General features: G+C 37.8%; 1 protein-coding gene and 1 pseudogene across 1 annotated transcript; both read right to left on the reverse strand.

Moving 5' to 3' along the window:
- Positions 1-24718: 24718 nt before the first annotated feature.
- On the reverse strand, positions 24719-53613 carry TNFRSF11B (TNF receptor superfamily member 11b). The gene is made up of 5 exons (XM_003903100.5): positions 53201-53613; positions 34046-34415; positions 29807-29998; positions 27553-27777; positions 24719-25919 (listed from the first exon to the last, which is right to left on the reverse strand). The coding sequence occupies exons 1-5, from the start codon at positions 53309-53311 to the stop codon at positions 25531-25533; spliced, it is 1287 nt and encodes a 428-aa protein (XP_003903149.1). The 5' UTR covers positions 53312-53613; the 3' UTR covers positions 24719-25530.
- A 27627-nt stretch (positions 53614-81240) lies between these two features.
- Positions 81241-86405, reverse strand: LOC108587127 (annotated as a pseudogene).
- Between the last annotated feature and the right edge of the window lie 57774 nt (positions 86406-144179).

The following is a 144179-nucleotide window of genomic DNA, read 5'->3' on the forward strand; positions in this document are numbered from 1 at the left end:
CTATGCCAGCAAAGAGATATTTTCCATGCAGACGAGACTGAGTACATTCAGATTTAATGGTATCTAACAGAAAAGCAGAAGTTGGTTATGAAAAATCTATGAAGAAGCTTGAAAGCTAGAGGTGATGTTGACTTTAAATGTAGATACGGTCACTTTATTTCCAAGGCATTGATGGAGTTCTTTGAAGCCCAGCGATTGTAGGAAAGAGTAATTTTAGACAGTTCTTTCTTTAAATTCCCATCAGGAAATATATTGGACATTGAAGTTGCCTTTCATCATTTTTCTACTCTTCCCTCATTATGAATCCATCAAAGATGTAGGTCAATTGGAATAATTCCACTCTACTTAGCATAGTGATTGGCTCATTGGGAGCCACACAGGGCTGCATGGAGGAGTACAATTGAACTAGGCTTTCAAGAGTAGAATTTCCATAAGTGGAGAGCATGTCATAGGCAAAAGTGAAGAAACAGGAATATGCATGGTTTTTTCGGGAACTGTGAGCAAATCTTCTTTAACTAGAGCAAAATGTTACACTGTTTTTATCTCCCAGAGCTGTCCAGCTGATTAACCTCATTTCTCACATTCAGCAAGCAATTATTGAACGGTGCATAGTACTGTACTGAGTAATAGATAGGCTTCAAAGGAAGTTGCTTTTGGGTTGAAAAACTTCACTGCAAAGATAAACCCATTGATTTTAGAACTAAAAGCACCTATGAAATGATCCAGCAGAATTCATTCATTTCCAAGTACAGAAACTGAGTCCCAGATAGCTTAAATGAATGGAAGCAGCAATGTAGGCAGAGAGAACTGTAAGTTTTAAGAGCCATTTAAACTCCCACTTTGATTTCCATCTCCTGCAAAGTGGCAGTATTAGCACAGGAAGCTGTTGTTGGGATTCAGGGAGACAGCATATGTGAAGCACCAGGCACGTAACAGATACTAAATTAATTTTCCTTTCATGTTCTCCCTTCACTTTATTGTGAGCAACATAGTGATTTCGTGGCAGAGTTAGAAATAAGAATATACTGCTTTGAACCTACAAGAGAGTTTCCTCCTGCCCAGTACAGCAGTCCATTGTTAGAAATCCCATGAGAACTAACCTCAAAGGCCTCAAATTTCTCCAAAGAGCAACTTTTTTTTTTCCCCCCCACAAACTTATTTCTCTTTGTCCTGTGCATATACCAGGCTCATTCTTGCTTTTTTTTTTTTTTTTTTTCTTTTTTCTTTTTTAGACTGAGTCTCACTCTGTCACCCAGGCTGGAGTGCAATTGTGTGATTTCAGCTCACTGCAACCTCCGCCTCCCGGGTTCAACCAATTCTCCTGTCTCACCCTCCTGAGTAGCTGGGATTACGGGCATACGCGACCACGCCCAGCTAATTTTTGTATTTTTAGTAGAAACAGGGTTTCACCATGTTGGCCGGGCTGGTCTTGAACTCCTGACCTCAAGTGATCTGCCTGCCTCAGCCTCCCAAAGTGCCAGGATTATAGGCATGAGCCACCAGGCCTGGCCTCATTCTCTTTTTTAGACCTGTGGACGTCTTATTTCTAAACCCCTACTGCTGCAGGAATGTCTTTCTTCCTTCTTTCTATCTATTCAAATCCTCTCCTTTATTCATTTATTCAGTCATTCAGTCTGAATGGGGTCAGTCCGTCATTAAACATGTGTTGAGTACTTATTGTGTGGCAGGCAACTGGTCTAAGGTTTGAGATTACAGTACTGAAGGGAATATCCCTGCCTTTAAGGAATCTAGCTGGGGCACACCCTAGTTGGAAAGCAGATAGTTCACTCCAGGAAAGGTAAGAAATAATGTTGTGAAGGTATGAGTATAATGCCTTGGGAACATGGGGCAAGGGAAGACTGACTCTATGTGAAGGGGCCTCGGCCATTATTCTACCCCAATTATATACCAATTGCCTTTTGTTTTCTTTCTTTTTGCCTCCTATTAACATATAAAGATGGCCACACACAACAGAAACTGTAAGTGTATATACTGCTTGCTATCATTGGATAAATGCCAGGATGTGGGTATAAGTAGCTATATCTAGCCAGAAAGGACCAAGGCAATCTAATCAAGCAGAATATGTTAATGAGGTACCTCAGGTTTATCCAGAAAAGTGAGTTATGCTTAGGGGTATAGGATGAGTAATTTCTTCACCAACAAACTTTAGAAAGGACCTAATGCAGGGTTTTAAAACCTTGCTTGCATGCCAGAATTATCTGGGGAACATTTGAAAAATACAGATGACTAAGCCCAATCCTAGACTTATAGAAGCACGATGTTTTAAAATAAAGTGCAGGAATATGGATTTTTAAGTATTACATGGATGATTCTAGTGATTAGCTAGTAACGGTTGGGAAGTGCTGGTCTATTTTCTGCCAACATTTGCAGAACACTGAGAACACGGACATGAATAAAATACTGTCGATTCTACTCCTGCCTGACCTGTCCTGGAAAACCTGCCAGTCAGGTGGAAGGGACAGGCAAGGAAATATACAAAACCAGACATCTTAGAGAAATAGATATAAAGTGAGGTTGCAACACAGAGATAGAAAGGACCAACTCACTCTTGGGAAAAGCAGGAAGCTTCTTAGAAGATGGTGCATTTGAAATGACATATAAAGGACTTGGGAGTTTCTCAAATGAAGGGGGTGAGAAAAGACATTCCAAGCGTAGATTTGAGCCTCTGACTCCCACTGGACTTAGCCAGCAAGTCTAAGAGGTGCCTGAGTTATAAAGATTGGGGCACTTATACTGTGGGGCCAGGCTCTTAGATGTGTCTGAGGTGGAAACTGATGTTCATCATTTATGTCACTAATTTACACCTGTTTCATATATCATTTTCATTTCATTCAATCAGACATTTCCTGGGTGCCTTTGTACCTAAGAGACATTCTCAAACAGCATTTGCAATGGGAACACGCAAGATGGACAAAAATTCTCTCGAATTTGAAGCCCAAGAAAAACTTCCTGAGAAAGATGATGCTAAAGTTAGTCTTAAAAGTTAGAGTTCTCATAAAAATGAGAAAAGGCGGAAAAGGGCTGAATTGTTTTGCGAGTATTACACAATGCATGGAGATGAGAGTGAATTCTACACATGCAAGGACCTTCATGTCCTATGAGGCTGGACCATGGCATTGGGTAAGAAATGGTGGCTATGAATTAGCCTGGGGAGGAAGGTCTGTTTCAGGCTGTTAAAAGATTTCTTATGCTCTGCTGGAGTCTGAACTTCATGTAGGCGGCATTGGGAAACCCTAATTATTTAATGCAGGGCAGATGAGGTCTGATTTACTTTTCCAAAAGGTCATTCTGAGCACATATATCTTTTTATTTTCCAGCAGAATTGTAAACATCCTCTCAACAGACATCAAATCTTGATTCATTTCTTTTTGTTTCACCAGCAAGTGCTTAGCAGAGTAAGTGGCACACGTTTTGAGAGGTCAATAGTTAATTGATTCATTAATTGATTGGGAGGTACAAACCCATCCTTGAGTGAATGCTATAATATGGACTCTATATCCTATGCTGTGGCTAATATTTAGATATCTCAAGCAATCTTAAGCCATGCGTCTTAATTTTAACATGCAGACAAATCACCTGGGGATCTTGTTAAAACGGAGTTCTTAATTTATTATATCCTGGGTAGGGTCTACGATTCTGCACTTGTAACAAGCTCTCGGATGTTGCTGTGCCTGCTGCTGATGTGGATTTCCAATTGTGAGTGGCCAGGATCTTAACACTCAGTTGCCTTATTCAGGAAATCTCTGATAGTGGGGTTGTTTATGAACTGTGAAACTTTCTACAGGGATTTTAGAAATGGAGAAGTTCCACCATGAGAGACTCCTCCTTGACTAAGACTCCACACAGCTCCTTTGGGACTGGTTTTGAAGGCGATGGCAGGTCTTTCATGCCCCTGGGGCAAACATTGATATTATTTGCCTTTAAGGGAATTTCTGGTGCTGCTGCCAGTTTCTTCTTTGCTCTGCCAAGTATTGAGTTCCACAAGAAAAATCCATTAGTAACAGCAGAGTTGATAATAGAACAGCAGATAAAGTCAAAGGGCTCTAAAAACAGCGTGCTATCAACGTGTAATTTGTTTAGGCCTATGTAGAATAAAGTCCTTTCTCATGAATTTTCAAGTTTGAAATTTGATTATAAACCAGTTTGTCATTTCTTGATATTTTCCTTTTCTTCCTTGTTCATTTTTACATACTTAATTGTCATATAATGGCATTCTGGTTGTCCCTTGGACCTCGCCAGCGTGTAGACACAAAGACAGCCACATCAGTTAGGCTGAATTCTTCTGGCTCAATGCCACTCATTACTGTGAGCAGCAGCTTTGTTCTCTGACCTCTCTAGTGGCTCTCAGAGAAGCCCCAGGCTATGCTCGATATTAGTGTAGGTGGTTGCTTACACTTTTTTCATCATCTAGCAATGGACCCCCAATGGCTGCTCCATCCTCATATGGCTTCCAACAATGCTGCCCTGGCATCCACTCCATGCATGGGTAGGGACATCCCTCCCTTGGACTGAAGCTGACCTTTCTGAGCCTAAGCTGGTAGGCAAATACTGTCTTTTCTGAGCCTAAGCTGGGAGACACTCGAGGGTAGCAGTAAAGGGAATTGTCTCTGGAGATGGAATGCCACATATCAGCTATGTGATTTGTGCAAGTTGTTGAATCACTCTAAACCTCCGATTTCTTACCTGTACAATGAGAATAACTAGAGTTCTATAATCTCAAGATTGCTGAGAAAATCTTGTTGGCACAAGATTATTGTTGGCACATATAAAACAATACATACTAACCATCATTCACTGGTTTTCTCTTTATCACCGTGTCCCAGCCTGGGCAAGCTTTATTTTTATTTCACCACAACACAGCTGAGACCAGTTAATAACATCTAATATGACATGGCTGATGGCTCAGGAATAAGAAGAAGGGATTAAAATCAGAGGAAAGTGCAGCTGCTATTTAATATGGAGGCTCTCAGCTGCAATAGCCCCAGGGGTACGCTTCTGGGGGTGTCTTTCAGGGACCTTCTTGCCTCCCTGCAGGACTGTCTTTGTCAGAAGACATCTTTGCCATAAGTCAAAAGAATATCCTTGAACTTATATCAACTCCTTTTAGTCCAAGCTTGGAGATGAGAATTGTTATCTTAGGGTTCATTTCCTTTTCTGGCATCATCTCCTCAGGGTTTTCTTACCCCACTGCCTCTAAAATGATTTTTCTAAAACACATTTATTACTTCACTTTCTCCTGAAAACCACAGGTTGTCCCCCTGGCACTTAGGACACAAAATTCCTATTCGCACAAGAGGTTCTTTATGTGTGCTGATCTTTCTTTGTGAGGTGCACTTTTCTCCTGGTTTTTTCTTTTTTCAGAAAATGTCCATTCAGTGCTCATGGCCCGGATAAAACCTGACTTCCTCTGTGGATTCTTCCTGGAATTGTCTGGCACACTATATCCCCAAATCTCAGCCAGGCTTCCTCCTCCAGGCCCCATGACACTCCGCACCTTACTGCGTTAACATCATAACGTGTCATAATTTTCCTCCAGTTCTGCCTCTCCCATTAAAGTTGTGCTCTGTGAAAAGGGATGCTTTATCTTATTAATTGTAGTATCCAGTGTGGCACACAGTATCTGGTCATATGGGTGGCCGGTGAATAAACTAATATTTACTGGACATTTTGTGGGCTTCCCGTTCATCTACTCTGATAAGTACTGTAGATCTGTGAGATAAGTAGGGCCGGTATTACTCTGATCTCCAGTTTATATATGAGAAAAGGAGGTTCACAGAGTCAGGTACCTTGTCCACGGTCACTGGGTCAGCTAAGCCAGGTAACAGAAGATAGATTTGGACTCAGACCTTTAACTTTAATTCCAGTGTCCACTTTCACTACTGTTTCCTTTGGACAGAAACTAAATCCTGGTAGATAAAGGGGAAGACCTAAAGGAAGACAAGACAAGGGACTAAGGAAATGTTGGGGAAGATGCGAACACACTTAGAAACCACAATTGAAGAATTCCTAGGACTCCCAGGTAAAGCTGCTTGGGTGTAATACATCCTTGGGCATATTGTTGACTGACTTTTAGGCTTGAGGGAAGACTTTGTTTTAAACAAGGTGGTTGGAAATGAAGGTGTGGAGAAACACCATGAGAAAGATTTTAACGCAAAGCCAACCCAAGCACCATCTCTCAGAGCCTCATTTCTTTTCAGCAGCTCTCTGGATTGTTCTAAGAGGTGATGGGTAATTTTATAAAAGTCTTAAGCTGTTGTTAAGAGATCTTTTTAAAGCTGAAGGCAAAACAAACAAACATGATATCCTACAAAGCTGAGAATAAGCTTCAGAGACAGGGAAGGCAGCAGAAATAGTTACTGGGATGGGGAAAGAGATCGCAATGTACCTTGTCTCAAGCCCTGTGAACGCTGTCGCCTCACCCACTTGCAAAGTCCCGTGGGCAGCCTAAGCTTGGCTAAGAGGGGAGGCAACAGAGACGCCAGGATGGGAGAGCTCGGAGCTATTTCAGACTCCAGGCCAACATCCACGGAGACCTTGAGTTACGTCATCGGAACTGTCTGGACTTTGGTCCCCTTATGCCAAATGCGGTTTCCGGAAAAAGGATCCTCAGCGTATTTGGAAGCTCATCAACTAAAAGTTGTCTCGTCACTTTCATGCGTGAGATCTTTTCATTTGTGAAGAGCATATTATTTTGCTTAATTATGGGCTGTGAGGAGACGGCATAGAGCAGTGGAAAAAGCCTGGGCTCTGGAGTCAGAGAGACCTGGGTCTGAATCATGGCTCTGACATCCACCAGCTACAGGACACTGGCCTGGTGGGCCTGCTTCCTTGTCCATAAACTGAGAATAATCTTGCAATAATTAACTATCTTAGAGGGAGGTTGTTAGGATAAGATAATAAATGCACGTCAAGAATCTTGTTCTGCTGTTCAGATATTGAATCATCATTCGCCATTATTAATAAAGTATCTGACTTTTAATACAGTAACATTTAGCATATGAGATTTCTCATTCACTCTCACAGTATGGGTATAGTGGTATACATAATCTCCTTTTGCTTGTGAATACTGCTAATATTAAATTCCCATTTCTCAAAGACGTTTTCTTATATGGAGTCTTACTGATGATGATTTTCAGCACCCTGACAATTTGTTGTTTTTAAATACTTACAGTTTATTTTGTAATCATCTATGCCATAACTAATTACACTTTTTTTTTTTTTTCAAGGAAAGGGGCATATCCAGAAAGGAGATAAGATCGGAAGCCTTTATTTCCACCATTCAGTCACTCACTGCCTGAGACTTAACTTCATTTCAAGTAAGGGGATAATATTTGGCCCCTATGTATCTTACAAAGGTTGTTTCCCTAAGAAAAAAAATTAGGTAAGATCATAAGTGAGAAAGGAGTTTTTGAATTAAAAATATATACAAATGCAAGTTATAACAATTTTTGTTCTGGATATTTTTGCAGCAGATAGAAAAGTTCTTTGTGCTGTGGCCACCTGCCTAATGCTGTTGACTGGCTGGTAATAGATGCCTGGGAGTCATTTTGAGGTTACTTAGAGCCTCTTTCCACCACCAGATGGAAGGAAATTGGGCAACTTCTTGAGTAATTGGCTCTTCTGACTCACGTTTCTTGCATTGTGACCTGGGTGCTACCCAGGATGAGCAAGGAATTTCCTCTCTGGAGTTGTTTAAGGAATAGCCCTAAACATTCAGCTTCATCTTTTTTTAATGCTTCCTCTAACACTATCTGAGCAGCCACAGAAAAGTATTTGCTGCTGCCATATTTCAGATCAGCTGAGATATATTTTGAGTAAGTACTCTGGGAAAGGCACAGAATACCATTTCTTTGCTGAGGTTCTCTTCAAGGATTTCCATCCCCCCTTAAAGACCTAATTGGGATGGAGCAATGTATTTAGAACATGATGTGAGTACCAACAAGGAGTCAGGAGACACCTTTCAGCTGTACTTCTTTATCTTTCCCCCCTTGCTTCCTCTGTCTCTGGTTTGCCCTTTTGCATCTCTTCTTTTTCCTTTCTTTTCTTGTATTACTTTCTCTTGATCAATAGACCTGCCGTAGCCTTCCCAGACATAAATTATCAGCTTCCTTAGAAGTCCTCGGAATGTGAACAGTTGTAGCCAGTTAGTCCAGGTCTTAGATTCTCACCCCTTGCTGTGTATGTAATTATCCAGGGAGCTTAAAAGGTACTGAGCCATGGGCCCCAATGGAATCATTATTCCTGGGGGGTGGGATGGGCCCTAGACCTGGTATTTTCAAAAACTTTCAAAAATGATTCTAAAACATATGCAGGTTAAACTGGTTGCAGACACCCAGGAAGCAAAAATATGACAAAACTACCCTAAAAGTAAAATAAAATAAGATTTTTGGCTCAAAGTGCAGTAATCCTGTTATCTGGCCACCTTATTTGTGTCCTATTCATCAAATAAATGGATTTGTTTTGTTTTTTGAGAACCACAGAAAGAAAAATTGGTCATGCCCAGGCAAATCTTACAGGTGAGTTCTACTTTTAAGGCAAGTGGCCATAAAACACTCCTACAGCTAATATTTGTTGAGAGCATGTTCTGAGTCATGTGCTATGCAGAATACGTTTACCATACATTGTCTCATTTAATCCTCTCAACAACTCTGAGGCGTTATTACTCTTCTGGGTTTACAAATGAAGAAAGAAAGGCACCAAGCAATTGCTTAACTTGCTCAGCACCTGACCACTAGTTAGAAGTGGAGCTGGGAGATTTGAGTATAAGCAGGTAGACTGCAGAATCTCCCTGTTAATCATCGTGTTATATCTCCTTTACACTGTGACAATTAAGGTAAAATTACAAAAATTCATGAGAGCAGTAGTTCTCAATCTTGCCTGCATAGTAGAATCGTTGGGAGAGTTTTGGGAAAAAAAAAAAAAAAAAAGAAATCCTTTGCTCAGGTCATGTGATCAACCAATTTAATCCATATCTGATATGGTTTTGCTGTGTGCTCCTCGAACTCTCATCTTGAATTGTAGCGCCCATAATTCCCACGTGTTGTGGGAGGGACCCAGTAGGAGATAATTGAATCACGGGGGCAGTTTCTCTCATACTGTTCCGGTGGTAGTGAATAAGTCTCACGAGATCTGATGGTTTTTCAAGGGAAACCCCTTTCACTTGGTTCTTATTCTCTCTTGCCTGCTGCCACGTAAGACATATTTGCCTTCCGCCATGATTGTGAGGCCTCCCCAGCCACATGAAACCGTGAGTCCATTAAACCACTTTTTCTATATAAATTACCCATTCTTGGGAATGTTTTTAGCAGCATGAAAATGGACTAATATCATATCTCTCAAGAATGTGACTCTTGGGAGGCCAAGGTGGATGGATCACTAGGTCAGGAGTTCTAGACCAGCCTGGCCAACGTGGTGAAACCTTGTCTCTACTGAAAATACAAAACTTAGCTGGGCGTGGTGGCGGGCACCTGTAATCCCAGCTACTTGGGGGGCTGAGGCAGGATAATCGCTTGACCCCAGGAGGCAGAGCCTGCAGTGAGCCGAGATTGTGCCACTGCACTCCAGCCTGGATGACAGAGCAAGACTCAGTCTCAAAAAGAAAAAAACAAAAAATTAGACCCAAGCATTTTAAAAGTGTGCCCCAGGTGACTCTATGTTACAATCAAGGTTGAAAAGTACTGGATTAGGGGAATGAGAACAATACAGATGAGAATCATCAGGGAAAGCTTCACAGGTGAAGTGTTGCCAGAACTTGTCCTGTGGCAGGCAGAATAATGTTCTCCCTGACCCAAGAACCACATCCTAATCCTTGTGACCTTTGAGTATGTTACCTTCTATGACAAATAGGAAGTAAGATTGCAGATGGAATGAAGGCTGTGAATCAGCCGACCTAAAATGGGAAAGTAGCTTGGGTTATCCAGGTGGACCCAATGTAATCTCATGGGCCCTTAATGGAAGAGGGAGACAGAAATGAGAGAATCAGAGAGTCAGTGGCCTCAGAAGGACTTGGCCCAATATTGCTGACTTTGAAAATGGAAATGGACTCTAGGAATGCAGGTGGCCTCTAGAAAATGAAGAAGGTCAGGAAGCAGATTATCACTCAGAGAGAGTAACCAGAATGAACATGTTTTGGCCAACATGATTCTAATCCAGTGAGACCCATTTTGGGCTTCTGACCTCCAGAATTACATGGGAAAAAAAATTGTAGTGTTTCATGATGTTATTTGGCATAGAAAATAAGTTGTATTTTTAAGAATTTGTATGAGACTGTTAGTGTTAATCAAGAATAACTGGTTGAAATAAAAATAATGGTAGTAATGATTTTGAGAAAAAAGTATTGTTAAAGCCACTGTTCGTGGAAATTTGTTTCAGCAGGAAATTAGTACAGTGGCTTAATAAAAAGGGAGAATTTAGAGAAAATATATGGTGGGAATGAAAAATATGCATTTAGCTACAGATTAGATTTTTATGTTGAAGCGCAGCATATATTTTGGAGAATTACACGAAGCCCTTGATAGCTAAGCAGAAAAATGTGGTTATAAGAACAGAGGAGGCAAATGTACTGGAGTTTACTAATAACAAGGTATGTTGTGGATCATACATGTACTAGGCACCTACATATCTGCTCTATGAAATCCCTCTACAATGTAGACATTTGTAACCTGTAGCTGAACCATGATTCAAACTCAAGGCTCTGGACTCCAGAATTAGTGTTCATTCCAGTTACCAAACTGTGTGCCTTTCCTCCTTGCTAAGACCATTTGGAACGCTAGTGATTTTTCTTATCTCCCTGAAGCACATGGCAAGGAACTGTGATCTCACAGAGGACCTCATGGTGCAGAGACAAAGAGTTCTTGTACAAGTTTCTTAGAGGAAAAAATAAGTGGTGATAACTAGGATGTTTAAAGAAAATTGACCTGACAGTTACGTGCAAGAAGGATTGTAGTTGGTGAACCTAGAGGCAGGCAGAACAGTCAGGAAGTTCGACAATAACTTAGGCTCCTGAGGGTTTGAACTCTGAGTGGCAGTGGATGTGGGAGTGAAGGGGAGATGAATTCAGGAAACCTTGAGAAGAAAATCAGTTGAAGGGAAGATAACTTGCTTGAGAAGGGCAAAAGAACGGCATAGTCAAAGACAATTCCAGGTTTTTAAGTCTGGCAAGATGAAAAGATGTTTGGTGGTGTCCCTGACAGAACTGGGAGTGTTGGAGAAGGTAAGAAGTTTGGGGGGGGGGGTCAGGTGGTGTAAGGTAATAATAAAAATCTTTTACATAATAAAAGGTTTTCCTGGCCTCTGCCCCTGGTTTCTGGAAGGGAGACTCTAAATCCTTGGACCATCCCAGGTGATGAAGAGTGTCTTTGTTATGCTAATAAGATAACTTATGATAGACCCGTAGATGATTTTGAACAGGGACTGGTCAGCAGAAAGATCAATGATGTTGGTTAGAGTATTGGAACTCTGAGTTGGCCTGACTTCTGGGGAAAGAGAGGACTGGAAATTGAATTCAATCATGTGGTCAATGACTTAATCATGCTCATGTAATGAAATTCCAATAATAACTAAAAGGTGTAGCTTCCTGGTTGGTGCACACATTATTGCTGTGCTGTGGAGGTAATATGCTGATTCTATAGGAATAGGGTATGGAAGCTTTACATCTGGGAGCCTCCCGGATCTTACCGCTATGGATATCCTTTATAATAGAATTGTAATCACAAGTATAATGCTGTTCTGAGGTCTGTAAGTCGTTCTCATGAATTATCAAACCTGATGGAATTGTGGGAACCCCCAATTTGTGGCTAGTCAAAACCGTGGTGGCCAGGGGACCTTCTGAAACTTGTGGCTGGCATCTGAAGTGCGGGCAGTCCTGTGAAGCATTTTGGCCTTACCTGGGAGATCTGCACATACTCTGACTAGTTACTGTCAATTAAATTTTAGTTCACTCACTTTGGGGTGGAAACAGAATAGGTGGACGTTAAGATGACGTTAATTCCTGTCTGTAGGCAAAAGGCGGTTATGTGAAACCAGTTTCCACTTAATACTGAGGCAAAAAAAAAATCAGAGAAAATTAAATGCAACTTTTAAATATTCACTTCTTGATTTCTGATTGACCTCTCTCTGACTTCCACAATGACTTTTTGGCCCAGTGTGATGGAATAAAATATCAGGGGTTTTAAAGACAGAAATGAGTTCAGATTCTGTCCTTGTCAGTTACTTGCTATGAAATAGCGGGCATGTAACTTATTCTTTTTGGATCGTAGCCACTTATCCTAAAATGAGAATATTAATGCCTAATTTGTAAAGCTGTTAAGAGGATGAACATAAAAAGGTAAGCTCTTGGTACATAAGAGATGCACAAAGAATGTTATTTTCTGCTGTCCTTTATTTCCAATTGCAATGGTTCTGAGAGAGATTCTTTTATCCAGATTTATCAGAAGGGAGTCAAAGTGATTGATGTGGCTTCACTGAGCTTTCAGCGAACTCTCTGACTTTGGGGGATATGCTAACTCATCCTCTCAAAAGTCGGTGGCTGTTAGAGAGTTTTATTCTAAGAAGAATTTTACAGTAATTGAAGAATTTGTAATCTCTGCCATGTATGTGAAGAGAAAACATCTCTGCAATGCCTGCATCAGCTTGGCACCACATTTGTCACTGACTAGCTGAGCTACAGGTGTTTTGTGAATGATCTCAATGGCACCATTGCAAGAGTCATACTATATACGTAAGTGATTTTTCCAAAGAGACCAAACAAGTCTGAAGCCCAGAACGACAGCCAAGCCCTTGGATTTGTCCTTGTATCCTCAGCTTTCCTCTCCTTACTTGCCTTTCTTCCACTTTGTGGTGAGGTGGTTACAGCTGTGAACCAAATAACTGGCATAGTTATCTTGAGGAATGCTCCTGAATCATCACCCTCAAAATGATTACATGAAATGGTTGGGCACCATCTCTTTTGCGAATTTATCTCTTGTGAAGAAATGTTAATACATGCTTTAACTATGAAATACTGTGATAGAAACTTGTAGGGAATGTCCAAATAGGCTTTTGAGGTTTTATTCCACCTATTAGGCAGATAGGGAGACTGAGTCCCAAAGTAATCAAGTGACCTGCCCAAGCCGTACTATTTAAGAGAAGAGACAGGATTTGAAATCAAATGTCTTACTCTGAAGCCATTTTTGAAAGACTGTAACTTATTTCTAGGTGGAATCTGCTCCTGTTTTCTTTTTATTCTCAGACTCTATCCGATTTTATTTTTTCTAGACAATTTATTATGACATTTTTTATTCTTTAAATATAGCTTAGTCAACAGAGCTTATTTTCAAATTGTTTGTAAATAATATAGTACTAGATACACTAAAGTGCCAGTCTGCTGGCTTTAAGGTTTTTTGTTGTTGTTGTTGCTGTTTAATAGCTAGTTTCAAATTCAGGGTTTGGGTTTAACTGAAATTTATTCTGGAGGTTTCAGCAAGGTTTGCTTCTTTTGCCATCTCTTAATGAGCAAGTCCTGGAGACTTTCCTTGCCACAAGTGCTTAATGGCAGAGAACGTCTTGTCACCATCCAAGGCATATCCTTTTGAGTGATATATTCTTTTGGCTAGAGAGAAAAATCTGACCCAGACCCCACAAATAGCAGATTTATATTACATTTAAAACCATTACTCCTGGAATCCTGGCTAGTAGATTTCTGTTTTTCAGAATTTTTACTTTTTCTCTTTTGACTCTTGATGTCTTCACATTTCAGGGGTTATACTTGACTTCTGAAGCTTAAATTCAAAGGTATAATCAAAATAGATAATTGGTAGTATGTATAAAACTTGAGATGGTTGAGACTAAGAGATTAGGCAAATGTTGTGCCCAGTCTAAGCAGTAAACAGGTGTACAAGTCCCAATAAATGGGTGGTGGATGTCAGGGGAAGTCAGCTGCTGAAGCTGTTAGGATTTAATGAAGTGATAATGATGTAATAAATAAGCAGTGGAGGTCAGGGAGAGTCAGCTAATTGGGTCATTGAGATTTAATGAGATGATGTCTATAATTGTCTTAAGTGTAGGGCTGTGCACCTTGCAAGTTCTCAATAAATGACATTTACTATGAGTACCAAAGTCAATGAGGGAGCAATAACAAATCAGTACAAGATGAATCAGTAATCTCTTATTTTTTGACTTTATAAAACATTGCTTTCTAGGAATCTAGCTGGGCCCAGAATATGGGGCTACAAGGAAAGCATTGAATAAATGATGTGATGATGATTATTTTCATTACCATACCAAAAGTATGGTAATGGTTATATACCAATGGTAACCTTGGCATTTAATCAAAGTTATATACCATATACTGTTGGTATATTTAACTTTTGGTTAAATACCAAAAGTATGGTAATGGAAATAACATGGTATCAGGTAAACTGATAAGTACAATGTCAGATTATAAAGTGCAACAATAGATGCATACACCCAAATAGGAAAGACTAGTTTTTCACCACCTTTATTAAGAGAAGTGCAGAGTCAAATGAATCTTAGTTGAACTGATGGGTTCTAAGTTCTACTGCTAGATGTGTAATTTAATTTCTTGCAGATTTATCTGGATCCTTAAAGATAATGCAAAATGATAGTTCCTGAAATTGCCCAGTGAGAATCCCAGCAACCCACTTCTGACCCACAGAATCAAAATCAGCTTGGAAGACAAACTAGTAACCTCTTGAACAAACATCCCAAATGATTCATATGATCAGTTAAGTTTGAAAAACACTGGGCTAGTTTTAGCTAGAACTGGGCTAACATCTCCCATGCCATGCTGTAAAATTTCAAGAGAGTGGAAGTTTTTACTAGTTAGGAAGCCATTTTTTCCCAGTCCCAATTCCAGAGTAAGAGCTATGGGTTCCACCAGCACACACGCTCTGTTTCTCTCTCTCTGTCTATCTCTCTGTGCACATCTGAGTGCTTGTGTGTGTGTGTATGGAATCAATATAGTAATAAGATATTTAAAATTGTTAAATCCAAAGTTACCACCCTCCAACATGGTTTTGGGTATGGCTGGAGAAAAGTAGGAGGAATGAACAGATGACCTCATTATCTCTTAGAAACCTATGATTCCATGAAAATGATACAGGTTTTATGCATGATTTGCCCTGTTTACCTCGAAATGTCTGAAGTCAGTGAGTCATAAAAAACCAAAATTGCTATAGAAATGTCAATTTGGAAGACATCTTTGTTTTAGTTAGAAGGATTTTTGTGGAAATATGACTTAAGCCTTTGTGTTTCAAAAGATGAGGTATATTTCCCTGGGAAAAGACTCAAGAAAACACAAGGAAATGGAAGATTTATTTTCTATTAAATACTTGGAAAAAGACAGAAGTCTCAATCCATTAGTCACAACCAAATGCCCAGTGATGAAATTGCTCCTCTTATGACTCTTCTGGAAAGATTAATGGCTGTTTAATCTGACCCTTCCTTTCCACTCTGTGCTTCCACCTCCAGTCTGAGTTGTCTGTTTACTCATGACAGCTCTAATAGTCAACCACCTGTTTTAATTGTCTCCAGCTTATTTCTGCTCCGATCCATTCGACATCCCTGTGCCAAAAGAATCTTTCAGAAAAGCTGCTTTACAACTAATATCAACTTCAATAGTTCCCATTGTGTTTATAGATAAATATTATAGAATTAAAGATTCTCAGGTGGATAGCACCTCACAAATCATGACAGTTAGCTCCTCAAACCCAAAGATCTGTGTCTGACATTCAAGGCCTTCTTGTGTATTCCATATATTAGTCAGGACTCTTGTTTACAAGAGAGGGACAGAAACTGTCTTGGGTAAAAAGGCAGATTCAAAATGATTCACAAAACTAAAAATGTGGAAGAAAAGATATGGCTAGAACCAAGGGCCTGAACATTAGGATTCTTTGCCTGTCTCTTCTCCCTAGTTTTAGATTTCTCTCTCTTTGGCTCTGGCATCTTTAGGTTGAACATCTTTACATCTTTTCATTAAACAGAAAAAAAAAATCATTTTTAAGTAATTCCAAATGTACAGATCCTAAGAAAGGTCTCTGATTGAATATCTTGGATTAGAGTTGGGGTAAGGTTGAGAATTATCAGTCCCCATTGGAAATATATGGTTAAGTTGAGAGGATGTGAGAGAACAGTTTATTAAAAGACAAAGGTATTTAGCAAACAGAAATGAAGGTTTCTGGATAGATAAAGCAATTACTTTTATCTATTACAACCCGCAGTATATTATCAATCAGCTTCTACAAGCTTATTTTATACTAGTCATTGAATTTTTTTTTTTTTCTTTCTGAGACAGAGTTTTGCTTTTGTTGCCCAGGCGGGAGTACAATGGTGTGATCTCGGCTCACTGCAACTTCCGCCTCCTGGGTTCAAGTGATTACCCTGCCTCAGACTCCCAAGTAGCTGGGATTACAGGCACCTACCACCATGCCCTGCAATTTTTGTATTTTTAGTAGAGACGGGGTTTCACCATGTTGGCCAGGCTGGTTTCCAACTCCTGACCTCGTGATCCACCCGCCTTGGCTTCCCAAAGTGCTGGGATTACAGGCGTGAGCCACTGCACCCAGCCCTTACTGAATTTTTACACAAACCACATGGATCTAACCAGTGTTTCCCCAACATGTTACATATATTTTTCCTACAAAACCTAGCTGAAGTTACTGCTTCTTGGTCTGTCCTAAGGTTCAGAGATGACATTTGATGACTGTGCCCTGTTTATACAACTCAATTGGCACTAAGCACATACCATCTGGTATTAGTAAACATTCTTTCATGTGTATATCCTGCTTCCCCAGCTAGATTATAACCATCTTCAGAACAGATATATTTAAACTCAGGTAGAGAGAGAATTGCTGCTGGCTATTATTAAGGTTAAATCCCTGTTTTATAATTTCCTAGTTTGGGAAAGAGAAATTTGAAACATAACAGCAAGGAAGTCATAAAAATTGGAGCCTAGTTGTATTCAACACCAACAATTGGAATTACACTAATTGAACAAATAGTAGCCATTGGGAACCCTTGATCAAGGTAAGAGAATAGTACAAGTTTGTCCCTCAGATTGAGTTTAGGCATTAATTCAGGAAACAACTCTGAAGGTACTAAGTATTTTAGAAAGGAGATATTTCCAGGGCTATAGAGCTCCACATTGGTAAAGAAAGTCTTAGAATTCTCTCCTATCAGAGCGCTCGCTCTCTCGCTCTCTCGCTCCCTCACACTCTCACACACAAAATCATCTCTATGCCCATTTGCAAATAATTTCTGTTTGAGAATAATTTTACACATTACAAATTAAAACAACCTAAAACTCAATGCTCTTGGATGTAGTAGTGATTTGCAACTGTATCTCTTGCTTAGAACTACATTGTCTTGAGTACTCAAAAACCTTTTCTTTTCAATAATTAACAAATGAGATTTTCAATGTATGAATCAAAAACTGAAGCTAGTCTATTGAATAAGATAATGAAAATAACAAATCAAAATTTTTAGTGGACTTCATAAAATGTTTTGCTAACACATCTAGAATAAAGACTTCAATATTGTTTCTTAGTTTTGATATTTTAGACTATAATATTAATCTACAAAATATTTCACAACTTGCATAAGTTTCTAGATGAACAAGGGGACACAGTAGATCTGGACTCATGGAAATAATTTTAACTCCAAATCAATCTTTTACATCAAGTCTTTAAACAATGAAATTGACTTGATATGTTCTGGCTCCCACCCTGGTATGTATAAAACTGGAAAGTGTAGACAGCAAATATTAGTGATGCTCCAAAACTAATGACAGAAAAGATCAAATTCAAGTTCAAAATCATGACTTTCAAAAACTCATTGGAGAACTGAGGTCACAGAACAAATAACAGGCCCCAAATCTAAGGGACAGTGACTCTGGGGAGAGAGGAGGTACAAATGGGTACCTATCTGAGGTTGATACAACTGGACACCAGTAGGAAGAATTCAGTAGACTAGCTGAAAAATCAATATAAGCCTAGTGTGGATTGGTGGAACAGTGTAGATATCCCTGGGTGTTAGAAAAAATGTGGGAATCTGTAGCCTTTTGCAGGATCTTTCTCCATTAACCCATTAAGCACTCAAAATAAAGATCAGAAAGAGTCATGCAATCTTGGAGAGCAGTCGCCCTGCATGAGAGCAACAAATATCACTCAAAAGTGTTTATGGAGGGAAAGCAAAACTACTGACTTTAGGATATTGGTGACCACTCATTGCAGCTGAGGAAAGGGAACAGAATGGAGGAAATAGAAGTGTATTCCTAGGAAGAGCGGCCAGATTAAGTGCGGAGCCTACAAATATAGCCAAGAGAAAGGCAGGAGAGCTAAAAAGGCCACGCATCCCAGGGAAACAGACATACTTAACCTTAATGAGAACAACAGAGACTGTACCTGACACCCTTTACTGTGAAGCTAAGAAGCTTCGAATAACAAGTAACAGCGTAATGCCATTGAGAGAGGGATAGGAGAAGAACAAGAACGTACAAAGAGAACCTCTTTGATGCACAGTTCAAAGGTAGACCTAAGACTCAGAATCAAGCAAACATTGCTCTGGTATATATCCACCACCCTAGAAATAAGCTATCTATAGGAATTTGAAATCTGTAGTTCACTGAGTATAACCATAGCAACAACAACAAAATCATAAAACCTGTCCAATTTTCACTTGGATTAAGGCAAAGCCCTCCATTAAGGTTCTAGAAGGAGGAAAGAAAGGCATGCCCATTGCCAGGTATAAAAAACATCTCCCAGACTTTCCTAACCTGCCAAACTTTTAACAACAACAACAAAATTATGAGGCATACTAAAAGGCAAGAAAAACCAACACATTCCCAAGTAACCAAGCAACCACTAAATACCTTCAAGACTTACTATAAAGCAAGTGTAATTAAGATAGTGTGGCACTGGTGAAAAATATAGACTTACTAAGTTAATGGAACAGAATACAGAACCCAGAAATATCCCCGCACAAACATTTCAACCAATTTTTGACAAAAATGCAAAGGCAATTCAATGAAGAAATGCTAACCTTTTCAATAAATCACACTGAAACAATGGGTCATCCATATGCAAAAAGAAAAGAGAAGAATGTCAACATATATTGTACAAAAATTAACTCAAAATGGATCCTATACCTATATTTGAAATGTGAAGCTATGAAAAAAACAGAAGGAAATCTGTGCATCTGTTGATGAGTATGTAGATATGACACCAAAAGCACAATTCGTTAAGAGAAAGATCAACTGTACCAACATCTAAAACTTTTGCTCTGTAGAACACACAGTAAGAGTATTAAAAGGTAAGCCCCAGATTAAGCAACTATGTTTGTAAATTGTACACTTGAAAGTCTTGTACCCAGAATATGCAAAGTACTCTTAAAACTCAACAATTAGAAGAAAATAAACAATATAACTTAAAAAATGGGCAAAAGATCTTGACTGACATTTCACCAAAGAAGATATATAGATGGCAAATAAACATGAAAAGATGCTCAACATTATTAGTATTATATAATAAACTGTCCTTAAAATTTATATGTTAAAGCCCTAACCCTCATCATGTATTTGGAGATGGAGGTTATATGGAGATAATTAATTTTAAGCGAAGTCATAAGGGTGGGATCCTAATCACATAGTACTGGTGTTCTTACGAGAAAGAGACATGAGAGATCTCCCTCTGCATGTGCACAGAGGAAAGGCCATGTGCAGACACAATGCGAAGGCAGCCATCTAGAAACCAGGAAAAGAGGCTCCGCCGGAAACCAAGCCTGAAGGAACAATGACCTTGAACTTCTGGCCTCCAGAAATGTGGGAAGTAAATTTCTGTTGTTTCAGCACCCAGTCTGTGGTATTTTATTATGGCAGCCCCAGTAAACTAATTCAATTAGTCATTTGACAAATGCAAATTAGGAGTACAATAAGATCCCACGAAACAATGTAAGAATGGCTAAAAAATAAATAATAAAACCTGACAAAATGAGGTTGCGGCAAGAATGTAAAACAATAAGAATTCTCGTTTATTGTTGGAGGAAAAGCAAAATAGTATAGCCAAATTGGAAAAGAGTTTGGCAGTTTCTTATAATTAAACATAAACTTATCATATAACCCACCAATCTCATTCCTTGGTATTTACCCAAGTGGGTTGACAATTTATGTTCACATAAAAATTAGTGTGCAAAATTGATAGTAACTTTATTCATAATCATCTCAAATAGCAAATAACTATGATCTACTTCAACAGGTGAATGGAAAACCAAAAGAATGGTCATCTAATAGAATGTTACTCAGAAAGACAAAAGAGCAAACTATTAATTCACATAGCAATATGAATGGAATCTCTAATGCATTTTGCTATGTGAAAATAGTCACAAAAAATGGCAATATATTGTATGATTCAGTTTATGTAACATTTTAGAAAAGGCAAAATTATAAGAATGGGAAACAGTTCAGTGATTGCTAGAAGTTGATAGAGGGGGCACAGACTAACTACAAAGGAGCTACCCAGAAACCTTGTTAGGGTAATGGAACTGTGATGTATGGCAATATGTTGGAGAATACATGATTTTATGCTGTTGTCAAAACCTTTGGTTTGCCACAAAAAGTATTTAATTGTATGCAAATTTAAAAAATCATTCAGGTTATAGGGGGATTCTCCAGGATAGAATGTAGACTGTAAGAATTAAATATAACTATCTCAATATATGACATAACTTCACAGAAGGGGTGAGGACAAAAGAGCTGGCCCAAGTGACTTTGAAAAATGTTTTGAATGCATACTGTAATGCTGAAGATGAAAAGAACTGTAAAATAATACTGTATTCTAGTTGATAAATTTGTTTCTCACAGAGATACCTGTTAGAAAATCTGAAAATACTTTACATGCATTTGTGGTTAACAAATAAATAAATTACATATAATGTGAGCCATGTTACTCACTCTCAGAAGGATGACACAAAAAATCAGGGAGAAGGAGAGTGAAGGCTGGAATGAACCCAGTGACTTATATAGCTGTGTGTATTACATAGAATATATATGTATATAGATATAGAAATAAGTATGTGTAAACATACATGGGTTAACATACATATTATTTACTAGCTCTGTCTACTGAGATGGCCTAGAAGCAGTGATACCTCAGTAGCAAAGAGCACACCTAGCACCTGGATTGCGGTTTTTAAAATACCATTTTAGAATAAAAAGAAAAATGCCTGGTTCTAGAGTTAGGGAAGAAGAAATGCAAGATGAGCATGGAGAATCTACTAGTGTCAGAAAACACGAAATGCCCAAGAAAATAAGGATGGGGAGGGCCATATTGAAAGGGCACAAGAGTCAATGGCCAAAGCTGAAACAATTTGAGCAACATGAATAGTGATATTATTGGAATATAATCCAAAGAATAACATTAATTTTCTTGAGTCCATAAGCATATAAATAAATGATTGACACAAATAGGCAGAAGAGAATGAAAGCACTTAAATGTAGGGGGCATGAGGGAAATAAGAAAATCTCCGTTAGAAATTCACAATAACAGTTGCTGCAGGCAAGATTGATTGATGAATGCTAAAATTAGTGGAAGAATCTTTGAGAAATGGTATTTTCAGAGCCTCCAAGACTCTCTTCCCTAAAGTGACTAAATCTGTGGTAGTTTTAATACATTAACGCAAATTCCTTGGTATCTCCTTCTCCAATATGAAGAGTTTAATTCTCCTTTCCTTGAGTGTGGGCTAGATCTAATGATCTAACAAATAATTCTAGTGAATAGAGTATACAAAGGGAAAAATAGTAACTTTACGGTGGAAAAACCTGGCAAAGCCATTTTAACCAAGTCATCACGTTTAAATTAACATCAACAGTAATTAGTCATGCTGATATGGTTGGCTCCCGATCAGATGCAATGAGAAGAGTTATGGATTTCACAATATTCTTTCCCAAACTCATAATCTCAGTCTATTCGTGAGAAAACATCACAAATACACAAATTGAAGGATATTTTACAAAAGAACTGACCGCTTCTCTTCAAGAAGTGCCAAGTTGAGGAAAGACAACATAGACTGAAAAACTGTCACAGATCACAGGAGACTAAGAAGAGATGATAACGAAATGCAACATGGGCTCTTTATTTGGTCTTGAAACAGAAGATGAATACCACTGGAAACACTGGGAAAATCTCAGTAAAGTTGGCAGTTTAGTTAATAGTATCAGACTAAGAATTTTTTTTAATAAGTGAATAATGGTTATGAAAAATGATAATTTTAGAGGAGGCCAGGTGAAGGGTATACTAGAAAACTACTTACTGTCTTTTCAGTGATTCTGTAAATCCAAAATGAATTCAGAATTAAATTAAAATATATATATATATATATAGGCCAGGCACGGTGACTCACGCCTGTAATCGCAGCATTTTAGGAGGCCGAAGCGGACAAATCACGAGGTCGGAAGATCGAGACCATCCTGGCCAACGTGGTGAAATCCCGTCTCTACTAAAATACAAAAAATTAGCCAGGAGTGGTGGCACGTGCCTGTAGTCCCAGCAACTCAGGAGGCTGAGGCAGGGGAATCGCTTGAACCCAGGAGGCGGAGGTTGAAGTGAGCCAAGATCGTGCCACTGCACTCCAGCCTGGTGACAGAGCAAGGCTCCATCTCAAAAACAAAAACAAAAACAAAACAAAACAAAAAAAGCACTGGTATGATATTTACAAATTTTATCTCCCTTGAAAGAGAAGTTCAAGGTAAACTGAACCCAAAGGAGCAGCCAGGGAGGCCGATCAAAGAAGCATTTGAATAATTTAGCCTTGATGCCATGAATTTTCAAACTTTTCTTAAACTTTGTGGAGTTGCGTAGGCCATTTCATTTTCTGCAAAGAACTTTGAGGGAAGAACTGGAGCTGCTGAAGGGAAAATGAGGCCTAATAGTTAACTCTTGGCCTTCTGCTTCTACTATCAGCATGTAATTTCCACCACTTTTGTCATGTCCAGTATTGCAACATTGGGAGGCTGTTACCCAGGTTAGAGCCTCTTGACTTCACTTTCACTTTTCATTTTTCCAGGTTTATGAGGCTGTGTGATATTTACCTAGACATACTCTTCTATCAAGGTGGCCATAACTGATCTAATTTCACAAATCTGCTTTCACAGGGATGGTCTGTGTCAACTCTAAATTCTAAGTCATAGTAAAGTGAGGAAGGCAATAATACACTAGGAATGGATAGGAAGTAATTCCTGGGCCCCATTCACAATGATATCTTCTTCTCGGGAAGTACAACTGATAAACAAGGACAGACACTCAATGGCCATGCCTTTACATCAATCAACCTAAGATTGTTAGAGTCTCCTTCCTGGGAATTTGGAACTAAAAGATACAAAGATGTTTGACTAGGAGGAAGAGTTGGACCTTCTGCCCCAAAGGACCCAGAGTTCTAGAGAGGCCTGTTTTGCGCCTACTTGTCTCCATCCTCTGGTGCCAGCCTCCTTACCATCATTGCCTCATTGAGGCATAGCTAGATTTTTCTTACAACAGTCTCTCCCCTCTTACTTCAACTTCTTCTGGGGATAGGGGGAACCGGTGATATTGAAGATGACTAATTGCTATGTTACGGGTTTGAGTTGCATTTGGCTATAAAACAATCTTGTTAGGAAAAGTATATGGGGGAGAGGACCTCTCCCCACACACTCCTTGAGACAGATACCAAATGGTCTGTGATCTTGTTTGCAAGAGATTCTGCTGGCCAAATGCCTAAAGATAAAGGTGGGATGGCCTTCAGATTGTATCAGCTTAGCTAGCATTGCTAAGCAACTGTTGCCAGCTCTGAAAGTAAAAAATTTTCAGCCAACACGCCCCGGCCCCCTGCCACACACAAAAATTGATTCTGCTCTTTTTAAAGCTTGGATGCCATCTTTGTTAGTGTCCTGTGGCTGCTGCAGCAAATTACCACAGACCGCATGGTTTCAAACGATAGAAAGTTATTCTCTGACAGTTCTGGTGGCCAGAATTGCAAAATCCAGATGTCAGCAGAGACCCACTCCCTACAGAGGCTCCAGCAGAGTGAGGGCAGCCCGTTACTGGCTGCTGTTAGCTTCCTCGACTTACAGCTATATGACTTCCACCTCCGCCTCTGTCTTCACATCATCTTTTCTTCTGTTTGTCTGCTCTGTGTGTCTCATAAAGACACTTGTCATTGGATTTATGGCCCACCTGAATAACCCAAAATGCTTTCTTCATCTAAAGATCTTCAACTTAATTAAAATGACACTTTTTCTAAATAAGGAAATGTTCACAGCTTCTGCGAATTTTGAAAATATCTTTTGGGCGACCACCATTCAACTCAGTCAATATACTACTCTTCCAATTATTATTATTATTTTTTTAAACTTAATAGTGCTAGTTTCTCTTATTTGCTACCAAAATAGTTTACATAGCTTGGTGTCTCAGGGTTAGTGGCAGCAGTTATAAGTGGCTTGCACTATCTGTAATCTAAGGCTGACTTCAGAAGTTCTCCAGTTTTAGTGTAATACGAATTACTCTGGAACTTGTTAAAAATGCAAGTTTCTGTTCTCATTGCCAGAGTTTTTCAACAAATTAGTCCAGGAATCTGCATGTTTAACACTTCCCAGATGTTCCTGGTGATAACAGGGATATTATGAAAGCTCAGACCCATTAATGTCCCATTCAAATAAAAGCAATAGAAAAAGCAATAAAAAATAATTTGAAAACTTTAATAATGTCATTTATATAGTTATAAAACCAAAAAATCTTTTAAATAAGGTACATTCAATTTCTCAGAGCATCTAATATTCAGATAATTTATATTTCATACGTTTTTCCAACATTGAACAATTGACTAAATAATGCATTTTCTATAAAATGATATTACAGCTTATACAGATAAAATTATAAAAATACTCCACACAGAAAAAAATGGCAGTACCTATTAGAAAAATGCTACAAACTTTCCATTAAAAATATATTTTTATCTCTTTCATTTGTCATAATAAACAGAATATAATTTTTTCTAAAATTAAGTCATACCATTTCTTTATAGGATGATATGTACAAATCTTATATCTGAATGAATATAAATAGCAATACTGTAATAGTGTTACAGATATATTAGTAACTTTTACAGAAAAAAATATGGCTTTCTAATAAAAGCCTCTAGCATAGCTGAACTCTCAAAGCTATTTAAGTTAGACATTCCCATATTTAGTAAGGCACAATGGAGTCTAATTTTTTTTTTAATTTCCAGTTAAATTACTGCAAGCAGTAATAAGGCAAAATATAGTCAGTAGATAACGGACCAGATCTGACAGTTAGATAAACCATTTGGGGTTTATTGGAGGAGATGTTAGTTCTTTCTCCACATCATAGTTTCTTTTAGTACCCTGTGGCAAAATTAGTCATTGGTAATGAGAAAGGTATCACCGAACGCCTCAAATGCCTGAGAAACAGTTTACTCATCCATGGGATCTGGCCAATTGTGAGGAAACAGCTCAATGGCCATTTCCAGTTATAAGCAGCTTATTTTTACTGATTGGACCTGGTTCCCTATCATTTCTAAAAATAACTTCTGATACAATTTGTACATTGTGAAGCTGTGAAGGAACCGGATGGTCTTCTTCAGGCTCTGAGTGACAGTTTTGGGAAAGTGGTACGTCTTCGAGTGCTTTAGTGCGTGCATTAGGCCCTTCAAGGTGTCTTGGTCGCCATTTTTTATTCTCCATAAGCTGAGCAGCTTCAGGATCTGGTCACTGGGTTTGCATGCCTTTGTTGTTTTCTCGATGTCTTCTGCTCCCACTTTCTTTCCAGGTAAGCTTTCCATCAAGCTACGAAGCTGCTCGAAGGTGAGGTTAGCATGTCCAATGTGCCGCTGCACACTGTTTTCACAGAGGTCAATATCTGCATAAAGCAAAAGCCCGAAGAAGTATTCACATCATTTATATTCATCCAATACCATCATAAAACCAGCCTGAGGCAAAAGGTTCTCACAGAATTTCATAATTATATTTTAATGATAACCTTTTCTTTTTTTGAGGGGGGGTTAAGTGACACCATTTATTTCTAAGAACTGAGATAAATATTTTTTGTTATAATAGGATAATATGCTATATATTCTTGGCATCCAATGAAACTTTGGAAGAAGCCCCTGAGTTTGAAAATTAACAGTAGAAAATAAGATACATCACTCTCAGTTTTCTAAGAAAAAGTTTGAGAAATTAAAACCATAACATTTCAGAAAAAAAGGAAAGTATTCAAGTTAGCTGCTTTGTAATATAAAGTTTCATTCGTAGGAGCTAGTTAATAAGTTCATTGCTCTAACTAGTCTTTAAAGAATACACATAGCACCAGAGGACTACCTCCATGAGGAGGATATCTGAAAACCCAAAGACATGAGGTCAAGGAACTAAAGGAGACACACAGCCTAGAGAATATTTCAGTAATAAGCTAGGGTACAAACCTAAGAGGGAGGAAATAACATTTCTATTAATGACATGAGTCATTTAGTATCTGTGAGCCCTAAGGCAAATCAGTTCATCTTTCTGCGTTAAAATATCCTCATTTATAACATAGGGAATTTGGTTGCTTCCAATTCTAACAGTCTCTGATTTTCTCTTTTCTTTTGGCTTCAGGGCTAATTATACGTTCAAAGAATACTTTTGGTTTGCCTAAAACAGAATAAAGGTTTACTCTTTGCATGAACAAAAGCATTCAGCTCTCAAAGATGTTGGTCTCATAAAATCTGTTACCTCGGATTCAGACACTTGAAGTTTTTTAGGGTAATGCAAGACTATACAGTCACTTAACTACTGGTGAGGACCAGAATGAATTTCTCATTGACCCTGTCTGCATTATGGAAACCCTCCCTCCTTTTTCTTCTAACATGTCCTCCCAATGCTTACTGAAGTTAGAACTCTTTCCATCATGTGTCCTAAAACTTACAGTCCACACTGGATGAAACTGCTTTTCTTCAGATTCTTTCCCACTTCTCTCCCTGTCTCTCTTTATTTCTCTCTCTCACCATTTCTAATGGAGAATCTTTATATAAACCTATAACATGTGAGAATGTTTTGCTTTAGCGTTTTCCTACAAGAGTCTCATTTTTCAGACTTTATCTCATTAATTCTCATAACATATGCTATTAAAATAATTTTAATACAGGCCATATCATGAGGATTAATAAGAGGATATTTGTAAGCTACCTAGAGCCTACCTGGAGAAAATTACCAAGTAAATACGACAGAGCTTCTTGGTAGAGATGCAATGTAAGATTCAAAGTTGTTATAGAGCTTCTCCTTGGTAGTCTAGAGGGACTGCTTACAGAAGAGTTAAGGGATCTGAAAGCAGATTCCCTGAGATATGGTCCTGCCTTCAAATGCATTTCTCTTCTCTTAGAGTGTTCAACATACTTTACAAGGAAACTGAGGAGCAGGGGTGAGAACAAAACCTTGTATAACTATTTTTGGAATCACATCTACATTATCAGTTGGTGGAAACTTTTTCAGATTGATCTTTATATTTTAGATTATCATACCTTGGATGATCTTCTTGACTATATCTTGGTCTTTGTTTTGATGTTTCCATAACTTCAGCAGCTGGAAAGTCTGTTCCTGTGAGCTGTGTCGCCGTTTTATCCTCTCTACACTCTCTGCATTTACTTTGGTGCCAGGCAAATTGTCTACCAAGACACTAAGCCAGTTAGGTGTAAACTTTGTAGGAACAGCAAACCTGAAGAATGCCTCCTCACACAGGGTAACATCTAAAGAAAGGTTAGAAAACCAAGAAGATTTACTCAACAATTGGATTTCTGAAAGTCTATTCAATACCAACAAAAACAAAAAACCAACACAATTGAATTTTCCAAGATAAAATATGCTAAAATACAAAGTTTGAATAAATCAAGCTTTTGTTGGCTGGTCTTAGTGGCAGAGACCAGCTAAGCTTATGTGCCTTCTAATGTTCTTTCTTGGGCATTGTTTTCAAGAGAAAGTTTAGTAAATGTCTAATTAGAATGACATATTGCTGTAAATAAGTAACAGCCAAAAATTCTTATAAAGAATACAAATATTAACATTCTGTTAAAGGTTTACCTACTACCCACGGGGAACTTCATGATTAATGTCAAAACAAATATTATCACTGACTTAAAGGAATTTGAACAGTAATTTGGAATAATACTATGTTATTTTATGCCCACATCTAGACATATAGTTTACCTTTGGAAATAAGGCAAGAGATAGATACAGATATATAAATAGACATTACATAGGAAAATAACCAAATATAAAACTATGTTATTTACATAGGCATTACAAAGGCCAGAGCGTCTGGGTAGAGTAAGTATATCCCGGAAAACGGGAGTAATGAGGGTTTGTTTTTGGATTCATCAGACCTGGCTTTGAATACTAGTTCTGCCGTTCCACTACCTATATTCATCTGAAGCAACTTCCACAGTGTTTTTGTAAATATTAAAGCCTCTATAGCACAGTACCACATAGTAAGTGTGCAATACATGAAAAAAGTAAAATTAAAAATGAATTAAATTAAAGAGAATGTTAAAATTTAATCACTCCTTTTAATACCCCTTCCTTCATTTTTTTTTTTTTTTTTTTTTAGATAAGAAAACAGGCTAAATGGCTTCTGTATGATTTCAATTACACAATGAAAAAATGTTGGAACTAGGTTAGAATCTCATATATATATATCAATTCACGTTCCTATGCTTCATAAACTTCTTTGTAGTACAAAAATCTGTTTGGGCAGAGTCAAGGTGGTTTATACCATTGCTTAATTAAACACAAAAAAGCAAATAATCTTTAGTGTGATGTGTCTTTGAGTGAAGGTCTGAGATTAGTCTAGCAGTGGGAGTGACAAGGTGAACACACACACTAGCCTGATGAATTGTCATCACTACCGTGGAATGCATTCAAATAACCTGAGCTTAATACTAGTGACCTGTACCCAGTGAAGAGCTTAACACAACCAGAGTATCTTGGAACTTCCATGCAATAGATACACTAATACCGTAGGTAACAAAGCCAAGTACACATTTCTAATTTATCTTTTTTTTTTTTTTTTTTTTTGAGATGAAATCTCACTCTGTTGCCCAGACTGGAGTGCAATGGTACAATCTCAGCTCACTGCAACCTCCACTTCCTGGGTTCAAGCGATTCTACTGCCTCAGCCCCGAGTAGCTGGTACTACAGGTGCCTACCATCATGCCAAGCTAATTTTTGTATTTTTTGTAGAGATGGGGTTTTACCATGTTGGTCAGGCTGGTCTTGAACTCCTGACCTCAAGTGATCTGCCCACCTCGGCCCCCAAAAGTGTTGGGATTACAGGCATGAGCCACCATGCCTGGCCTAATTTGTCATCATTTTTATATCACTTTGCTTCTTAGTTGCCAATTTATACTTTAGCTAATCATACAGACAATCTCGAAAGTAATAACATATAACTTGAATTCTATAATTTGGACTCGACTCTCCTAATTCCATCTCAGTGGCAAACTTGACACTGCCCATCACTCATGGGTATGGGTAAGATTTGATTTCAGTGTGAAAGGAGAGAAAGTCAAGCTTTGAGGTGTTATCTGTGAGAAGATGACTTTTTGAGAGATTCCGAGTTGTAGCTTTAGCAGTGATCCACCAAGAATAGCCTTAGCTGGTTAAGGTTCAAGAAAGGGAAAATGTGAGTTTGACCAAGAATGTGGCCGGAGGCCTTGTGTTCAATTCAGAGAGAGATGATACTATAAAATCGTACTAAGACATATTTTGGAGTGTAATTACCTATTCCACACTTTTGAGTTGATTCACTGTTTCCAGAACATATATTGTCGTGCGTTGCATTTCCTTTCTGAGTTAGCAGGAGACCAAAGACACTGCAATTTGTGTGTTTTCTACAGGGTGCTTTAGATGACGTCTCATTTGAGAAGAATCCATCTGGACATCTTTTGCAAACTGTATTTCGCTCTGGGGTTCCTACAGAAAATACCAAGCAATTTAGTACCTTCTCCTCAAATCCTTTCCCAGCAGATGCCCTCTTAACACAGTTTTGGAAAGACTTTTCACTTGGTTTTTACTGCTACTATTATGTTGCACAAAACTCTAGGCATTTTCATTTTTCACTTCATTAGACAGAGAACAAAACTTCCACCGTCATCCCCTTTGGCAGTTTCTCCTCCTTGTAATACAAATGCAAGTCAGTTTTCTCGTTACCTACAAAACGCTCATGAAATGTTAGAGGAAAGGAAAGAAGGGTAGGGTGTTCATTAGTCCAGCCTCTGCTGAGTGGCAGTAAGGGCTTGTTGTCAGCCATATTATTCATACAATTATTCCTAGAAAATCATCAAGATAACTGCTGTGTGTCTGCTGTAATATCATTCTTCGAAATTAGTACCCATTGAATGCTGCATCATTAAATTCCAATCAGTTCCTACTGAAGTTCTTTCTTTCCTGAATCCTAATTGTGAAGCAACTCATAAGTATGCTAACCTTGAGAAGTAAAAATTTACAACATTATAATAAACTTTTGAAGGTGGCAATAAAGTTGGCCGCTGACTCAAAAGCGTAAGCCTGCAGTTAAGTTACATAGTAAACGGAAGATGATATACTATTTGCTTAAACTGTTTAAAAGAGCAGAGTCGTTAAAAATTCAGGAAGGGTGACTGCAAGGGCATTTTACTTCATGATGGAAAGATATTTGATAAATTTGAAGAAATCATTGGCAGAAAAACTTGAACCAGTCAACAACTAAAGATGCTATTAAAAATAAATGCCTTCAAGCACTTGAGTCTATTACACATGGCTAGATCATACATTCCAGTGTATCTGAACATGAAAATATCTCCATCTAGTGTAAGCTAGTTGAACAGATTTAGACTTCAATATTCAAATGTAGATTTTACAGGCCAATTCTGGCTTATGCAAGATAACAAATATGAAAGAGACAAATCAAAGCTTACAAAAAGTTATTAAACTTCATTTATAAAAAATGTCAACCTCCTACCTCATTGTATCTTTTACCAAAACCTGAAAATAAAAAGGGGGCAAAATGAATTGGTTCTAGTTTCATCTCCTGTCTCTTACCTTTCTACATGATTCATTGACCTGTAAAAATGACAAAGGGCTGGCAGAAAAAAAGAACAGGAGGGGAAACCACAGCCTAAAACCTTCACATATGAAATGTTATTTCCAGCGTTACACTGACATTATCTTAGGAACCATGTTACAAAGCAAAGAGAAGTTTTTTGTTTGTGTGTTTGTTTTTAGTACTTTCCTGCTACATCCTACTCCTTAAATGGGATCCAACTCTACACCGAATTCTACAATATCATAAGCAGAGGTATTTGGGCAGGGATTCCATGGTGTTCTTTCATTGTTAATTTACTGAAAATAGGTGACTTGGACACCTGGACCCCGGTCTCCCTTTGTTGACTGCCATATGTTCTGCATGAAGAAGAATCTTTTTTGGGTGGAAAGGGAGGGGGGACTGCAGTGGGGACAGAGTCTTATCTGTCACCCAGACTGGAGTGTAGTAGTGGGATCTCAGCTCACCACAACCTCCGCCCCCAGGGTTCTAAGCAATTCTCCTGTCTCAGCCTCCTGAATAGCTAGGATTACAGGCGTGCACCACCACGCCCGGCTAATTTTTGTATTTTTAGTAGAGACAGGGTTTCATCATGTTGGTCAGGCTGGTCTTGAACTCCTGAGCTCAGGTGATCCGCCTGCCTTGGCCTCTCAAAGTGTTTAGATTACAGGTGTGAGCCACTGTGCCGAGCCTAAGAATCTTGTCATTCTTGAGATATGTACCTGTCATGCATCCTAATGAAAAGTTCATATGTGTCAGATATTTCTTTTAGATAAGTTAGCTTTTAAACTTATTTAACAAAAAGAATCTAAGAATGACAGAACTAATGTTTCATAATATATTCAGAAGCTTTATCTAATGACCTTCCTGAACATGACTTCCCTCTTTTTAACTGATGGTACTTTTTATGAAAAAGATCTATCCATCTAAGTAATGATTTTACCTTATTACTATCAGTGGAAATATAAAAATTATAACCTGGCAGGCAAAATGTGAAATTATAATGATGGGAATTTTGGCTTTACAGTTTAGAATTTGCCATGGTTGCTATAAGTAATTCCACAGGAATTAACAGAATGAAGTAAATAAAATATGGAGAGGAGACAATCTGATTTCAAAACAGCAACAGCAACAACAAAACGGTTATTAAATACTTTTTAGAGTAACACCGCATAGTCTTTCCTTCTCTTTGGGCTGGAAACCTCTTATTTCCCAAGAGGAACCACTGTGTGGGTTTTTAGGGAGGGAGAGGTAAATAAATCCCACTGTGGTGCCAGTGTACACAGAGTCAAATGTGTACTTTTGTTCTGAGTCTTCTGGTTGCCTGCTTGCTTCATTCTACAAACAGATTTTCATACTTATTTAAGAAAGATCCTTGTTATTTCCATTATTTTTCAAAATTTTCTAGTTTCCAAGCTGCATAGCCCACATTTAATTTTTCTACATATACAACTTACTGAATGAATTACATGGATTTGCTTTTATCGGATGGGATTCCACACCCCCACGACACACACATGATTTAGCTTAGCTTTTGAGTCCCAAAGTACCATCCAATAAAAAGTAGGAAATAACACCAATTTGTCCCTCAAATACTCATACCAAGAGGAATTTTAAGAGACTCTGATGCAATTTGCATCTTCTGTGATTAATTTTATAAGATTAATTTTGAATTATTTTTGAATTAATTTTGAATTAATTTTGAATCTATTCTATTTGAGAAACTGAATAGATTTTGATTTTTGAATGTTTCATTTGTATGCCTTTAAACCTAAAATATTGGTCATCTAATAATTTAGACTTCGTATATCACAAGTTTTGAGAGTTAAAATAGTTACAAATACTTAGCATTGATGACCCTGTTCTCAACTAGGAACGATTTTGCCACCTGACGACATTTGACAATGTCTGAAGACATTTTTGGTTGTCGCATGGGGGAAAGATGACTGTTATTGGTATCTAGTGGCTAAAGTCCAGGGATGCTGCTAAAATTCTACAATGCACAGGACAGCTGTCCACAAAAGGGAGCCCAGCCCAGGAATCCAGATATTTCTTAAAATATCAGTAGGGCTGAAGTTGAGAAACACTGCTTCAAATTGAGTCATCAGAATCTATACTGATTACTTCCTCCATCTAAGTAAGTGGATACTCTTAATTTTCTCAAGCTATGAAAAGTTATAGACTGCACTGAAGCTTCACAAGTGTGGTAGAAAAAAATGTGGGTTACTGGTTTAAAAGATTCAATACACATGAGCTCTAACCTATGCTGTTCAAGATGCAAAAGAGAAAGCATTTTGTTTATAGACAAGTGCTTGCTCCTGGCTTGACAATCTGTTTTGTCTAAGATAAAGAATAAGCTTATTGAAGAGATGCTGCTATAGTCTTTATCCTCCCAGACACTCAGCTCCCATGCTAAAGGAAGAACTAGCCTTGTTTTTAATCATGAAATGCAATTCCCCTCACCATTCTCATTTTTTACATAATTAATTATAACTGCTTATTGTTAGCACTCCAGAGTCTCATTAATATCAGCATAATTACTCTCTTGGTATAAATTAACATTTCTGATGTTTGTCAAAAAGCACTGCAGTTTGAAGGTGTCCATGCTGAAGTGAAACACAGAGGTATAGATCAACTATCAGCAGTGCAACTCGAGTTGGTTTCTTCAACAAACAAACAAACAATCCATCACGCATCTCATGAGAGAACAATTTGCTGCATTTGAGATTTGTCACTAAATTGCCCTGTAGTGGCAAAGTATTCCTCTGAGCAATGGTCCTTTGGAAGCAGTCCAGACATATAGTACCTACCTGGCAGGTTCCATTACCTTTGCAATTTGCTATCCTAGAATGTCATCAGAAGAAAAGTGTTCTCCTAAACTGTCACAATTATCTGACTTTGCACGACCCTAATTAATTTTGCTGCACATTGACACGTACCAGCTTGCACCACTCCAAATCCAGGAGGGCAGCTCCTATGTTTCAAGCAGAACTCTATCTCAAGGTAGCGCCCTTCCTTGCATTCGCACACACGGTTGTGGGTGCGATTGCACTCCTGCTTGACGTACTGCAGCTCCTTGCACACGGGGCTGCAGTATAGACACTCATCACTGGTGTGCCAGCTGTCTGTGTAGTAGTGGTCAGGGCAAGGGGCACACACGGTCTTCCACTTCGCTGTACAGTGTTGTTTTAGGTAGGTACCAGGAGGACATTTGTCACATAACAGCTGATGAGAGGTTTCTTGATCATAATGAAGGTACTTTGGAGGAAATGTTTCCTGGGTGGTCCACTTAATGGAGATGTCCAGAAACTAGAAGGAGAAAGGAACGCAGTGGCATCTTAGCATGAAAATAGCATTGTTCTTATGTGCAATAGTATCATTTAACTCAAAAACTCCTGTATTACCTTAAGCCTAATGAGATTTACCACAAAGTAAGCTTAGAAGCCGTAATTTTTTGCTTCCAGGAGCTTAATCTCAAAGACCAGGAATGCAGATAGCAGTGCTATCTGCTGGATTTTACATATTAAGTAAAATCCAGGCTCAAAGACGACTGGAGTAGAAAGCCCATCAAAATAGAACTATAACACTTAGATGCACTGCTGAATTACCATGTGACCCGAAAGACACTGTCTTCTTGGGTTTCAGGATTATCTCTAGGTGAGTGAGTTGGATTAACTGGTTGTTCTCAGAACAGCTACACCAAAATCACCTGTTAAAAATGTAGATTCCTGGGATTCATATCCTTAAGTATTCTTATTCCACTGATGTGGGATTGGGCCTGGGGATTTAAAACACCTGCAGTGCTTCTGACGCCTGGGATGCATACTAAAAATTTATCTTTTCATTTATTCATTTGACAAATAATTACTGAGTCCTTCATATGTGCCGGGCTTTGTTCTGGGCACTTGGGATACAACTCTGAATAAAAGAGGCAAGAAATCCTGCCCTTATGGAGTTAATCCAATTAGAGGAGTAAAAATAATACATTATACTAAATTATGCAAGTATTGTTTTAAAAAAAAAAAAAAAGGAGAGAGAGTAGGTAAAGAAGCCTGGAAACATGGAGGGGAAAATAGGGAGATTAACATTTTCTAAGTAGGGTGTTCGTATTGGGGACTAAAGGATACCTCTTTCAGAAAGGATACCTCTTTCAATTTTCCTATTCTAAGACTTTTTGATTCCAAGAAAATACGGAAGAGTCGGTGATATGTGAAGGTACATGATTACAACAGTCATTCCTGTCATCATTCATGCAACAGATATATGTTGAATGCCTTCTAGGTGTCAAGCACCAGGAATATGCTGGTGAGTCAGATATGACCCCTGTTCCCATAAGCTTGCAATTCATGGAAAAGTTTCCTTGAATGTAAGGTTGATATTTTCTCTAAACATCATATTGATCAGCAGTCTTGACTCTCATAGGTGAATGACATCTAAAAAAATATTAAGCAAATTAAACAACCACATCTCTTCAGGTGTACTGGGATAAATTTCAGGGAGCAGGCAGGGTTCAGAAATTTCCATACATAATGGCAGGAAGAGGCCTGTGCAGTAGGGGAAAGAGGATTTCATGGACAAGGGTGCCACTCGGAAGGACAGTTTCAACTGGGTATTCTATCTTGTATTTTAGATCCCCAAAGGTCTTCCAGGGAGCACTGAAGTAGTTCTTCACACTAATTACAGGAATCACACGCTCAGAAGAAACTGTGTTATTTGTGTGTAGGGGGTGGTTTGTTTGTTTTTGGTACAGGGATCAACACTGACTATTTTCAGGCTTTGGGGAGGTGGTAAACCAAACAATAATTTTTTCCAAACTCTCTTTGCAGAATTCAGGAAATCTCACAGGAACCCCCTGACCTGGAAAAAGCATGCCAAGCTAGGGAAACAGCACACCCTTTTGAATTAGGGGTGGCAAAGATAAAGAATGGCCCTTTTCATAAGCATTTGAACATTTTAACTAAAGGAACTTCATTCACTTCTTAGGGAAACATGGCAAGTGTTTGGGCTGATTTGACCTAATATGAGTTGATAAACCAGAAGAGAAGAATGAAACATCCCATCCAGAGTCATTGACCTCTTCACAGAGACAATTTTCAAAGAGAGGGAGTGCTATAATGTAAGGAACTCCCAACCAACAATAAGCAAAATTCAGTGCAAGCTCAGAGGTGCTTCAGTGGTCTTTTCCGGACACTCCCTTGACCTGAGAGTTTCTAGTGAAAGCATCTTCTTGAATTTTCCTGGGGCTTTTAATTGTCTCAGGTGGAGTGGGTTGACACTAGGTTAAAGAAATGGACCAGTAGTGAGTGGCAGCTCTGGTTTGTTCTGAATCTTTCAGAAATAGATGGAACTTACTTCTTCATTCAATACACATTTATTGAGCATTCACTATGTACCAGGCATCATGGAGGGAACTTAGCGTGTGGCAAGAATAAAACACAAATGGCCCTTGCCTTCAAGTGCACAGTTGAGTGAGCATGCAGACAATAATAAGAAATAATTACGGCAAATAATTACAAATAATGATCAAAGTAATGCAGGAAAGCAAGATGACATGTCTGACTTTCTTGCTAGTTTGTCATTTGAATATATACTGGGACATCTTTCAGGGCTCCTATGATATAATTAATCCTATAATATATTGGAGAATTATATATGATATATAATTCAGGGCTCCTATTGTATAAGCAATTCTCAATATTATAAAATGAGATTTCCTGATTCAACTTGCAAAAACATGTGCAAGTAATGAGAAATACTATTTTCTCTTGCTGTTCACATTCAGTTTCCTGGAAAGCCACTTTTGAGAGTTGTGTTTGCTTTCAAGAGGCCTGGCATAGAGATCCGGAGGGATTCCTTTATCTTGAGTGCCACTGCTAAGTGAGTCACATCCTGGTAGGTAGGAGTCCTAAAGGTTTTCCCCAGCAGAACTTCTCACTGGTTTCCCTTTCACATTTCAACATGGTTCAGGTGTGCCCATTTGTTCATCAACACACGGACTCTCCTCCCTTGCCAAAAAATGAGAACAGGATGGGAAAACTCTACAGATGGTGCTTGTGATCTTCATTAGAAAAAGCCATATAAATACAGATATGACCAAGAACACTGATGCAATTTATATTTTTCTAGGTATTTGGACATGATATTGTTGGTTTCTAAAAACCATACTTCAGAAATGTGTTGCTCTTTCTTAAAGATACAGGGACGTTGAGGTGAAGGGAACCCACAGAGAAAATGAAAAAATAAGGTCAACTTAAGAATTAGAGAGTATGTTAATGAAGGTAATGTCTCCAAGGCTATCACGTGGAATAATCATACACAGTTTTAAAACTCGGAAAGCCTTGAGAAATTACAAACTTGTTTTCAGCAAGGTCAATTGGGCCTCTGTGTTTTTGTTGAAGACTTTTCCACTTTGGTAAAAAGACAGGCTCTGTGTGGCCAAAATTGGATGTTTAGGTCTCAATCTTTGGTTAGCCCCAATTCCCACACAGAATTTCTGGACTCAGTTACTGGACAGAGGATGGGCAAGATTAATGGAGCTCTTCATCTCAGTCCTTTCTCTCGGTTTCTTCTGCTTATTTCCTGGAAAAGCAATGAAAAAGATGCCACAGGACAGATCACCTTAACATTGGATACAGCCCCTTTGCCACTTGATAATATTTAAAACCTAATAAGACCTTAAAAATTCATTTCTGTGTAAAATGCAGACCCCTGGTGACCATCTGCCCAAGCTGGGACACATGCATAGGAGTGTCTGCTGAAGCGTGAGGTGCTGTCTATAGAAGCTACTCCGAGATGGCGCCACTGCACTCCAGCCTGGCGACAGAGCGAGACTCTGTCTCAAAACCAGAACAAAACAAAACAAAAAGCTACTCTATTTTTTGTGTGTTTCATGCTTGACTTTTAAAAAAGAAATGATTTTTTTTCTGTGTTCTTTCTTTCATCCTCCTCCCATTCCCTGGCTACCCATCCTTTGGTATAGACCACTTATGCTTGAAGAGAACCTGAAAGTCTTCTAATCTAGTGCTTCTCATCAGTCCAGAATTTCTTCCTGAAGCCTCCATTCCTTTTTTTGAAAGGACAGTTAAGGTTCCATCTCAGCTAGCTTTGTCCCTCTCCTTGCCTTCCATTTTTAGTGTTGAGCAATGTTAAAGAATTTTCCATTTTAAGCTTAAGCATCTTTTCTCACATATCAAATGCTAGCAGACGATGGTAGTGGGTGAAGATGGTGGGTGAATTGAATTAGCTGTTCTCTAATGCCTTTTCTAGCTCTATCATTGTATTATCCTTTGGTTTCATAGTTTAATTACCCAGTAAACTTGGAAAAAAATGTGTTGCTCTAATCCCCTTCATACTTCGTGTTCCACCTTGTTTTATTTGTGAAACCCCTCTTCATAGCAGAACTCTTTACCAATCTCCCCTTCTCAGATTCCCCCATGCCTTCCATTCCCCCTGTAAAATCACCAGATTTCCCAGCTTATCAGTTGTGCCTTTCCTGTAGCAAGCCAGCTCATGTTTGATCCTACCAGTGGAGTTGTATGCTTAACAAAAGTCAGTTCTGAATCTGTTTATGCTAGTTGTAACTATAATTAGGAAATTCAATTAAATTTTATGTAAACCAACAAACATGAATGTGAAAAACATTTTTCTATGAAAAGTAAATGGAATGCTTTGGAATGACTTGAGAAAAATGAAGCCTTTCCCTTACCCTCAAAATAAAACACACAAAAAACAACCTACTGCAGAATTTGGAATAGGTGAGATAACTGTTAAGACAGGGAAAACACCTAGAAGGATCATTTAATCGATTAGTTTCATAAATAGCTTTAAGTTCCAAAGCTGAATGAATGGGTAATACTTACATAAGGGGGTTTTGTAAGAAAGGCAGCATGAGACTTAGCAAACACCATCTCTAAGAAGGAGGTTAGTTGTATCTCAAAATACAGAGGAATGAATGTTTATTTAAATGTTTTAAGTCAAAATAAAATATTTAAGATGTATGATGGGCCCCGGTGTGTGATGTTCCCCTTCCCGAGTCCAAGTGATCTCATTGTTCAGTTCCCACCTATGAGTGAGAACATGCGGTGTTTGGTTTTCTGTTCTTGTGATAGTTTGCTAAGAATGATGGATTCCAGCTGCATCCATGTCCCTACAAAGGACACAAACTCATCCTTTTTTATGGCTGCATAGTATTCCATGGTGTATATGTGCCACATTTTCTTAATCCAGTCTGTCACTGATGGACATTTGGGTTGATTCCAAGTCATCATGGGGAGGGGGGAGGGGGGAGGGATTGCATTGGGAGTTATACCTGATGTAAATGACGAGTTGATGGGTGCAGCACACCAACATGGCACAAGTATACATATGTAACAAACCTGCACGTTATGCACATGTACCCTACAACTTACAGTATAATAATAAATAAATTAAAAAAAAATAAAAAAAATAAATGAATGAAAACAGAAAAAAAAAAAAAAGATGTATGTATATAATTTTTATTAAATGCTCTGATTTTGCAATTAATCATATTTAAGAAGTAGGAAAGTATCATAATGGTATGTGCAAGAAGAAAAAAATAAGTATTTTGAACATGGAATTTTATTTTGTCTATATCAATTTTATTTTATTTTTATTGAGATGGAGTCTCGCTATGTTGCCCAGACTGGTCTTGAACTCCTGGGCTCAAGCAATCTGCCTGCTTCAGCCTTCCAAAGTGCTGAGATTATAGGTGTGAGCCACCATGCCTGGCCTGTTTTGTCTGTTTCATTCAAGCATACATGTATTAAAGCAACTCTGTGTCAGACAGTGGAAGAATAAACAATGTATATAATATTTTGGTTTGTACCTACTTAGAATGTTTAATCATTGTTGTTATTAAGTCTTCACCAACTATAAAAATGAGTCAAGGTAATTAACTTGCTTCACATCATAGTAATTAGTGCAGGCAGAATTCAAACTTAGAGCATGTGTCATATAAAATGAATTTTTTGGTCAAATCCTTTAACATTTACCAAATGCTTTCCCTTACACTATTCCCTTCATACATAGTCCAAAAGTAAGCCCTAAAGTGCTTAGTTTTCATTCAGTCTCAAGGGCATAGAGTTAGAAGATTACCAATGTTAGGACATCAATCACAACCTTCCTGAAGTCCAGATAAACTGACCTTGACTTTTCTTTGTGCTAAGACTAGCTCTTGTCCAAAGCTACTGAGTTGAAAATTTCTCAGATCACAATTGATTTGACTAGAGAATTCTACTGGTGTATGCGTCTTCCTAAAAAAACAAAAGAATACACTTGGTCCAGCAAGTTTATTTTTGTATTATGCAGTGTAGCCAATCCCATACTACTGGGCTTGCTCTCTGTATGCAGAACCATGAGTGACACAGTGGGTTTCCATTTAGGGAAATTCATTAAAAGAAGCCCACACAAAGTCTGAAATAACCAGTTGGTTTGGGAGTTCCTTTTGTGATCCCTCGTCATGATCTTTGCCACAAAGAACTATTTGAGGACTACCCAGAGTTAGCTAAACTTCTGGTCAGTTTGAAAACCATGTCAGTTTACAGTTCATCTTAACCAAGAAAGGAAACATCCAGGATATATACTATGGTGAATTTACTAAAGATCTCTTGTAGTATAAGTCATGAAAGTTATCAAAAACCATCTTCCTGTGAATGTCAGTTTATTTGATTTTTTATAGTCTTATATTACAACTCCTCTCCCCTTTTCCTCCATTCCTCAAATAATTAATTTATTCATTCAACAAACACTTATTGAAACAATTGCTATATTCTGAGAATATGGCTAAGTGGAGTTGAATAAGTTAATGTTAGCATGCATCCAAAAGCCCATTCTGATGTAAAATACAAATCACTGCAAAACAATTGGAGGGATAAAAGGGGAGAAAGAAGAGCAAGAAAAGACTCAATAGAGAAAGAGGTTGGAAACTGTAAGGGGTACTGGTAATGGAGAAGGAGAGGAAGGAATAGGTATGACATGTTGCCTGGTCACATTGGGAGGGGGTGGTGCTAAGAAGCAATTGAAGAGCACATCCATGAATTCTAGCCAGTAGGTATGTGGTGTTGCCATTAATTACTGGCAGCAGGAAGAGCCAACAATTATGGAGAAAGAGAATGAATTTGATTTGGAACATCTTATCTGCCTTCTATAGGAGACTCAAGTGATGATGTCTGGTAGACAATTAGAAGTATGTATTGGGAACTCAGGACAGAAAAGCAGCTGAAGACACAGCTTTCATGGTTATGAGCACATAAATTGCTCTAGAAGCAGAGAGACTGGAGTGACATTACCCAAGGAAATTGTGTACAAGCCAAAAAGGACAAAAGTGTTAACCCTTGAGACTTACAAACATTTGGTGAGGTAGGATGAAAAAGGGAAGGATTAAAAAAAAAGCACAGAGAATTTTAAAAAGGGTGCTAAATCTATATACACTATGGAATACTATGCAGCCATAAAAAAGGATAAGTTCATGTCCTTTGCAGGGACATGGATGAAGCTGGAAACCATCATTTTCAGCAAACTATCACAAGGACAGAAAACCAAACACCGCATGTTCTTACTCACAGGTGGGAATTAAACAATGAGATCACTTGGACACAGGGCGGGAAACATCACACACCAGGGCCTGTTGGGGGCTGGGGGGCTGGGGGAGGGATAGCATTAGGAGAAATACCTAATGTAAATGAGTTGATGGGTGCAGCAAATCAACATGGCACATGTATACCTATGTAAAAAACCTGCATGTTGTACACATGCACCCTAGATCTTAAAGTATTAAAGAAAAAAAGAAGGTGCTAAGTGGGTAAGTTCTGAAAAAGTGCACAGCTTGGTTATTTGATCAATCAATTAACAAAAGCACTTTCAGCTGGGAAACCTGCATTTAGAATCTGCATACCATAATTCCAAATTGAGCTCCACCACTACTTAGTAACTATGATCTCACCTCTACAATAAAAATAAGCCTTATTTTTACCTACCTCAGTACAATTGTTATATTTTAAATCAACGAAGGGACACAAACTTGGTAAGAAATATGGGTCAGACTATCATGAGACATTATTACACATACTAATTACACAGGAGGTAGGAAGTAGAAGACATTTCAAATCAGACTCATTTCTGGAGACATTTTGAAGATTCTCGTTCTGTATGAAGTAATACACCTAAATTGTGCCATAAGTTCATTATCTACCCTGTTCTTGTCTCCAGAAAAAAAGCACCTTGGATTTGTTGATAAAATTAGTTTCAGTATCTTCCCAATTGGCATCATTTTCTTGGTGTAAAACAAATGATTCAAGGCAGTTCCATGACTTTGTTTAGAAAACTCAGCTAGAAAATAATTTGTCTCCGTATTTCTTAAATGCTTAGCATGGTGTCTTACAAATGGCAAGTATTCAATATATCTAACTTTTTTCAAATCAATAGACATATTGATTATCTACTATGTGTCATTAGGATCATTGGAATTCTATAGATGCCAATAAATATTCACCATGTAAAGGATACATTCGCAAGGACAAGCACAAAGCCTGCAATTTTCTCATCTGTAAAATGATAGTGATGACCAAAAGTGCCTAAAGGAAGAGATTTTTTAAAAGCATCTTTCATCTCACATGGTGTTTTGTATGTACTGTTCCATTTGTTCTTAACTTCCATTTTAAAGGTAAATGTGTGAAAAGAGCAGACAACTCATGGGAGAGGTTTATCTACTACTGCCAGTTCCCCACCTGAGAGTCTACCACTGCCTAATAGTTTTCACAATAGCCAGTTGTTTGGCCAAGGATTATGTCTCTAGGTAAGGCAGGAAGGGCAAATGAATTAAATCTGTTCATCTATACAGACCTGATTTGCTTCCAACTGCTTTCGTAAGTGAACAGGGGAAAAGAAACACAAACAATTATGATTTATTAGATGAGTCACTGGGCCAGATTCCACACAATTTTGCTTCCCTTGAGGCTGAAGAACTGTCTTCAGGTAAAATTTAACTTTCAGTGTAATTTTTGTTCCCTTCAGAAGTCTCCTTTAGTTGTCTGAAGGCTTTTAAATTAATTAGCAATACCTTGTTTGTGTTTGGAATCAATCATAATTGTTAGGTTGAATTTGCTTATGATTTTTTTTTGCTTCTTCAGGGGAATGTTATAGACAATATTTAACAGATTAACAAATGAAGGCAAACAAACAAACAAAAAACAACAACAAAAAATCTGAGAAAAGAGAACTTGTAATGCAGGGATATGCTTAAAACTTTCCCAAGAAGATATACAGAAATCGCACATATTTTATCTCATAGATCTTAATATTTCTTCGTTTGGGCTTCTGTTAATCATCAGATTTGAGAATTGGCCTCAAGTTTGTAAAGCCAATTCAACAGCAGGGATGGCCAAATTTTTCATTGTAATTATCTCATTCAGGCCCACCTGACAAGCACAAGGGTAGCACCACTACCTCGGGGTCTTCCAGCTACAATCCCTGGCATTCTGGCTCAGAACTGGAAAAATATTTTTATATGTTGATATTTTTGAGCATCAATTTTTAAGTTCCATTTTATTTCTACAGTTGCTTTTCTTTGAAGATAATGCATTGCTCACATTACCTTATGAATCCCTTTTGGTTTTTAATGACCTATATTAAAGCCCAATCAATATATGACAATGGACAGCTGGTGAAAATTAGATACGAAAAGCCATGTGATGATGAAATAGAATAGAAACTAGAAGAAGAGATGGACTAAAACAGAATCCAAGCTAAACCTGCAGATATTGACTGCATGTCTATGATGAGCAAAACATCATATTGGAAGCCCTGGGTGATACGGCAAATATTAATAACTTAGTATACTATATTATTGTGTAGTGGGCTCTATACTCAGCCCTTTCTTCACATACTATTACCATCCATCCCCTGCAACAATCTCTAATGAGATATGATTATCCCCATTTTACATATAAAGAAACCGAATCTCAAAGAAGTTGAGTGACTTTTCAAAGGTGTCAGAATTAGCACACATTCAAGCTGGGATTTAAGTCCTATCCTGTCTGAATCTAAGCCTTTAACAACTGACTTTTCCCTCTGGGAACTTGCAGTTATGAAGAAGACAGACATATAAATGACCAACTACAACACAAAATTCAATGTGATTTACTATCTATCCATCTACCTACCTACCTACCTATTTGACCATTCATCCATCCATCCACCCATCCACCTATTCATCCATCCACCTATCTACTCATGCTGGTGAATAAATGCTTCTCCCTTCTTCTCTTGTCCTAAAATACAGTACTTTACACAACCTCTCTGGAAGACAGTCCTATGAGATTGAGTAATCAGTTGCAATTTATACTAAGCAATAGCTTCTCAGTAATTTGCTCCTTTGTTCTCTTCCTTTTCTACATTACTCATCATACACTTTCTCCTGCTTCCCCAGGGCTGCACTTTCTAAAAGGTACTCAAAGTTTTTGTTTTACATTCTGTTACCTAGGGAATCTGGGCTTAGACTCATGTCCACTAAGGCTAGGGCGCTTAATTGCTACAGAAAAGAAATATGGTAAACACCTGAAGCTTGAAGAAGGAGCTGAAAAAAGGATGAGAAATATACTAAAATCACTTCACCCAAGGATTTGACCCTCATGAACCCCATCCTGGGCATTCTTAACCCCTGTGGAAAACTCTGAGTTCAGGGTATCCACAGAGGGTTTCCTCTAATTAATGGGTATTTTTTACTGGACTCAGCTAATATATATACACTAGTATAGAGCAGAAAAATTTCTCAGCTGGGTAACATTAGGGAAAGTTACGTAACTTCTCTGAACCTCAATTTCCTTATCTTTGAGACAGAGATACTAATCTCTGCATCATAGGCTTTTTGTGAAAATTAAGTGAAATATGGTATATAAGGTCCAAATACAGTACCTATTCTAAAAATGATTAGCGTCTTTCTATTTTATGGCTTCCTCCTTTTGGCCTGGCTTAAATGGGTAGAAGTTGTAGATGAAGATAACTGAACTTCTACAAAGGGTCAACTGGAAGCAAGGAAAAACAGGATCCCTGTTTGCTTACTGTCACATAATAGGGTGTTTGATTTGGAGTGTATTGTTAAGTATCTGTTGACCTTCCCACTTTGCAGCCCAGCTAACCCTTTATGTAATCTAAATTTTGAAGTTTTGAATTTTCAGCAGCAGAAGGCAAAAGAGATCCTTCTTCATGAATCCTTCTAACAATAGCTTTGATGAAGAAGGGGTTGGAGAATCTAAAATCACAGATTTAGTCTTTTGGGGTTTGTAAATGTTCTTTGCAGTTGCTTACCCTCAATGATCACATACAACTGGGATTTGGCTACTGAATAAGTCAAGGATGGTTGGGTCTTATGTCAGGCCAATAAACAACTTCAAGCATCTCACTGGCTTAAAAACAACAAAAGTTTATTTCTCAGACATAATAAAGTCCCTAGTTGGTCTACTGAAGACTCTTAACATTGTCTTCTGTCCAGGACCTAGGATGATATAACAACCAACACCTGAAATATTGCTGATTTGCTGTCAAGGAGGAAAAGGGAAAAAACAAAAAACTTTGGGAGGGCTGTATACATCAACTATTAAGTGCTCTAATTTGGAAGTGACTTATATCATTTTAACTCATGAATTACTGGCCAGAACTATTCACGTTCTCCCCGACCCCATCCTTATCAGGAAACTAGGATACACAATCCCACCAAGCTTCTGGAAGGCAGAAGAACTGGGAACAACTGGCAAAGAGCACTAACAAGTACACCATCCTCATAAACATTGCTCATACTTTCTATTGGCATTTATTTTAGCACAATCTAGTTGGGTTTTTTGGGTTTTTTTTTTGTTTTTTTTTTTGTTTTTTTTTTTTTTTTACATTTTTACTGGATATTAAAAGAAGAGACAGGAAACAGAGCGTGGGTGCAGAGGTTTCTGTCCATCAGCCTGGTGTATTATTCAAGTGTAGTTGTTAATGGTCATGCCAACATACCCATTATCATGCTTATTCTGCCTGAAGGTTTGACATTTATTCCAAAGAATGGTGTGCAGTTGTCAAGTACTTCCTTGTGAATACAAATTCAAAGAAAATTCCACTCAGTGCATCCAAGGAGACTGCAAGTGACCATAATTACATCTCTTCAGTAAGTCCTGAGGGGATGTCTTGAACCTGCTTTTAACTAAATGGGATATGAAAAATACTCACATTCATAACTTCTATGCATACTGGCTAAAGACAAGAAGAATGTGTCTCAGAATGAGAAGATATTTTTTGGCTTAAAAGAATAATTTGTGACTCTAAAATATATAAGTAATACTACCTAACAGTAGGTGACATTTCAAAAGCTGCTTCATCTTGTAGTCTCACTGATTTAAATAGGATTTCTTATACATGAACCAATGGGGCAGAATAAACTTTGACAAAGGCAACAAAATAGAATATTTTAAAACACTCCTATAATGTTTTTTATAGACAAGTCTGTTTGATATTTGCATGTTTTGAGCAGGAAATAATGCACAATCGTGTGTGTGTGTGTGTTCAGATGGCAAAATCTTTACATCAGACCTTCCACATATCACCTATTCTAAAACCTCTATTTTAGCGATGCTGGAAGTAAGACCCATAGAAGTGGTGTCACCCATTAGAGTTCAGAGACTAAATAGAACTGAGAACTTTGGAACCTGGCTTTCCAAATTTAATTGGAATATGAAAAATGCACACATTCATAACTTCTATGCATGTTGGCTAAAAGACAAGAAGAATGTGTCTCAGAATGAGAAACTCTTGCCTCTCACCACTGCCACTGCAAAAGTATTGTCACCATGACCCACAACTGAATTGTTAAATTACATTCTTTGGTGATGGTGGTGGTGGTGAAATTGATGCAAATTGATGGTGAGGAGAATTTTTTAAGGAATAGAGTGCTGATATTCATATTTCTAAGAATAAAAGAAATCATTTTTTGGAACAAGAAAGTAGTATTACATGGCAAGAGAACTGAGGTTTCTGGATCAAAGACCAGAGAAGAAAATTGGATTTACTAAAGGCAGCCACAAAGTTTAGATGAGTCACTGTCTTGTCTTGAATCTAAATTCGTCTTGACACCTATTTTCCTATTTTATTGGTGATTATTGAAGAGGCTGTTATAGAAAAGGTCCAGTCTGAATTGGAGTACAAATCTTAAAGCTATTCATTTTATTTTTAAAGAAAATGGCTTCAAGGAAATTAAATATTTTAATAGGTATTAAGACTATAAATCTAGAGAGGTGAATTTTTTTTAAAATCACAACAATAAAGTGGTAAATCAAAGTCATTATCAGCACATTACTTTTTTTGGAAGGGCTTTAGGAATTACATTTCATTTCCTCTTGCATCCTCTATCCAGTTATGGTCTGGCTGACTCAGGTGCTTCTGAGAAATTGGGGTGAAAAACTACTCAAGCACCTCGGAAATTATGTCAACTTGTAGCTGGAAAGAACCATTTTAGTGGGTCTAGAGACTGTTCTAGCCTCGGATCATTCATTTAGAGAGGCCAGGTAAATGTGAGAGAGAGTGGGTACCACTCAGTTTCTTACCTAATGTGTTGTAACACTATTCTTATCCCTTACAACTGTCTAAAATGATTCTTTTTTTAGACTTTCTATGCTAGTTACCCCAAAATATTCTGTGGTAGTGAGTTCCAAAAACTAATTACATGTCACATAAAAACACCGTCCTTGTATCTATTTCAAGTTGGCCATACCTCACTCTTTCTTCTCGCGTAGATAGTTTACGGATGTTCCTAGGATTTCCGATTCACTAGTTCCTGCTATTGTGGGTTGCTAAGTTTTATTTTGATTCTTGTTTTCTTTTCTAAACATGGCTGCTACTGGTGTTCATATTTGCATTTTGTTTACCAGGCTATCGATATCAGAATTGTGCTCTGGGGGCAGCTTCACACTCTTCTGTCTTGGCATGTGAAGTCATCCTTCTCTAGGGCTCCAAAAGTCTTCTCTAGGCTGATGAGACACATTTTTTTTTTTATCTCCAGCCCAGCCTTCTCCTGCACTCTGAAATATTTTATGTCTAAATGCCTACTTGACATCTCTACTGAGACATGTTACAAACATATAAAATTTATCAAACCAAAAATGAACAGTTGATGTCCAAACTCACCATCATTTGTTCTCCACTCAGTAGCTGTGTATACTTGTATTCTCTATTCAGTAGATAGCACACAGTCCCAGCTGGATGGGAAGGCCAGAAAACCAGTCCTGCCAGGCTTAGATTGCACTCCAAATATCAATATATGAATCTGGTTCATTTTTGTTACTTAAGAATGGGCTTTCGTGAAGGTATTGATATGAACCTTTACAGTAGGAATGTACAAATGTATTTAAAATATTGGTCAGGTGGGTAGGATGTTATGTGTATCTTTTCAAAGAGATCAAAGTTAACATTAGAAGTGAACTATCTGGCAGTAAGCTAAATTCTGTTAGAACATCCATGGAACTTGCTAGTAGATTATCCAACACCCTAGCAGATCTCTTTATAGCTCCTTTGACTCAGGAAACACACCTTAGTGTCATGCACTATGGAGACCCTGGGGCTACAAATGAACAAGATGAAAATCTGTGCTTGCAAAGAGCTCATACTTTGCCACAGAGGTGGTGCTATCCCTTAGGAGAAGTTCTAGGAATCTGTGGGGGCATTTCTCTGGTCATAATGACTGTATGCTGCTGGACATCCTGAACAATGAAGAATAATCCCACATCCCACACACGTTCATGTCCTATTGACCACTGATACAAGTAATCTAAATTAAAAAACCTATTTATTAGTATCTGAGTCTAGACCAGAACTCCATTTTATATACACACGAAGTGTTTTTTGCATGATTGTTATCCATAATTTTTCAGGAATTTAACAAGATAAAATGTGATAGAAGATTATTAAAACTTGTTCTGTTTAAAACTCTAGCAACATTTGTTCACCATTTCAGAAAATCACAGTACCAAAGCCAATGCTGACCATGTTTTTGAGTCACCAATATTACACATGTTCCCCAGTCTTTATTCCTAGTGATGTGTTCATGGCAATTTTACAAAAAGATGCACATCACTACTTCTTTATGTCTTCTAGTGAAGCCTATTTTATTATAAATTACTTTCCTTTTATTACTCTTTATAGTATAGTTATGCCAGTATATTGATTTTTAAAAATTATATGTGCAGGTAAAATATATGCACTCTGAATTTCATTTCAGGAGAGCAAGGAGGTTGTTACAAAGGATTTATTGTAAAAGTGCATGGAAGAAATCTGATATAATTGAGAACTACTGTCCTACAGGGTAAACCACACAAATATCCTGATAATTTTGGCATCTCCGCTCCATTGTAGCAACAGAAGGAGCAGCTAGGCATCATCAGTCAAGGCTTTCATGCAAACATAAATTTTTGTAAGATTACTGTTTCCCTTCAAAATATTCCCCAGTCTTTTTTTTTTTTTTTTTTTTCTTTTTTGGCTGCAAAGGAGAAACTCAAACTAAAGGAAATGTTGTTGGTTAATGAGATGCTAGAGAAAATAATACTTTTCACAAAAAGCTTTCACATAAAGGGAACATGCCAGCAGGGGGCTGAGGGTTGCCAAGAGCAAAACCCAGCAGGCAAGTTAGTGGCTAGGAGAGCAAAAATACCTGAGTGTGTGTTTAGTTCCCTTTGATCAACACTGCCATAGCTGTCCTTCTAGAACTAACCAGATAAACCATCTGGTGCAGAACCCTTACTTCCCTGATCAATGGAATTTGACAGCTGTAGTTTCAGCTTAAGAAGTGAAATTTGAAACTAGATTGAAATGAGAAATTGTGCTGGAGGTTGCTAGGTGACCTAGGCCAGGAACGTTGCTATGGACAGAGATCAGGACTGTTTTGGATTGAGGGTTTGTCAGATTTTCCTAGAAACTACAGGGTATTCGTTCTCGTAAAACAAAACAAAAAAATACAAACAAACAAACAACAACAACAAAAAACTTAACCACTAGGGGGAGGGAGAGGAAACCAAAATAACAACTATAAAACAACAAAAAGCCCCCAAAGGCATTATCCTACAGGAAAACAGACCAGACATTTTTCCTGAGAAAAAAATAAATCTACTCCCTCCCTGCCCACTTCTCCATCCCAACTCCTAGTATCACAAAATTAATTCAGAGCTTAGCTTTGAGAAGTTCAATGGATAATTCTGATACTAAATGATGGGAAGTTTCAGCCATCAGTTAAAACTGAAGCCTGAGTGAAGCAGAGAAGGCCTCTGCTTCAATGCATTAAGGAACATTCCAGGAAAACCCATGTTTGTGACATTAGTACTAATGACAACATCCCATTCCTACCTCCTTCTCTGCTTACCTACCAGCATATCCTTTGCTCTCAGAAAAAGAATCTAGAATTCTATTTTGCTACACAATCTTGCCTTCTCTCACTTCTTTGGTCCAGGACACCTGATTTTAAATCTCCAACAATGACACGTCATACCCCTCCTCCGGGATGACAGTAGATGGCTATCTGTCCCTTCTCTGAGTATCATCAGCACTTCGTTTACATAATTCACTTGGCTCTAGATTGTCCTATAGTTAGTTATCTGTGAGCATCATGCTAGAAGCTAGTGTTGATATGAAGCAGAAACTTTACGTGGGTATCTTGGATATATGCATATCATTATTATCATTTTATAAAATACAAAACTAAAATTCAAGAAAGAAGTAACTTGGCCACAGTTATTTCTCAGGTAAGTGGTGGTACTGGTATTTGAATCTTGGTCCACATGATAACACTGCACTAGGAACTTCCCTTATAAGATGCTATAGGGCAGAATCTTTTATATTCCCAAGTCACCCATTAGTTTCTGTTTTGCAACTCTATATACACAATTACTTGCCCAATATCTGCTTTCTCCATTACACTATGGGTCCATGGTGACAGGAATAGTGTCCATCTTGCTTTTCACACTGTCCTGGTGCCTAGTGCTAGTGGAATGCCCATTATAAAGAAGTAAATATCTGTGGTGCTTCTAGTTCCTACAATGGCACCTTGGTTTTACAAAAGGGCATCTGGACTCTATGTGTAAATATGAAGTGTCCATTTGCAATCATTTTCAAAATAAAGTAACTCTCAGAAGCTAAAGGGGAAGCAAAATTCTTCCTATATAAAGGATTTACTGTGTTCACAACACAAAGTCTTCTCTTCTGATAATGCTGTATCATCTAAAATTAGTATTATGTCTATCTTCCTGTACAGACCACATATAAAAATATTTTACTATCATTTATGGATACTTATAAGTAGAAACCTATATTATTTAGTGGAAATCCTGAAATTTAACTCATTGCTAGTATGTTTATTATTAATTAAATCTTTGAAACAATAAAAAGGTCTAGGAAGAATAAAAGTGTCCCCATATTAACAGCAGCGTTATTTATACTAATCCAAAACTAGGATGATTAAATCAATTGTGGTGTGTCCATACAATGGAATACTATACAGCAGCGAAAATGGACAAATTATTATATATCCTATAGTACAGATGAATCTCACAACAGAACTTTGAGTGAAGGAAGTCAAATGCAAAAAATTGAATAAATTCCATTTATAGAAAGTTCAAATACAAGCAAAATTCATCTATGGTGTTCCAATCAGAATACTGATTGTTCTGGCTGTGGACATAGTAGTGATGGGAGTTCCTGAGGGGCCGATAATATGTTTCTTAATCTGTGTGCTAGCTCACAAGTGCTCACTTAGAAAAACTGCATTAGGCACTTACGACTTGCACAATTCTCTATGTGTTATATTTTAATAAAGGTTCACTTTTTTAAAAGCTCTCCATAGTATCTATAGTGATGAAGTTATACATACACACACACACACACACACACACATATGTATTTTAACATACTTATGGGTAGATTCCTATCCAACTTACCTGTTCTTTAGTGTCTTTGCTATTTATTTACTTATTTATGTTTCTGTATCCTAGGAACTAAGTGGAAGACTACCTAGCCTTCTATTCATTATTTGTGGGTTGGAGGTTGAAATTCAAACATTTACTCAAACACATCCAAAACACATATGTGGCTTAAATATGGCTTTTCCTAGCCTTGCATAAATGTCTGATTCATATCTTAATGTACTCTACACTCTAGTGACATAAAGAAAATAAGTCATTGGTCGTAGAAAAACTTACATGCAAATCTTATTAACGTGATCAAAACCTAAGCTTAAAAAAAAAATCTATGTTACAGAGATTCCTTTCTTTTCCAAATAACATTTTAGAAACAATTTTTAGCCCTATTTAGGGAATTTCAATTATTTAGATATATTTTAGAACATAACATACGGCCAATATTTTCCACAGTATATTGAAGTTGAGAAGTGAAATAATTTTAACAATAAAATTTTATTAAAATATTAAATTGCACAGTTAAGTGTGTGTGTATGCGAAAGAGAGATCTTTTCTCCAAATTATTCCAAATATCCCATATTTGCATTAGAAAAATCTAATAATCTATCATGTCATATTCAATGTATCCAAATTATATTCTAATTATAATGGTTTTAAGAAGACCAACGTCTTCTTCCAACTTACTCTGAATCTAAGGGACCACTTCTTTGCCACTAATAATAAAAGTCCAAGTTCATTAAGCAAAGATAGTATGGACTACATGAGGGCGTTAATATTCCGAGATGAAGACAAAAGCTTAAAAACTAAAAAAACCTTCAAACGAAAAGTTCTCTCTCTTCTGTTCTCTTCTCTCTCTCTCTCTTGCTGTCTCTCTCTCTGTCTCTCTCTCTCTCACTCGCTGTCTGTCTCTGTCTCTCTCGCTGTCTGTCTTCCATAAAGTCAGCAGGAACTTTGCAGCGTAAAAAGACACCCTAGGGGAAGCATGGCATAACTTTAAAGCGGTTTCCTGCTCCAGCCTGACCCCAAGCCTCTCCTGGGAGGGAGCGAGTGGAGCCTTCTTCCTGCCGGTCCGCTGGGAGGTCGGGAGACCAGGTGGCAGCAGCCTCCCCAGGCGCCGGGCACCCGTCGGCTGGCCCAGGGACTTACCACCAGCGCGCAGCACAGCAACTTGTTCATTGTGGTCCCAGGAAACCTCAGGCGCTTGGAGGCGGCGGCTGGGCGAGCGCTCCGGTGCGTCTCTGCAGCCCGTGCGCTCATCACGTTATATATAGCGTCCCAGCAACAGGAAGTATCGCCTGCCTTTGATCAGTCATTTTTCTATCCTGGACCAAACTTTGCACCTTTCTTTTTTAGGAAGCTTGGGCGGGAGCCGTCGGGGGGTGTGCAGAAAACTCCAGGGTTAACGCTTTCAGGGCTGGGGAGGAAAGGATCCCCCAGGGAGGTGGGGCCTGAGGGGTGGGGCGCTGGTGTCTGGCCCCTGGGAGAGCAGGGGAAAAAAAAGCCACCAGGCTGAGGAACAAGGCGGCTGCTGTCTCTGCGGGGCTCTGAGGTTTCCCGGCCCCTTCCCGCCAGCGGCCAGCCTCCTGGCAGCCGGGACCAGCAGTGGGAGGGCTGGGCACACGCTGGGCAGCTGCCGTGCTTGTGTCTCCTCCACCCTGAGCGTCCGATTCAGCCAAGATCCGGACGCAGCTGGAGTGTGTCCCAGACCTTTGTCCCCTCGCTGGGCGAAAGCTGTGAATTTCCGCCGTTCCCGGCTGCCTGACCCCTTCACTTCTGGTTCTGAAACCTCAAATTACAGGGCCCCTCTTTATGCATGGCATTGTCTGAGCCCTGTTCGGGGAGTTCGCAATTATTCATCTTCAAGTTTACATAAACCATGTAGTAGGAATTTTTCTAACTCATGTCTGATTGGCCCTAAAGCCCGTGCTATTCTGCATTCACTCCTTGTTATCTGGGGTAGTTACAGCCAGAGAGAATCTGCAGAGTGAAAATTGAACTGCCTAGGGCAGGGAGAACCTTGCGGAGCGCTATTTCCTTCACCAACACCATCATCAAGAAAGGGCTATTGGTGCCAGAGCTTACTAGGTGCTGAACTTCTGGAGTTGTCTCCTCGAGGTCTTTCCACTAGCCTCAAGCTATTGACAGAAGTTTGGCACTTTGCTCTGGGGTTCGCTGTCTCCATCAATTCCCTAGTCTGGAAGTTAGACTTGATGACTTGTAAAGCTAGTCCCATTCATGGATTACAGTTCTCGGGTTGCCACTGAAACTGTTTGCAGATGGCTGAAAAAGTCCCTGCAGAGCTGCTTCCCCATCAGGGCCAAGTGTTCAAGTTGCATGTCTCCAGAGAAGGGCAAATACTGCCTTTCACCAGATTCAAGGAAAGGAAGGTGAAGAATCAGGAGAGGGGACCTCCGGGGAGCAAGGATGGCCCACCGGGATCAGAGCACTTGCCCCTTCCAATGGACATCCTTCCACCACTAGTTCAAAGTGGATCCAGAGACTGTTCCACGCTACAAATTACAGAAGATGGCGGTGTCATTCAGCTTTGTTCCTCAAGGGCCAGAATATAACAGCATGCTGGTTTCTTAAGTGAACTAGTGAATAAATGTAGCTCAGTGAGTGTGGATAAAGTTGTGTGACTCCAAATCACTCCTCATATTTTGAATCGTAGTTTTGACATCTATAACCTGAGATATCAACACTTAGACTTGCCATGGGACTCAGGTCAATCCAAGTGTTAGTAGTGAAGCACTATATAAATAGCAGTATTATTGTTTTTGTTAGAGTAATATTTGTCTAGGATATTATTTGAAGGTGTTTTTCTCAGAACATAAAATGATGTCGATATGTTGGTGTCAGACCTTAGAGAAAACTAATCAAGAATTGAGTCCTTCAGTGTCAACCCTGGGAAACGTTTATGTCTCCCTAAGCCTCATCTATAAGATAAAAATATGCTGATATTGCAGAAATGTGAGAGAAAGCAAATGGAAGCATTTAAAAAACAATTATATAAATGATGGTGATCACTAATTATCAGCATTAAATAAAGTAATGCATGTAAAATAACTCAGCACAATGCCTGGCCCATAGGAATTATTTCCTATAGTTATGATTATTCTAGGGCAATACCTAAGATACTGGCCTTTGAAACCTAGATTTGAGCCCCAACTCCAATTTTTCCTAGCTCTGTGACCTCAGACTAGTTGCCTTACCTATTTGTGTTTCCATTTTGTTTTTTATTCCTATAATGAGGATAATAATCATATCTACCTCAAAGTATCATAAAGGTTATTGTAAAGTTGAATTAGATAAAAGATGTAAAACACTAAAAATAGTGTCCAGCACATAGTGAGTGCTCATTAAGTGTTATTATCTGAGGTTCTCATGTGGACATTTGTATAAGCACAAGGCAAATCTAGATTGTAAGCTCCTGAGGGCAGGAACTACATATTTTTCTATGGTATTCACTGAAGCTTTTAGCTCAAATTCTGGCTTTCCCTGTAAAGGAGCGATGGTGGTGATTTGGGGATTCAGGGGATTGGTGATTAGGTGTAATCTGGAGACAGGTTGGGGCACCATTTATCTAGAATCACAAAATAGACTGTGTATTGATTGTGCCTTTCATTTCAGGGTCTAACTGTGGGCCTTTTATTCATCACCCACTGACAGGAAACTGACAGAGACCATGAGTTATCAGTCATTTCATTTGTTATATTCTTGGAGCAATCTGGCCCATCCCCTAGGGTATTCCTAAGTAATCCACTACTGTGGGCTGCAGGCTCTGAACACTCTGAGCTGGAGTTCATTTTAAGATTTAATTGGAATGGACACAGGGATTCTAGGCTGAACCCAAAGGGGGACATTCGAACAGTAACTGGAAGACTACATTCATCTTCCTGTGACAGATCCCTCATTGACAGAGGCCATCGGTGACATTAAGCAGAATGTTCCATAAATTTAACCTTCTGTTTCTAGGCACCAGATATATGTGATGCTGACTTTCTAGGGGATACCTCATCAGATATTCCTCATCTCTTGTATCCTAAACTCTTCTGAATTAGGTCCCATGTTGAACAGATTTTGGATTGGCCCCCAATGACCTACTGTCTACTCCCCCCAAACCCCATTTCAGCCACTTCTAAAGCTTAGAGAAACAGCGCCTGAATATTAGGAGTTCCTACGGGGAAAACACTTTATCTCTAGCACAGTAGCACAGGCCCTGATCCAGATGGTCATTTATAATCATCATCATAATGGAAATACCTGAGACTCAGGAAAGCAATTGACTTAGGTGATTTGGGAGACAAGCCACACAGCCCTAACGTAACTGAAAAGTGTCTAAAGCATCTTGTGCCTATGCTTCCTCACCTGAAAATTATAAATAATAGTTCTGGTTATGCAGACAAAAGGATATTAACTTGAAGAACAAGAACAAATTCCTTGTTATTTCATTGTTATTAAAAAGAATTTTTATTCTTATTTTATAAAAGGAACAGAGAAAAACAGCAGATAGCCCATTGATTTATTTTATTAATGTTGTCAATTTCCTCCTTTAAAAACACAATTTTAACCATATTAATATTTGAGACACAAACTATTTACCTTTATAGGTCTAGACTATGTTTTAAAACATATATATTTAAAAAATAATGTACAGAAAGGTAAAGGTAAAGTTATCTAGCTGACTCACTTTCTGATGAAGCAAGCCACCAGCAGCTCAAGAGTTTGCCTGAACGAGTTGGACTAGCGGTCAGTAGTTGCTACTTATGGTTCACTACTCACCTATAATGTGATTCTGGCATTGCTAGCCATGCATTAACATAGCCCTTTCTTTGAAAATTGGCCTTAATCAATCACACAAATATAGAAATATAAACAAGACTGTGTATTACATGAAAAGAAATAAGTGGCAATAGAAGGACCTGACCCGGTGTGACTTTTAACAAGAACTCTGAAAACTGCGTATATTAACAAATGATGAACACATGGTGAAGAGGTGGGGAGGGAGAGCCTTTGGGCAAGGAGGACAGGGTGTCAGTAGGTCTCCCAGTGGGAGGAAGCAAGGTAGGATTTCAAGGAACTAGAAATATTCTGGTATGGTTGCTGCATGGAGAGCGAGGCATTGTGTGGATCAGGAGAGGCTGAAGAGGTGAGTGGACAGTGGCCAGGTTGCAGGTGGAAGTGTTTCCAGTCTTTCTTCAAAGAACCATACAAAGTACTAGAGTTTTAAGCATAGGAGTGTGTCTTAATCACTTTGGACTATTATAACAAAATATCATAAACTGGGTGGCAAATTTAAGCCACAAAAATTTATTTCTCACAGTTTTGGAGGCTGGAAGTTGGAGGTCCAGAAACCAGCATGGTTGAGTTCTGATGAGGGCCTTCTTCTGGTTTGCAGACTGCCAACTTCGTCTTGCAACCTCACATGGCAGAAAGGGTTAGAGAGTTCTCTTGGGTCTCTTTTATAAGGGTACTAATCCTATTTGTTAAGGCTCCACCTGCATGGCCTAATCACCACCCAAAGGCCCCCTCTCCTAATAGCATCACCTTGAGGGTTAGGATTTCAACATCTGAATTTTTGAGGAACACAACATTCAGTCCATAACAAAATGACATGATCATTTAAGCTGCTGAAGGGTGTAATTCTCTGAACCTCACCCTGCTCGTGGCCATAAATACAAATACAGACATGTAAGAGAAAACTCTCTTAAACTGCAAATCACAGTCAAATTGATGACACCTCTGGGTAGGGAAGTTGGGAAATAAGGAACAATGACCTCAACAGTCCATAACAGGGATCTGTTTTTCTGATCAGCTCAAGGAAGAGATACAACCTCTTGCTTATAAACTTTTGCCAGTCACTCCAGTCACTTCAACTGGAATTTCCAGAAACTCAGATAGTCATCTAGAGCCTACTCAGTCCCAAGAAATCAGTTTCTTAGTTAACTGATGCATATTCCAAATAACCACTCATCAGATGGCTTCTGAACAAATAAATGTTTATATCAACAGAGTAGTAAAGAATACTGTACACCCATTCAGGGTTCCTCCTCAGAAAGTATTGATGTAATTTGGTCATCTCTAGCATTAATTCAGAAATGCTCCCCACTTCCCTAATGCCCATGCAATTTGTCAGTACCTGGCTAATGAAGATGTCTTTATTAGATAAAAAGTCTTAAAACGATGTTCTTAATAGCCGATAAAATGCTTCTATCTGGGAAAGTCCTGACCTGGAACTAAAATAAATTTTTAGAAACAGAGGTTTTGATGAGATAGTTTTCAGAGAAACTAGCCTGCAAGAGTGAATCGCTTCCTGAAACAAGGGTTTGCCTATAAAAGCCTTACCCTAAAGGAATCTTTTCAAATAAATATTAAACCAAAGAGGGGAGTTAAGTGCTTTAACATTTAATGAAGGGATACCATTAACAAATCAGGAAAGAAAGTATGTTTCAGCACCAAAAATGTATTCATTTATTGAGCCAAGATTTACTTCGTATCTACTAGTGACAAGCACTGTGTTAAGTACCCTGATACAGATCAAAAGTCCCCATACTTCTGAAGCTCACAATCAAGCTGGAGAGAAAGAGTCACCAACTAAACCTAGAAATAAACTCTTTGGATGGTGATAGGTCAATTTTAGAGCGGTGATGTCTATGACACAAGTTAATGTAATGGTGACTGGCTATGAAGGCCTACTTTAGCTGAGCTTTTTAGGGAAGGGTTTTCTGAAGAAGCCCCTTTTGATCAGACAATGGAAGTAGAGAAAAGAGCACGTGAGGTGGCTCAAGGGAGCAAAGCCAATGAGGCTAGGGCCAAGGGAACTGGAGAGAGATACACCTTATGTGTCCAGAGAGGTGAATAGAGCCAGTCCATGCAGTATCTAGAGGCTCAGGGAAAGGACTTGTCAGTTGAATCTATGGACAGTGGGAAGTCATTGGCATGTCTTAAATGTGAGTGAAGTGATTTGACATATATGCTAACAGATAATGTGGCTAGAGTGGAAGCAGGAGGAACACTGGGTCACTGTCTCCAGGACAATCATCACTGAGTGCTTAGATTACATAAGGAATGAATTCTCTAGCCACTCCTGCACCTCGCATAACCATAATTTCACCCACAGGAGCTCCTTTTACCACCATTATGGTAGGTAACAAAGCCTCTGGTGTTGCTGAGAGATGGACAGGGCTGAATCCCTGGAATGGGAAACTTCTGATGAAATACTAGTTCCTCTCCTGGGAAGTGGGAATCCCAGTGAAGTCAATTGCCTGCCTGGAGAGAGTAGCTCAACCTGAAGAATGTATACATAAGGTCACGCTGCCTGTGCTGAAGTATTTTGAAATAAATTACAGATATAATAACAGCAATCCAGAGCAAGCGAGTAGGCGGAGGAAAGAGTTGTGTGCAGGGAATAGCTCAGATGACAGTGGGAGAGAAAGAATAGGACTTGGCTCCAGAGGAATATGAACAATGCATAAACAAAAAGCAACCCTACTTTCATCACTGCAGTTTCTTCTCAGGTGCATCAGATGGCCTTTAAGGGTTCATATTTCTGTACGCTCCACATAGCATTTGGTGAGAATTAGGGAGGTGAGAGCAGTGGAACCTGAAAACAGTCGAAGTTATCCTTTTGGTTTGGGTCGGAAAGACGTTGTCTGTGCTTTAGGTTCTTTTCTCCAAAGACACACTGCTTCTGCTGGGAGGAGTTCCACGAAAGCCTAAGGCACACTTGCATTTGTAAACCAGACCACTTAACAGAGTTTTGCACAGTGGCACCAGAGGCTGCATCTAGAAATGATGACTGACTTGTTCTAACTCCAGTAAGTGTGTGGCAGGAATGCCTCCTTGGCAAGAAAAAGCCTCATGGCTGAAGCTTTCAAATTCATGAACACTATGGGTCTTCTGCCCAGGGAAAAAAAAAAAGTGTATCTAGGTTTACACAAATCTAGCATTCAATTTCAAAAAGTTCAAGGCCTATGGCTCCAGTGGGGAAATTGATTTGGAATACGATGAGACCTTTCGCTGCTCAGTTTCAAAAAGATGTTTGTACCTTCGTTAATAATAATATTGTTGTATCATCATTTGTCATATTTCAATATTTATCTTTCCAGGGTTCTTGACCAGGATACCAATTCTGAATTTTCAGTGAGGGTTACATAAATGAGGGTTTTCTCCTCACCACTGCATCATTATACTAACCAGGTCTATAAATGGGCTTGTCCTTTGAAATTAGGTACCCTCAACAGCTCAGATCTCAAGGCAGCTGATTCTGCCTGGCAGGTGTGGGATGTGAGATTGAGTCATTCTAGAATCTCAAAGAGATACTTGTTGGAGGGAGCAGCAAACAGAGACTGATTCAGTAGCTCCTTGACTTCCAAACAACCTGGTACTTACCACAGTTTACATTTGAAGGAAGCTCTGCCCCTTCTTTAGTGGTTGTTAGATGTAGGGAGATGAAAGGTAGACAAAAGCAGAAGTTCCAACAGGCAAGCACAGTGGGAAGTGTGAAAGAGGGGATTTCTTTTCACGGCCTTTTTAAAGAACAACAAAAAATACCAGTGTCAGATAAGGCTTGGAGAGCATAAGATGAAGATCTGGAAGTTCAGTAGCAAATGTGGTCAAGTCATTTGGGGCCCTTGTAGACTGAAAACAATAGAGCACAGTGATTAGAGCTCAGGCTGTGAGGCTAGACTCTTGTATTTGAATCCTTATTCATTTGCTAGTTTTGTCTTTTCATTGCTCTGTGCCTCAGTTTCTCTAGGCAATAAAGAACCATATAATAGTATCTACCTCCTAGGATTGTTCTGAGTATTCAATGAGAAAATATATACAAGGCACTTAGAACAATGCCTGGCAAGCCATAAGCTCTCCACAAATATTAACTCCTATTTGCAATCAGATTCACTGCTGAGTTACCTGAGAGTGATTGTACCTTGTGCTGTGTGGAGACAGCTATTAGGTCATTGCATGAGGAGATTTTATAATTTTAAAGAATGTTCATGCTACTGCTACTACCTATTTGAAACTATAAACTAGTATACAAAACTGAAAACCTGGCAATCATGTCGGCTGGGACATGTGTCCCCAAGTTCCCACAATGTGTTCAGCCCCGTGCCAGACACTATGAAACCTACTGAAATTGGCTATTCATGTGTCTTCCTTGACTTCTATCTAGTCTCTTGACCAAAGCTTGTTCTCTACTTTTTCACACGAATTTTTAAAAGCTTCAGTAAAGAAGTGACGCAGAGGGTCAGAAGGCATAACGATGTGAGGATGGTATGAAGTCCTTAGAAGTTTAGAGATAGGAAGGATATATTTGAAAAGAGATGTAATGGTATTTGGAAAGGCTTCTTGAAAGAAAAGGTGTTTCAAACATTAGCAGTGCTTTGAGATGCAGATATGAGAAGAGAATGGATTCCAGATAGGAGAAACGAGGCTACCGAAGACCCAGAGGTGGATAAGAGTGGGGGATGGGGGGTGTTGATGGTAGTGGTAGAACGGGTACTATAGCATGTGTGGCTCCAGCAGAGGGAATCTGGGCAGCAATGGTGAGAGAGGACCTAGTCCCAGTGCTAAAGCTGCAGAGAAGGAAAGGGCTAAGAAAAAGCATGGATAATTTTGAATTCCATGTGCTATTGTTTTACAGGCAGTAGAGGCTGAAAAGATTTTTGAGCATGATCAGACCTAAGCTTCTTTTGTACTTATTTTCTTTAAAATACTTTTGCATACTTTATTTCATTTTGTCCTGATAGCAGGGTTATGCAATGTGTAAGGGAGCCATCATAAGTCTCATTTTACCTAGCTGTGTCATACCCATTGCTCATAAAGCAGAATGATCAAGAGATTGTGCTGTAATCCCAGCACTTTGGGAGGCTGAGGCAGGCGGATCACCAGGTCAGGAGATCGAGACCATCCTGGCTAACACAGTGAAGCCCCATCTCTACCAAAAATACAAAAAATTAGCCCAGTGTGGTGGCACGTGCCTGTAGTCCCAGCTACTCAGGAGGCTGAGGCAGGAGAATCGCTTGAACCCGGGGGGTGGAGGTTGCAGTGAGCTGAGATCATGCCACTGCACTCCAGCCTGGGGGAACAGAGCAAGACTCTTGTTAAAAAAAAAAAAAAAAAATTGTGCTGTTCACATGCAGGAGAAGGATTAGGAGGAAGGACACTAGACGATATGGATCACCTGCGAGCCAGGACTTCTTCCACTCTGCAGAACTACTTGTTTGGAAACAGAATCTGCTTCTGTTCCAAACTGTGCCAAAAGTTTAAATAAGAATAATGTCTTTATTCATAAAACATATATATTATCATGTCATGATATCTTTAAATAGGCATTATCAATTTATATTTTAAGTCATACAACAAAATATAACATTTGTATGGTGATTTTAACCAACAAAACATTATTCGATCCTTTATTTGACCTTCCCAATAACTAAAATGTAGATAGGCTAAAATGTGATTAATATTCCTACTATAGTGATAAGGAAACTAAAACTCAGAGAGGACTAGTAACCAGTCCAAGGTGGTCCAGTTAGAAAGAGATAGAATCAAAATTAAAGCAAGAACTTGAACTCTACATTCTTTCAAAAATCCCATGGTTCATCATATTTTGTTAGCTGTTTCTGTTTAATGCAATTCAAACCATTACCATTACTTATTTGATAGTAAGCTCCAGCAGGCTAATGGGTATTTTTGACTATTAGTAGATTTCTTTCTTTGCTATGCCTGATGTATTTGAAACCTGTGGGTGGGTGCCAAGATGGAAGACTACAAGTGGCTCATCAGATTCAGGCGCTGGCCCTCTCTGCATGGGGCAGAAACTGGTCAGCAGCACCAAGGGACACTGCCACGCTGACTTTGCTATGAGACATGCTGCACTTTGCTGATTTTTTGGCCTGCCTCCCTCTCCTCCCATCTCTTACTCCTTTCACTCAGGCCAGAGGAGCAGGGAGAGTCTGACACTGGAGCCCTACCTTTTCTGGCCAGCTACCCATCTGCGTCAAAGTGGTGTTGGCTTTGGCGCCTGGGTGGCTGGATTGGAGACCATTCTTGGGCAGTTATTATTTCTTTCTAATGGTTTCTTTACCTTTAAAGTCAAGGAGGGTTATTTTTGCTTAGAAAGACCTTAAGATTTCAATGGGAATTTTGGTTTTGGATATTTTTTAATGCCCTACTCTGTTCTGAAGAAATTAAAAGAGGCTAAATCACTTTCAAAGAAGTATTTTGCAAGTTGGCATGTCAGCTAGTGGGCCTGCAGCTGAGCTCATGTTCTCCAAGACCTACTTGTCTAAATGAGTCAGGGAAACCAATCACCCCCCTGTTGTTTTGTGTGACCTAAAAGCCAACACTCCCACAGGGCAGTGGTGGATGTAATTTCTGGCACCCATACAAAAATGTTGAGAAACATTTGCAGTCTCTTTAGAATCTTGTAAGGTAAACAGCATACCATGGTCTGCTGGGGCAGCACGTTGAAGTCCAACTGAGAGGAATAATTGACTGTGGTAGAGGTTTATTAGTATGATGAGGAATGTCCAAGGTGAGTACCAACCTATGCATTCTACAGACTATTCCTATGTATTCCAGGGAGCAATAGTGTTCTCTGAAACTATTGCCAGTTAGTGTTTAAAGAAGTTTTGTTGAGTGCATAGATAAATATCTAGTGTATTCATCACCAAGGCTTTAATGAAACCATTCGCTTTACCTGGAAGGTCTTTTATCCAACAAATACTTTATTTTTTACAGCTTTATTGAGCTGTATCAATAAAGTGTATCTCTTTATAAGAAAGGGATAGAATCAAAATTAAAGCAAGAACTTGAACTCTACGTTCTTTCAAAAATCCCATGGTTCATCATATTTTGTCAGCTGTTTCTGTTTAATGCAATTCAAGCCATTATCCATTATTTATTTGACAGTAAGCTTCAACGGGCTAACTGGTATTTTCAACTATTAGTAGAATTCTTTCTTTCCTATGCCTGATGTATTTGAAACCTGTGGGTGGGTGCCAAAGTGGAAGACTGAAAAAAATTCATATTAAATGAACAATAAATATGTAAGCTGTACAATTCGATGACTTTGGATATATGTGAACACCTGTGGTACCATCACCACAATCAAGGTAATAGGCATAATCAATACCTCCCAACCATTCCTTGCATTTCTTTTTGTTTTTGAGGCAAGAACACTTAACATGAGATCTAGTCTCTTAAAAATTTTTGAGCTTATTTGAATTTATAGTATTGTTAATTATAAATACTGTGTTATACAGTAAATTTCTAGAATTTATTAATCTAGCATAATTAGAACTTAAGACAAATTGAACAACACCTTCCCATTTTCCACAACCCTCAGCCCTCAGCAAACACTATTGTATTCTCTGCTTTTATGATTTTGACTATTATAGATATCTCATAAGAGTGGAATCTTCAACATTTGTTTTCCTGTGACTGGCTTGCCCCAATTCATTCTCATATTCAGTCAACAAATATTGTAAGAACCTTCTTGGTGCCAGGCACTGGATATGAGTAAATCTGGGTTTTCATGTTCAAGGGATTAATAATCTAGTTGGGGAGACAGATTAGTGATAAGTTGAAACTGAGGGTGTAAAAGAAAAACACAGAGTGCCATGGAAGTATGCAGAGGGGGCAGGGAGCCGGGGTCTGGCAAGTCAGGGTGGAAGGTCTGACAGTTACAACAAACAGCTAAACAATAAATCAGCTAAAGTTCAGTTCAGGAGTTACCAAATAAAGTAATAAAGGTAATAACAACTACCATTTATAGAATATCCATTAACTTTAGTCTTTTGCATACATCACCCATTTTCCAAATTAGGAAATTGAGACTCAGCAACTTGCTCAAGTTCACTCAACAAATAATTATCAGGGCTGAGGTTAGGATATATCTGCCACTAGCGTTACTATATAACATGTGAATACACACTTGGTTCTTGACTAATATTTCTATTCTTTATGACTAGTCACTTGTTTGATATTACACTCTCCCTCCATACCTAATTCCAGCTTCATTCGACTCAAGGAGCTCTCTCTTGACACAACCTGTCTACTTTTATATTTCACTTTAGCACTTGTCATCATCTAACATGAAATATCCTATTTCATCAAATCTAAGATGCCCATTTTTCATATTTTTACATCTCTGAAGTTAGGATGCATTAAAACATCAATGGCATAGAAGAGTTTGAGATATCCTTTTCATAGTCTACACATAAAAACAGAGCATTCTTGAATTGATAGCTCTAAAATTCCTCAAATATGTAGCATTTTATTTATGTTATATTGCTTTTTTTTCTGTCTTTCCCCAGTAGAGTATAAGCTCCAAGAGGTTAGGGTTTTTGTCTGCCTTTTTCACCTTTGCATTCCCTATCAATTGGAACGTTGTTGAACAAATTAATAACTGGATAGATACAGAGTGCCTACTACGTGTTGGATGCTGTGTGAGATGCTGGACATGGAGCGAGCAATGAAATGGATATGAGCCTTGCCCTCCTGTGGGGGATGCACGTTGAACAAACAGACAAACAAATGAATGCATATACCAATGTGCAATTTTATGTGGAGAGATGGAAAAAGTGAAAACATTGAAAGTGCTATGGAGCAAGTAAATGGGGACTGAGGTGTTTTCCAAATTTTGATTAAAAAGTCTAGGAGGACCTCTTTAAGGAAATGACATCAAAGCTGACACCAGAGGGATGAACGTAATAAGTCTAGGAAGCCAGACTGTTATGTTGCCCAGCACACCTAATAGCCAATCTTGATCATCCTAGTCCAAAATATTTTCTCCCTTCTTGCCACAATGTCTGATACCTGTATCTGCATGCACTTTTAGTTATATTTTTGCAGATGTCCTTTCATCCTCCTAGATTACAAATACATCGATCCCTTCTCATAGAATAGAGCACTAAATTAGGAGACAGTAGGTCTGGGTGGTAGTTCCAACTTTGCCCCTCCTTTACAAATTGAGGAAGTTAGATAAACTCTCTGGTCCTCAGTATCTTGCCTGTACAATTAGGTTATATTAGAGAATCTCTAAGGTGTCAATGAGCTTTAACATTTAAATTCTGTATTATTAGTCCACTTTAACAAACAGTTTTGAGGAACTACTATGTACTAAGCTGGTGAACTTTCTGTAGGGCACTGAAGAAATTAAGATGAAATAAAAGAGAAAGATATGACCTGTTTATTTAAGGTGCTTATGATCTTGAGAAGGATACTGATACTTTGATAACTTCAATATAATGTAGCATAGAAACTCCTCTGCTTCTGAATTTTCAGCTATTATAATTGTCTTTCCAAGGAGTGACCAAAGTCAGCCCTGTACCCTGAACTTCTAAATAAAGGCATTTAACTCTGCTTGCCACCAACAGATGGTGCAAGTGGTCACATTGACTAGATACTGTTGCATTAAGTTTTAGAACTAATGGATGAGAGGCAGGCCTGATAACCTAACTTATATGTAGGAAAATAAGTATAATGAGAGGCAGGTCTGATAACCTAAGTCATTTGTAGGAAAATAAGCATAAGCCAGGGTACCATGGGAATTGAAAGCAAAGGGTCACCTTGTTCCACCTAGGTGAAGGTGGCAGTGCTGTAGGGAGGTCAAAGAGAGAGATTTCATAGGGCATTGATGTCTCAGCTGAATGTTGAGGGAAGAGAAAGGATTAACCAGGTATCTTTCTTGGGATGCTTTCAACTTCAAAATACAGACTACCCATCTAAAGGTGGATTTGATAAGAAGTACAATGACTATTCTATTATTTAAGACTATTCTACTATTATAAGATACAGAGTCAGGGAAATTCTCTGTATTGTAAGATACAGAGGCAGGGAAATTCTCTGTATTATAAGATACAGAGGCAGGGAAATTCCAAGCTCAAATGGAATCTCAATAACTCAAAATATCGTGGAGAACTCAGGCTCTTTCTACCTTTCCTAGGAATGCTGGGTTTTATTAAGTTTTTCCCTAGTGGTTGCAAGATGACTGTCAAATCTCTTTACCAAAAAGAATAACCGTACTCTTCTTGCTCCATTTTCCTCATTTCTCACCCCAGTCTCAACAAGATTCCTGGTAGGTTCTGGTGACCAGGCTGAGCCACACACCCATGCTCTAAATGCAAAGGAGGTTGGGAAAGTGTGTACCTGGCATTTCCAGTCTCCATATGAGATGGCAGATTCTGTCTGCTAGGAAGAAGTGTGGATGCAAAGCGGGGAAGAAGTAAGTGGAGTGATTGCTGGGTAGGCCTCCAACACGGTCTTTCAAAACAAGAAGAGAAGAAAAGGGGAGTTATTCATGGATTTCATGTTCAGGACCTGGCACAGTGCTTTGCTTTCTGCATTGCAGGCATTCAATTGATATTTTTTGATTTTGGAATCATTATCATGGAAATAGAATCAATGTCAGGTCAGGCAAGTGAGTAGTTAAATTAATTATTCTTTCCAGGCCATGACTAGATGACAGAAAATTAATTCCTTTATTTGAATGGGTGGCTGTTGATATTTCTAGTGAGGGGTTAAACTGAAATACTAATTCAACATCAAGAGAGGTAGTGGTGGCATTTTCATAAACCATGTCTAATTTGGCAATGGTTTTATAAACTAAAAGCAAATCAGGGGAAAATCTAAGTTAAATGGAAAAAGACCAGACCCTAGCAGATGAAAGTTTACTGAAAACACCATGTGAAGGGTTTTAATGGAAACAATAGAGTTTAAAATGGTCCCAGGAATATGGAAAAAATTTAGTAGGTCCTTATAAAGGATTGTTTGTTGACTATACATGGAAACTCACAAGAAGGAAGCAAAAGAGGACACCACATTAGTTCATTAAAAAAAAATCAACTATATACAAAGCAGACATTAATATTTTTTGGAAAAATTTCCTTTGCCTTTTCCACAACTACAGAAAGAACAGAAAGCTGTGAAGTTTTTTCCTACTGTAACAACAACAAAAAGAATATTACATTCAGAAAGAAGAAACGAGTCATTCTTTTGGAAGGGGTGAATTATTTTAAATAATTTGTATGAAGTAATGCAGGGAGATTTCAGTATCAGTATGAACTTGTAGCACACTGATCCTTTGAAATATCTTTTCTTCATGTCTTTTAAGCCTGTCAAGTCCTTTTGCAGAACTGTGAGAGCTTACCTAAAGAATTGAAAACAATACAGATGAATAAAAGATATAGATTATTTCCCTCTGCTCTTTTCTTGGATGAAATTGTCTCATGGTTTTTTAAATGACTGGGACTATTTAACTGCAACCATAATGTATTTTCTGTGGTTTCTTAATTTGGAATTTTACTCTTCAGTTCCACTTCATCCTGTCTTTCTTCTTATTGAATGCCAAGGCATTCAACACAGGAAATGGGGCCACAAAGGATTATAGGAGGTTGGCTTATGTTTAAGTCTTTCTAATTTCATAGCATCTGCTGTGATGTGTCAAGCCAGGTACCATATTTCTATTATAAATCAGTCTTTCTGCCCAGACTAGATTCACAATCGTTTTAGAGTTATTATATACTTTTGTTGATCAACTTTTTAAAGACCACTTGGAGTCTTTAGATTCCTCCAATTCTTTAAAGGTAATGATGCGGTTTCTGTACCTCTTTCAATATTTAATAAGACACAGGAAAATGGTTTTACCCCAGGAATCCATATTACAATAACACAGGGAGATTTTATATCTATACAGGGTCTACTTGGCTTGGCATGCCAAATTAAAATCTCTAGGGTAGAGGTCTGGCAAAAGTGTTTGGAAACACTTGTTTGATTTATTCTGTTGTACAAGTCTGGTTCAGAGACATTGGCATATTTGAAGTAATAAATTTACCATCAAAAAAGAAAAAAAAATAGAAAGAAAAACCAAAGTCTGCATAGGCAGCTCTTGCCTCTAATATGCCACCTTCATAGTATGGTAATACTGAAAATTGACACAGTATCTTGCTTAGGATACAAATGCCCTGGATTCAAATTTCTGCTCTGCTTTGTCACCTGAATCAAAGTAAACTTGTAGCTGTTCTATGCCTTAGTTTACTTACTTGTATAATAAGTACAATAATAATGTCTGAAGTAATTTTGGAATTAAGTTATATATCATGTGTAAGATTAAATACTTATAAAGTACCTTCTGACTGGCATAAATTAATTGCTCAAACAATGTCAATTGTTATTTCAGGCTGCTCAGAGGCTCAGATTGGAAGTTAAATAACGTGTTTTATTAGAAAATAAAAACATAAATAATTGCAAACAAAGAAATTTTGTTTAGTAGCTGGAACATTTAAAAACCTAAGATCCACATGGCATTTTGTTTTAGGTCCTTGGTATTATAAATGTTAAATCCATATTTTCATTAAAATAATCATATTAGCATTGAGAATGCCAGAGCAGTCCCCTTTAATGGCATTAGTAAAACCCTAAAGTATCACAACGTGATAGAAATTACTGGGGTGGATAATTAAGGACGGTGTTATTTCCTGCAGGCTAGGGGTATTTTGGACTGGATTATCCAATAAGAAGATTAAGAATGCATTTAGTGCAAGAAGAGGACGTGACAAGAAAATGACAGTTCTTTAAATGAAATTATTCAATATAGATATTTCAGAAATGCATTTAATTAGTCATCAAAATAAAATTAGATATTTTAGCTATTTATATTTATTTTGTGTTTAGAGTTTTTTTTAAAATACAAATAAGAGTAGGACACAAAAAGTTTTTTTCAGTTCTTGGGGGTCTCTGATAGCTTTTAGTCTGGGCCTGAGTCAGATTCACTTCTAGGAATTCTGAGTGTGAATTCCGTGTAAGCAATTTCTTTAGACAGTGTTTTCTTGCAGTGATGTCATTTGGGAGTGGAGTTAGTAGAAACTCTGTAATTAAAATCTTTGCTCTGGTTATACAATAGACAGGAGTCACCTGACAAAAATTCTCTTTCAGCGACTCTGATTTGCCATAGAACTCCTTTACTAACTTCGTAATAGATTGTAAGCTCCACAGCAACAGGACCAGGCACTCTCCATGGTCCCTGGGCTCCACATCAGCAGTGGGAGCGTCCCACATTTCAGAATCAAAGGAGTCTTTGTGTGTGTGTGTGTGTGTGTGTGTGTGTGTGTATGTATACACACACACTTTAAATTCTGGGGTACATGTGCAGAACGCGTGCAGTTTGTTACATAGGTGTACATGTGCCATGGTGGTTTACTGCACCCATCAACCCGTCATCTGCATTAGGTATTTCTCCTAATGCTCTCCCTCCCCTAGCCCCCCACCCCCAACAGGCACCAGTGTGTCATGTTCCCCTCCCTGTGTCCATGTGTTCTCATTGTTCAACTCCCACTTATGAGTGAGAACATGTGGTGTTTGGTTTTCTGCTCTTGTGTTAGTTTCCTGAGAATGATGGTTTCAAACGAATACTGTTCCCTCAAAGATGTCCAGATTCTAATACCCAGAAACTGTGAATGTGTTAACTTACATAGCAAAAGAAGTTTCACAAATTTGATTACATTAAGGATCTTGAGTTAGAGGCATTATCCTGAATTATCTGGCAGGCCCGATTCAATGACAAGGATCTCTATAAGACGAACGCAATAGGATCAGTCAGTAGAAGGAATTATGACAATGGAAGTAGAGTTTGGAGTGATAGGGCCAAGAGCCAAGCCAGCAACCTCTGGAAGTGAATAAAGGAAGGAACAGATTTCCCCCTGAAGTCTCCAGAAGGAACCAGCACTGACAGTACTTTGATTGTAGCCCCATAAGACTTATTTTGAACTTGTGGCCTCCAGAATGATAATAAATTCATGTTTCTTTAAGCCACTAAATGTGTGATAATGTTGCAGCAAACATAGGCAACTAATGGAGACTCATGGATCATCACATTCAATCTACTCATTTTTGATTAAGTGATATAAGGTCCAGAGAGTTTGGGTGTGCATTTATTCACTTATTCAACAATTTATTCAGTTGCTAACATCTGCCAGGCACTGTTAGCAGTAAACATCTGATCTATACTACGCCTTTTTCTGAATCTTTTGCTCAGGACCTCGGAATTGAATCTGAAATGGAGTCCCCAGATGTTTGAGCCGATGAACAATGATGGTTCATCCAATCCCCATTGAAAATTTCTTCCATTCCTTCCAGAGGCTGGATAATTGTTTTGTTTGTTTGTTTGCTTTCGTTTCTTCTTTCTTCTTTCTTTCTTTCTTTCTTTCTTTCTTTCTTTCTTTCTTTCTTTCTTTCTGTCTTTCTGTCTGTCTTTCTGTCTTTCTTTCTGTCTTTCTTTCTGTCTTTCTGTCTTTTCTTTTATTCAGCTCCTTATAATAAATTCCTTCATTTATGCAAGTTGGATAGAATAGGTTTCTGTATTTATTATACCCACTGTAGAAAATTATCTAAATAATCAGTTAATGGTGTCCTCTGATCACTTCAAAGGTTTATGAGAGTTTTAGATCAATGATTTCTTTTTACAAAGGGCATTCTGTTCCACAGAAATAATTGGCAGGTCACTAACCGACTGATGTTGTCATCCCCAACAAACCAAGACCACACCCTCATCTCAGCATTTGGGAAATATTTTTCTCTGTCTATGTGGAAAGAAGAATGTGAGCCACAGACTGCATTTGCAATCCTCTGATGTCTGAGCTGCTAAAAATGTGTTGTGGATAGAATCATTTTATTATAAATGTGAATTTCTTAATAATTTCAGTAAGCATTACCTGTCATCTACAAATAAGAAGATTGTTTTTATTGGATAAGTTTTAAAAATAGCCAAGAAAGGTGTGATGGCAGATGTATCTTGAGTTTAATAAGTAGCCATAATCCTATTTAAGGAGTAGCAAGTTATTGTAAGAAGGATAAAGGACAAATCAGAGAGCAGAGCCACTGCCTGTATGGGCACAGGTCTGTGGGGGTACATCCAATGACTCCACGAATAGTCTCTCGATGACTCTAGTTCCAGACACACTTGAGACTTTACTCTGTCTCCCCCTTTCTGACTTTGACAGTCTCTAATAGTAGCAGGATTCAACAGGTTGGTTAAAAGATTAAAACTGAATCCAGGTTCCACTATTTGATTTCCTTGATCAACTTAACTGTAAATGGTAATATTAACATCTATTTTCTAGGTGGTGTTCAAAGAATCAAATGAGATAATAGCTGTCAAGTATTTAGCAGTGTCTGATGCATAGTGGAATCTCAATATATGTTTTTGCCTTTTCTTTTTTTTTTTTCAAATGCAAGTGTGACTAAGTACATGCTTTTACTTTTGTATCTCTGGGAGATCATTAGAAAGCATTGTAACTCTTTGAATGATATAATACCCTTTCACACACATCGTACTTTTTTGTCATACCAATAATTTAATGAGTAAGTACTATAATTATGTCCATTTTATAGATAAGGAAAATGAGGCTCAAAGAGATTAGGCAACTTGATCAATGAGTACAAGCATAATACTTGTCACAAATATGACTTGCATTCAAGTCATTGAACTCAGAGCCCCTTCATTTTACAGTCCATGCTTTTTCTTTGAAATTTGCAGGGAGCCTGACTTTGTAATGGCCAAAGATCAAGCCAGGTTAGGAATATCTCTGTCTAGTAGTCTTCCTATTTTCACTGTCAGTAAAAACACATGACTTAAGGTCAACCCTAGGTATGCTGAATCTTCACCAAGGAAGGGGGAGTTGGGTTAGTGTTAGTTTGAGTGTGGCCTCCTTATTCTGTAGGAGTGGGAAACCACGTTTTAATCTTGCTAGGGTTTCAGACAAGCAACCGAAAGGAAAAAAAAAAAAAACTGTGCTTGCTATCTTTTCATCCTTCACTCCCAAACTCCACCTCCATCCTTGGCATGCTAGTTGGCATAGACTACACTCTTTCTTTCTAGGTCACCTCTGGATGATTGAATTTCTATGCTGAAAGTCATAGGTGGCTTTAAGGCATGACTCTCTTTTTCTGGGTTCCAATAACCATATCATCTCAATTTTTGGAAGGTGGCAGGGGGAATTAGGAGTGGTAACACACTCAGGGTACCACACACCATTGTAAACAATAGCTTATTAAATCTTCCTCAATTTAGCCTACTTTTTAAATGGGAAAATAAGTGATAAAATAGGTAGCTCCAAATTGTTCTAGGAAGACCTACCCTAGGTAGATAATGGCTGTTTATATCAGTTTCTTTTCTCGTCTCCAAATCAAAGTCCTCAATTGCACAGTGTCCTTTTATGGCTGTTTTCTCTTTCAAGGGTATCCTATGCAGTCATTTTAATTTGGTTTTCCTTATACATAAAAAATGTTGCAGTCTGGTTATGTGGACATTGTAAGGAATATTTAATACACAACCTCATAAAGGAGTCTAGTTGGATTTCAGAGGTAGCAGAAGATAATATAGTGAGAGTAGTGGTGTCAGATCACTTGGCTAAAAATCTCAGTTTTACCATCTGCTAACTATTTGATCCCAGTTTGCTTAAACTCTTTTTATTTCAGTAGCACCAGGAGAATTGTATCAGGAGCTTTTGACAGCTCTGCGTCACACTCCCACCTGCAATCAGACTTCTAACCTCTATCATTTTAAGATTAATCTGTACTTTACTGCTTCCCACTCCTACTCCAAGCTCATCCCCTTACTAGAGTCAAACTGAATGAATTGTTTGCTGCTAACACATATGTGGCTCCTTCCTAAATTTTTTCTTAAAAAATAGCACCTAGTGTGATTTGAAAACTCTAATTTTTCTCTTGATGGTCATATGTGCCTTGAGTAGAAAAAGTTATGTTGGGCTTATAACCAATTTTCTGATCCTGCAATTCATTTATTTGTTTAACTTCATTTCCACAAGCCCAGGTCTCTAGAAGGAAGCAGAGACCCTGAGCAATGCAATTTCAGGGCTTACATGTAACAGCTTCTGGTTTTACTCCATTCTTGGCTCTGAGAGAGTCAAATAAAGAGCTACTTCTATGTTCTTCTTTCTCCTTTGTCCTCTAGTTCTGGGGGTACCTGCTCTTACAATCTCCCAGGGAGAATGTGAGAGTAAATCATGTGATTTCCAAATTTGTATATCCAACCTGGGCTTTCCACCTGAACTCTAGATGTAATGTCTACTTGGGAATGACTGATAGGAGTCTCAAACTTGGCAATCCAAGGTAGAACGCCAATTTCCAACCTGTACCCTCACCTCTCCCTAAAAAGTAAAACAAACTGACAAAATTTTCTCCTAGTCTTCCCCAGTAACCTGAGTTGCTGTGGCTTAGAAGCTCAACACTACCCCTGACTTCTTACTTTCTCCCATAGTCCACATTCAATACATCCGCAAAACTATGAGCTCTGCCTTTAAAATCCATCTACCTTCTAGTATAATCATTATTGTACCCCTACTCCAGGTTATTAGTTCGTTCTCACGCTGCTGATAAAGACATACCTGAGACTGGGTAATTTATAAAGGAAAGAGGCTTAAATGACTCACAGTTCAGCATGGCTAGAGAGGCCTCAAGAAACTTACAATCATTGCAGAAAGGGAAGCTAACATATTTTTCTTCACATGACGTCAGCAAGAAGTGCTGAGCAAAAGAGAGAAAAGCCCCTTTTAAAGCCATCAGATCTCATGAGAACTCACTCACTATCAGAAGAACAGCAGCATGAGGGTAACCACCCCCATAATTCAATTACCTCCCACTGGATCCCTCCCATGACGTGGGGATTGTGGGAACTACAATTCAAGATGAGATTTGGGTGAGGACACAGCCAAACCATATCACCAGGTAACTGATACTTCTCACCAGAATCATGGCTTGAGCTTCTTAACTGTTCTCTCAGCTTTTGCCTTTATTCTGTTTTAGTTATGTATTAATGCATAATAGTTCACCACAACATTAACAGCTTAAAACAGCATTCATTTATTATCTTATAACTTTTATGGGTCAGGAGTCTTGGCACAGCTTCTCTCAGGGTCTCCTATAAGACTACAATCAAAGTGCAACCTGGGGCTAAGGTTTTATCTGAAGGCATGACTGGGGAAAGATTCACTTCCTCAAAGGCTGCTGGCCTGAAAGGGTGTCAGTTCCTTTTTGGCTGTTGGTCAGAGGCTACCCTCACTTCTTTGACATGTACATTTCTCCACTATGGCTTCTTGCTTCATCAAAGTACACAAGTCAAAAAGACAGGAGAATCTACTAGCAAGACAGAAGTTACAGTCTTATGCAACCTAATCACAGAAGCAACATCCCATTACATTTTCTACATTTTATTGGTTATAAGCAAGTCATAGATCTTGCTCACACTTAAGTAGAAGGCATTAAACAGGAGCATGAGTTAGCAAGAAACAGGAATCATTGAGAAGTTGCCTGCTATATTCTCTTACTCTTTCTTGTTCATGTAGCAGTTGGAGAAATCCTTTTAAGCATGAGTCAGGTCATGCCATACATATATTCCAAATCTTCCAGCTATTACATATTTAACTCACAACAGACTCCAAATTTTTCACGATATCCTTGCATCACCCCCATCTCAACTTATATTACTCTTCCGATACTCACTTTGGTCTGGAAGTACTGACTTTCTTCTTATTGCTCAAACCCACCTGACCCTGTCCCATTTCAGGACCTTTGCACTGTAATTCACTCTACTTGGATCCCTCTTGCCCCATGTACATTTATGGTCTTTCATTTAATTCAGGCTTTTGCTCCAATGTCACCTTTCTAAGAGGCCTTTCTAGACTATGCTATCTAAAACAGCAATTCCTGCCTTGCTTTCTGCCTCCTTACTTTTCTCTATTTTTATTCTTATTATTTTAACTGCATAAAATATTATATACCATATTTAATTCTCTGGGTTTTTTTTTTTTTTACCACTAAAAGGAAAGCTGGAGCAAAGACTGCCTATTTTATTCATGCAATACATGGAGACTTATTTGTCAAAATACAGGGGAAGTATGATAGGACAAATGTAAGCACTAAAGAAGTAGAAAAAGGAGAGTGCTGATTTCTTCTAATAATTATACTGTAATCATTCAAAAGGGTACCCCAAAGCACTATGCTCTGACCCTAAGGAAGAAGTGTGTTTTCCCTTAATTAAGATAAGAATTCCTTCAAGGACATTCAGTTACCTTTACTGCTGTCTTATCAAGCAACTTTGTGTCACTAACTCAGTTTTGTAATTGTCTTGTTCTGGGAACAACTGTGAACGGAGGGGTATTGGCATGAGGGTTTTGATGACTACAGTTGTTCATTCTCACTGTTCTCAAGTTTATAGTGGCATTTCTCCTTAAATTTACATCAACTTATAAAGTCAAGATTCCAAATCTGAAAAGCCAAGGACTCAACTCTGCACTGTGATCTTTTATCGAAGAAGCAGCAGCCATCATAGAACACATCTGAAAAAGTTATCCAACCTTATCCATTACTATCATCTGGTATTCCAAGGAGGTCATATTTGTTTAAATGCAATAATTGCAGGTTTTTCAAAGTAATAAGCTTAAAGTTTATGGTTTGTTGCTGGGGGAAAAGGGAGACATTTCTGTGGCATTGGCCTTGAAGTTTACTTTTAAAGGACAGATTTTCATTTGATGAACTGCACAAAACAAAAATGCTACAGAAATTTTTCTCTAAGTAGCTACTTAATAAAGCCTAAACTGGACAACTTCCATGCCCTTCAGGGTTTCAGAAATACAAACAGGAAGTTAACATTTCCATAGCGATAATGATTCAGTAATAAAATCTGAGGAGAAACAATAAAACAGAAGGTCAGGATGAAAGCAATTTACATTTTATTAACATCCTAACACTACATCAGAATAGATATTAAATATTTAAATGGAGTCAGAGTGTAATTATAAAAGCATCTGTAATCAAATGACTTTTTTTTTGTTTGTTTTTGGGCATGGCTTTGCTGTGGTCTTGTGTTAAAGTGCAAACTTATACAGCATTTCTAAATTCCCTCAACTTGTAAATTCTGCTTTGTTATCTTATGGACAATTTTTGCAGACTAAGTTTCTTGTGTAAATGTTCTTTTCAAGGAAAAGGCATATAACTTATAATGTCATTCATGTCATTATTGTCAGACACTGTATATTTTAATGAATGTGATGAAATTCAGTTATTGGAAATGAGTCAAATGAATTATTTCAGAATTTCAGACACTCTTTTAAGCCAATAGGGAGACAGGTTGTCCTTTAGGCATGGATAGATCCTATAACTGGTAAAGTCTCCTGGGTTTTCCAGTGGCTTGGATTTTTCTTTTCCAAACTATTAATCTTGCCTTCTCTCTATTAGAGGAGAGAGGTGATTTCCTGAGAGAGTGATAAGATACTTCAACATTGCATTAGGAAGGAAGAACTGAATGTCAAGGAGAGAGAAAAGTGAATGTTCCAACCCTGAACTAGAGGAAGAATGACCAGGTGATGGTGAACCACTGTTAAGAATAGAAGGAAAGAAGGTGGTGTTAATTCTGTAAACCACGAATTTCTTACTGTGACCTTGAGCTGACCAGGCTTCTGGCGTTTTCAATCTTTGTCAGGTGTTGAGCTTCTAAGGTAGAAAAAGTAGCTAAGAATTGGGAAACTGATTCAAAAAATTTGGACTCCCTCTCATTGTAAAGATAATCTATCTTTCATCAGTTATCTTTTGTTGTTTCAGGAATACATACCCAGTTTCTTTAAATGTTTAAAATACCTTAATGACAGTTTCTAAGCCTTTCACTCCTTTAAAAATGTGCTGATGGCCAGATAGTATCCAAATAAATTCTTGTTCCATTATAATAACTATCCTCTTTTATTTTTCCACTTCACCTCTAGTCATTGAAATATGGTTTTGATGTGGGAAATAACACTGATGTTGAACATTTAGTTGTAATCATGCACTTTGTAGTTTACACACGATACATAAAAAGTAACTCTTTCCAAGCCTACATCCTAGTCCTAGAATGTCCTCACTTAGTTGGGTTGACATACGTGTTTTAATATGCCACAGTACTGATGGGATTTAAGAATAGTCTCCTTGTTCTAAATAAATGCAAATCTGACAGCCAGAGAAATTGTAATGTGACTTTCCTTTGACTGTAGTTGAGGTAAATTTATATACTTGTACTTAAAATATACAAATTACTTTTCCTAACATAGCCCTTAGGTTGTAATACTAGCAAGTGCTGCACCAGTCTCACACTCCTGTGATATCATTGTACTGAGCATCTACAGGAAATTGTGTAAGATATTGTGCAAATGGAATGCTGCCCTCTTATGGTTGCACAAACCCTTCCAGGGTCAAACATAAAGCCCCAGTCGCTAGCTAGGGTACTTAATAGAAAGATGTAAGAACTAGGAGGACATAAAAAAAAATTAACCCACACTGATTTTACAAATTACAAACTGGATTGAATGGAGGAGACTCATACCAATTTCATATAAGCTGACAGGATAGAGCCAAAGATAAAATCAAGTTTATTGTTTCTTTCATTCTAATGCACATTTGAATATGATTTTTAACTTCTGGTTTCATAATTTAAGTATTTCAAGGGACGTCACAAAACATCAATTTTATCAAAATAAGTTATAATAGGGTAATTACAGTAAGTCAACATGGTGTCACATTTCCTCAACCATTGAAGGACCTCTTCATTTTGTCAAATTAGAAGTCTCAAATATCTAACCAAAATTTGAAAAGGTCTCAAATATCAAACTCAAAAATTTTCAATTTCCAGGACATTTTTGCTTATATTTTCCTAAGATCATTCTTATTCTTGTTTATCATCTGGGGAGTCACAGTTGAATGCTTATCCAATATGTGACAGCCTGTCAAACATTGGATAAAAGCTGTTTTTTTTTTTTTTCCTAAAAAACCTCTTCCAAGATAGCTATTTGCATTTTTATTTGTTCTCTATGCAGTTTTAAAAATATATATTTAAGTTTACATTACTGCAATTTATTTATTGAACATAAATCACCCTTCATTATATATACACACATATATGTATATGATTGTATATAGTTTTATATATTCTGATTGCTGAGGCAAAAGATATGTATTTGCATATAAAACTTAGATAGACAGTGTTAAATTGCTTCTGAAATAGCTATACCAATTTACCCTCCCACCAACAGTATACAAAAGCCCATTTTGCCGTACGCTTATAAATACCAGATAAACCTCTCATCCATGCCTTTTAACTTTTCTGTCATATTTTCTATCACTTAGGCATTTTTAAAACTATGAATTTGGAAAATCATTTTATCATTCATATTTTACAAATCTAATTTACCAGTTTGTTGCTTATCTTCTAATTTTACTTGTGTTATTTGACAAAGAGATGTTTTAAATTTAAGTAGTTTTCATGCCTTTGTTAAAGTAATTTACAAGATTTGCTCACCAAGTTTATATAAAATACTCAAATTTTCCTTTAGTGGCTTTGTGATTTATTTTATTGCCTTTTTATTTAAATCTTTATTTGAAATGCATTTTATTATATGGTGTAAAGTAAGATAATTTGATATTTTTTCCAAATGGTTATTTTTCTAAGCATTTATGAAACAGTTCATTGAAACCCTACCATTTAGAACTGTCGCTTTAAATCAAGTACCTTACACTTATGTAAACTCAGACCTTTATTTGTTCTCTCTACTTTTTGGACATTTATTTTATTATTTTAACTTTATTACATGCATTGACATCCAATATTCCACAAATTCGTCTTTTAATATGTAGAAAATGACTATTATAGACTTCCAAATTTTTGACATTATTAAAATACAGTAAGGTAAACAATAATAATAATAACTTTCCACCTAGAATTAGCTGCTAACATTGTGGCATATTTGTTTTCAATTTTTTTTCAAATTACTCTGATATGCTTGTAAACATAAAACTGATATTTTGTAAATATGCTCGTTATAAAGAATTTAATCATTCTACAAATTGCAAATAGGCAACCATCGTCCCAATTTTCAAGAGCTAGAAATTGTCATCATTAACATTAGTTAAATGTCATTTCAAGTATTGTTCATACCTATATAAATATACAAGAATGGATGCATGAACAGACAGGCAGAAATGCATTTATTAGAAGTAAATGTGTCTGGAATTGCTTTCCAGCTTGAATTCTGTGAGGTTGCAGTCAAGCTGACAGCCAGATCATCCCATCAGACATCTCAAAATTTGATCAAGTTGATGAGTTCAATTTCAAGCTCACTCACATGGGTGTTGGCAGACTTCTGTTCCTCATGGGTTATTGGACTGATGGCCTCAGTTTCTTGTCCTTTATAAGGCTGCTCAGAACTTGGCAGCTGGCTTCCCCAGTGTGAGTAATGTGTGAGAGAGAGTGAGAGAGACAGGGAGAGAGAGAGAGAAAGAGGGCACGCAAGAGAGCCCAAGACAAAAGTCACCGTCTTATTACAACTTAACTTCAGAAGTCATATAATTTCTGCCATATTTTATTAATTAGAAATGAGTCAATAAGGTTAGCCAACCATTAAGGATTACTCAAAGGCATGGATACCAGGAAATAAAGATCACTTGGGGATCTTTAAGTACCATAAAATATTCTGTCTTTTTTTTGAGACAGAGTCTTGCTCTGTCACCCAGGCTGGATTGCAATGGGGCGATCTCAGCTCACTGCAACTTCCACCTCCTGGAGATTCTCATGCCTCAGCTTCCCAGGTAGCTGAAATTACAGGCGAACACCACCATGCCTGGCTAATTTTTGTATTTTTAGTTGAGATGAGGTTTTACCATGTTGGCCAGGGTGGTCTCGAACTCCTGACCTCAGGTGATCTGCCTGTCTCCACCTCCCAAAGGGCTAGGATTACAGGCGTGAACCACCATGCTCAACCCCATTAGACATTCTTTAAGCTGTAGTCTTATATTTTTTTTAAATACCTGTCATCAAGTTAAGGACGTTCCATTATATTTGTAGTTTATTAAGAGTTGTTATAAGTAGCAATTAATTTTTTTAAATAAAATTTTGCTTCTACTCAGGTGATTTTATGTATTGTCTTAGCTTTCTTGAAGCATGTTGTTCAAGATAGTACCATTTTCCGTACACTTAGAAATGAAATCTTCATTATTTATGAAAATTTAGAAATACTTACAGACATGTTCAAAAAATTCAGTTGACATATTGATTGTAGAAGTTTCATTTGTAGTTTCATATGTGAAAAAATATTGTCTTCCCATTATGATAATTGTATATTTTCCTATGGCTCAAGTGTGTGTTTTTTTGCTTTTGTTTTTTTTTTTTTGGGGGGGGGTGTTTGTTTTTTACATCTAGGGCAAACTTTGTTGCTTCTTCATATTGACCCTGTGCATTTTTTGTCTAACTTATTTCAAGGTACCATATATTTCTTTGCAATGTTAATAATGGAAGTTTTCCTATATATATTTCCTAGCAGTGTTTGCCTACAGAGTCTTGTTAGTTGGAGTAAAAGTGTAAATCAGGTGGTTATAAGACAATAGGGAGTGGTGGGGCCTGGCTAAGCTCTTCTGTGGGTTCCACCTAAAAGTGACAAATTCAACTAAAACAAGCAAGCAATGAAACCAACACTGCAACAAACAAAACATATTTATACTTTTTGTTTAAAACAAACAAGAAAATAAACACTATGCTTTTTAAAACTATCTGCAGAATCATGGGCACCAAACTGAGATCTGTGATATCCTTTACATTACTGCAATTTGAATTTTCAGTTATGTTGCTTCCCTATGTCTGTTATATTTCTCAATTTTTATTTTCTTAAAAAAACTATCAATTTATTGAGCTATTTTGCACTTTTAATGCTTTTAGAAATACTATGCCATTTTTATCTCCCAGTGGTTATACTTAAATTTAATAAAATATATATTTTATCCTAGATTTTTTAAAAAATAAATTGTGTGGTACATTTTCCAACCTGGGGTAAAAATGAGATGTTCTATAAAATTATCTTCTGTTTCTTGTAGTAATTCTATTTCTTCAGGGGGCATTTCCATCAAGTCATTGAATTGTTTTCCGTATTTGCAACTAAAGTTACTTGTATATCCAAAGATTAGTGTTTTGCTTATCCTGATGGAATAGAGAAAACAAATTTTGTTCAGCAATTGAATCTGATATGGCCATAGATGTTTGAATCCTGTTATTGATGTATTTTAGGCCCAGGGGATGGGATAAGAAAACATTGAAGATTGATTAAAGCCCATTTTCTCAGTTCTCTGATGAGTTGCGAAGGATTTGCATGGAAACAATGACTTCCTGGAGGTCCTCCTAGTGTGATGAAGGGTTTGTGCCAGCTGAAGTTAGCTATTTCTTTCCTGACACATCTATTCTCCATATGACTCTGCCAGGGCATCATCCTGCTTTTTTTGACTTTATAAAAGATAGTTTTATTGTTAATTATTTACCTTAATAATTTCAGAAAGAAAAACAGACTAGCTCAGTCCGACATGATTGGCAGTTGGCAAAATCTGGGGAAGCAAGTGTTCTGATTGCTAAGGATTTGATTAGATTCTTTTAATACTTAGCTATCTAATGCTTCACATATAATCCAGAATAAATGTATCATCTCCTTCCCTTTCACTTTAATACTACACCTACCTCCCTTCAATGTGGAAATATTTTCCTTAAATATGGTTTTCAGAAGAACAAGTTCCCTCAAGAATATAGCAATGAGGACAGTGCACAAAAAGAAAAACTCAAAATGAAACTCTACATGAAAATTTGTCTAAAGAAACAAATCTTTCAAAATATTATGAAATAAATCCAGTTACAAATACACTTATTCATCTGTGAATAGGTTCTGGTATAATAACTGAAAATGGCTGACTGTTTACAAGATACACAAACAGGAACAGTGCACCTACCCCTGTAATGGCCCTCAGAAGCCCAAAATGTTCCATGTGCTGTAGGCCAGAACATACAAGAATCAATCTTCATCTTTTTCCTTCTGAAAAGCTGTCCCATAGTTAGGCTGGACTATGGGACTGTCTTGTTCACAAACAGGAAGATCTCCTTTTCAGAAGGAAGCTGAATCCTTTTCCTGATGATTCATATTAACTGAGCTACAGTGGCATCAACTGGACCCAACTTCCTCTGGTTGTCAGTGTTAACGACCTGAGAGCCCGAGACCTTTTCCACAATTACCAGAACCTGGTCGGGATATATTGCTCAGATCTTTGAGGATTCTATGCATCTATGTTCCAGTGAGTGTTCTTCCTTGAACATATACTTGATGATGGCGGTGAGTAGGAGGTGGAGCTGGCTCTTGGAGCTGTGGATCTCAGTGCACCAACCACACCATCCTCTGACTTATTTAGCCTGCTAGCCATGCTGTTACAGCTTGGGTTGAACATTGCAGTCCACGATGCTTCTTGTGTCATCACGGTGCTCTTTGCCTGAAATGCTGGTAGAATGGAGATGTGTTCTACAGTGGATGTCCTACATCTCTGTTGTTGCTTTGAGCCCTTGCTCTGAATTTATCAGTATTTTGGTGTTCCACAGAGTTAGAGTGAGATCCTTTTGATATTTTCTTCTAATGAGCTTTTCCTTTGTTGATATCACAAATGATCAGTTATTTCAATCCACTCGTGTGTCTACCAGAATGCATAAAATCCTTCCCCAATTTCAAAGGCTAGTATATGTTTTTACTTCTTTTGTTTATACTTCTTTGTTTCTTATATGAGATTTTGAAGGTTAGTGAAGATAGGGAGGAGTTATATTTACAGTGTCAGTGTGATATGTTAAAGCAGATATCACATGACATATTCTTCATGAACCCAGTCTGCTTCCCAGCAACCACATGGGCTTATTTTATGGAGGCTCATAGATACCTCTTAACAAAATCATCCAGAATAATTATTATGTGTTGAATTGTGTCCCTTCAAAAGATCGTTGAAGTCCTAACCCCTGGAAATTGTGAATGGGACCTTATTTGGAAATAGGGCTCTTAAAGCTGTAATCATTACAGAATCTATAAAGAATTTAAACAACTTTACAGGCAAAAAACAACTCCACTGAAGAGTGGGCAAAGGATATGAACAGCTAATTTTCAAAAGAAGACTTACATGCAGCCAACAAGCATATGAAAAAATACTCAACAATACTAATCATTAAGTAAATACAAATCAAAACCATGATGAGATACCATCTGACACCAGTCAGAATGGCTATTATTTAAAAAACAAAACAAAACAAAAAAAACACAGAGGCTGGCGAGGTTGCAGAGAAAAGGGAATGCTTATACACTACTGGTGGCAATGTAAATTAGTTCAGCCATTGTGGAAAGCAGTTTGATGATTCCTCAAAGACCTTAAAACAGAATTACCATTCAATCTGGTAATCCCATTACTGGGTATATTTTCAAAGCAATATAAATTGTTCTATCATAAAGACGTGCATAATCTATTAATTGCAACACTATTCACAATAGCAAAGACATGGAATCAACTTAAATGTCCATCAGTGGTAGACTGGACAAAGAAAATGTGACACATATACACCATGGAATACTATATAGTCATTAAAAAAGAATGAGATCATGTCCTCTGCAGCAACATGGATGGAGCTGGAGGCCATATCCTAAGCAAACACAGGAACAGAAAACCAAATACTATATGTTCTTACTTATAAGTGGGAGCTAAATAATGAGAACACGTGGATGCTAAGAAGGGAAAAACAGACTCTGAGGCCTACTTGAGGGTAGAGGGTGGGAGAAGGGAGAGGATCAGAAAAAGTAACTATTGTGTACTAGGCTTAGTACCTGAGTGATGAAATAATCTGTGTAACAAACCCCCATGACACGAGTTTACCTACATAACAAATCTGCCCATGTACCCCTGAACCTAAAATAAAAGTTAAATAAATACAGATGTAATCAAATGAAGATGAGGCCATTCTGGATTAGGGTCATACCAGATTATGTAGATCCTAATCCTGTGGCTTGTATTTTTATACAAGGGAAATTTGGACACAGAGTCACAGAGGGAAAAAGCCATGTGATGATAGAGGCAGAGATTGGACTGATGTGTCTATAAGCCAAGGAACACAAAGAATCGTCAAAAGCCACCAGAGCCTAGGAAAAGGAAAGGAAGGTGTATTAGTTTGTTTTCATGCTGCTGATAAAGATGTACACAAGACTGGGCAATTTACAAAGAAAAGAGGTTTAATAGAGAACTCACAGTTCCACGTGGCTGAAGAAGCCTCATAATCATGGCGGAAGGCAAGGAGGAGCAAGTCATATCTTACGTGGATGGTGGCAGGATAAGAGAGCTTGTGCAGGACAACTCCCATTTTTTAAAACCATCATATCTCGTGAGACCCATTCACTATCAGAAGAACAGCACGGGAAAGACCCACCCTCATAATTCAATCGTTTTCCACCGGATCCCTCCCACAACACATGGAATTATGGGAGCTACAAGATGAGATTTGGGTGAGGACACAGAGCCAAACCATATCAGAAGGATAGTTCCCTGCAGCCCTCAGAGAAAGCATGGCCCTGCCAACACCTTGATTTTGGACGTTTAGCTCCCAGAATGGTGAGAGAATATTCTGTTGTTTGAAGCCACCAAGTTCATGGAACTTTGCTATAGCAGCCTTAGGAAATGAATATGGTAGTCATTTGATAATTTGAAGAATTCAGGTCCTCCTTAAAAAAAAATTGGTAAGGAATATTTTATTGCCCACCATTCTGCAAAACCTCTTTCTTCATGATTCTGCGATGATCATTAATTTTGTAAGAAGGTCTGACAAATTTCATAATTTTTCCTTCTAGTTCCTGTTGTGCAGGAGTATGAGAGAAAAAAGCAGCTTCTGAGCCTGGTGTAAATTTTACCTGGGGCAGTTGTTGAGTAAATGTGTTATTTTTTAAAAAGGTGATTTAAACAGGGATTTATGAACATGTACTCTCCTTTCCACATATAAGATGTGCATTCAGTGGGTCCAAAGGGCAGACTGAACATGTGCTCAAGCCTCATTCTCCCTCTCTTGGTCCCCAGATATAACATACAGTTCTAGAAAATACCCAAGAGGTCTAGAAATTATTAGGAAATCCTGAAGAAAGAGATAAAGAAAATCAGTGGTCTAGAAATTATTAGGAAATCCTGAAGGAAGAGAAACCTAGAGCCAAAAGCATAGCTCCAAATACATTTCAGGTGGAAGAGGACTCATAGTTACCCCAAGCTGGGAGGTGGTAAATAAGATTGTTAGGTAGGGGCCCTGAAGTGCATATCAGGTGTTTGACTAGAGACCTATAGCAGTTCCAATCTGAAGTTTTCACCCTCTTTCAACAATCAGTTAGGCCAAGCAGTGACCAGTACAGGCAACTGCTCCACTGCCATCTTTGGAGTCAGAGTTCAGTAAACAAATACAGCACTTATAGAAAGGCTCTGCGAGAGACTCTCCAGTCATGATGGTCCCATGGTCAAGAATCACCAAAACTTGGGGAAATCTAATTTAATGAGGAATATTAATACAATGAAAACTCCCAAACAAAACCAAAGCAAATACAGAGATACCATGAAATGACTAGAAATGACAAATTAAGACTTTTAACAAAAGTTTATAACTAGTAAAGATATGGAGCAATATTATATCTATAGAAAAGAAACAGATGTAGAGATAGGAAATTCAAAATCTGCCCCTTGAAGAATGCATCTGATGCTCTGAGTAGCAGAATAAACATAAAAAGAGTTGTAAATGGAGTTGAGCCATTTTCTTTATTCAGGAGAAGAGAACAATGTGATTGAAAATGCAGAAGAAAACCAACATCCAACTGTTCTAAATAAACTTGTTAGAATTCCAGAAGAACATAAAGAGCATGGATGGAACAAAATATTCAAAGAAACGTTAAAAATTATTTTACAGTGCTGAGAAAAATAGATAGATTATAAAATTGAAAGTAATGATTGGATGCCAAACAAGATGAATGAAAAGAAGACCCACATCTAGGCCAAAATGTAGAAACAACTCAAATATCCATAAACAGATGAATGGATAAACAAAATATATTTATGTACACTCAAATAGTATTTCTCCATTAAAATGAATGAAGTACTGATGCATTCTACATTGTGGATAAACCTTCCAAGCCTTATGATAAGTGAAAGAAGCCAGTCACAAAAGGCCATACGTATTATATGATTCCATGTACATGAAATATCTAAAATAGGTAAATTTATAGACACAGAAAGAAAATTGGTAGTTTTCAGGTATGGCACGTGGAAGGAATGGGGACAGACTTTTTAATGGGTAAGGAGGTTTCTTTTAGGATGTTGAAATGTTTTAAAACTAGATGGAGGGTCTGGTTGCACAATATAGTATGCTAAATACCACTGAACTGTACATTTTTTAAAGATTAATTTTATGTGAATTTCACCTTAACTTTAAAAAAAGAAAAAGCAACAGGGGAAGAGAGGCGAATACTTTGTCTCGTCTCTGAGAGATACATGGGAATGCTTATGGAACTGTTCCTGGAGAGTAAAAACAAAACAAACCCACACCTTCATATATTGTAAGTGGAACTTTAGAACGTCAGATGTGAAGAGAAAATTCTAGAAGTTTCTGGAGAGAAAAGCAGATAACTTACAAAGGAGCAAGAATGATTGATAACCAGGCCAGGTGCAGTGGCTCACACATGTAATCCCAGAACTTTCAGAGTCTGAGGTGGCCAGATCACTTGAGGCCAGGGTTTTGAGACCAGCCTGGCCAACAGAGCAAAACCCTATCTCTACTGAAAATACAAACATTAGCCAAACATGGTGGTACAGGACTGTAATCCCAGCTACTTGGGAGGCTGAGGCATGAAAATCTCTTGAACCCAGGAGGCTGAGGTTGCAGTGAGCCAAGGTCGCACAACTGCACTTCAGCCTGGGAGACAGAGTGATAATCTGTCTGAAAAAATAAAAAGAAGAAAGAAAAACTGATTATATACTCTTCATTAAAAACACTGAGTTCAAGAAAACATTTAATATCTTCAAAGTGTTGAGAAAAAAAATTCCGAGCCTTAAATTTTATGTGTAGACCAACTATCATTCATGTGAATGGCAGAATAAAGGTAGATGTAGACATTCCTGGACTTAGGACATTTATCACCCATAACCCTATCTGAAAAGCTTATTAAAGTTATATGTCACCAAAATATTTAAAAATCTTCCATGTATTTTATCAGGAGCATGATAAGCAAAGAAACTGATAAAACTTTTTAATAAGAATAATAAATAGTCTTTGGTTTCAGCACCAACAGGTAAAGTATGGAAATCGTCACTCCCGTCCTTAGAACAAAAACAGCTGGACAAACTAAAAATCAACACATGTTTGGTTCCACCAGAGAACCTGGGTCTCATGGCAAACCACCCCAAATCTGGAGAGACAGGTGCATCCAGAGAGATCGAGCTGAGATCTGTTCACCTGGAAAAGAAGCTGCTGGAGTCATAGACTGGTGGAACACTTACATGGTAATTTTGATAAGTTATTGAAGGCTGACTGTGAACCAGCATGAATAAGAAACTACTAGGGACCCCAGTCTTCGGGATTTCCTAAAAGTTTGTGGGTTTTGGTTCCAGGAATATTATCAGATTCTCATCATGAAGATCTGGGAAAGATCGCCTTAGGGTTCTGGCGGTGGAGACAGGGGTAGGGGAGAGTAAGTATTGAGAAATGTGTCCAACTCCTCTCTGTAACAAAGACATAGTCTCCCTGTGAATGTCTTCAGCAGAGAGCAATTATGAAATCTGATCACAGCTGGAAATAGGGAATTCTTCCTACTCTAGTCCCTTCCAATCCTCTTGTTTCACCTAAGAGGGGAAAGACATTATCAACAGGAGTTAAGGCTTCAAGGAAATAGACTAGGAATGAGGTAGCTAGGGAAAGGAGTAGAAGACGAGAGAAAAAGTGGCATCACTGGCGAAACATCTGTGAAGGTCACTGCCCTGAGTCACAGACTGACTAAAAATCCAAGATCTAATTGAAAGATTATAGAAGGCTCCTTCTTCACCACACCTTACCATCACACTGACAAGTATAATAACAGTGAATTACAGCTGGAAAAGCTGCATGACACAGACTCTCTTAGGACTGCATAAAAAAAACCCCAAGTCAACAGGGGAGCCAACAACAGAAACTCTAGAGGAATTAGAAACCTCTGACACCTATAGCTACAACAAATATTAAACATAATCTAACTCCTAGCCAGATTAACATAAATCCTCACACTGCAGGCCATTTTGCTCAGTTTTTATTACCCAGTACAATATGTCTGGCTTTCAACAGAAAATTATAAGGCATGCCAAAAGGCAAAAACAAAATAAAACAAAACCAACAAACCAACACACAAAAACATTCTGAAGAGACAAAGCAGTCATTAGAATGCGACTCAGATATGACACAGATATAGAATTACTAGGCAAATGATTTAAAATAACTATAATTAATGTGTTAAAGGCACTAATGGAAAAAGAAGATATCAGACAAGAACAGATGAGTAATGTAAGCAGATATTCTAAGAAAGAATCAAATGTAAATGCTAGAAATCAAAAGCAAAGCAACAGAAATGATGAATGCCTCTGATGCGTTCATTAGTAGAGTGGACATAGCTGAGAACAGGATCAGTGAACTGGAACATAAATAATAGAAATTTTCTAAACAGAAATGCAAAGAGAATAAATAATGAAACAGATGAGAATATCCAAATAAAAGGTGTAACACCTATAGTTGGAATACCAGAAAGAAAGAATGGAGCAGAAGAAATATTTGCAACAACCATGCTCAAGTGCTTTCCAAAATTAATGTTACACACCAAATCACGGATTGAGTAAGCTTAGAGAACACCAAGCAGGATTTTAAAGACAAAACGCGCACACACACACAAACACACACAGACACTCATCTGCCTGTAACTTACTCAAACTGCAGAATACCAAAGACAAAACCTTGAAAGAACAAATAAAATTATAGTCTTGGAAAGTTTAAGATTGTATCAATGTGTTAGTAGCATATGGTGAAAGGAAGAAGGCAAGTAAAAATTGTGTGTGTGTGTGTGGGAAGGCTGTATATACAGATTAGCTGTAGATAGTAATAAATGTCATATTTAGGTTGAGTATCCCTTATCCAACATGCTTGAGATGAGAAATGTTTTAGATTTCAGATTTTGAAATATTTTATTGTCATACTTACCAGTTTAACATCCCAAATCCAAAAATCTGAAATGTTTCAATGAGCATTTCCTTTGATCATCAGGTTGGTTCTCAAAAAGTTTTGGATTTTGGAGCATTTCAAATTTTGGATTTGGGGATTTGGGATGCTCAACCTGTGCTACATATATAGATACTGTGGAACTGTAACAGTAACAACTTGGGGGTTTGAAATAGGGTATGTAATTTCCAAATAACTAGAGGAAAAGAGATAGATAAAAATACAAAAAACTAGCCGGGCGTGGTGGCGGGCGCCTGTAGTCCCAGCTACTCGGAGGCTGAGGCAGGAGAATGGCGTGAACCTGGGAGGCGGAGCTTGCAGTGAGCCGAGATCGCGCCACTGCACTCCAGCCTGGGTGACACAGCGCGAGACTCCGTCTCAAAAAAAAAAAAAAAAAAAAAATGAAGTCTTATCAACCAGCTGTATTCCATCTCTACCGAGGAATCTGAGGTCATTACAAAGAACAAGATAGATTGTATGGTCACTGAGCTCAAAATATTTTATCTAATATTATCCAATAAAAACTACATATTTTCATACATATGTATATGCATATAAATATATTTTAAAAGCTGAGAAGAATAAACCTTTAGGAAGAGAAAGGAAATAGAAATGGTAAAGGGAAAAAGACATAATTTTTACTTACATTGTTTGAATATATGTAAACATTCATGTATAGCTGATATAATTAGGAAAGTGATTTCTAAAAACTACAAGCCTGTAAATAGGTTCTGTCTTAATGCTGAAGAAAGGAAGATGGACCTGAATTTTCCATTCTTCACTGTAAATGGGAGGACCAAGTTAACATAGAGTAATATGTAAAATTACAAATTATTTCTCTCCACAAAACCTTAAAATGTCATGTGAGAGGATAGAGCTTCAAAGGGAAATAATTTGTTCCTGGAACACAATTTTTCATTTAAACACCATCTTCATTTTGAAGAGAAAACAAATGGGTGCAATATGATCCTGCTGGCCTTAGGCCTACTCCTGTACCACAAGTGCCATATGAAACCATGAAAGGAACCACATCAAGGCAGATGAGACCACTGAGAACTTCAAGGAAATCATGTCAGCCACATATGATTTATCTGTGGACCTTTGTTGGGCAAAGCAAGCTGAGAGGCCCAGAGCTAATGGGAAAAGTCATCAAGTTAAAATTCATCCTTGGAAAGAACACGAAGGAGCAGGAATCTAAAAAGTTTGGAAATGCTGTCAATTCCATAGACTTAGTATTCTTTCATTTAGGGAATTAGAGAGAAAAAAAAACAAAAAACAAAAAACACCATAATGCTGTTCATTGTACTCAAAGGCAGTATTATTCTGACAATTTGGAAAATCTTTTATTCTTTCATTTAAGCCTAAGAAACAGTTTTTAGTTAATTTTATTTTGACAAAGTATTAATCATGTCATAAATATACTATTTGGGGGCATTTTTAATATTTCTGGAATTTCACGTGTATCATTTATTATCTGGAGGTCAGTGTTGTGTAGTTAAGAGACTGGGCTTAAGGCCACACTGCCTGAGACAGCATCCTACCTGCAACACTTACTAGCTATGTGAGATTTGTCAGTACGTACCTCCCTGTGCCTTAACTACCTCAATTATAAAATGAACTGTACCCATTTCATCAAGTCGCTGTGAGGATCAAATGAGATACAAAAAAGAAATTTCTCACAATCCTCCCTGGTACAAATGAACACTTATGAATAACATCTGTTAAACCTTCATTCAACCCCAAGAGGTAGATTCCCCTTCTGAAGATAAAGTCACTGAAACCTAGAGAGTGAAAGTAATTGGTTTGAGTTTGCAAATGGTGGATGGAAGTGGTGGAGACAGAATGCAAACCAGTGGAGTCTGGCTTCCAAACCCCTGGTCTATGCAGTCACCATAATACATTGTTTTGAAAATTTTTCATACCTTTATCTTTTGCTTTTCCACTTGAACATAAACTCTGGGAAGTCAGAGGCAACTGTGTCTTCTACTTCTAGATTTTCTTGTGTGGCCCAGTGCAGTGTCCTGAGTATGTGTGGCTAATATTGCTGAAAGGAGAAAACTGATATTAATAAAGCACTTAGGTAACAACTGCCAAGAATTATGGCCAGGTACTGAGATAAATTACATTTATACTCAATCCTTACTAAAATAAATTTCAAGAGACAGATATTATTATTCTTGTTTTACAGATGGTTTACAGTTGTTGCTTAGAGGACAAATCTTTCTTTCCTTGGACTGTACATTCTTCTTGTAGGAGGCACACGGTCATTGACAGCATGATTTTACAGCTAGAGTTGATAAGAAATTTGATTCTGCTGCTTACATAAGAGTGTGATTTTTGAGTTATTAAACTTCTCTGAGTCTCATTTGTAAAATGCAAATAGAAAATACAGCCTACATCAATTAATAATGATAGTAAATGAGGAAATACATGTAAAGGTCTATGTTGGAATCACAGCAGTCTATAAATATTAGCTTTCACTATTATTATTATCATTTTTAATATGTGTTTCAATAGAGTCAGTTGAAGTGAAAGGATCTTTTTAAAAATTTTAACCTGTCAGTGTGCTCCAGTGTGAGAAACATCCTCTCTTCAACGGAAAAGCTTTAGGGGTCATTTACACAGGTAATTGAATCAGTTTAAACAACTCCACTAGGCAGTGCCTGTCCAAAATCATCATTGTTTCAGTAAAAGGGTTGGCAGGACATGCTAGAAGATATTTTTAAAATATTACTTCCTAACAAAAGTGTCGCCTATAAGTTTATAGGAATAGGAAGCTTGTGATGGGCAGACAGAAATCTGTATGCAACAAATATTACTTCTCCAGCTAAAGAACTCGACCTTAAAAAGGACAGTGAAGCCAAATCTATTAAGATTTTATCATCATTTGGTGATTATACCTCGGAAGTTCAAAATCCCTGGGTGAAGAAAACCCCACACATATTTTTATCTCATTCTACTTTTAGAAACTATGATACACTACACTTGAACCAGAAAGATCAGTAAATTGGATGTTCTGGTTATAATCAAATAATATTTATCATACATCCCAAATGAATTAAAAGGTAGAATATTCACCTCAAACATTATACCATAAACAATATACATAATAATAAGCTTTCAGTGTGTAAAATGTTTACTTTGATTATTCTGGAAGCACTCTAGGTTGTCAGAATGTCCCAGTATTGTCATTATGAACCTTAATTGTTAGGATAATATAAATTTCAGCACAAGGTAAGGAATATCTTCTCACAGAGAAACAGCACCTCTACAATGGAATGGGCCATAATGGAATTTCCTGAGTTCCCTTTGCAGGGAGCTTTAAACAAAAGCTGTAGGATTGCTTGCCTAAAAGGTTGCAAAACAGATGTTGGTATAAGATGAGGAGTACTAGAGTTGTTTATAAGAGCTGGTTACATTAGTTTCCTAGGGCTTCCTTAACAAAGTACCACAGATTGGGTGGCTTAAACAACAGATATTTATTTTCTCAGTTCTGGGTGCTGGAAGTACAAGAGCAAGATGTCAGCAGGATTTTTTTTTTCTCAAGTCCTTTCTCTTTGGCTTGTACATAGATGTCTTTTCTGTTTTCTCACATGGTTCTTCTTCCTTCTTTCTCCTTCTTTCCTTCTTCTTCTTTCCTCCTCCTCCTCCTCCTCCTCCTTCTTCTTCTTTCAGACAGAGTTTCACTCTTGTTGCTCAGGCTGGAGTGTGATGGCACAATCTTGGCTCACTGCAACCTTTACCTCCCAGGTTCAAGTGATTCTCCCGCCTCAGCCTCCCGAGTAGGTGGTGCCCACCACCACAGCTGGCTAATTTTTGCATTTTTAGTAGAGACGGGGTTTCTCCGTGGTGCCCAGGCTGGTCTTGAACTCCTGACCTCTGGTGATCCACCCGCCTTGGCCTCCCAAAGCGCTGGGATTACAGACATGAACCACTGCTCAGTCATGGTCTTTCTTCTATGGGTGTCTGTATCCTAATCTCTTCTTCCTATAAAGACACCAGTCATATTAAATAAGGGCACACATTAGTGATCTCATTTAGCCTTAAATACCTATTTAAAAACCCCATATCCAAATATAGTCACATTCTGAGATACTGGGGTTTGGGACATCAACATGTGAATTTTGGGGAACTTAATTTACCCTATAACAGGGGTTTAGAGGAGAAGCACTGGGACCCTGGTTAAAGATTAAGAATTCCTCAGCTTTACTCCTGAATATTGATTCAGTAGGCCAAGAGAGTTGCATTTTTCATGTGTCTAATAGCTAGGACTTGCTTTTAGCTAGTGTCAGGTGATCATCATCTTAAGCTAGCTCAATCAACATGGAGGACGTATTGTCCCACACAAATAAACATTTCAAGAATAGGGTTTTAGAGGTACCTTGAATAAGGTCTGAATACAACAGCTTAGATTCTCTTTTTACATTCCTCCCATCTGCTTTCTCAGTGTGGCTTCCATTTTTCAGTCCCCTTGTGGCTGGAAGATGCCTTGACCCAGCCCCGTATGTTTACAAAGGTTCACGTTTAGTGGAGGTGGAGGCAAATCATTTAACATTTTACCTGTGAAGTGGCAAGGTAGCTCTTAAATGGCAAAAATGGATCTTAAGTGGCAAAACAAATGAGGAATAGGTGAATTTCTGCACTGTGGAACCTGAAAGAGCCAATTTACATACACATAAAGATACAAAATATACAATTATACAAAACTGTAATTCCAAGTTTGTTTTAGTAATAGGCAAATAATACTAATAGTGTTTACTTAGTGCTACCTGTCAGCCCCTAGCTTGAATACTTCACATATATATTTAATACATTAGGTGCAGTTATGATCACCATTGTTCAGATAAGGAAACAAAGTGGGCCAGAGTCTATATCCCTTGCCCAAGGTAGAGCCAGCGAGAGCCATGAGGAGGCAGAACTGGGATTCGAGTCTTTGTCTTTGGAGTCCTTATTTGCTAATGCCACTTTTTGCAGCCTCCTCGACGCAGACACAGAGGGTATCAGAGTTATCCATCTCTAGTAGAGCTGAACTCACTCAAATTTCATGATACGACAGTAACGTCGGGGATGAAAGAAAAGTTATGTTATTTATTTTAATTATGCACATATACTAGAAAGACCCACTGATCTGACTTTAGTTTGAAAAGCTGTTTTCCAAATTTAATATGCATGAGTTCATTTTATCTCACAGCACTGACAAACGGACCCATCACAAGGTAACTATTAATACTTATTAAGGATGTGTTAATTCAATTCAATGTGGGCAAAAGGGGAAAAAAAGAGTTAAATAATGCTGCTTTAGCCCCTCCTCGAGCTACGAATCTTATCTAATAATGAGGTCACTTGAAAACCTTACCAATCAGCAAACTGAGAAGCCTGACATAAATACTACCCAGTCAGTATTCAGTGTGTCTTGTCTTTATTTGATAAAGTATATTTCTTTCACTATTGAATTGCAGCAAAGGTGTAGGTCTTTCCCTGGAATTTGAGCAGAATGCTTTGTCCTATTGCTAAGAAAATGCATATAAGTGCCTGAGACAGTTTAGTGGTCTTTACCAAAAATAGCTTGGCCTTTTGACTCACCCAGGCTGCCAGTAAACTCTGTATTTTTTCCCTCTCTCCACAGATATGCTAAATCTGGTAACATCACGTCAGTGCATTCCGAATTGGATGCAACACTGAATTTGTTTTAATTTGGAAATCCTTGTTATCAGTTCATATGTTGAATCAGAGAACATTGGGACAGGAATGGTCTAGCAGATTATTTAGCCCAGCCTCATGGACTTATAGATAACAAAAGAAAATATAAGAGATGTTAAATGACCCACACAAGACCACATTGCTGGTAAGTGGCAGGCCCAAAATAACTCTGGGCTCCTGGTGCATGAAACAATTTGTTTTCTACCAGAGTCTTAACAGGAGGTTTCAGGGATAGGATATAGCCCACCCCTTCAAAAATAGTTTAGTAGAGTAACACAAGGTGTGAACCCTAGATGCTACTGTATTTAGGGACTTTTCATATTGCTATACAGTGCTATAGCAAGAAGGAATATTTAAGAATCAAATGATACAAAATCCAGGAAAATAAATAGATATTTTAATGATCAAATTTGGATATGGGTGGCTCTCTTTCTTTCTTTTTTTTAACTGTGGTAAGAATATTTAACATGAGATATACCCCCTGAACAAGTTTTTAGAGGTACAGTACAGTATTGTTGACTGCAGGTAGAATGTTGCACAGACAGTTTCTAGAACTTATTCATCTTGCATAGTTGAAACTTTGCACCTGTTGAACAGCACCTTCCCAGTCCCCTCTCCCAAAACCCCTGGCAGCCAACATTCTACTTTCTGCTTAATTTGACTGTTTTAGATAACTCACATAAAAAACGATCATGCTGTGTTTATTCTTCTGTTTGGCTTATTTCAGTTAGCATAGTGTCCTCAAGGATCATCCATGTTGTTACACATGGTAGTTTCCTTCTTTGACTAAGGCTGAACAGTATTCCGTTGTGTGTACATACAACGTTTTCTTTATTCACACAACCATGATAGCGATTTCTTGGCTATTGTAAATAATGCTACAATAAACATGGGACTGCACATATCACTTTGAGATCCTGATTTAAGTTATTTTGGAAAAATACCTACAATTAAGATTGTTAGATCATATGATAGTTCTATTTTTAATTTTTTGAGGAACCCTCATTCTGCTTTTTATAGTGGCTACATCATTTTACATTCTTACCAACAGCATATAAGAGTTTTAATTTTTCTTCATCTTTGCCAGCACTTATCTTTTTTAAAAAAAAAAATAAGGGCTATTCTAAAAGGTGTGAAGTGATACCTCATTATGGTTTTGGTTTACTTTTATTTGATTATTAGTGATGTTGGGCATCTTTTCATATACCTGTTGGCCATCTGTATGCTTTCTCTGCTAGTCTATTTGTGTTACCATAATGAAATACTTGAAAGTGGGTAATCTATAAGAAAAGAGGTTTAATTGGCTCATGGTTCTCCAGGCTGCACAGAAAACATGGCACCAGCATCTGCTCAGCTTCTAGTGAGGCATCAGGTTCATGGTAGAGGGCAAAGTGGGAGCGGGCGTGTCATGACAAGAGCAAAGCAAGAGAAAGAGCAAGGGTTGGGGGAGGTACCACACTCTAAAACAATCAGCTCTCACATGAACTAGCAGAGTGAGAACTCACTCATTACCACAGGGGTGGCATCAAGCCATTCATGCGGGATCCTCCCCCGTGACAAATGCCTCTTACTAGGCCTACCTCGCACATTGGAGATCACATTTCAACATGAGATTTGAAGAAAACACACTTCCAGACCATGTCACCTTTGGAGATATTTCTATTTAAATCCTTTGCCCATTTCAAAATCAGACTGTTGTTTTCATCAGGTTTTGTTTTGTTTTGCTATTGAATCACATGGGTTCCTTATATACATTTAATAATAACCTCTTACCATCTCACACCAGTTAGAATGGCGATCATTAAAAAGTCAGGAAACAACAGGTGCTGGAGAGGATGTGGAGAAATAGGAACACTTTTACACTGTTGGTGGGATTGTAAACTAGTTCAACCATTATGGAAAACAGTATGGCGATTCCTCAAGGATCTAGAACTAGATGTACCATATGACCCAGCCATCCCATTACTGGGGATATACCCAAAGGATTATAAATTATGCTGCTATAAAGACACATGCACACGTATGTTTATTGCAGCACTATTCACAATAGCAAAGACTTGGAATCAACCCAAATGTCCATCAGTGACAGATTGGATTAAGAAAATGTGGCACATATACACCATGGAATACTATGCAGCCATAAAAAAGGATGAGTTTGCGTCCTTTGTAGGGACATGGATGCAGCTGGAAACCATCATTCTTAGCAAACTATCACAAGAACAGAAAACCAAACACCGCATGTTCTCACTCATAGGTGGGAACTGAACAACGAGATCACTTGGACTCAGGAAGGGGAACATCACACACCGGGGCCTATCATGGGGAGGGGGGAGGGGGGAGGGATTGCATTGGGAGTTATACCTGATGTAAATGACGAGTTGATGGGTGCAGCAGACTAACATGGCACAAGTATACATATGTAACAAACCTGCATGTTATGCACATGTACCCTACAACTTAAAGTATAATAATAATAAATAAATTAAAAAATAATAATAATAATAATAACCTCTTACCAAATATATGGTTTACAAATATTTCCTCCAATTACTTAGGTTGTATTTTCACTCTGTTGATTGTTTCCTTCCCTGTGCAGAGGCGGTTTAGTTTGATGTGGTTCCACTTGTCTATTCTTGCTTTTGTTACCTGTGCTTTTGATGTCATATCCAATAAATCATTGTCAAGACCAACGTTTTGAAGCTTTTCCCCTGTGTTTTTTCCTAGGAGTTCTAAAGTTTCGTATCTTACATTTACATCTTTAATTCATTTTGAGTTGATTTTTATTCACAAGTACTTAATAAGCACTTTAATCCTCATGCTGACCCTTGAATTACATTTTACTGTCCTCATTTTTAGATGAGAAACAGATTCAAAGTATTTATGCCTCAAGTGACACAGCAAAATCATGATGAAAACAGAGTCCGGACCCAGCTGCAACTGATTCTGAAAGCTATTCTCTACTCACTGCCTTCTAAAGAAATCTCTTTGTAGGCTGTTCTTTTGCTATAACTCTTCCTCCATTTTTGGTCGTGTTTGATAACTGGTGAGTGTTTGGGTGTCTTCTGCATTACTAGAAATTCACAAGAGTTAAATGGCTGTGTTTCATGGCATGTAAAGTTATATACATTAGATTAAGGCATGCACCTGGAGCTTCTCAGTTAGAGGGATGTTAAGGGAAATGTTTTAGAGAGCAGTAAATAAAGGTTTCGGTGTTAACAAGTGGAAACAACCTGTTCTATTTCATATGATAAAATAAATTCATCTTGTACTCCATTAAGGCGGCAGCATTGAAAAATAGCACTGGAATGTTCAACATATGATCAGTCAAGACCTGGGTGTCAAGCACAAGTTTACCAAATACAAGTGATGTGATTTTGAACAGCAAATTAACCTCAGTATTTTCATCTATAAAATAAAAATATTCTTTCTGCTAACTCGCAAGGCTGACTTAAAAATGAAATTAGAAAAAAATATAAAGATTTTATCTCCTCTAAAATGGTGTGAATTTAGAAGAAAGAAGTTAAATCTGCCTTTTACCCATGACATATTTCCCAGAGACAGTAAACATTTCAATTATTCCCAGTGTGGATAAACTTAAACTCTGTATAAATTTAATAGGAAATATTCATTCTAAGCTTTTCTTGAATTGGCTGTATTCCTATCTAAAGTTGAGGAAATGGAGTTATTTGCGACATGTATGGTACAGTCATGAAACCACCACCTTGACCAAATAAAAAGTGTAATCACTTACACATTTTGCTGAGATAGCTCATGAATAGAAGTTCATAAAAGGCCAAGTGATTTCTACCATCTTGTGCATGTGATCTTGTGGTAAAAATTTAAGAACTTGGATGTGCGTGACTTGATTGCATCATTCTAAATAATAGCCCGTTGGTATCACAACTAAGATTTTTATTGTGTTAGCATTTATTGGAGGCCCCCTATTCTCCAGGCACTGTGCTAAGTACTTCATGTATATTATCACCTAATTTTCATAAGAACCCCAGGCACAAAGTAATGTTACTAGTAGAGACATAAATAAATATGTCCAAGGTCACATGGTTTGATATATACAAGGTATAGCTAAGACTATTAAAAAGGTCACATTTATTATAAATACATTCATTTATTTATTTGTTATTAATTACTCATTACTAGGAAGAATGGTGTGTGAGTGGCATTTGGAGCCATTAAAATGGATAAAATTGTCTTAGGAAAAGAGAAGCTAGTGAATGGGAAATGGCTGAGGACAGAGCCCTAGGACTTCCTGGAGTTAGAGGTCTGATAAAGAAGAGCCATCGCCTGTAATCCCAGTATTTTGGGAGGCTGAGGTGGATGGATCATCTGAGGTCAGGAGTTCGAGACCAGCCAGGCCAACATGGTGAAACTCCATCTCTACTGAACATACAAAAATTAGCCATGCATGGTGGTGGGCACCTATAATCCCAGCTACTCAGGAGGGTGAGGTAGGAGAATTGCTTGAACCCGGGAGGCGGAGGTTGCTGTGAGCCGATATGACACCACTGCACTACAGCCTGGGCAACAGAGTAAGACTCCATCTAAAAAAAAAAAAAAAGAAAAGAAGAAAAAAAGTCAGTAAAGGAGAATGAGAAAGAGTTTTCCTCAAGGTGGAAGAAAAAAGCACATAAACATGGTCTCAAAAGCCTAGAAAATGAAGTTATTTAAGAGAAGGAAGTGGTCAGATTTGTTGAATCCTACTGAAATTTTGAGCAAGGTAGGACAGAAAATTGACCATTTGCTTTGGGAAGATATAAAATGTTGGTGATGGTGATAAAAGTAATTTCAGTTAACAACAGTTCAATTACAGTGAGGTTAAGACAGAATAGAATGGCAGGAAGTGGAAGCAATGAATACAGAAAATCCTTTAAAGAGTTTTTTTGTAAAGAGAGCAGATATTGAAATGATAGCTGAAGAGGCATGGAATATTTTTAAATGATGGGTGATATGAAGGCATATTTGTGTGCAAGTAGAAATGATCTCATGGAGAGGAAGAAAATAATGTTGCAAAAAAGAAAGAGCATAGTGCTGATCTCTGAAAGCAGCAATGAAGGGGATGGCCTTACATGACAGCAGGACACCTATTCCATTATAACTGGGAGAATGGCAGAGTGTGCAGATGCAGATAAAAGGAGGAGCCAGCATAGAAGATGAGGTCATTCTTTCCTGATTAATTTTCTGGGAACTATCTTGCGATGTTTTCAGCTGAGAGTGAGAGGGGAAGAAAAGTCGGACATCAGAAAAGGATGATACAGAGGAGAATAGGCAAATGAGTTTCCTAGAGAAGTGTGATGGGATTATATGGCATTGTGGGGTGCTAATTTGAGACTTGTAGTCATGAGTTTGAGATGAAGTGCCCATCAGCACAGTTGTGTGCTTTTCTCCTAGCATCCTGGAGCCTCTCAGATACAGGCACAGAGCAAGTACACAAAGGAGCTTAATCAGGCTTGAGTATCACCAGGTAATAATGGCAGAGTAAGAGGGGAGAGAAGCAGAGTTAAGAGTGCTTGCAAGGAAGTGATTACACATCTGAACATGGAGTGTAAGCCGGAAAAGGAGCACAATAAAGATGTGAGAGGGTGGTGAATATTTAAAGAAAAGAAAAGTGATAGCAAAAGGGAGTAGAGGTCAGGAAATTTCTTAATTGGATATATTAAGAGTATGTAAACTGGAATAATATATTTTTAAATGGGCAAGTTATTAGGGAGAACAAGTTTCATACACGTAAATAATTGAGACAGAGGAAAAGAAGTCAAGGAACTTAGAGGCCAAGGTAATTGATAGGTGAAAATACTGAGTCCGCTGAGGATGATTGCAGGAAATGTAGAGAGGAAGACAGTGGACCTGATGATAAAGTCACCCATAAATGCAGAGGCAGTGGTGGGACCACAATCAGTTCATATGAAATTCACATAGGAGAAAAGGTATTAACAGAAGGGCAGAAGAGTTATGGTCTGGAAATTACTGGGATGATCGGTAAAACCCTGCTCCTTCTGCAACCTTTTCATATGAGTGAGCTTCAGGGGTGCAGTTGGCCTAGGGAAGAATCGGAACTCAAGTCAGAATACACAGGAGGGATTAGGTGATGATATTGAGGATGCTAATCATTGCATTTTGAATTTTAGTGTCATAGTGGAAAAATTTGAGAAGGTGACAAGGAGTAGAAGATTGAAAAGAGAAAGAAAATATCAACTACGAAGATGGCACAGTAAGGAGAATAAAAACAAAAGGCTGGTATTTTGGCTGGTGATCAAGGAAATGGTGTTCTGAAGCAAGGCAGGTTAAATTTTGCCTAGATGCTAAATCCCAGTAGTGACATTGTATAAATTGGAGGAGGGAGAAAGAGGAAGAGAAGCTTCATGATTTAGCTACTGCCTAGCAAGAAAGCCTGGCTCTGGCCAAAACTGTCACATGGGGAGGGGAGCCAGTAGTGATGCAAAGTAATGGACCAAGCACCGTGATGCAACTCAGTGACAGCAGTGAGGTGGCAACTATAATAGGCTCATAAAAATGCATGCTCAATAAAAACTTGGTAATTGGACTTGATCAGTAGGACCTCCAAGGCTTATGGATTCGTTGAATTCCCATGACATCAAATCTGGTTCTCAATTCCACCTTTACCAGACACCAGCCAAAACAGTAAAAAACAAATAAACAAACAAACAAAAAAAAAAAACAGTAATTCTGAAACTAAAAGTTAGCATTATATTGTAGGTATTTGTTTACAAATTTGAAGTTTGAATCAGAGAGAACCACATTCAGCTTTAATAATATAAATTACAAAAGAATAATCTGTAAATCCTCTACAGTCTTAAAGTTTATGATTTACAATATATGACACCACAGCCTGACTAGCTGAGCATTGGCAGTCAAAAATCAAAACCATATTCGATTTGTCAATTACTTTCATGTTAGAATTTTGCCCCCCATTCACAAATATGAGCTTAGCTCTATTTCTGTGTCTTACAAACCAAGGCTCATCATGAAATTGGGCTTATATTTCTGCATTGCCTAGAAAAAAACCTGTCTAGTTAGTTTACAGTCCTACTTCATAAACACCAATACTCAATTACATATTTGCTATAATTGTATGTGTGTATATAATTTTTAGTGTATACATTCATATAATTTATGAATTATATCTTGTTATTTCTATGGACAACTTTCATTTAAAATAAGTTTCAAAAGTAATAGAAAAATATTTAGAAAATAGTAGTATTATTAATAAAACATCATAAATGTCGTAGTGTAGTTTCTTGAAATGTTTTTATCACACTAATAGCACTTAATTTAAACATTCCCTAATGAAATATATAAAAACACATTTGGATTATTAAAAGATAGGTTTCATTTTAGTAGGAGAAACTCTAAAAATTTTAAATTCTATGAATGAATGCTCTTCCATTAAGGTATTAAATAATATTTGCTCTCAAAAGAAACCGAACAACTCTAGATTGGGGGCTGGGACCCAACTGTTAAAACATATTACAACCAATTACTTAATGAACTAGAATAAGTAGGATAATCTAGGCCAAATTTTCTGGATGATGGCATTTCATTTACCATACTTGGGTGTTCTATTCCAATGACTAAATGCCTTCTAGTCACTACAAGTTCATATATGGTCAATTAAATGTGTGACAAAAGAATCTAATTAGAAGGATGAATAGGGTTTACCCAGGCTAGCTAGAAAACAGGATTACATAGTTCTTGGGGAAAGCTTTGCTAAAATAGGTGACCAAAAGGTATTACCTGGATAGCATGGAAATTGTAGGTAGATTGGAAATTCAAAGAAAGACAGGTAGATCAACTCTGAGGAATTACGTCTCATGAGTGGGCATGCGACAACTGAAGACAGCTGGGAGCATCATTTCAAATCCTGAGTTTTTGAAATAATCTAAACCTGACTTTATTCCCTACTCTGCCTCTTGGTAACTGAATAACCTCGGACAAATTAGGGTAGGAGAATTCTTGACATAATCATATTTAAGTTTTTTCTCCATTGGCTTGGTTCCAATTGAATTTGCACTTTGGAAAGAGAAATATTCTGGCTGAATATCATAACTATTTTTGAAATTCATGGGTAAATATTTAGGAACTGAAATGTATGGATAAATATTTAGGAAAAACTCTTTGTGTTGCCAATTTTTAAAAATGTGACAGTTATAAGAGAGACATGTATAAGACTTTACTTGACTATGTTTTTCAATTACTTTTCATAAATCTTTTAAGTCAGATAAATTTACGAGTGTACTCAGTAAGAAAGCTATATTTCAATCTGATTTGAAAATGCAATGTCAGAAACTATGTAGATGGAAATTGTCTGCAAAACGAAGTATACTTTATACCAAGTTCTCATTTGCAGGTTTTTAGGTTCTGCTGAAGCAGTTGGTTTGGCACCCAAATGGCATGATTGTTTAGAAAAGATAACAAGATGGACATCTGTTTTTGATGTTGTCTTGAAAAGTGAACAATTTCTGATGTCATCATCACAAAATTATTTCAGCAGAAACAGAAGAAGGCTGTGGTGGACATCATTAAGGTGCAGGTAGAATAAAAATTGAGTTATGTAAAGTTGGGTAGCTCAAGCATTAGATTGGCATGGGGCTCAGAGGATGAATTAATGGAATGGGTCCCTTCTCGATGGATGCTTGGAAGACAGAGTGGAATTATGAAAGGATCACAAGCTTCAAAGTAAGAGAGATCTGATCCCACTTCCTGTTTGATCTTGGTTGCACCACTTAACCCATACCTTATCTCTAAATTGGAATAATTATATCCAGCAGATTTCCCAGATTCTCTATGATTTTTACATCTTACCACACATGGAAAAGTCTAATATTTGCTTTGCACATTGAGGCAAATTGATAAGGGCAGAGGAAACTAGTTTGGGGCCCCCAACTATGCTAAATTGCCTAGCCTATTGAAGGGATCAATATTTCAGTGCATTTATACCTAGAAGGACTATACAGCTGATTATGCAGACATAGATACCTTTTAAAGAGAAATTGGGAATAGAAATAATAACCCGAGGACTTACTGGGAAAACCAGGACATATGCTTAACTTAACTGTAATCTATCCAGAACAAATAGCATACTTTTGGAGAAGCTCTAGGCTCAACCAATGCTTTTCATAGTAAGCAATCAAAATTGGTAGCTGTCGTTATTTACAAAAAAATCTAAATGTGGAGACCTGCTTTGACCCCCGGGGAAGTAGTTTTCTCCAACTTAGTTATTACTAGTTCAGGATGGATCCCAACCATCTATTCTAGCTATTCCTACTATCAGATCAAGGGGAATAAATAACCTAACAACAATGATCCTAGGAATCACATGTCATTATTTCTAGTGTCATAGATTTGTGTTACTTCACTTTCAATCTTCTCCTTTTTCCTTAGTGGCTGAGAGCTGCCCTTGAGAGAAGTCCATGATTCAGGAATCTTTCTGAGGCCATTGTTTATTTTTCTCTCCTCATAATGGCTATATGCTATTAATTCTTACTCTACCCAGCCCTGGTCTCTCCCTTGAACTCCACATTGATATTCTCAATTCTTGCTTGATATATTCAAGCATGTATTTGTATGTATATATACACACACACACACATATATGCATATGTATATATAGTTATGCATATATATGTGTGTGTGTGTGTATATATATATATCTCCAGATATCCAACCCATCTTCAAACTCTACATAGGCAAGTGAGCATTGTATATCTCATGCTTCACCCACACCAGGCAACATTTTTCTAGTCTATGTTTCTAACTTGTATTAGGTCACCCAATTGCTCCCCTGGGAGTAATCCTAGATTCCTCTATTTCTTATACTTTTGTTTTCAAACTCAAACCCAGGCCATTGACTCTTTCTCCAAAATAGCTTTCAAGAGATTATTCTCTGTATAATCCTACTGCCTGAATGTTTCCTATCATCCTCTTTCACCTCCTTACTAAAAATGGTTCTATTTGTTGGTCTTTATACTACTAGTTCTAGCACTTTTGCTGCCTACAAACTTTTATCATTCTAACATGCAGGTGTGGTCATATTATTTCCACGCTCAAAATCCATCAATGACATCTGGTAAAGGATAAAATCTAAAATACTTTTTCATCACATAAAAAGATCCTCGGGTTCAGGTCTTTTAAGTGTCAAGCTTAATTTCACTCAATTCCTTTCCACATTACCCAATATCACCACCTCTGTGCTGTGTCAAATGTTCTCAACCTTTTGAAAGAGAAATTGGGAATAGAAAGAATAACCCTAGGATTTACTGAGCAAACCATGACACATACGCAACCTAACTATAACCCATTGAGAGCAGGAATAAATCTCTTATTTTAATCATAGTCACATTGCTATAACCAGTTCTGTATTGAATTCAACAAGCTTCACTCAGTTCCATTCTGAAAATGTCTCAGCTTGTCCTCAAGCTACATAGTTTTTCTTTCCCCAGGGCTTCTCTCTCATCAAAGCATGGTACATGCTGAGGAAGCCTCTCACTATCACAAGTGGGCAGCCTGAAATGGTAGGATGTTCACATGCATGGAACCACCTTGATGTGTGGGAGATAGAATCCTGGACCAATAGTTCAGAGATGTTTTATGAACCTTCACTTCAGGTCGTGTAGGGTTGAGCACTTGTCCACTGTACTAATGGCCTATTAAGCTACTCATATGTATATATTTTCTTTCTCTTTTTTACTCCCTCTTTCCATCATTCCTGATCCATGTGATTACTTCCCAAATAAATTACCTTTATGTAATCCTTGACTGAGGCCCAATTTTCAAAGAAATGTGAAAGACTAGTTTCTAAAGAGTGTTTATAAAACAGACCTCTGTGATGAGATTTTAAAGTTGATTACTCATAGATCAGAAAAGGCTAAAACTTTTATCACTTGTGGAAAGTCGGTGGTGATCATCTTTGGCATGCAGTAGCATATAAAGACTGTCACATGGGGTGGATTGTGACGAGGTGCAGGTAGAAAGAAAGCTGAGTTATGTAAAGTAATTGGGTAGCTCAAGCATTTTATTGGCTTGGGGATCTCTTAATCATAAGGATTCCTGTTCATATCACAGATGTGTCCTCTAGGAGGATTTTCCTCACATTCTCATTTAGGAATATCCCTCACTGGGTCTGTGGTGTGCCAGCAGTGCTTTTAAAGCTATCATCAATATCCTATGTGAACACTAAAATATTCATGAATGTGACAGTGTCCTGAATCTTTGTGGAGTTCATTTTCTACCCTCTGTCTCTGACTCACATGTCTCTTACTGGGTATTTATATTTCTGGCTTCTTTATGCTCACAGGGTCCAGATGCACAGAAGGCAATGTTGTGATGGATCAGACTAGTGGCGTAAGTGGACCTGAGTAGTGTGAGAATTGGAAGTATTGGAAACTTCAAGTTTTCTTGCTTCACTTATGAGACACATATCATAAACTTCCATAAGCTCTTAGGCTCAAGCAACTGTTGCCTGTGTTGGGTCAAATTAATAATGCAACCTTGTATTGGCTTACCTTCCTTTCCTGTTTCATTTTCCCCTGTCCATCTCTTCTGCTTTCTGAAATCACTTTCTAAATAAACTACCTTCACTGCAAATTTGTTCCTGAAATTGTTTTGTGGGAAACACTCACTAAGAATTCATTTTAAATACCATTACCAAAATACTTACAGCACTTAACAAAGGGGCGGACACATGGTATGGGCCCAATCACTGTTGGTGTAATTAACATTGGTCTCTGTAAAAGCCATGCTACTTCTATATCCTGGACCCTGCCTGGATCTTTGCCCAGGATTTTCCTCTGTCCCAAATGCCTCCATCCAGATATTCCCTGGATATTCCTACTGCCTGGATATTGCCTATCATCATCTTTACCCATTTTTTTTTATCTCCCTCAGATATATCACCTGTGTAACTCCTGCTTATTTTTCAACTAATTTGCATCTCCACTGAGTAAATTCTCCTGAGTTCTTTTAGGAAATATAACGTAATTTGTTCACAAAAAAAAATCCCTGATTTCTGGAAATATTGCAAGAGAACATTTTCTAATCATCATTTCATGTAACTGGGTCAATATGACGGAGTTCTAGCCAGGGAAATGTAGGCAGTGGTGATATAAACAATTCAGAAAACCCTAGTCTTAAAACTATATGCAGGATTTTCTATACTTCCTCTAGTTATACCTATGCAAGCTGGAAGTGGAGGACTCAAAGATGACAAAAGTGTAAGCTGGAAACAGCTGTTTACTGGTTCATGACCTGGAAAACAGTTCCCTAAGAATATCACCAAACCGCATTAGACTGAAAAACTTTGTGTTAAGTCACTGAGATATCAGGCTTCATTTCTACTTTGATATAGCCTAGCATATCATAACTAATACGTCCCAGAAACATATAGGGAATTCCTCTATGTTCTACTGGACTTTGGACAGAACCTATATTAAATCAATAAATATTTAACTGTAGTTGTCTCATTTTATTTCCATCAATTTTACTGTAATCTCTTTGGATTTCCCAGCGCTGGCACTACATGACAAATTTACTGATTGGATAGATGGATAAGGAAGATTCTTCTGTAAGGTTCTAGGAGGAAAACGTTTAGAAATTATTGGGATTTACACGTTTTGATTGACTAAGTAAAAGTAGCTTCTCAAAAGTTTAATCATGGAACAATGGAAAAGAGCTGCTTTTGGAAGTGATGAATGATTTGTAACTTGGGAGCCCAGTTGGCCTGAAATTTAAGACCAATTGTCCAAACTTTTCAACTTACTAGTGAAGTAATTAAGTGAGGGGACATCAAAGGACTTACCCAAACTATGTTAGTAATAGAACTTAGAGTGAAATTGAATATCCTGTTTCCCATACCAGTAGTTTATTACATCAAAATTTTTAAAAAGGCTGAGAAATCAGCACATCCAATATGTACCAGAAATCAGTTCAAATCCTGACAATTTACTAATTATGTGCCTTTAGTTTGATTACTTAATCTGGCTCAGGGAATCAAGGAGGTTTTCTCATTTATAAAAATGAGATTTAAATATCTTCATAGGTTTTCATGAGATATAATGAGGTAATCTACATTGACCCTGAGCCTGACACAAGGTTGCAATTATTACTATGTTTATTATAATTTTACTAAGTACAAAACATTATTTAAGTTGATTATTTACATTTTACCATTTACTGTTATATTAAGTTTCAGCTACATTATAGGTCAGAGAGTTTGGGGAGCTAATTAGAAATATAGATCCATTGGAAAATTCCAGTTCAAGACCCACGCAACTGAATTCTAAGTGAATTGTGTAATGCCATAATTTTTTCAAACAGAGAACTTTCTGTAAAGACATTTTTATGTGTGGCTGTAATTAATTGCAAGCAGTAAGTGGAAAGGAATGGGAAAGGAGGTAATCTGGGAACTTAGATGATGGTGAATGCTGGAAAGTCCCAGAATACCATTCCTCTCCTTAGATTCCCAGTTTCCATAATGATCTGGGATAGTATTCATTTGTGATTCCCATGAAAATAAGTAATTCAGTAAATGTGATACTATAGAGCCAGAGAAGGTCTAAGATGACAGAATCATCATCACAAGGTTTTTATTTTTATTTATTTTTTATTTTTTGCCATTGGGATTTGGCTTGTGCTTAAGGTTTGGATCCATGATAACTCAAAAGTTCACATCTCTTCAAGGAGATACTCCTAGAGAATAACCAGTGGGATGATTTCCCAGTACCTGGGCTCCCAGAGTTGCTTATGACCCTGGTGGGTCCCTCATGGAATACATTAAGGCAAGCGTGTGTGATGACTAAGACTCTGACATACCTAGATAACTCATCCTGGCTGTGCATGTCTGTAATCTTGAGAAAGTTACTAGGTTGGCTGGTGCAAAAGTAATTACGGTTTTTGCGGTTAAAAGTAAACCTTTTGAGCCTCTGTTCCTCCCGTACAAAATAGGGATAACGACCCTGTATTGAATTGTTGTTACAATTAAGTGAAAATATGTGAACGAAAATGTTATCTAGCACAGTGCCTGGCACATAACAGGCACTCAATAGCAATTCCTTCTGTCTTCCTTTCTTTTTTTCCTGAGCATTATTATTAGCAAATTCATTTAATACCAACTTAGAATTCTCAAACACAAACACATACATTGTTCCAGTTTTCTCTGTTAGGCAAGCACTGCCTTTTATACATACTGATACATGCTTCAGCTACCATTCACCCATAAAGTTCACCTTTAAGATTCACTTCTATAAAACCCAGCATAGACAGGTGAGGAAAGGAAGAAGAGACCACTGGCGCAGACCCTCCTATGTATATTGCCTCCCCTTAGGGATGAATTTTGTGGGAAGTTAGAATACAACCTTGCTATGGTTTGAACATGGTGTAATTCCACCAACACTTATGTTGAACCTTGATCCTCAATGTGGCAGCTTTGGAAGTGGGGCCTGTGAGAGGCGATTTGGTTGTTAAGAGGTACTAACGCGGCCGGGCGTGGTGGCTCAAGCCTGTAATCCCAGCACTTTGGGAGGCCGAGACGGGTGGATCACGAGGTTAGGAGATCGAGACCATCCTGGCTAACACGGTGAAACCCCGTCTCTACTAAAAATACAAAAAAATAAGCCGGGCGAGGTGGCGGGCGCCTGTAGTCCCAGCTGCTCGGGAGGCTGAGGCAGGAGAATTGCGCGAACCCGGGAGGCGGAGCTTGCAGTGAGCGGAGATCTGGCCACTGCACTCCAGCCTGGGCGACAGAGCGAGACTCCGTCTCAAAAAAAAAAAAAAACAAGAGGTACTAACGCCTTTCTATCCAGACTAAGTTCTCTCTCTCTTTCACCTCCCCTTGACAGCTAGTTGCTATAAGACAAGGCTCTTCTTGTGCTTGGTCTGTTTCTTAGGTGCCTGCTTCCTTTTCTTCTTCTCTGCCATGTAATGACATAGCATAAGGCCCTTATCAGAAGCCAAGTAGATGCCAGTGCCATGCTTTTTGGACTTCCCAGCTTCCAGAGCTATAAGAAATAAATTTCTTCATAAATCATCCAGTCTCGGGTAATCTGTTACAGCAACAGAAAATGAACTAAGACAAATGTATAGAAGTGACAGATTTGTTGGGCACAGTCTAAATGGCAGTCTGAGTTTTTAATTCCCGCTTTATTCCTTTTGGAGACTGGCTAAATCACCTTTGATCTGCTCATCTATAGATTAAGGATTGAACTCACTTAGAGAAGATTATACTTTGGCTCCTAATAGTTATAAAGGGAGTGTAACAACTTACCCACAAATGAAAGCTTGGCTCTTTTTTAAAAAAAATAAAATAAACTTTATTTTTTATATAATTTTTGGTTCACAGCAAAATAAAGTGGAAAATACAGAAACTTCCTGTCAAACCGCTGCCCCTACACCCCATGCATAGTCTCTCCCACTATCAAAATAATTGGTGCATTTGCTACAATTTATGAACATTAACACATCACTATTACCCAAAGTCCATAGTTTATACCATGGTTCACACTAAGCATTGTATATTCTGTGGGTTCAGGATAATGTATGATGACATCTATCCACAATCACAGTATCATGCAGAATAGTTCCCCTGACTTAAAAATCATCTGTGTTCTACGTATTTAGCCCTCCCTCCCTCCTAACCCCTGGCAGCCATTGATCTTTTTACTATCTTCAGAGTTTTGTCCATTCCAGAGTGTCAAATAGTTGGAATACTATAGTATGTAGCCTTTTCTGATTAGCTTCTTTCAGTAATATGCATTTCAGGTTCCTTTATGTCTTTTAATGGCTTGATAGCTATTTTTTTTGGCACAAAATAATAGTTCATTGTTTGGACATACTACAGTTTACTTGTCTGTTTACCTACTGAATAACATCTTGGTTGCTTTTAAGTTTTGGCAATCATGAAAAAAGGTGCTATAAATATCCATGTGCAAGTTTTTGTATAGATATACAAACTCCGTTAGTTAAATATCAAGGAATGCAATTACTGGATTTTATGGTAAGAGTATGTTCATATTTGTATGACACTGACAAACTGTTTCCAGAGTAGTTATACTGTTTTGCATTCTCACATGCAAGTTCCTGTTGCTCCACATTCTTGCCAGCATTTGATGTCAGTGTTCTGGATTTCGTCCATTCAAATGGGTTTGTAAAGGCAACTTATTGTTGGTTTAATTTCCATTTATTTGATGACATATGAAGTGGAACATCTTCTCATATGGTAATTTGCCATCTGTGCATCTTTAGTGAGGTGTCTGTTAATGTCTGTGGCCCACTTTTAAATTGGGTTGTTAGCTTTCTTATTGTTGAATTTTAAGAGTTCTTTGTACATTTTGGATAACAATCCTTGTAAGATATGTCTTATGTCTTTCTCTCAGTGTGTGATTTTCTTTCAATTCTCTTGGTAGTGTCTTTTGAGAGTAGGAGTTCTTCATTTTAATGAAGTTCAGCTTATCAGTTTTCTCTTTCATGGATTTTGGCTTTGGTGTTGTAGCAGAAAGATTATCACCAAACCTGAAGTCATCTAGATTTTCTTCTCTTGAAGTTTTATAGTCTGCATTTTACAATTAGGTCTGTGATTCATTTTGAGTTAATTTTTGTGAAGGTTGTAAAGTCTGTGTCTAGATTTATTTATTGGCATATCAATGTCCAGTTGTTCCAGCACTGTTTGTTGAAAAGAGTATTTTCTCCACTGTATTGCCTTTGAAAATTTGTCATAGATCAGTTGGCTATATTCATATGGGTCTATTTTTGTGCTCTCTGTTCTGATCCACCGATCTATTTGTCTATTCTTTTGCCAGTACTACTACACTGTTTTGAGTACTATAGCTTTAGAATAAATCCTCAAGTCAAGTAATAACAGTCCTCCAATTTTGTTTTCCTTCAATATTGTGTTGACTGTACTTGGTCATTTGCCACTCCATATAAACTTTGGATTTATTGATATCACAAAATAACTTGCTGGGATTTGATTGAGATTGGATCAAATCTATAGATCAAGTTAGAAAGAAGAGACTTGACACTACTGAGTTTTCCAATCCATGAACATGGAATATTATTTAGTTGTTTAATTTCTTTCACAAGAGTTTTGTGGTTTTCTTTATACAAATGTTGCACATATATTGTTAGACTTATATCTAAGTATTTCATGCTTTCAGGTGCTAATCTTATATTGCATTTTTAATTTAAAATTTCATTTGTTTCTTGCTGGCATATAGAAAAGTGATTGGCTTTTGTGCATTTACCTTGTATCCTTGCAACCTAGGTATAATTGTTCATTAGTTTCTGAATGTTATTTTTGGCATCCTTTTCAGAGTTTCTACATTAATGATCAGGACATCTGCAAACAAAGTCAGTTTTATTTCATTCTTCTCTACAGTATATATTTTATTTTTTCCTGTTCTTGTCTTATTGCATTATCTATGCCTTCTTTTCAGTATGATGTTGAAAAGAGGTAGGTAGTGAGAGAGGATATCCTTGCCTTATTCTTGATTTTAGCAGGAAAGCATGGAGTTTCTCACCAGTAAGTACGAAGTTAGCAATAGGTTTTTTAAATAGATATTCTCTATCAGTTGAAGAAGTTCAGTTCTATTCTTAGTTTACTGAAAGTGTTTTTTAATCTTTAATGGGTGTTTGATTTTGTCAGATACATTCCCTGCATCTACTGATATAATCACATAATTTTTATTCTTTATCCTGTTAATGTGATGGATTACATTAACTAATTTTTGAATGTTGAAACAGCCTTGCATACCTGGGATAAACTCAACACAGTTATGTTGTATGACTCTTTTTATACATTGTTGGATCCAGCTTGTTAATATTTTGTTGAAGATCTTTGCATATATGTTCTTGAGAGATACTGGTCTGTAGTTTTTTTTTTTTTTTCTTGTGATGTCTTGGTCTGGTTTTAGTGTTAGGGTCATGCTAGCCTTATACAATGAGTTAGAAAATGTTCTCTCTGTTTTAATATTCTGTAAGAGTTTTCAGAGAATTTTGGTATTATTTCTTCCTGATACATTTGATAGAGTTCACTCTTGAAAACTTCTGGTCCTAGTGTTTTATGTCTTGGAAGGTTATTAATTATTTTTTCAATTTGTATAATAGATACAGGCCTATTCAGATTGTTTATTTCTTCCTGTGTGAGTTTTGTAGATTATATTCTTCAAGGAATTCATTCATTTTATCTAGGTTATCAAATATGTAGGAACAAATTTTTATAGTATTATTTTATTTCCTTTTAATATCCATGGGATCTGTAGTGATGTTCCTTTTTCATTTCTGATATTATTAATTTGTGTCCTTTCTCATTCTTCATAGTTAGGCTAGCTAGAAGCTTACTGATTGTATTGACATATTCAAAGTCTCAACTTTTGGTTGTGATGATTTCCCTATTAATATCTTGTTTTCAATTTTGTTGATTTCTGATCTAATGTTTCTTTACGTCTGTTAACTCTAGATTTATTTCGCTGTTCTTTTTTTATCTAGTTTTCTAAGGTGGAAGCTTAGATGATTGAGTTTAGATCTTTCTTTTTTTCTATTATGTGCATTCAATACTATTATTTTCCTTCTAAGCACTGCTTTTGTGGCATTCCATGAACTGAATTTTGACATGTTGTGTTTTTACTTTCATTTAATTTAAAATATTTTTAAATCTCTACAGACATTTCTTCTTTGACCCATATGTTATTTAGAAGTGCATTGTTTAGTCTCCACATATTTTGGAATTTTTTCAGTTATCTTTCTATTATTGATTTCTAGTTTCATTCCACTGTGGTTTGAAAGCAGACATTGCATGATGTCTACTCTTTAAATGTGGTCAAGTATATTTTATTGCACAGAATGCAGTTTATCTTGGTGAATATTCCAAGGGAGCTTGAGAAGAATGTGTATTCTGCTCTTTTTGGATGAAGTAGTCTCTAGATGTCAATTATACTCAGTTGATTGATAGTGTGGTTGAGTTCAATTCAATGTCCTTATACTATGTCCTTACTGATTTTCTGCTTCTTGTATCTGTTCATTTCTGATAAAGAGGTATTGAAGTCTTCAACCATAATAGTGGATTAATCAATTTCTTCTTGATGTTTTATTGCATGAAGTATTTTGTGGCAGTGTGGTTAGGCATATACATATTAAGTATTGTTATGTCTTTAAAAATTGATCAATTTTTCATTATGTAGTGCTCTTCCTTATCCCTGATTACTCTCCCTGCTTTAAAGTCTTGTTTGTCTGGAATTCATGTAGCTACTCCTGCTTTATTTTGATTAGTATTAGCATGATATATCTTTCTCCATCCATTTACTTTTAATCTTTATGTATCTTTATGCCTAAAGTTTGCAATATACGTTTACAACTAATCCAAGCCCCCCCCCTTTTTTTTATACTTTAAGTTCTAGGGTACATGTGCACAACGTGCAGGTTTGTTACATATGTATACATGTGTCATGTTGGTGTGCTGCACCCATTAACTCATCATTTACATTAGGTATATCTCCTAATGCTATCCCTCCCCCCTACCCCCTCCCCACAATAGGACCCGGTGTGTGATGCTCCCCTTCCCGTGTCCAAGTGATCTCATTGTTCAATTCCCACCTATGAGTGAGAACATGAGGTATTTGGTTTTCTGTTCTTGCGATAGTTTGCTGAGAATGATGGTTTCCAGGTTCATCCAATCCAAGCCCATTTTAAAGCAATAATGTATTGTTTCACGGGTAGTGCAAACACCTTGTCATAACAAAATAATTTTAATCTCTCCCTTCCCTTTATGTATGATTGCTCTCATTTATATTATTCATACACAAACACACACACACAGATATACACACACATTCAAATACATTCCTGCTATTATATTCTGAATGACTGTTATCCGTAAGATCAATTAAGAATGAGAAAAATTAAAGCTTACATTTTATCTTCACTTATTCTTTTTCTGATGCTATTATTTTATGTAGAATTAAGTTTCTGACCTACTTCATTTACCTTTTCTTTAAAGAATTTCTTTTAACATTTCTTGCAAGGTAGCTCTACTGGCATCAAATTCCTTCAATTTTTTTGTTTGTTTGTTTCAGAAAGTCTTTATTTCTCCTTCACTTTTGCAGAATAATTTCACAGGGTACAGAATTCTAGATAGGTAGGATTTTCCCCCCTCAATACTAAACACTTTACTCTTTCCTTGTTTGCATGATTTCTGAGGAGAAGCTGGATATAATTCTTATCCTCTATAGGTAAACCAGTTTTCTTTCTTTCTTTTTTTTTTTTTTTTTTTTTTGCAATGTTTAGAACATTTTATTAAAGTACAAAATTGTTGGAATTTAGCTACTAGAAAGATATAGTAAATATTTACAAAAACATTGATAACATCACTCAAGTCACACACATATAACAATGTAGACAGGTCTTAACAAAGTTTACAAATTGAAATTATGGAGATTTCCCAAAATGTATCTAATAGCTCATTGCTGAGCATGGTTATCAATATAACATTTAAGATCTTGGAGCAAATGTTGTCCCTGAGTCTTCTGCAATCCAGTGCCCCTTAGAAATTGGTTTCTGTCTTTGGGAGATTCAGACTCAGAGACAGTCAGAGGGGACAGGTGAAGAGCTGAAATAATCACATAGCTAGGCCAGTTTTCTTTTTGTTTTTCTGGCTTCATTCAAAATTTTTTCTTCATCTTTTATTGTCTGAAGTTTGAATACAACATCCCAGATGTAGTTTTTGTTTGTTTGCTTGACATTTATCCTCCTTGGTTTCTCTGAACTTCCTAAACCTGTAGTTTAGTGTCTGATAATAATTTGGGGGAAATTATCAAATATTTTATCTGTTCTTTTCTCTCTTATCCTTTGGGTATATCCATTACAGATGTGTTACACCTTTTGTAGTTGTCTCACAATTCTTGTACATTCTGCTCTGGTTTTTTGTTTGCTTGTTTTTTGCCTTTATTTCTCTTTGCTTTTCCGTTTTGGAAATATCTATTGAGATAGTCTCAAACTCAGAATTTTTTTCCTCTACTGTGTCCAGTCCATTAGTAAGTCCACCAAAGGCATTCTTCATTTATGTTACAGTGTCTTATGTTACATTTATTTTTAATTCTTTCTTAGAATTTCCAAATCTCTCCACTTACATTGCACAACTCTTCCTGTATTTTGTTTAGTTTAACCATTAGGGCCCTTAGCATATTAATCATAGTTTTTTTTTTAAAGAATTCCAATCTGATAACTTCAATATCCCTGCCATATCTGAGTCTGGTTTAGATGCTTTAACTGTTTCTTCAAAGTATGTTTTTGCCTTTTAGTATGCCTTCTAATTTTCTCTTGATTGCAGGGCATGATGTATTAGGTAAAAGAAATTGCTCTTAGTAGGCCTTTAGTAATGTGGTGATATGGTGGGGAGGTGAAGCATTGTGTAGGCTTCTGAGTAGGTCTCAGTCTTTTGATGAGCCTGTGTCTCTGGACTGTGAATTTCACATATGTTTCTCAAGTCCCTCCCACTGTCTGACCATTAGGTAGGACAGGATGGCTAGTGTGGGCTGGAGTTTGGTGGTTCTCTTCTGCCAGATCACTTAGGCACTGATAAAACCTCCACAGATAAGGCTCTGGTTGAATAGTTTCTGCTAAGGGCAGATCTTGTTAAGAAGAACAGAATTCTCTGGTGTATTTCAAAATAGTTTCTTTTCCCCTGCCTGTGCTAGAAGCATGAGGGGATTTTCTTCCATATACACTATGAGGTAAAACACAAAATGTGTTGCAACCCTGCAATGACTGGGTCGTGTTAGAGTTTTTGACCTTCAAACTTGTTCACACTTGAGACTCCAGCAATATGTTGGAATTTAGGATTTTCTACTGTGCTAGTTCCTGTGAAGGTTTCTGCTTTAGTAAGTTGTAAGTTTCTGTATTCCTCTGTCTCTCCAATTTCAGGGGCCTGTACCTAAGAAGAGAGTGGTTTTCTTCAGTTTGCTTAGGTTATAACTTCTTGTTAGGATGGAGTGGTGACTTCCTAGTTCCTTACATGCTATGCTAGAAAATGGCCAAACTCTGCTTTTTATGCTGGTTAGACTGGTTCTAATAAAGGTAGTAATAGCAACGAACCCTAGAATATATATTGTGTACCAGGTAGTGATTGAATCCTCACAACCAACTTTTAATATAGGTATGCTATCATTCTGCCTTTTACGAATGAGGAAACTGGGCTTTTTATTTTTATCTTTAAGTTCTGGGATACATGTGCAGAACATGCAGGATTGTCACAGAGGTATACATGTGCCATGGTGGTTTGCTGCACCTATCAACCTGTCATCTAAGTTTTAAGCCCCGCATGCATTAGCTGTTTGTCCTAATGCTCTCACTTCCCTTGCCCCCAACCCCCTGACAGGGCCAAGGGTGTGATATTCCCCTCCCTGTCTCCATGTGTTCTCATTGTTCACCTTCCACTTATTAGTGAGAACATGCAGTGTTTGGTTTTCTGTTCCTGTGCTAGTTTGCTAGAATGATGGCTTCCAGTTTCATCCGTGTTCCTGCAGAGGACATGAACTCATCCTTTTTATGGCTGCATAGTATTCCACAGTATATATGTGCCACATTTTCTTTATCCAGTCTATCACTGATAGGCATTTGGGTTGGTTCCAAGTCTTTGCTATTGTAAATAGTGCTGCAATAAACATATGTGTACATGTGTCTTTATAGTACAATGATTTATAATCTTTTGGGTATATACTCAGTAATGGGATTGCTGGGTCAAATGTTATTTCTGGTTCTAGATCCTTGAGAAATTACCACACTGTCTTCCACAATGGTTGAACTAATTTACACTCCCACCAACAGTGTAAAATCATTTCTATTTCTCCACAGCCTTGCCAGCATCTGTTGTTTCCTGATTTTTTGTTTTGTTTGTTTTGTTTGTTTGTTTGTTTGTTTGAGACAGAGTCTTGCTCGGTCACGAGGCTGGAGTGCAGTGACGCAACCTCAGCTCACTGCAACCTCCGCCTCCTGGGTTCAAGCAATTCTCCTGCCTCAGCCTTCTGAGTAGATAGGACTACAGGTGCCCACCCCCATGCCCAGCTAATTCTTGTATTTTTTGTAGAGATGGGGTTTCACCATGTTGGCCAGGATGGTCTGATCTCTTGATCTTGTGATCTGCCTGCCTCGGGCTCCCAAAATGCTGGGATTACAGGGGTGAACCACCTCGCCTGGCTGTTGCCTGGCTTTTTAATAATGGCCATTCTAACTGGTGTGAAATGGTATCTCATTGTGGTTTTGATTTGCATTTCTCTAATGACCATTGATGACAAGCTTTTTTTCATATGGGAAACTGGAACTTTTTACAAATGAGGAAACTGAAGCATAGAATGACTAACTAACGTATCCGAGGATATATTGCTAGAGATTAGTAGAATTGATATCTGAATCCAGGGCATGTGGTTCCAGAAACTGTGAGCTTAACCACTATACTCTACTACTGGGTTTGGAGAGTAAGTTTAGCAACTCTTAATTATAAGACAATAACCTACCAAGAAAATGATACCCTTCGGTGATGAGCAATTTAAGCAGGTAATTGTTTTCAAGACTACAGTAATGACAGCTCCTTGCATTTTTAGAGAGCCAGATAGTAAGAAGGTTCCATACCAGCTCTTACTTATTGGTGGTGCTTGAAGCATTGTGTTGAGAAGGATTCTGAGGCTTAAACCCAGCTCTGTGGGAATGAGTGCAAGGACTGACTAGCCATGTCTTCCACAAGTACCTGTGATTGAGGAACACAGCGTATTGACTAACTTCTTATTGAGAGCTGTATTTTGGAAATTGCTGTCATGTATCACTTCTTCCAGAGTTATCTCTTTGGAGCTCCTTCATCACTATGCATACCACTATGATTTTAAATAATTAATTGTGTAAATATCTATGGTGTTTTTCTTACTCTTAATCTTGAAGTCACAAACCTCATGTATCTGGGTAACCTAACTGTTCAGCATGACACAAATTCTGGCCCATAGTAGGACTCAATAAATAATTATTAAACAATGTATAGCTAAAAATAACTTCATAAGTGTTATTAGCTGTTTAAGAAGTCTGAGAATTCTGTGAAAACCACCAAGGGAGGGCAAAACTTGGCATCAAATTCACGAGTTTTCCTCTGGGCTAGATCTTATTTCTAAAATGTAAATGACTTACCCCATAGTAAGGGGGAATTTTCAAAACCATTACTATTCTAGGAGGGGACAAAAGACTTCTAAAGTTGCTCCCAGTAGCTGACCTACTGTACTTTGTTTGGAATTAAACTCTGCCTGTATTTCCTGCAAACTTCATTAGTTCCCTACAGACATGAAAAGAAACAGTTTGCACTGAGCCATCTTACCGGGAGACCTTTACTGAAAGTGTCCTGAAGAAGAAATTATTCTTCACCCCTAGGGTCACTTGGTAGCTAAAACAGACTCCTCTTTTTTCTTCCAATCTGTTCTACTTCACTGACTCCTTTTTCTGTGTGTTCTTAAAGGTATTGCCTTATTTACTTTGATGGTTTCTCAACTAATCGAATACAGCAGTGAGTTCTTTCTTTCTGGACTCTTTTGGATGTTTCTACTACCCCAAGGGGAAAGGTTCCCATCAGACAGCTTGACTTTGAGATGCTTGCTTATTGAAACTACTTTAAGAGTTATTGCTATTTACAGGGCTGTTAAAAGTTTGCACATTTGGCTAAACTATACAAAATAAACTGATGCCTGCTTTGGCTCTTGCCAATGGAAATCCTAACTTATGTATAAGGGAATAGTTTCTGAAAACAAAAACTGGATATGTCTTGTGACTTGATTTTTAGGTTGATGTGTAATCAGATCCTAATATGATTTTTTAATCTATGGAATCACCTGTCAATGAAGAATATAATACAAATTATAAAGTCCAAATCATGTAGAAACATTACTGGAAATAAAGAAGTAATTGTCTCAGAACCAAATTCTTGCCTTTAACATGGAGATGATGTGATTCTGACTCCATAGGTAGTAAATCTTTTCTAATTATTTAATGTGTGCATACACATCCCCCCAGTACCCAGGGAAATCTTCCATAACTGGTTACAGTGGTATACAATCTTCTGTTACCCTCTTTCTTCCATTCCCATTTTCATATGCTCGAAACCTTTTTGTCAATATAAGGATTTTGTTTGAAAAAGCCATAAAAATCTAAGAAAAGATGCCTACTATCTTCCCCTTCTGCACAGTTATTCGCATCCAACAACTCCCAGAGCTCAGGATTTTCTAAGCTTCTATGTTTAGCATGTTGTATGTGTAATGAATCATAGTGTCCACCTGTAAGTGTCATAAACAGATGGTATAAATATGCTTGCACACTGTGACTCAAAACACATCTCCAGTTTTAGCTTGAGTTGAAACAATATTCACAGTTCCAAGAAACCTGTGGCTTGCAACTTCAGGGTCAGTGGGAGGAGAATACCGGAAAACTGGAAGCCTGTGTTCTCTGTTGCCTGTCAGTGCAGTCCGTATTGAAGGGACCCAGGAGGAAGGGAAGGGAGGGATAGTGAAGGAAAACCTGTTTTCCACGTGCTCTTGAAGGCAATCATTTTGAAGATGCTCGAGAAATCTGTCTTTGGATCCTATGGGAGTGGGTGGTTTCACTCATGGTCTTCCCTCTTCCTGGAATGTCCTTTCCTTCTTTCCACACCATGCCCCCACCACCCCACTTCCATTTTTCCCTGATTGTCTACAGTCATCTGCCAGGTTTCAACCTCAAAGTCTTTTCCTGTGTGAGGTCTTCCTAGCCCACAGACCAGGTAAGAGGCCTCTGCTCTATGTATCCATGACACACCACTGAACCTCCCCAACTCCTTACTCTAACCAGATTCCACTGCGATTGCATTTTAAATGCATGCCCTTCTCAAGACAGTGTGAATCCACTAGGGCAGGAACTGCTGTCTCATCTGAAGGTGTATGCCCAGTATGGAAACACAGCATCTAGCACTTAATAAATATTGTTCACTTGAAAGCCTATCCCAATAAACAATTGATAAAGCTAAACAGCCTAGTTAAAATTTCAATGTGATGTCATCTGGCTTCATGAAGGTGACAAGAATTTACTTTTGAAGAAAACCAGTACACAAGTTTACATTTGATTCTGGGGCATTTCATTCATTTCTCAATATTTCTCTCACACAAGGTCCAGATCCTGCATCCTCTACTCTTTGAAGTTCTGTCTGATTTCCCTGGGCAGGCAGTAGCTTTCTCATGTATGATTACACAGGGCTTATTCATAGCCTGGCGTTCGTCTTTCCCCTCATTTTATCCTAGTCTACTAGGTCCTTAGACAGTCAAGGTTGTGAACTGGGTTTCTGCTGCTTCTGCCTCATTTTACGTTCCCTAGGGCCTAGCATATTGCTTAGCATAGGGAAGGTACTCATATTTGCTGAAATGATTGAAATGGTGGTGAGAAAAATAGAACATCTATTCATTTAACCATCATTAAATAAATATTTATTGTGAGCCCAACTGTTTACCAGGTACTGTTTTAGGTGCTTGGAATACATCAATAAAATATTTCCTATTCAAATAAACATTTTGGAAGTTTTTGCCTTTTCCAAAAACTAAAGAAATGGTTTCCAGGTTTGTTTTGTAACTGTGGTTACCTAGTAGATGTACACAGACACTTAGTACATAAGGTTGCTGAGTACTGGGATTAAATTTTAAGGTTCTGATTAAGAGTCAAGCTTAGTAGTATCCTGCCAGTTATGGACGAACTTAGTACCCTGAAGATGTATTCAATAAGGAAAAGATAGGAAGTAGCTAACTGAGTAAATAATTTCTATGGTTACCTGGTATTATCAAGGACACAAATATCTGTGTGATGGTGAAGGTTCCACTTCCTTTTTTAATTATAAGTCTCTTAAAATGTCCTGTCAGTGTTGAATCAGTTCCTAAAATTGTGCTAAATTAAATTTGATCATTTACAAAGTGCCTAGTTCTTCTTAAGAAAATAACTCCTTTTATTATGCTATATTTAAATGTATCTAAAAATGGATTTTATGTATGTTAGAATCATCAAAAATACACATGAATTTCATGCTGTGCAATATTTATCTATTCTAATGATGCCACTTTAGTTGAAGAGTGATTAAACATGTAGTACTTGCTCATTATCAGTCATTTCGACATTGTAGATGATATATGGAATATAGAAATTGATGTCAGTTATTATTCACTGACACACTTCATTTGCAAGCCAGTAAGCAACATTTTAAGGAGCAAACATTCAATGTTAATTGAAAAGCCAATAAAATTCAGAGAGAGAGAATTTTGTGTCTTCTATTTCCCTAATTTTAGAAGCAGCCTCAATTTAAATCCATAATGTTAGCCCCCAATTTCTTTTATTTTGTGGAAAGGCAGAAGGTGATTTTTTATTCTTCTAGCATGTGAAAAGTCATGTAGCAAATTATTTCCAGATTTATGCTAACATGACTTAACATTTCTTAAAGGGCTCTGTAGCACCGCAGACTTCATAAACATGTCCTCTTGTTTATCATAGAACTTTACTCCCCACAGATGAACTACAGCAACAATTATGCCCAACACAGAGACTGTCTTATGCAGTTTAGGAGCAGAGAATGCATGTCCTCTACAATCAATGCAGTAGGAGCTGGTAGGAATTACTACTGCCGGAGCTGGTAGAGGTCAAAGGCTTTCCTGGGGAGAGGAATGGAATAGACAGTGTTTCATCCTGAATGAGCGTGCATCTTGGGTTAAGGCCTTAGAGTCCTATGAACTTACTGAGCAACACCACTTTTGCTCTTGGGAAGAGCCATCCTTGGCAGCACTGTTAAATAGAGGAATGTTCATCTATGGCTCAATATCTCTTTCTAGATCCATCAATTCCAACAAGAAGAAACAAGCCTGGCCCTCGTAGTAAAAATATGACTACAGTCGAAGTCTGAAACCAGTTTTGAGCTTGGCTCTGTCATTTATCAATGGTATGACATGGGGGAAATTAGTAAAGCTCCTTGTGACAATATGCTCCTCTGTACAATGCAGCCAACATCATTCACAGATATTCTGTAATGATTACATATAAGTGAATGTATATGAAACAGGTAAACAGAAAAGCCATCTCTACACTTGTTAGACAACATAATTATTACCCATAAAGCTGGCTTTAGGGAAAAAGTTGTCAAGACCATTTTATAATTAGTAGCCTTTCCTCTAGCAATCCTCTTACTCAAATGCCAAGATTCCTCTAGCCTCTCTGCCAGTAACATCAAAATACAGTATCTTGATATTTTAGGGAAAAAATGAAAGCTGTAACTGTCAGGACTGTTACAGAACTATCAAAAGTATATTAAATCAGCTACATAAATTGTGAAAAGAGTCTGGATTCTACGTGTTCTGTGATAGTTTAAACACAGGCCAGCTCATTTAAGGAGGGCAGAATAAAAAACAGAGAGACTGAGCACCCTCTCTTAAGGAGACAGGCCACTCCCATAGTCAAGTATTTGTGCCTCTTAATTCTTTGTTTGTTTCTTGATAAATCTGTGATGAATGAAGCACCAAAGATTTTTTAAAAGGTAGGGGAAATGTATGTTAGCATTACATAAAAATGAGCTCGATACTAAGCAGGAGAAACTGCCAAAAGTAGGGAAGATAAAAAAAGGAGAGCTAATCATTTGTGTCTTGTAATGATGTTAGGAAAGGCTACTTATTTTTTTCACACCCCACATCCAATCTCCCAGGAAATTATGTTGACTTTTTTTTCAAAATAGATCTAGAAAGTGACCAGTGACTTTTTCCCACCTCCTCTTCTACCACTGTTGTATGAAGGACACTCACCTCTCACCTGGATGGTTGCAGGAGCCTCCTAACCTCTACACTTCTTGCATAATACCGAGTCCTCCCCACTGGCTGCCTCCCCAGCTCAGTAGTCACAGTAATCCTTTTAAAATGTAAGCCAGGTCAGGTTCTTCTTCTGTTAAAAACCCTCCAGTAGCTGCCATCTCACTCAAAGTAAACGCCAAGATCTTGAAAATCTGCCCAAGGCCCTCCTTACCCCACTTTTCCAACCTCTCTGACATCATTTCCTATTAATCTTCCTGTGGCTCAGTCTGGGCTCCTTGATCTTCCTCTTACTCAACAGGCACCTCCTGCCAGAGAGTCTTTGCACTGCTTAATTACTCCACTGGAAGCAACTGTGGTAATTCATGGTCTATCCCAGATATACACATGGTTTATATCTCTCTTGTTTCAAGGCTTTGCTTAAATACTATCCTCTCAATCAAGCTTATGCTGACCACCGTATTTAACATTGCACATTGTCTGTCACTCCCTGCTTTCTGATTTTACTTATGCTTGTCTACTTTTTCTGTAGCTTGTATCACTGTTTCATATTCCACAAAATTTGCTTATTTATTATATTTACTATTTATTGTTCATCCTTTACTCATTCCCCCAATATAGAGTCCAAGAATGAAAGGATTTATGTCTATTTGTTTCACATATGTATCTCATTTGTAGAATATTAAATGTGTGATATCCCTTGGATATTTTTGAGAGTGACAATTTCAAGAGAAACCTTAGAAGCACAGAGCCTGGTATAGAGTACTTTTAATATGGAAAAAGGCAGAGGGGTACAAGCTATTGAAAGAGAAATGAAATCAACAGAACTAAAACTTTGTTCTGAAGACTTATTTTAACCTCTAGTTTCTAAACACATTAACCGCAGTAACTGTTCATCTTAGTTCTTTCTTGGTGCTTTCTCTGAAATTTAAAAAATATTCTGATTTTAAATTTTAGTTATGTTGAAAGAGTGAATAACAGTTAGTGAAACAGAACAATGACATTGTTTCTGTTATAGTTTTTAATGTCCATCATTAAATGTTTCAGTCAAAAGCAACATTCATTCTCTATTTATTTTTCAGTCAACTTATTTGCTGACAATGCATTCTATGAAAACTACAATTGTACACCATCATTTGAAATCAGAGGAATAGATTTTTTTTTAATGGGCAAAAGCAGGTTTTTTAATGGTGCAAAAGCAGCTGTTTTGGTTTTAGAAGGGTGCATGGCAGTCCTGTATACCAGCTGCTTTTGCCCAGAGACAAGCATTGCAAATCAAAACCTCATGTGCCTGTATATTCCTTCTACATCGTTCCGTTTGGCAGATACATGTTTACATGCCAATGTAATAAGGGCGGAGAGGTAAAGAGTATAGGATACAGTTTAGATATTAAATTTGCAGTGTTCTTAGTTTTTCAGTCTTTCATTTAAAAAAAAGCGCCTTAAACTTTGTGTTTCCACTCCTCTGGTTGGGTAGGAGGTGGCAGTATGCTTTTGGTGAAAGACAAAGTTGATGAGTACATAGATGGGTACCTTGAAGACAGACAAAGTTGATGGATACCATTCGTAGAACATTCCTTGAGGCCTTTGATCTTGCCTTTTTTTAAGAAAGGCTTTAAGGATTGGGAAAAGTGGAAGTGGAATAAAATAGGAAAAAATGTACTTTAAAATTATTTTTAGAGATTCCCTAGTGACAGGAACTAATGAGATTTTAGTAGTTTTCTTATAGTGAGTCCCTTATAATGCATAAGTTGTATATATGACCTCAGATGAGAATGGGTTCATGGAGCATCTCGGGATGCCGAACACTGATTTTCAAGACCCGGTCCTCATGGTAGAATCATTCCCCACCAACACACATACACACATACATATACATACATGTATGCACATATATGCACACATGCACACACACCACACATCTATGACAGTGTGCAGCCACCTGCCTTTGAGGGCAGTGGGCAGAGGACCGTTCACTGAATGTTCAGATGACATGAAACTTCTACTCTTCTTATATAATACCCAGGAGGAGGTGCCATATTAAAGACTGGATACTTTTTTTTTCACTTTTGCCAGAAACATGAAGGCCTCAGGAGAAGTCATCTGATTTACAGAAAGAGAATAATATGATGTTCCTTGCTTCCAAGTTTTGCAGAATAAAAGTTACATCTGATATAAGTGGTTCAAAGGCAATTGAAAGGGGATTTAGGATTTATTGACTTAGAGTTCTAATATGACTCTTTTTTTAAACCAGAAGAGATCCGGGCAAGAAAATAGACCTGTAATTCCCTCCACCCAGTTACAATGAGCTGGGAATTTACATGGATTGTCATAACTAACAAAAAGATCCCACTTTCTGTAAGACATTCATATAATTCTAGTAACACATATTTGTGTCTACACAGTACCGTTTTTCAGAGCTTGGCCTCCAGCTTAAATCTACAGTCTATTTCTTCCAGAATGTTGAAATTGACTGCAAGGTCATGCATTTGATCTTTGCTTTCTAAAACTAAATGGAAAGAAAGTGATACTGAAGAATCTGGCAATTCAATCCACTGAGTGGAAAATCTGAAATGTTCCAGTCTTCAACATTTGCTTTTAGACTTACCGCAGAGATTATTTTTTAAAGCCTTAGCTGCTATTGCCTCTATTACATAATGCTTGGTACTGCACTCTGCTAAGAATAAACAAGCACAGAGGAGCACCAGTATTTCAAAAATGGATTCTGTGCTCTGTGGGTTCGTGGGAAACACTCTCTGTGGTTAATTCCCCTGGGCCACCCACCCCTGTGGCCTTAGGTCAGGAACTTCTTACCTGAAACAGTTCCTGGTGTTCTTCATAGTGTAATGGCAGGGCAAGCTTTAAGAAAAACCTTGGTCTTCAAAAAATTTTCAGTGCGGACACCAGGCACAAAGTGACTAAGCACGAGGCTTGACCACATCACAGTGTGGGATTTGAGAATTCCCTTTTGGGAACCTCCAGTTCTTGAGAAAGGAGAAGATATGCTGTAAATGGGTTGAGATGTTTTCTAAGGATTTATTGGAACCATATTGCTCTAAGTTCTCTGTGTACATGCAGCAGGTATAGCCCCAATTTTACCTTGACAAATAAGGAATGTTAGAAAACATCAAGACTCCATTCGGGCTTTCTTGAAAGCCAGGATTATTGGCGGCATAATTTTCAATCACACCTCATCTCTAGATTCTCTCTGTAACACAGCAATTTAGTTTATGCCTGCATCATGTCACATCAACAACTCACTTGGATTGCTCATGTGTTCCTATCACCAAAGCCATTGAACTCTTTTTAGTTTTCTTCAGTTTAATCTTTTCTCAGTACTTGATGTGATTGACTAGTTTCTGTTTCTTGAAACTTTCTCCTCCCTTGACTTTCACAGTAACTGGTTCAACATTTTCCCAGTTCTTTTCATTTTAAGTAAAATTTTATTGAATGGCTATCCTGTATTATGAATTAATACAAAAAGTAAGAGTCAAAATTTGTCCATTTATGAATAATGTTTGCAGTACTGGGCATTGCCCTAAGTTCTTTGATTTTGGGAAGTTACATAGAAAAGTGTTTAAAACCATGACAAAGCCAGTCATGGTGGCTCATGCCTGTAATAGCACTTTGGGAGACAAAGACCAAGGATTGCTTGAGGCCAGGAGTTTGAGACCAGCCTGGGCAACATAGGAAGACCTCATCTCCACTAAAAAATAAAATAAAAATAAAATAAAATAATAAAAATTAACTACCCAATTATGGTGGCACGTGCCTACAATCCCAGCTACTTGGGAGGCTCAGACAGGAGAAGTGCTTGAGTTCAGGAGGTTGAGGCTGCAGAGCAAGACCCTATCTCAAAACAAAAATAAAGACAACCATGGCTTTAGCTCTATACAATTAGTACATCTGGATTCAAATGCTAGCTCTGCCAGTTGGTGGCTCTTAAGGATAGGATTCTCAGAGAACAGACTCTGAACATGGGAATCAGTTTTTAGGATGTTTACTAAACAGTGCTGTTGAGATCAGCACCTGTGGGGGTGAGGGAAGAAAGCAGGTTTGGGCAAAAAGAGAAGTTGGCTGTGGGAACATCCAACAAAGCCAATCTTATGAGGATGTCTGAAGCTGGGATAAGCTTTCAGAGTTGTCTGAAGCTGAAGAGAGAAAGCCATACCTTTGCAAACTTGCATCTATCAAGTTTTGGCTGTAGGCTGCCCCTGGGAAGGGCAGCATGACTTTGGGCAATGTGACTTATCCTAATGAGGCTGATTGCTGTGGGCTGAAGGCAGGAGCACTGCCAGATATCAGGGAAATATGTTGTGGTCCTAAAGGGAGTCTGGGTTGAGTGTCACACCTTGGGATGGATGCTTGATATCCTTGGAAAAATTATTTAATATTTCTGTGCTTCACTTTCCACTGCTATAAAACAGAAATAATAATAGTATGCATCACATGGTTTGTTTTTATTGCTTAGAACAATATCTATCATATAGTAAGTGCCCAATCAGTTATATTATTTCTTAGTCACTCAAGACACCTGGCAAAATAAGATGGGGCATGGAGATAAGTTCAACAGATTTCCAAGATATAACCTTGGACTTTTCCTAGACTGATGCCCACGTTTGATTCATGCATTTTATTAAGTTTTTCTTTTAAATATCTTTCATATTTATGACCCCTCTCTAGTCTCAATGATATTCCCCTAGTTCAGATCCTTGTATGCTGTCATCTGGATTATGTCTTTATTTATTTATTTTTCTTCCTTCCAAATAATCCTTTGTAAATAGCTAGTGATCTTTTATGGAAATTTAAATCCAGTCATCAGTTTCCTCCTTAAAAGCCCACAGCCAATAAGACAAAGTACACATTTGCTTTTCAGAGGGACAGCAATTTTGTCTTTTGCCTCTTCCTTATATGTAGCTAATTCTCCAGCAGCTGCTAATTATTTTGAACTCATCAGACTTTTGCATTGCTCTGGGACCTTGATCAATTGTTTTGTCAGTTTAACTTCTCTCCACAGTTAAAATATCTTCTTTTCTATGAACCTTTCTCTGACTATGTCTTTGAGTGCACTAACACCTTCAGATGTTCGTTTCATTGGCTGTGGAAGAATTACTCCGTCTCTCCTCGACGCTACCTTGCCTCTTCTATTCAAATTTTGGCTAAAACACTTAACAACTTGTATTATAATGTGGTTCATTGAACTCTGGAATTGGACATTTCTGGGTTTAAATCATAACTCAGTTCATATTAGTGTAGTAGCCTTATTGCCTGATTGCACCCTTAATTTTCTCAGCTTACCTTGAAGGATCTGTGTCAGGATTAAATGAGAGAATGCATTCAAAATTCACAAAGCATGTACTCAGTTCTTAGCAGATATAAGTGTTATTGTATTCATCTGCTTGTCTCCCTCATTTAGTACAAGGTCCTCAGGAGAAGGAGCCTTGTCTTATACATCTTTGTTTCTTGGCATCTTAGAAGTGTGTCTAGCATATTAAATGAATAACTGCTAGATAAATGGCTAAGGAAAGATTTGATACACATCATATATCATATTGAAATTGCACAGGAGTATAAAGGACAGACTTTTGGAAAAAGTGAAATGTCAAGTGTAAAAGACACATAAATGTATTGTATTAGTTCATTTACATGCTGCTTATAAAGGCATACCTGAGACTAGGAATAAAAAGAGGTTTAATTGGATTTAACAGTTCCATATGGCTGGGGAGGCCTCAGAATCATGGCAGGAGGTGAAAGTAGCAGCAAGAGAAAATGAGGAAGAAGCCAAAGCGGAAACCCCTAATAAACCCATCAGATCTCGTGAGACTTATTCACTATCAGGAGAATTGCACGGGAAAGACCAGCCACCATCATTCAATCACCTCCCCCTGAGTCCCTCCCACAACAGGTGGGAATTCTGGGAGATACAATTCAAGTTGAGATTTGAGTGGGGACACAGCCAAACCATATCCTGTAAAGGGTTATTATATCTTTTCCAAATGAAAATGCTCCATAATCTATGTGAAGGCTGTTTCAAAGGTTAATTAATAGGTGGTCATGTCACCTTAGGTAGGTAAACATTATTTTCCCTTGCTGACAAGAATAAAAATCACTATGGCTAGTTAACAGTAGTAACTAGTAATTAATGGTACTTGTTCATCCCTTTATTCATTACTTTATTCAACAATTATGTGTTGAGCATCTACTACATGTTAATAGTGCTAGATGCAAGTAATTCAAATAAGAACAAAGGCAAATGTGGATCCAGCTCTCACAAAATCTGCGGTCACTAGGGGGATGACTGTTACAGCACTGAGCAATGACAGTCAGTGGGGTAAGTCCTTTCACAGGGAATGTGCAGCATGTAACAGGGGCACCTCACTAGCTGGAGGGAGTCATGCCACAGTGGTTCAGAGCACAGAGTTCCCAAAGGGATTTCTAATCTGTATTAAGCCTTTAGACTTTATGCAAAGGTAATGTGAGGGTTGAAGCAGGAGGAACTTAATTAGTGTGGGAGTAACATCATCAGGTTTTCATTTTGCAAAGACCACTCTGACTTCTGTGTGGATATTAGATTATAAAAAGGCAAAAACTGAAGCCATCACAATCATCTGGGAGACGATCAGCAATGCGGACAATCAAGTCTTCGGTCTCTGAATCTGGATCTCCATTCACTATTTCTTTGTCTTTCAAGGCATGAGTATTATGCTATATGATAATAGGAGATAATAGGAGCCAGGACCATAGGTATTATGATAATAAGGGCTATGTGATTACATACAGACACACACACACACACACAAAATGTAAAGAAAACTATTGGAGTCATCTTGTTCATCACACTCAAGTTTAGATGGAGCAGTTTTGCCTCACAAAGGTGGGTATCTCACCTAATAAAGTCCCTCTCATTGGGTCTAATTTATGTGCTTTGGGTTATAACCATCCTGAGGGCAATGGAAAAGAAATAGGGACCTGTTCCCTAGTTTCAAGGAACTTTTAATCTCATTGAAGAACACAAATAGCTCTATATAAAGTGACTTGAAGTCAAGAATAAAGAATAAATATAAGACAAATTGTGTTTCTACTACTTTAAGCATTCTCCATGCCCTTGTAAATTTATGGGAAATCTTTGTGGTCCCTTTAGTTCTAAACAAGCCTATACAAAACCATAGTTAGCAGCATGGGTTGACCAGGAAGCCTACTGTTATTATGTCTCAAGAAATTCTAAAGTTGCCTCCTTAAGTATATATGCATGTAGTTTGCAGGAATAGGGATGGAGTAGGAAAATGTCCCTACTCATCCTCCTTTGGCCTGTCCCAGCAGAGCCGAAGTCCCCTGCAGATTATTAGTTGTCTGGAACCACCTATCTCCCTCTTTGTTATGGAAAGGTGTAAAAGAGTAAAGTCATGTGGTTGGGTACTACGGAAATACCTTAATTGTGGTCATCAATTGTAAAAGACTTCTATAGGAATATCAGGTATGTAGATAGGGGGCATTATGTTTTTACTCCAATAAGAATGTATTTTTAAGCCATAGATAGTTTTCAATATTTAATAGTATATCACTAATATTTCAATGTTTGTAATATAACAAATGTTTTTAAATTAAAAATATACTTTAGTCCACAGTATAAAAGTGTGTTGGTGTGGCCAGGTATGGTGATTCATGCCTGTAATCCCGGCACTGTGGGAGGCCGAGGTGGGAAGATCACTTGAGGTCAGGAGTTCAAGACCAGCCTGGCCAATATGGTGAAACCCCATCTCTACTAAAAGTGTGTTACTACTTTGCAGTGACTTGCTCTGAAGTTTGAATCCTGGTTCTACTACTGACTCATCATGTGAATATAATCAGGTTGCATATCCTCCACATGCCTCAGTTTTCATCACTAAGATGGAGGTCATAACAGCAGTCATCTCGCTGACATTGTTGGGAGGATTAAATGAGTCAATGCATGCAATGAGCTTAGAATAACACTTGACACATATTGTTTTGAACATTTTTAAGAAAATGTGGTTCCATCCATTAATAACTTTCCATAAAATGATGATCATGGGAAGGCATGTCTTATATTAAAGACAATTACTACCCTGGCCCTTACTTAAAATTCTGAGATAATATGTGCAAAAATACTTAACAATTGTCCATCCTGTATTTTACATGACGATTTCAAAAATCCCACTGACGACTCTGTGATGGAGGGATAGACATTATTTTAGAGTATCACACTCTGTTGGACTCTAATTGTCTCAGATGGAAACCATATCTAAAGGGGTAATGTATTCTTTGAAAGAAAAGATGTAGAGTGATGCCAGTGTTACATTATATTCCAAACCAGATTAAAAGTCTCTGGAGTTGTGGTTGTACACACCCAGTTTTATGGTTATAAAAACCTATTCTTCCACTAAGAACACATGGAGCTTTCTACAAAGTTCCATCTCTGAAGTACATAGACCAAATGAAATATTGTGTGGCAATGAATGATTCTCAGTCACAAGAGTCAGGGAGGTTTGCATTTGTTAAATCTGTCGAGTGCACCCTATCTGTCGGGTAGTGGGGTAGACATGGACGTACTAATAAGAAGAACACATCAACCCTCTGGCCAAGAAAATGACAATTACAGGAGGAAAGAGACAAGCAAAATATTCACAATAACATACGATCATAGAAGTATGTAGAATTCAAGGTAATGAGATGAGGGAAATAGAATAGGGTGATGTTGGACACAGAGGAAGCCACCTGGCAGGTGGTAGAACCTGGGCGGAGTCTCGAAGAACAAGTAGAAGTTAATTACCAAATAAGATAGTGTCATGAAAAGAGAATTGTGTTTCTGACTTAAGTAAATCAGTTAGCAAATTGTGATGCTGATGACTGGCAAGGAACATGCAGCTGAAAGAGCATAGTAAGTAACGTGAAGGACAAAATCATTTCCAGAATATTTTCCCATTCCCCTACATCTTAGTGCAAACCTCTGTCCTGGTTATCCATAATTCTTTTTTTGATTATGTTAAATTTAACAATTAGTTCAGAAGGAGGATAAATGGAAGGAATAATTATTTATTGATTTCTATTAAGTTTTACTTGACCTTAATTCAACTTGCAGTGAAAATTTGTAGAAATAAATGTAACTTAATGTCATATCTTAGACAACGAGACCTTAATTTGGAAAATAGTGCATTAATAAAAATAACTAAAATTAATTTGACACTTATTGTGTAGCAAATATTGCACGTAGCTCTTCACAGGTATAATTTCATTTAAGCTTCACAAAAAAACCTGTGAGGTAAATACCATTATTCTCCCCCATTTTACAGATGGGAAAATTGAGGCTTTCAGAGTTTGAAGTACTCACTGTCAAGAGTTTAGTCAGGACTCAATTTGAGGTCATCTTATTTTGTGCAAAGAGCAGAGTATTGGAAATTCATGAATCTGGTTTAGAGTTCTAACTTATTTATTGGTGAGTCAATAGTCACATCACCCTTATCTGTAAAATACAAGTTGAGGGGTGGGTTGCTAATGCAGAAATAATTGGAGAAGTTGAAATTAAAGACCTATGTAACCCCTTCAAGCTTTGTTATTCTACGGGTTTTGTGCATTACAAAGTGTTCACTCTGGTAGTGACTCTGAGTGCAAAGGTATATGGTGACAGATCCACACAGTGTACTGAGAGGACAGTCACATCACCAAAAGGAAGACAGACAATCACCCAACCAGTGTGAACATTGGTTCAATTCATGTGTTCATTAAAGGCCCACTGGAAATTCTACAGGCCATGGTTTTGTACTCAGCATAAGGAGTTGTAAGATTATTGCCCATCCCTTTATAAGAGGGGGAATGAGGACCATTTCTGTGGAGAAAGGAAATCTTGTTCTCCCATAAACAAAGGTCTTCCGCCCAGCGTGGTGGCTCACACCTGTAATCCCAGCACGTTGGGAGGCCCAGGCCATCAGATCACGAGGTCAGGAGATCTCGAGACCATCCTGGCTAACACGGTGAAACCCCGTCTCTACTAAAAATACAAAAAATCAGCCGGGCGCAGTGGAGGGCCCCTGTAGTCCCAGCTGCCTGGAAGGCTGAGGCAGGAGAATGGCGTGAACCCAGGAGGCGGAGGTTGCAGTGAGCCGAGATCGCGTCACTGCACCCCAGCCTGGGCGACAGAGGGAGACTCCGTCTCAAAATAAAACCAAAACAAAACAAAAGCAAAGGTCTTCCTGACCATTGTTTGCATTTTAAAGTAATTCAGAGAGGGACTTTTTGTGATGTGCTCTCTCGAATTTTTTCATCTCTTTTTTACGCTGTAGTATGCTGTGCAAATATGGTAGAATGAAAGCCTTTCTAAGTAAAGTTTTGGAAAAGAAAACCCACAGAGGGCCTTTTCAAGCTGCTAGTGGGGATGGGGAGGGCATAAGGGCTGAACAGCACTTTCTAACTCTGGTCTTTTACACTGGGCTTGTAACTGCTGGCTTATTTCAGCCACAGGCAAGTTACTAGGGCTTTTTAGTAATTCACTTTCTTCAGAGAATTTTTTTTTAAATGACTGCTTTGGTAATAAAAAACCCTAGAAGAGAGGTGGAGCTTGCAATGAGCCAAGATTGTGCCAGTGCCCTCCAGCCTGGGCGATGGAGTGAGACCATCTCAAAACAAAACAAAACAAAACAAAAACCCTAGAAGAAAAGCTAGGCAATACTATTAAAGACATAGATATGGGCAAAGACTTCATGACTATAACACCAGAAGTAATGGCAACAACAGCCAAAATTGACAAATGGGATCTAATTAAACTAAAGAGTTTCTGCACAGGAAAAGAAACTATCATCAGAGTGAGGAGGCAACCTACAGAATGGGAGAAAAATTTTGCAATCTATCCATCTGACAAAGGGCTAATACCTAGAATCTACAAGGAACTTAAATAAATTTAAAAGAAAAAACAACTCCATCAAAAAGTGGGCCAAGGATATTAACAGACACTTCTCAAAAGAAGATATTTATGCAGCCAACAAACATATGAAAAAACCTCATCATCACTGGTCATTAGAAAAATACAAATCAAAACCACAATGAGATACCATTTCATGCCAGTTAGAATGGCGATCATTTAAAAAGTCAGGAAATAACAGATGCTGGAGAGGTATTGGAGAAATCGGAATGCTTTTATACTGTTGGTGGGAGTGTAAATTAGTTCATCCATTGTGGAAGACGTTTCCTCAAGGATCTAGAACCAGAAATACCATTTGACCCACCAATCCTATTATTGGGTATATACCCAAAGGATTATAAATCATTCTTCTATAAAGACACATGCACATGTATGTTTATTGCAGCACTGTTCACAATAGCAAAGACTTGGAATCAACCCAAATGCCCATCAATAATAGACTGGATAAATAAAATGTGGCACGTATACACCAGGGTATACTATCCAGCCATAAAAAGTATGAGTTCATGTCCTTTGCAGAGAAATGGATGAAGCTGGAAACCATTATTCTCAGCAAACTAACATAGGAACAGAAAACCAAACACCACATGTTCTTATAAGTGGGAGCTGAACAATGAGAATACATGGACACTGGGAGGGGAACATCACACACTGGAGCCTGTTGAGGCATGGGGGGCTAGAGGAGGGATAGCATTAGGAGAAATGCCTAATGTAGATGACGGGTTGATGGGTGCAGCAAACCACCATGGCAAGTGTATACCTATGTAACAAACAAACCTGCACATTCTGCACATGTATCCCAGAACTTAAAGTATTAAAAAACAAAACAAAAAAAAGGCTGGGTGAGGTGGCTTACACCTGTAATCCAAGTACTTTGGGAGGCTGAGGCAGGTGGATCACAAGGTTAGGGGTTCAAGACCAGCCTGGCCAAGATAGTGAAACCCCATCTCTACTAAAAATACAAAAATTAGCCAAGTGTGGTGGCAGAATGCCTGTAATCCCAGCTACTTGGGAGGCTGAGGCAGAAAATTGCTTGAACCCAGGAGGCAGAGGTTGCAGTGAGCCAAGATCATGCCACTGCACTCCATCTCAAAAAACAAACAAAACTATGATGTTAGTCTTACTCTTGGGTTTAGAAGACATAAATGTTGAAGTCAGAATACTGACTCTAACACTTACTAGCTGTGCAATTCCAGATAATCCTAAACATCCATTTCTCATCTGTAAAATGGGAATCAAAATCTTTATTTCTTAGGATTATCACAAAGTTTGAATGCAATAATATATATAAAGTATTTAGTCTAGTGACTGCCTGAAGTTTAGTAAATGGCAACTAATCATATGTCCAAAAATAGCAAAGACTAGTATTCTGAGTTAGCAGCAATACTAATAGGGTAATATTCCCTGTTTGTTGGGCAAGACCATCTATACAACACTTTCTTCTCCCTTGAATGTTTAGCCTCTTTATGGCACATATGTGTAACAATAGCAACAAATGCTACATCAGTTTGCAAACAGAATGGAAAACAATTAATGCAATATGTTTGTGCACTTAGAAGATTCTCTCAGATATTATAAAACTTAGGATTTGAATTCTTCTGGAGGAAATCTGAGCTCAGGATGGCTTTATATGTGCATAAGCCATTCTTTTATGTACTTTCAGGAATATCTGCTATCTATGGTTGGTTGTGATTATTTGTGAAAAGCCGACATAGGAAGAAGAGATATGAAACTGTGCTGGCCTAATAAAAATAATGCCTGAGGCATGAACAGCATATTAATATACTTTGCACAAAAATGGCTGACCCTGCTGAGCTCAGATATCAATCCTATCTGTATACACGAAGATGCTAATTTTCAGTGAACAACCTTGGAAGGATGCCAATAAATTCTGGGAAAAAGAAATAGTATTATACAGATCCCCTCTCAGAGACCTTTGATGTCCACAGAAAAACCTTTCCTGAAAAGATAATTTTCTTCTTTGGTTCATCTTTGAGGATTGCCCCAACTAGGTCATTTTGCATCCAAAGACCACCACAGAGTTCAGAGAAGGTAGGAGGCGCCTTCCTTTAAACTCTGGGTAAACCATTTGCATTTTCCAAAAGTTAGTTGACAATTACATGGTTTTGGGACTTCCAGTTATAATTGTATTTTTAAAATAATAAGAAACAAGCAGCGGTTATGTTAACAGGCCCCTGGTAGCTATCAAGGATGTGTGGTTCGGCTTTTGAAGTCAGTTTCAATAGTTTTTCATGTGAAATAAGTGGAATAAGATGTTCCCATTTCAACTTTCTCAAGTTATGCTGTTTAAGGTACTAGTGTTGTTTCCTATATTTGTTTTAGGGAGTTTTTTTACTTCCTCTGACCACTGTTTTGGAAATCAGACCTCCTCTATTAGGCTAAGCAAAATGGGGGTTTAAGATTACATCTCTATTTGTTTATGTTTTTATATTTAATAAAATTAATTCAAGCACATAGTTTTAAAAAACAAAACAGATACAGAGTGTTAAAAGAATGAGAACAATCTTCTTTCTCTAGCATCTCTCCCCAAGAATATCCATTTCAAAATTTCTTTTCCTGTTTGACCAAGAAGAAATTTTTTAAAAACACACATTTTATGTACAGACTCAATTATATGTATATTATTTCTTTTACACAAACAGGTACACAAGGTACTGCTGAGTACTTTGATTTTTCACTTAATGTATCTTGGAGACTTTCAATATGATTATGCACAGATCTTTCTGGCATCTGCACTCCATTCAGTTGTTTAGATGTGCCATAATATATTTAACCAGTGATTTCTCTGTCTCATTATAATATATGTTGTAACAAGCAGTGTAAATTATTTTTATTTAATTACCAAATCAAATGGTAAGTATATTGAACATTTTGGCAGATATAAGTTCTAAGAGTATGTAAAAGTGTTTATGTTTTTAGGCATTTATTAATATTATATTACATCTATCTGTATGCCTTCCTTTACAGCTGGTTGAGGGTATGGCATTTATCAATGTTAGCAGAATAAGTAAATTGAAGATAGAAACTTGAGATACAACAAAGGTGTTATTTTAGTCAGGGTCCAAACAGGAAACAAAAGATACACTCAAATTAAGACCGTTTAAGGAAGAGTCATTTACAAAGGGACTATTTAAAAAGATGCAGGTAGAAACAGGGGAAACCCATGGAATAGGGGAAAAACCTGGAGCTAGTAAATAGTAACTGAACTGTTACCACCTTAAGCTATAATGGAGAGAGGAGGGAGCAAATACTGAACCTCAAAAGGGGCCACATGAGAAGGTCACCTGGAGAGGAACAGTAGCCGCTCCTAGAGGGCCCAGACATCAATGTTGTTGGGGCTTGCCATTGGCTAAATCCAAGCAGAAGCCAGAGCATGGGTTTCATGTTGGTCAGCTTCCCAAGGCAAAGAGGATGGTTAAAAAGCATGAAGAGCAGAGCCGAAGGGGCAAAACATCCAATGGATCCCAACACAGAGATTATGTCTATCATTATTCTGATTTCAAGCATGACCCATCCCAAACCAGAGAAGGACCCATACAATCTTCATACATCTCTAAGATCAGAATCTATACTTTCTTTTGATACAATAATATTTTGTCCATTCTCTAATTATTCTATTTTGTAAGCTGTCTGATATGAAGGACCATGTCTAACTTATTTCTCACACTTTCATGGAACACAGAACAGTGCCTGACACATATGAACTTCATTCATAGTTGCTGAATACATGTAAGAATAAATAAACATATACCAGAAAAAAACTTTGTTTCTAAACTTGGTATTTTTTATTGCTATCTATGCCAATGTCTTCATCATTAAGCACTGGTAGTATGACACAAAACGTGGGAAATTTCCTTCTGGAGAACGACTGGACTCTTGTGTCTTCATGAGATCCCAGCCCTAGGGCTGAAGTCATACTGAGCTCTGCTTTTCCAATGGGTTTTCCTATATGCTGAGTCTCAGGTATGTGAGTTTTACCCACATAAAGAACATGAGTGATGAGAGAAATTCCAGATATTTAGATGACCTTCTAGTCTACGGGAGGTTTCCATTTCTGCTCTCCTCCAAGTTTTCTGAACCCTAAGTTCATAATCTCTAGCACCCTATCTTTTGCATCATGCTATTCACAAACACAGAGTTTGACACCTAGTAGAGGCTCAATAAATAGAGGTTGAATTTATTCAGGAGTCCAGCATTCTTCTTCCCTGCTCTAGGCTGTGCCTGATACATTCCTACTCTTTGGAGATACAGCGAGAAAGTTGATTCTCACTATTTGCTGTTGCTGAACAGAGAGCATGAAAATCAACATAGTAAGATAGAATAAACTTGGGCTTTGATATGAGACCAACCTGGGCTCAAATCACAGCTTTGCCATTTTTTAGCATGATAACCTTGAGCATTATTCAACTTCTCGAGACTACTGGCAGAATGTAATGGGATTATATACACAGTAAATTCACTGACACTTGATAAAATATTTACTTTCCTTCCTTTATCACATTCCCCTTAAGAATATCAAAAACTGTGCTCTGGTTAAAGTCAAAGGATGGGACAGTGAATTTAAATGGATGGTTTAAGGAATTTATTGTAATTTTGGAAAAAGGGAAGACTATAGTGGAAACAAACAGTCTTCTTTTAAACTTTCTTATCCATGGGTTGTGGAAATTTAATCTTAGTACTACGTGGTGTTTCTCTCAAACAAACTAAAAAAGCAATTGAACACAACACAAAAGTTGATATGCATTTACTCTGCTCCCCATTCTTCTATATAAGTTGGCATTTGAACTTGTTTTAGAAATGCATTTAAACCAACAGATGTAGTATCTAAATGGTAATGTAACTAACACCTGTGAATCTCTCATTGTCATTCATTTGTGAAGTTCCCTCTTTTGGAACAATCACCAGTATTTCATTCACAAGTGAACCTGTTTTCAGTGTTTACTCAACACCCCTGGATTGTAGAGCAGTTTCCCACCTTCATCAGACTCTGCCTAGTCTTGCAGGCCCCTCTAATCCCTCTCTCGTCCCATCTCCCACTTGGCTCCAGTCACATTAGCCTTTTTTTGAATTTTTTTGCCAATTTCCATGACCACCTAATTACTATTATACATAGAATTACAATATGAATGACTAAATATGTATACTAGTAACTATCTTACTGTTAGCATTAAACGATACCACCAAATTCTGTTTCTACAAGATCAGGGTTCACAAATCTGTAACACGAATCTCCCTGCTCACATTCAACAGCCCCATCACTCACCATGTTCTCTCTTACGCCTTCATTCCAGCCATGCAGAACCTTCGTTTGGGGGTACTCTAGGACTTTCCTTTTTATTCTGGAACATGCTGTTTCTTCTGTTTTAGTCCCTCATGCTTCAACTCCCAATCCCACCCACAAACCCAGGGTTGATTCACTACTGCTCATCCTGCAGTTTTCAATATGAAATAGCTGCTCCTCCAGAAACTGTTCCCAGTCCGTCCTGGTCACTCAGCCTGCTAGGTCACTGATAGCTTAAAGAACTTCCTGTAGGTAGCAATTCCCCTACTTTAAAGTTAATGCTTATTTAACCCTAACTTCCTCCACCAGACTGTAAGACCTAAGAGGGGAGGAACTATGTCTGTCTGATTTCTTGTTGACAACACTATGCCAGTGTTGAGCATAGTGCATGGCTCATAGAAGATGCTCAATAGATAATTATGGATTGAAACTCTGAGCTAAAGACATAAGGACATTTGTTGTGGAATGGTATTAGTTTCTTTTTGCTACTGTAACAAATTACCATATAGTGGCAACAATTACAATTTAGGAGATAAAAAAAATCCAAAGATGGGTATCACTAGGCTAAAATCATGGTGTCAGCAAGTCTCTGTTCTGAAGGTCCTGGGGGACATTCCATTTCCTTGCCTTGTTCAGTTTCTAGAAGCCTTGCAGGTCCGTTTCTTCATCTTCAAAGTCAGCAACATCTGACCAAGTCCTTCTCGTGGTGCCATCTTTCTCATTCTTTATTCTGCCTCTCTTCTACTTTTAAGGACTCTTGTGATTACACTGGGTCCTGTAGACAATCCAGGATAATCTCCCCTTTTAAGGGAAGTAGATATAAGTTGCTACTTTAATTCCATCTGAATTACTAATTTACCTTGGGTGTGTAACCTAACATAGTCACAAGTTCTGGAGATTAGGGCACGGGCATCTTTGGGGATTATTATTCTGCTTACCCCAAGAATGTTACTCTTTTACTCACGTCTGTATCTATAAAATAAGAGGTGAGGTTAGTGGATCCTGTAAAGAATCTTCTGTCTCTAGCCCAATTAGTACAGATAATATTAAATTATTAAATAGATGTATTCTACTCCTTTCTCTCAGGTAAATTATGTTTCTCTGTAACTTGAAGTCATGAGCAATAATGGGCAGGGCAAACAAAGGCAGTTACCAACCACAACAATGACATATGACTTTAATTTGAGTCTTAAAATATTGTCCTATTTTTGTTTTTCATGACCTATCAAGGCTATGGTCTTAAGAGGAGACATTCTTGAGAGAGAAAAGGATTTTCTCAATTATTTAGTATCTGATTGGCACATTAAGGTGGAAGATTGAAAACTGAACTTTATTCTAAACCATAAGAAATGAAATTAGGATATGATGCAAGAGATACATATATTATAAATGTAAGTGGACAGCCCATCCCTCCTTGATTTGTGGGGTGTAGGGAAAGGAGGAAAAGGTCAATGGGAAGGCTATAGTAAAATAGATATGCTGTGCTCTCCTCTCTGTTGAAATCCATAATGAAACTATCCATATAGATATGGGATGTATTAGTTGGGTCCTTTGCAGGAAGACATACAATCAAGGCTTTGAGAAAATGAAGTTTAATGAAAGGACCATTTACAGCCAGATGTGGGCAGGATTAAAGGAATCAACGAGAAATGGTAAAGCACCACCAGCTATCAACAGAAGGGAAGGATCAGAGCTGTGGCCATTGGTAGGGGAAGGAGCCACTTCAAAACTGTAACCCCACAGGGTGCGTGTAGTGGGAAAACCTTGACTTCTCTCCCGACCCCATCTCCATCTGGTGCTGTTCTTCTATTTGTCAAACAAACTGGAAGCCACAGGGCAAGTGAGACTATGATGAGATCTAAAGAGGACAGTCCCTCAGGAAAAAAAGAACAAGGCATATGGAGAATAATTAATGCAGAGTGAGTCCCAATCACAGGGGATTTTAGTTTGTGTGCCTGGACATAACTTGGGTGAAACTTATCTTTTACTTTGGCACTATGCCAAAGGAGCACACAAATCCTTGTCTGAGGGTCTGCTTTTGGGGAATTTGACCTAAAATGTGGTAGAGCTCAGTCTCAAACCTAGCTTCGCCTTCCTCCAAAGCTAGTGCTGCATGTACCACCTCATGCTGGCTCTTGTTGTTAGATGCTCAGCAGAGAATCTGTTGAAGCAGTATTTTTTTTTTCTGGCGTGATCCCTAATAGTACCATTTGATTCTGGAAGTAAAACCTTACCTGACGTTCTTTTTAAAAACAAAACAAACAACAGTATTTCCTCTAGTATATTGATTTAGTAGCAAAATCTATTAGAACGCATTTAAAATATTTCTACGATGTAGATATAGATAAAAAATACTACTGAACAGAACTGCTAAGCACTAGTACGTTTGAAATATTCATTTTATAAACTGTACTTCCTGGGTTCAAATTCTAGTCTTGGCCCTTATTAAAATACGACCCTAATATACTACTTGAATTTTTTGCACCTCATTTTGTGTGCTTATGAAATTGGGGTAAATACTTATGCCATAGTATTGTTATTAGGATTCAATTATTTCATACGCCTAAAGTACTTAGAGGATACCTGGCATATCTTAGAGATTAAAGACTAAATAAACATTATTGTTACATGGCTTAGTAAAAATACCCTCTGCTTTGATTCAACAAACCTTTAGTGAGCACTTTATGGAAAGACCTAGAAGAAATAGTTCCTGTAATTAAGGAACGCCAGAATTTAATCAGAAAAACAGGCATGTCAATCTAGAGTGGCGCATGATAAAACAGAGTCATAGAGGTTTGGCTCCTATTATTCATCTTAATGTATTGGGACTGTCACAAATTCAGACTGGCAGATATAGATTGGGATATGAAATAGGCAGGAGGTAGGGGGAAGCAATTGTTTTTCAGTTTTTTGTTTTTTTAGAGACAGAGTCTTTCCCTGTCTCCCAGGCTGGAGTACAGTGGCACAATCTCTGCTCACCGCAACCTCTGCCTCTCAGGTTCAAGCAATTCCCCTGTTTCAGCCCCCCGAGAAGCTGGGATTACAGCAATGCACCACCACGCCTGGCTAATTTTTGTATTTTTAGTAGAGACAGGATTTCACCATGTTGGCCAGGCTGGTCTCGAACTCCTGACCTCGGGTAATCTGCCCATGTCAGCCTCCCAAAGTGCTAGGATTACAACCATGAGCCACTGCACCCAGCCGAAGCAATTGTTAAA

This window comes from Papio anubis, chromosome 8, assembly GCF_008728515.1.
Source record: "Papio anubis isolate 15944 chromosome 8, Panubis1.0, whole genome shotgun sequence".
In the NCBI taxonomy this organism is placed as follows: domain Eukaryota; kingdom Metazoa; phylum Chordata; class Mammalia; order Primates; family Cercopithecidae; genus Papio; species Papio anubis.

Excerpts from the sequence above, each read along its gene's own strand:
- TNFRSF11B (XM_003903100.5), bottom strand. The coding sequence starts at position 53,311 with ATGAGCGCACGGGCTGCAGAGACGCACCGGAGCGCTCGCCCAGCCGCC. Across the intron at positions 34,416-53,200 it reads TGCTGTGCTGCGCGCTGGTG|TTTCTGGACATCTCCATTAA; the intron begins GTAAGTCCCTGG and ends TTCTCCTTCTAG. Across the intron at positions 25,920-27,552 it reads AGTCAAGAAGATCATCCAAG|ATATTGACCTCTGTGAAAAC; the intron begins GTATGATAATCT and ends TGCTTTATGCAG.